This window comes from Capricornis sumatraensis, chromosome 9 (assembly GCF_032405125.1).
Source record: "Capricornis sumatraensis isolate serow.1 chromosome 9, serow.2, whole genome shotgun sequence".
Taxonomy (NCBI): domain Eukaryota; kingdom Metazoa; phylum Chordata; class Mammalia; order Artiodactyla; family Bovidae; genus Capricornis; species Capricornis sumatraensis.
In genome coordinates, this window is record NC_091077.1 from 34,141,722 (window position 1) to 34,285,900 (window position 144,179).

At 38.8% G+C, this 144,179-nt stretch overlaps 1 protein-coding gene across 1 annotated transcript; it reads right to left on the reverse strand.

The window, feature by feature from the left end:
- Positions 1-13,832: 13,832 nt before the first annotated feature.
- HSD17B4 (hydroxysteroid 17-beta dehydrogenase 4) lies at positions 13,833-113,118 on the reverse strand. Its single transcript, XM_068981483.1, has 24 exons — positions 112,972-113,118; positions 104,403-104,456; positions 93,768-93,875; positions 86,686-86,745; positions 84,828-84,849; positions 84,678-84,724; positions 83,104-83,188; positions 81,776-81,963; positions 72,871-72,962; positions 69,958-69,982; positions 68,337-68,465; positions 61,756-61,859; positions 56,824-57,060; positions 54,095-54,146; positions 48,000-48,071; positions 45,642-45,745; positions 43,801-43,866; positions 39,653-39,722; positions 38,895-39,001; positions 36,190-36,276; positions 33,563-33,649; positions 31,962-32,100; positions 22,866-22,993; positions 13,833-14,239 (listed from the first exon to the last, which is right to left on the reverse strand). The coding sequence occupies exons 1-24, from the start codon at positions 113,027-113,029 to the stop codon at positions 14,150-14,152; spliced, it is 2,211 nt and encodes a 736-aa protein (XP_068837584.1). The 5' UTR covers positions 113,030-113,118; the 3' UTR covers positions 13,833-14,149.
- Between the last annotated feature and the right edge of the window lie 31,061 nt (positions 113,119-144,179).

Here is a 144,179-nt window from a genome sequence, read left to right on the forward strand (position 1 = left end):
GTAAAAGTCATCCAAATTAGAAAGGAAGAAGTAAAACTGTTACTATTTGAAGAGGCTATTGTTGTTGCCCAGTTGCTAAGTCATGTCTGACTCTTTGCAACCCCATGGACTGTAGCATCCCTGGCTCCGCTGTAATCCACTGTCTCCTGGCTGCTACTGCAAGTCACGTCAGTCGTGTCCGACTCTGTGCGACTCTGTGCGACCCCATAGATGGCAGCCCACCAGGCTCCTGTCCCTGGGATTTTCCAGGCAAGAATACTGGAGTGGGTTGCCATTTCCTTCTCCAACTATCTCCTGGAGTTAGGCTCAAATTTATGCCCATTGAGTCAGGGATGCTAGCTAACTACCTCATCGTCTTCTGCCCCCTTCTTCTTTTGCTTTCAATGCCAAGGACAGGATATTATATTTAGAAAAACTCTGAAGACTCTATACAAGAACATTAGAACTAATAAATGAATTCAACAAGATAATAGAATATAAGATTAATATACAGAAATCTGTGCATTTCTTCACAGTAACAATGAAATATCAGGAAAAAAATCACTTTTAAAAATCACATTAAAAAAAAATCTATGAATAAAGCTAACCAAGGTGGTGGAAAGACCTATATACTGAGAACTTAAAAACCACTGATAAAGGAAATTGAAGATGATACAAAGAAATGGCAAGATAATCCATGCTCTTGGAGTTGAAAAATTAATATTGTTAAAATGAATATACAACACAAAGCAATCTGCAGATTCACTGCAATCCCTTGCAAATTGTCCATGACATTTTTTTTACAGAGTTATAACATATAATGCAAAAATATACATGGAATCACAAAAGACCAAGAATTGCCAAAGCAACCCTGAGGAAAAAGAACAATGCTTGAGGAATAACCCTCCCAGACTTCAGATAATACTACAAAGCGATAGTAGCCAAAATGGCTGGTATTAGCACAAAAACAGATACACAGATCAATGGAACAGAACAGAGAGCCCAGAAATAAACCTTCAACAAAAGAGGTAAGAATATACAATGGAGAAAAAGACAGTCTCTTCAGCAAGTGGTGTTACAAAAGCTAGATAGATGCATGTAAATCAATGAAGTTAGAAACTCCCTCACACCATACACGAAAATCAACTCAAAATAGCTTAAACGTTTAAATATAAGACACAAAAGGGACCACGGAACTCCTAGAAGAGAACACAGGCAAACATTCTCAGACATAAATCACAATGATATTTTCTTGCCTCAAACTCCCAGGGCAATAGAAATAAAAGCAAAAATAAACAAGTGGAACCTAATCAAATTTATAAGCCTATGCACAGCAAAGGAAACCATAAACAAAACAACAAGACAACCTATGGACTGGGAGAAAATATTTGCAAACAATGCAAACAACAAGGTTTAATTTCCAATATATATAAATAGCTCATATAACTCAATATCAAAAAAACAAAAACAGACAATCCAATCCAAAATCGGAGAGAAGACCTAAATAGACATCTCTCCAGAGAAGAAATATAAACAGTCAATAAGCACATGAAACAATGCTCAATATCACTAAATACTAGAGAAATGAAAATCAAAATGACAATGAGGTATCACTTCATACCAGTCAGCATGGCCAACATCAAAAAGTCTACAAATAATAAATCCTGGAAAGGGTGTGGAGAAAAGAGAACTCTCATCAACTATTGGAAGGTAAACTGGTGCAGCCATTATGGAAAACAGTATGGAGTTTCTTTTAAAAACTAAAAATAGAGTTGCCATATGATTGATAGGAAAAATGAAAACTCTAATTGGAAAAGACACATACACCCCAACATTCATAGCAGCACTATTTACAACAGCCAAGACAAGGCAGCAATCTAAATGTCAATCAATAGATAAATGGATAAAGAAGCTGTGGAGCACACACACACACACACAATAGAATACTACACAGTCATAGAAAAGAATGAAATATTGTCATTTGCAACATCATGGATGGAGTCAGAGATTATCATACTAAGTGAAGTAAGACAAAGAAAGACAAACATTATATAATATCATTTACATGTAGAATCTAAAAAACACTACAAATCAGCTTATTTATAAAGTAGAAATAGACTCACAGACACTGAAAATAAACTTATGGTTACCAAAGGGGGAAGGGGAGAGAGAGAGAAATTAGGAGTATGGGATTAACAGACATACACTACTATATATGGAATAGACAAACAAGGATTTACTATATAGAATAGGGATGGGGTTGGGTCCCCAGGTGGCTCAGTGGTAAGGAACCCACCTGCCAATGCAGGAGATACAGGTTTGATCCCTGGATCAGGAAGATCTCCTGGAGGAGGAAATGGCAATCCACACCAGTATTCTTACCTGCAAAATCCCATGGAAAGAAGAGCCTGGTGGGCTCTGTCCATGGGGTCAGAGTCAGACGCAACTGAGCAACTGAGTAAACACACAGAAACTATAATCAATATCTTGTAAAAACCTATAAAGAAAAAAATCTGAAGTTGTACACCTAACTAACTCAATATTGGAAATCAGTTCAGTTCAGTCGCTCAGTCGTGTCCGACTCTTTGTGACCCCATGGACTGCAGCACGCCAGACCTCCCTGTCCATCGTGAACTCCTGGAATTTACTCAAACTCATGTCCATTGAGTCGGTAATGCCATCCAATCATCTCATCCTCTGTTGTCCCCTTCTCCTCCTGCCCCCAATATTTCCCAGCATCAGGGTCTTCTCAAAGGACTCAGCTTTTTCCATCAGGTGGCCAAAGTATTGGAGTTTAGGCTTCAACATCAGTCCTTCCAATGAATACCCAGGACTGGTCTTTAGGATGGACTAGTTGGGTCTCCTTGCTGTCCAGGGACTCTCAAGAGTCTTCTCCAACACCACAGCTCAAAAGCATCAATTTTTCAGTGCTCAGCTTTCTTTATAGTCCAACTCTCACATCCATGCATGACTACTGGAAAAGCCATAGCCTTGACTAGACGGACATTTGTTGGCAAAGTAATATTTCTGCTTTTTAATATGCTGTCTAGGTTGGTCATAACTTTTCTTCCAAGGAGTAAGCATCTTTTTTCATTGCTGCAGTCACCATCAGCAGTGATTTTGGAGCCCCAGAAAACAAAGTCAGCCACTGTTTCCACTGTTTTCCCATCTATTTGCCATGAAGTGATGGGACCAGATGCCATGATCTTCGTTCTCTGAATGTTGAGCTTTAAGCCAACTTTTTCACTCTCCTCTTTCATTTTTATCAAGAGCCACTTTAATTCTTATTCACTTTCTGCCATAAGGGTGGTGTCATCTGCATATTTGAGGTTATTGATATTTCTCCCAGCAATCTTGGTTCCAGCTTGTGGTTCCTCCAGCTCAGCGTTTCTCATGATGTACTCTGCATATAAAATAAATAAGCAGGATGACAATATACAGCCTCGATGTACTCCTTTTCCTATTTGGAACCAGTCTGTTGTTCCATGTCCAGTTCTAACTGTTGCTTTCTGACTTGCATACAAATTTCTCAAGAGGCACCATCTCTTTCAGAATTTTCCACAGTTTATTATGATTCACACAGTCAAACGCTTTGGCATAGTCAATCAAGCAGAAATAGATGTTTTTCTGGAACTCTCTTGCTCTTTCCATGATCCAGCAGATGTTGGCAATTTGATCTCTGGTTCCTCTGCCTTTTCTAAAACCAGCTTGAACATCTGGAAGTTCATGGTTCATGTATTGCTGAAGCCTGGCTTGCAGAATTTTGAGCATTACTTTACTAGCATGTTAGATGAGTGCAATTGTGTGGTAGTGTGATCATTCTCTGGCATTGCCTTTCTTTGGGATTAGAATGAAAACTGACCTTTTCCAGTTCTGTGGCCACTGCTGAGTTTTCCAAATTTGCTGGCACACTGAGTGCAGCATTTTCACAGCATCATCTTTCAGGATTTGAAATAGCTCAAGTGGAATTCCATCACCTCCACTAGCTTTGTTTGTAGTGATGCTTCCTAAGGCCCACTTGATTTCACATTCCAAGATGTCTGGCTCTAGGTGAGTGATCACACCATCATGATTATCTGGGTTGTGAAGATCTTTTTTGTACAGTTCTTCTGTGTATTCTTGCCACCTCTTCTTAATATCTTCTGTTTCTGTTAGGTCCATACCATTTCTGTCCTTTATTGAGCCTATCTTTGCATGAAATGGTCTCTTGGTATCTTTAATTTTCTTGAAGAGATCTCTAGTCTTCCAATTCTATTGTTTTCCTCTATTTCTTTGCATTGATCACTAAGGAAGGCTTTCTTACCTCTTTGCTATTTTTGGAATTCTGATTCAAATGGGTATATCTTTCCTTTTCTCCTTTGCTTTTCACTTCCCTTCTTTTCACAGCAATTTGTAAGGCCTCCTCAGACAACCATATTGCTTTTTTGCATTTCTTTTTTGAAGGAAGTTAATACAGCCACAATAGGGAAGCAGAGATGTGCCTGCAAACAGGACTCTCTGCTTGGGCAGAACATGCTTGCAAACCAGATGTTCTGCCAAGGAGTCTGGACACAGCCTTGAGTTTAATGGTCCCTTGCAAACGAGGGAACATTCCCTTCCTGTGATAAGGAGGAAGAAAGGGCTCTGGACAGACTCTGCAGAAAACTGGAATTTCACTCCCTTTTGCTGTATGATAACATGTATGCACATGCACTGTACTGAGAAGGCTTAGTCATGCAGTCTGGAATTCTGCCAAGGGGGCTTTTTATAAAAATAAACCGCAGCTTGTTTGCACGGTTCTTTTCCTCTGGCCGGAGTTGTGTCTTTGTCTGTTTCTTGTGTGTGTGTGTTGTCTTTGTGTCATTTCACTCGCAACATCTGGCGCCTAACGTGGGGTTCAAGTGAAACCCAAAGGGTGAGTAACTCCGGGAGGATTTTATATCCATAGCAGGGGAACTTTCGGGAAAATCATGGGGAATTCCTCATCATTACAGACACAATACATGGAGTTAGTCAAAGGACTTCTCCACTCCATAGGCGTTAAGGCCTCGACTCGCCAATTGAGTGAGCTCTTTCGCTTGGTGGAGCAATATTGTTATTGGTTTCAATATCAAACTAAGTTACAGTTAAATTTGAAGGAGTGGAAAATAATTCAAAAAAAGATTGAGAAAGCAACATCAGAAGGGTAATGTGATCCCTTTAAAGTTATGGACTTTATGTAGTGCTATAACACAGGCTTTGACCTTGCTATCTACTGATAGTGAAACTAAATCTAATGTTTCAATGAAGGGAGAGGCAATTTATGAGGATGTGCCAGACGTTGGTGGGGCTTCTGCACCACCTGAAGGTAAGGATACAGGTGAGCCCCCTCCTGTAAATGGTGACATCTGATAGTTCAAAATCAGATTTGGAGGCTTCTTCGGTTTCGTCAGAGGAGGGCAAAGAGATTAAAAAAATGACCCATCTATTCCAGGAGTGGTAGAGATCCCGTAAAGAGGAGAAGAAATTTACACCTTCTGCTCCTCCTTGTGCTTCTCTTTTCCCCACTGCGGTTAATCGGCCCGATGTGGGCAGGGAACATTGTCAGTTCTCCTTTCCTTTGCCTATGCTTCATGACGATGACTTGCCTGCTCCCCCTGGTGGATTTATCGATCCTCCACAATTATTTCCTATTCAGAGACAGCAAAATGCCAATGTGATAAATGTTCAATATACTCCTTTAAAATACAAATTTTTTAAAGATCTTAAAGCTGCAGTAGCGCAATATGGTCCTCAATCCCCCTTTGTTTTGGCTATGTTAAAATCATTGGGAAAAGGCAAATTAATTATTCCGTTAGATTGAGAATCCATTGCCCAAGCTGTCTTGGAGGGTTCTCAATGGTTGCAACTTCGTGAGAATAAAAAGCTAAAAAGCAAGCTCAGATTAATAAAACACAAAATCCCCGTTCCTCTCGAGGACAAGCTAATGGGAGAGGGCCATTATCGAGCTTTAAGAGAACAGGCTCAATACTCTGACCAGAACTTACAACAAGTTCACCAGGTCTTTTTACGAGCATGGCGCCATGTGGTGCCTACTGGCCACGCCCAGCCTTCCTTTGTCAAAACCATGCAGGGTCCCAATGAGACATATACTGATTTTCTAGCAAGATTGAGGGTAGCTATGAAACAAGCTGTAGGAAGGGATGAAATTTCAGAGATATTATTACAAACCTTAGCATTTGAAAATACAAATCCTAAATGTAAGCGTATACTGGGACCATTAAAGGGACAGGGTGCATCTGTGGCTAAACATACTAGAGCCTGCTCGGGAATAGGAGGAACAGAGCATCAGGATAACGTCTTTGCTACAGCTTTGTCCAAAGCTATGAGACCACAAAAGGGAGGTAACTGCTTCCATTGTGGAAAACCTGGTCATATGAGAAGAGAATGTTGGAAATTAAAAGCTGATCAAGGTGCAATTCCTAAAGACAGATCTCTTGCTGGAAAAAATAAGACTCCTCCTAGACCTTGCCGTCGGTGTGGGAAGGGGCTTCATTGGACTAATGAGTGCAAATCTAAAACAGACAAAATGGGCAACCCGATACCGGAAAACTATCCTGCGGGCCCAAGTCCTTGGGGCCCAAAAACAATACCGGGGACTTCTCCTCCCTGCCCTCCTGCCGTCCCACCTACCCCAACCCTGTTCCCCTCCAACAACTGTTACGAGTCAATGCCCCATTAAAAGGACCTCAAATGATGATTTCAGATTTGCAGTCTGCTACTTCAGGGAGTGCTGCTGCTGATTTGCCACTAGCTGAAAATGTTCTTTTGTCACCAGGAGGAAACATTTACAAGTTAAAAACAAATGTATTTGGACCACTGCCTAAGGGCACTTTTGGCTTGATATTAGGCCGTAGCAGTGTGGCTTTGAGAGGTCTAACCATAATTCCTGGGGTAATAGACTCTGACTATGTTGGAAAACTTTTAATTATGGTTTCTACTTCTACCACGCTTTCATTGTTGGCTGGGGAGCATATTGCTCAAATACTTCTCCTACCTTATCATCCTTTTTTGGCTCTTCCTAATAAATGAACAGGAGGCTTTAAACATACTGGGCGACATATATTTTGGAAAATGCTTATCAAAGATTCTCGCCCTGTTCTCTCCCTGATTATACAAAAAAAAAACTTTGAGGGACTAGTAGACACAGGAGCCGACATTTCAGTCATTTCTTCCCAACAATGGCCCCAAGATTTAAAAAAAAAAAAAAAAGCCCTCTAATGCTGACAGGGCTGGGCTCAATTTCAGATGTCTGGAAGAGTACCCATCCCTTGCAATGCCAATTCCATAATGGAAGATCAGTGTTTGTTACCTTTTATATTGTAAACATACCTATCAATATATGGGGAAGAGATCTTCTGTCTCCTTTGGGGGATTCTGTAACCATCCCATCGGAAAACTAGTAGCCCCTGCTCAAATTCCTCAAACACTCCCATTAAAATGGTTAACCAATACTCCAAAATGGGTTGAGCACTGGCCATTACCACAAATGAAGCTCGAGGCGTTAAAACAATTAGTACAAAAACAACTCCAACTTGGTCATATAAAACCCTCTACCTCCCCTTAAAATTCTCCTGTTTTTGTTATTAAAAAAAAAAAATCTAAAAAATAAAAAATGTTAACCGATTTAAGAGAGGTTAATAAATGTATTAAACCTATGAGAGCATTACAATTGGGACTCCCCTCTCCAGCTCTTATTCCTCAAAATTGGTCCTTAATGGTGATAGATCTTAAAGACTGTTTTTTTGTGTTTTTTTTTACCATTCCTCTACAATTGCAAGATAGAGATAAATTTGCTTCTTCAGTTCCTGTTCTTAATCATGCTCAGCCTGTTAAGCGTTATCAATGGACAGTCTTACCACAGGAAATGATAAATAGTCCTACCTTATGCCAAAAATTCGTAGCTCCTTCTTTACGACCCGTCCGTCAAAAATATCCCAATTATATTTTATATCACTATATGGATGATCTCCTATTAGCAGCTCCTAGTATTGCTAAACGTGATGAATTCTTTCTAAAAGTACAGAAGGCTTTAAGACAATACAATTTGCAAATAGCTCCGGAAAAAATTCAAAAAGACTTTCCTATTTTGTATTTAGGGACGGTATTAGAACAACATAAAATAAGGCCCCAAAAGTTGCAAATTCAAAGAGACCACCTCAAAACCTTAAATGATTTTCAAAAGTTATTGAGAGGTATCAATTGGCTACGCCCGGTACTTGGGATTCCTACTTATCAATTACGACATTTGTTTTCTACTTTAGAGGGAGATACAGCTCTGGATAGCCCCCGGACACTAACCCCATTGGCTTTACAGGAACTTCAATTTGTTTAGCAACGACTAAATGAAGGCTTTTTGACTTACTTACATGCGTCTCAACCTATTTCGTTTGTAATATTTCATACCCCTTATTCTCCATCTGGTGTAATCGCTCAAAAAAAAAAGGATTAATAAAATGGGTTTTCTTACCTAACAGCTTTTCCAAAAAACTGACTACATACATGGATAAATTAGCATTCCTTATACAGAAAGGTCGCCATCATATTCTACAGTTGTCAGGATGTGACCCACACCAGATTGTTACTCAATTAACAACTGCTCAAATATCTCAATGTTTACAATTTAACGAAAACTGGCAGCTTTCTCTTGCCTCATTTCCTGGTTCGTTTTCTAATCACTATCCCTCATCTAAATTGATTGATTTTCTTCAAACTAACTCTATGATATCTCAATCCCCAATTTCAGATGTTCCCATTAAGGGACCCACTATTTTTACTGATACAAATAAAAATACTGCTGGATATTGGACCCCAGAAAGTTCTAAGGTTCTCCCCTACTCATTTTCTTCTGTACAGCCCGCTGAGTTGTGGGCTATCTATTTAGTCTTGCAAGATTTTCCCCGACTTCCTATTAACATTGTTTCAGATTCTCCATATGCTGATCTCTCTTGCCTACAGCTTCCCCATGTCTCCCTTCTGCTGACTCTTAAAACAGCTATTGATAAATTGTTTTACCAAGTACAACAATTGCTCTTGCAGCTGTTCAGAGTTAATTTTCTTTACTCACATCCGTGCACATTCTGCCCTTCCTGGACCCTTATCATTCGGAAATGCTACAATTGATGCCTTACTTTATCCTATAGAAGCAGCAAAACAAGAACATCTCTTACAGCATAACAATTCCAAAGGGTTACAAAAATCTCATGCTATCACTCAACGACAAGCTCAAAATATTGTTCATTCTTGTTCCATATGTGCACCCTTTGCTTTGCCGTTTACCCCACCAGGTGTCAACGTGAGAGGACAATAAGCAAATCAGATATGGCAAATGGATGTAATTTACATTTCTTCTTTTGGACAACAAAAATGTGTGCATCATACTATAGATACTTGCACACATTTTCAATGGGCCACTGCATTACATTCTGAAATGGCTGACGCTGTTATTACTCATTTGTTATCTTGTTTTGCAGTTATGGGACTACCAACTGAACTGAAAACTGATAATGCACCTGCCTACCAATCCGCGAAATTAGCTCACTTTTTATCCCAATACCATATAACTCATACTTTTGGTATTCCTTACAATAGTCAAGGGCAAGCTATCATTGAAAGGGCTAATCGTACCTTGCATGAATATCTCAAAAAAATAAAAAAGGGGGAACAGGAGAGATTTATGAAACCAAAAGACATTCTGAATAAAACCTTACTTACCCTAAATTTTTTGAATATTTGGAGCAAGGGAAATCTATCAGCAGCAGAGTTGCATTTTCAAGGGAAAGAAGAGGATAAGAAGATCTTGAATATGCCTATTTGGTATAAAGATAAAGAGAAAGGTTGGATCCCAGCATCATTAATATATCTTGGACGAGGGTATGCTTTCATTTCTGTTAATAATTACAGGTTTTGGACCCCAGCGAGATTGATCAAAATCAACAATGGCTGATCCCCTTGTTCAAAAATTTGAAGAGCTTACTATGCAAAAAAGCTTTACTTTCCTTACAAGGGAAGCAACACCTCCTACGTGGGGTCAAATGAAAAAGTTGACCCAGGAAGCAGAGAAGACGTTAATGAAGGCGGGGCAACCTCTGAATCCTACCAACCTTTTGCTTGCCATGATGGCAATGGTAACATCTCAGGTAATCGGTGTATCAGCAAGTAATTATACATATTGGGCATATGTACCTAATCCCCCATTAGTAAGAGCAGTTTCCTGGGGGGAACCAGAAGTGCAGGTATGCACTAATGAGACTGCCTTCTTTCCCCCACCAGCTTGTGGGGGAATAGAACAACTATCTCATCATAAACAACAATATAATATTAGTAATTTGACCATTGCAGTGGAAGGTATTCCTTTGTGCATAGGAGGACATCCTTTTTGTCTGTCCACCAGGGAACATTCTCACCATTCCTATAATACATGGGGGTAAAGTATAATAATTATCATTTTGCTACTTTTACTGTGCTTGTTTCTACCAGGGGATTTAACACCTCAACAGAACCGATAGACATTCATAACGGAATACATATGTCACTATGTCCTGTTAACTTTTTTGCTCCTTCTTTAGAATCTTTGGAAGGGGAAAGTTGCCGAGGTCATTGACCCTTTAAAGTCATGAATTATTCTGGGTCTATCATTGTAGATTGGAGTCCAGATCATGGGCAATTCTTAGAAAAATGGTCAAATAAATCTCTTAGGTAGCATGATGCAAATAGTACTTTGATGGGCAATGGTAATGAAACAATTAAATGGCAGCAACTTGCACTTGTCCCTCCTCAATCACAATTGCAAGGATATCCGCACATTCGAGGGGATATTTGGAAACTATGGGCAGTTTCTGGTAATCTCACTATATGGTCAGGAAACTATACTTTGGATAGTGGCGACTCCTTGGGTCCATTTCATGTTAATTTACATGTTAATAAATCTTATTCCGCAATGGCATGTGTAAAATATCCTTTTACACTGTTATATGGGAATTGGACTTGGAATGATACTGCGGGGTCTGTGTCATGTGACTACTGCAATTTAACTCAATGTGTAAATCAGTCTTAGTGGGAAGAATTTGAAAGACAAGCTAATAACTCCAATTTTTCGTTAGTAATTGTTAAAACTCGGACAGAAGTATGGTTACCTATAAATCTGACTTGGCCGTAGTCAGATTCTTTTGCTGTTTCTCATCTAGTAACCGCTGTACAGACTTTGCTACATCGATCTCGACGTATGCTTGGTGTGGCCATTGCTTCAATTCTAGCAGTTGCGGCAATAACTGCAACAGCAGCAGTGGTAGGCCTTGCATTACACCAAGGAATTCAAACAGCTGATTTTGTTTGGGACTGACATAAAGACTCTCATTTGTTATGGTAACAACAGCGAGATCTGGATGCACAACTTGCTACCAACGTGCTCAATCTTCAACACACTGTTTCCTGGCTTGGGGATCAATTAACTGTTTTATCTACACGAAGTGTATTGAAATGTGATTGAAATTCTTCTGTTTTGTATAATACCTGTACCATTTAACATGAGTGAGGGATGGGAAAGAGTAAAACGATCTTGGACTGGGCATCAAAATCTCACTACGGAGATTATGGACCTGGAACGACAAATTTTGTCTGCTTTTAGCAGGACTTTACCTGATATTATGGGGTCTGATTTGTTGAAAAGTCTTCAAGAGGGAATGACTAATTTAAATCCATTAGGGCATGTATCCACACTAATTGGGACTACATTTGGGAACACTGTGTTTATATTACTTTTATGTTGTATTGCTTTTCTAGTCTTCCAGCAATGGCGGAAAGGGAAACAACTAAAGCACAAAGCAGAGAAGATCCAGACCATGCTACAATTTATTAAGGCAAATAAAAAAGGGGGAGATGAAGGAAGTTAATACGGCCACAATAGGGAAGCGGAGATGTGCCTGCAAATGGGACTCTCTGCTCGGGCAGAACGTGCTTGCAAACAAGATGTTCTGCCAAGGAGTCTGGACACAGCCTTGAGTTTAATGGTCCCTTGCAAACGAGGGAACATTCCCTTCCTGTGATAAGGAGGAAGAAAGGGCTCTGGACAGACTCTGCAGTAAACAGGAATTTCACTCCCTTTTGCTGTACGATAACATGTATGCACATGCGCCGTACTGAGAAGGCTTAGTCATGCAGTCTGGAATTCTGCCAAGGTGGCTTTTTATAAAAATAAACCACAGCTTGTTTGCGCGGTTCTTTTCCTCCAGCCGGAGTTGTGTCTTTGTCTGTTTCTTGTGTGTGTGTCTTGTCTTTGTGTCATTTCGCTTGCAACATTTTTCTTGGGGATGGTCTTGATCCATGTCTCCTGTACAATGTCATGAACCTCTGTCCATAGTTCATCAGGCACTCTATCAGACCTAGTCCCTTAAATCTATTTCTCACTTCCACTGTATAATCAATTGTAAGGGATTTGATTTAGGTCATACCTGAATGGTCTAGTGGTTTTCCCCACTTTCTTCAATTTAAGTCTGAATTTGGCAATAAGCAGTTCATGATCTGAGCCACACTCAGCTCCCAGTCTTGTTTTTGCTGACTATATAGAGCTTCTCCATTTTTGGCTGCAAAGAATATAATCAATCTGATTTCAGTGTTGGCCATCTGGTGATGTCCATGTGTAGAGTCTTCTCTGGTGTTGTTGGAAAAGGGTGTTTGCTAAGACCAGTGTGTTCTCTTGGCAAAACTCTATTAGCCTTTGCCCTGCTCCATTCTGTACTCCAAGGCCAAATTTGCCTGTTATTCCAGGTGTTTCTTGACTACCTACTTTTGCATTCCAGTCCCCTATAATGAAAGGGACATCTTTTTTGACTGTTAGTTCTAAAAGGTCTTTAGGTATTCACAGAAACGTTCGACTTCAGCTTCTTCAGCATTACTGGTTAGGGCATAGACTTGGTTTACCGAGATATTGAAACAAACAGAGATTATTCTTCGTTTTTGACATTGCATCCAAGTACTGCATTTCAGACTCTTGTTGACTATGATGGCTACTCCATTTCTTCTAAGGGATTCCTGCCCACAGTGGTAGATATAATGGTCATCTGAGTTAAATTCACCCATTCCAGTCCATTTTAGTTCACTCAATCATAGAATATCTACGTTCACTCTTGCCATCTCCTGTTTGACCACTTCCAATTTGCCTTGATTCATGGACCTAACATTTCAGGTTCCTATGCAATATTGCTCTTTACAATATCAGACATTGCTTCTAACACCAGTCACATCCACAACTGGGTGCTGTTTTTGCTTTGGCTCTATCCCTTCATTCTTTCTGGAGTTATTTCTCCACTGATCTCCAGTAGCATATTGGGCACCTACAGACCTGGGGAGTTCATCTTTCAGTGTCCTATCTTTTTGCCTTTTCATACTGTTCATGAAGTTCTCAAGGCAAGAATACTGAAGTGGTTTGCAATTCCCTTCTCCAGTGGACCACATTTTGTCAGGACTCTCCATCATGACGTGTCCATCTTGGGTGGCCCTCATGGCATGGCTTAGTTTCATTTAGTTAGACAAGGCTGTGGGCCATGTGATAAGATTGGCTAGTTTTCTGTGATTGGGGTTTCAGTCTGTCTGCCCGCTGATATCCTCTCTCAGAGCCTACTGTCTTACTGTTTTGTAAGTAATTGATACTATAAATCAACGACTGCTAAATTTTTAAAGAAAATCTGAAAACACACAAAGACCTTTATCTTGCCTTAAAATGGAATTCTATTATAGCAACGTATGTAAATGAGTACAATACGAAAATTCATGTTAAAATTGGGGCATCAATAAATCAAAGAGAAAATAATGAAGTGTAAAAGACATCAAAGTAGCCTCTACGCATTTAATTTTCCTTACAACTTATAAATGCTATCCCAATTCTAAAGAGACTAGACTTGGGTGAAAATTTTTTATTATGAAGACATTGGTCTAAGGACGGAAGGATAATCATGTGCCAGCTTACAATTCCTTGTAAAAATAATAACATGAAAAATTAGTAGAAAATAAAAATCTGAAAGTTATCTGGATTCTGAAAATGTTAAGCAATTCTCCCTGTACCGTAATTTTGATCATTTTTGCTGGATTATTTCTGCATATTTAGGCAAAGAGAGTATTTAATTTTCCTGTTGTAATTAAGAACATAGTACATCCTTCAGAGCTTGGCATAGTCTTTAAGAATCATCTGGAGCTTCTGGCTCAGCAAGATATTCCCTCTGGCCTTCAGTCTGCCACTAAAGAACGCCTGGAAAGGAGAAAGGGAAAACAGAGTACCAACCTTTATTACATCACAGTTTCTATCTTTTTAAAAAAGATCATTGTTAAGACTGAATACAACTGAGTTAATAACTCCAGACAACAAAGGTAACTTTTATCTAGCAATGATAGTTTAATGATTATAGATAGCACCCAATTTTTAGATATCTAAGAAAAAATAACAATGCCTTGTATATTTTAGAAAACCATAGAATGGAAAGATCTGGTGGTTCTGCTTCAACCTATGCTACTGGCTTTAATCTATGTTCTTAAATGTGAATTTGAGACCATATGAATAAAAGGCTTTACTGTATTACTAACAATAAAAACACTCAATTCAGAACTTTTAAAAATAGATTTAAAATATTTACTATATATTCATGAAACAGAAGGCCATATAGTGGCAAAATAAGATAGTCTAACAAAGTGATACATAGATCCTGGGCTGTAGCATCAGAATGCCTGGGTTAAAATCTAGGCTCTGCCACTAAATGGAAGGTGAGCTTGGACAAACGACTTAACCTCTCTGAGCTCTGGCCTCCTTATCTATAAAGAGTATGACAACAGCACCTAAATAGCAGCTTTGTTGTATGAGTTGAATGAAACAGTGTGTAAAGTTCTTTGCTTAGCGCCTGACATGGAAGTAGGTACTAAACTCATTATTACAAGTAAAAGGCCATCATGTTAAAACACTAAGAGCTCCAGTTCTTTTCTGACTTGACAAAAGAAATTTGTGCAATTTCTCCTGTTCTACTCTGTTCAGTTTCTGTTCAATTTCTACTGTTCACTAACAGTAAAATAAAAACGATAAAACACATATAGCTTACTGAGAAAATAAGATATGGAATATGAAGTGAAAAGAAGTCTCTAGATTTTTAGCTAGATTGAAAAAAATAGTAATATCCATGCATATGTAACATTACAAAGCAGCCCCACAAATAAAATGTCACTTGAGAAGCACAGCCATCAACCTGAACTGGGCATACCAGCAAAAGAGATGTTCAGAAAGCTTAAAAACATGCTCAAGACCATAGTGCCAGCAACAAATAGGCCAGGACTTGAATTTGAGTGCTCTCTGCTTAACAGTGTCTCCTGATCATTAAATAGCAGCAACTTAATCTGTGTACCAAATCCTCAACACCTGGAGGAAAAGCAAAAACTACTTAAACTTTTAATCCCAAAATTAATACAGGATAATTTCATTCAATCAGGATCAAGTGCTAAGCTTCCAAACTGGAGACTGGAATTTTAAAACTAAGACTGCTTTCACTGTGAAGCTACAGAAATGATGGTCTGCAACTCCTGCAGAGAGTCACTACTGAGACCTGCTTGCCAGGTGCTACAATCTGAGAGGGACTTACCAACCAATAAGAACACCTATTTCCTTGAAGTAAGTACACCAATATTTGGTGGTTGCTATCGAGTAGCAGAATTTTGTATGTAAATCTCTGTTCCTAGTTGACTCTTAGAACAGGTTCCTAGAAGAAGAATTACTGAATCATGGCATTTAGATTTTCTTGACCATACTGCCATTATCATGGTTTTCAAACTTTGTTCCTCAGTGCACTAGGGCACTGCAGTGAACTCAAACACACTTTGGAGTATTTAAACTTTCTGAAGGAAATATAGTGACATTGGTCAGAAAACAAAAAACTACTCTTGTTTAGATCTATTTAATAAACTGAACCATTAGGTATTTCTTTTAGCCTAGAAATGCCATTAAACTTTTTTACTGAACTGTTAAGTTACCATAAAAGAAGTCAGGGAAACTCTCACAGTGCTTTCCAGAAAGATGGCATCAAATTAATATTCCTTCTAGCTATGTGTAAATTCTTTTATCCCAACCTTAATACTACTATTTTTCCAATCTTCGAAAATCTGAGGCAAAAATGACATGCTTTAATTTGCATGTTTTAGATACTGGGAAAAATTAGTCATTGTTCTCGTGTATGTTAGTCATTTCTCTCTCTCATTAATTATTGGTTCATGTCTTTTGCTCATTTTTTTACACTGAGGTCTTGGTGTTGCTCATAGTTTTTATAGGTTATTGACACCAATATACTATGTACCATCATTTTTTTCCCGAGGTTTATGGAATGTCTTATAGAGGGAGTCTGACAAGCAGAAGTTTTACATTTCTACACAGCCTAAACTACTATTATTGAGCTTATGTTCCTTATTTCTACCCTTGCTTTAATCTATTCAAGTATTAACTGAGAATCTAAAGTACCCTAGACAATAATTTATGCTAGAAAAGAGACATCTCTCCCTGTTCTCAGGGTGCTAACATTACAATAGGGAAGTCAAAAAAACAAAATGTGAACAAGTAATTAAAGACTTATAAATGCTATTAAGGAGGTTATGAAAAACTACAACAGGAGGGAACTACTCTGGATAAAACAAAGCCAGTCCTACAAAAAGACAGGGATTGAAATTCCAGAAAAGGCAAATATATAGACATTGAAGGAATAAAAATTGATGGGAAGGAACTAAGAGAAAGGCAATGTAAACTGATTTAGTATAATTGATACGGCAAGCAGCGTAGGATGAGACTGGGAGATAAGCAAGGGAAGCGTCACAAACAATATAATAACACGTAGTTTAGATTTTATCTAAGTGCAAAAGAAAATCCTGGAGGCTTTTATCAGGTGGAATAACCGATAATCTGATTTTATTCTTAAGAGATTGTTCTGGCTCCCATGTGAACAGATTGGTGGAAAGGCAAGACTAAGTGTAGTAAGACCAGTCAGAAAGCCAGGTGAGAGATGATGGAAACTTGGGTCATGATGATATCCCTAGTGATGAAGAGAAGAAAATGAATACTAAAGATACATTTTGGAGAAATAACAAACAGGATTAAGGATAGAAAGGATACAAAGGTAAAGAAAAAAGCCAAGACAATTCTTGTATTATTGAGCATACTTATTTCAGTAGACAGATAATTGTGCCATTTCCTGAAAACAGACTCGGGGGAGAAAATTAAAACACAAGTTCTAAATGGGGCATAATAAAGTGTCCCATCAGAGATGCAAGAAGAGAGCAGGTTATATCACTATGGAACTCAGAGAAGATGACTGAGTGAGACAATTAAATCTGCAAGATGACAACATATAGATGGCCCTAAATACCACAGGATAGATGGACTCATTTAGGATAGATGGACTCATTTAGGAGTATTATTTAGAGAAGAGTCCTGAAATGAGCTCTCAGAAATACCAAAACCCAATGGCTGGGGGTAAAAGAAGAAGACACCACAGGAGATTAAGAATAGCCAAAGGTGGAAAAAGCAAAATGGGAAAATAAGATGTCATAAAAGGCAATGGATGAAATTATTTCAAAAAGTTGGTGGTTAACTGAGTTAAATGCTACTAAAAGGCTGAGAAAGACCTAGACAGAGAAATATTCACTGGACTTAGGAGTTTTACGGTGTAGTACATCAAAGCTTTATATTGTCAACTTGCTTATTTAATTTATATGCAGAGTACATCATGAGAAAAGCTGAGCTGGAAGAAGCACAAGCTGGAATCAAGATTGCCGGGAGAAATATCAATAACCTCAGATATGCAGATGACACCACCCTTATGGCAGAAAGTGAAGAGGAACTAAAAAGCCTCTTGATAAGAGTGAAAGAGGAGAGTGAAAAAGTTGGCTTAAAGCTCAACATTCAGAAAATGAAGATCATGGCATCCGGTCCCATCACTTCATGGGAAATAGATGGGGAAACAGTGGACAGTGTCAGACTTTATTTTTTGGGGCTCCAAAATCACTGCAGATGGTGATTGCAGCCATGAAATTAGAAGACGCTTACTCCTTGGAAGGAAAGTTATGACCAACCTAGATAGCATATTCAAAAGCAGAGACATTACTTTGCCGACTAAGGTCCGTCTAGTCAAGGCTATGGTTTTTCCAATGGTCAAGAATGGATGTGAGAGTTGGACTGTGAAGAAAGCTGAGCGCTGAAGAATTGATGCTTTTGAACTGTGGTGTTGGAGAAGACTCTTGAGAGTCCCTTGGACTGCAAGGAAATCCAACCAGTCCATTCTAAAGGAGATCAGTCCTGGGATTTCTTTGGAAGGAATGATGCTGAAGCTGAAACTCCACTACTTTGGCCACCTCATGAGAAGAGTTGACTCATTGGAAAAGACTCTGATGCTGGGAGGGATTGGGGGCAGGAGGAGAAGGGGACGACAGAGGATGAGATGGCTGGATGGCATCACCGACTTGATGGATGTCAGTCTGAGTGAATTCCGGGAGATGGTGATGGACAGGGAGGCCTGGTGTGCTGCAATTCATGGGGTCACAAAGAGTCAGACACGACTAAGTGACTGAACTGACTGAACTGATGGTGTCGTGTCTTATGTTTAAGTCTTCAAGTCCTTTTGAGTTTATTTTTAACCTTTTTTTTAAACGTAGCCACTATGTAATTTTTGATTACATATGTGGCTCACATTATTATATGGGGCTTCACCTCTTGGCTCAGATGGTAATGAATCTGCCTGCAACACAGGAGACCCAGGTTCAATCCCTGAGTCGGGAAGATTTCCTGAAGAAGGGAATGGCTACCTACTCCAGTATTCTTGCCTGGAGAATCGCATGGTTTCAATTACGTATGTAGCTCACATTGTATGTCTAACGTGTCTAATATTAAAACCAGGACAGCACTGGTTTAGACAATTCTTTTGTGAAAAGGAAAAAGATTTGATATAGCATGCTGGATGGGGATTGCTTTAAGATCCGTGTTAGCTTGCTTCTGTGCTGTAGGACACTTACATCATGAAATGAAAGAGAATGATGTAGAAAAAAAGCGGAAGGAGAGCAACAATGACTTTAAGTAGATACTTGGATGAGAAATGAAGACGTCTTTGACAGAAAGAGGGAGACTTCCTTCAATGTAATATACAGGAAAAAAAGAAGATCAATGCAGATGCTGATGGGATTCTCTGATAGCTCAGATGCTAAAGAATCCACCTGCGAAGTGGGAGACCCAGGTTTGATCCCTGGGTCGGGAAGATCCCCTGGAGAAGGGATGGCTACCCACTCCAGTATTCTTGCCTGGAGAATTCCATGGACAGAAGAGCCTGGCAGGCTATAGTTCATGGGATCACAAAGAGTCAGATATGATGAGCAACTAATACACACACATGTAGATGCCAATAGAATAGATCTGGTGATAGGAAAGTAAATATTTTCATCTGAGGTCTTTCTTTTTTTCCCCAAAGAAGCATGAAGAAAGGTCAGCAGCTGAAGACAAATATGAAAAACACATCTCAGACAATAGGAATGGAAGCTTAGTGGAAAATCACAGTAAGATTGCTAGACAGTGCTTAAAGACTATTTGAGATTTGTAATCAAAATTTGGGGCTTCCCTGGTGGCTTAGTGATAAAGAACCCGCTGGCCAATGCAGGAGACGCAGGTCCAATTTCTGGGTCATAAAGATTCCCTTGGAGAAGGAAATGGCAACCCACTCCAGTATTCTTACCTGGACAATCCCATGGACAAAGGAATCTGGTGGGTTACAGTCCATGGAGTCGCAAAAGAGTTGGACATGGCTTAGCAAATAAACAACAAAAATCAAAATTTTAAAGGGAATCCAACTTGTCTAGTTGTACAGTTTTCCTCCTAACTCCTTCCTCTATTCTGGTACAGATAGAAAGATGGCAGAGAGTAAAGTTAAAATAGGGTGGAATTTTCTACCCAAGTAAGATGAGAGATATACAGGGAGATGAGGATATTTTCAAGGGAGATATTATGATGTACCACAAAATCTAAGCTGAACAAGAAGAGACAAAAAGACAGAATGGCGTTGACGGACACAAAGTGGTGGTGTCAACAAACTGGAGGCATCTGAAGTTCAAGAGCAGTAGTAAGACTCACAAAACAAAAACAAGCAAGGGATGGTATTGGAAAATGGTGATGTTTTGAAATAGATATTGGAATTTGTACGTTTTATGCTTCCAATAAAGACAAAAGCTGATACAGAATGGACTGAAAGATAATTTGAAATAGTATCAATAAACTAAGAGTCATCTGGTTAGAGAAGTCATTTTTATGAATGCTGAAGGAAGCCACCAAGGTTGACAAGAGTTGGTGCAGAGAGAGACTGTACACTAGGATATAAGCTGTTTGATAGCTGAAGAACAGGGGTGTTGGCACCAAGGTGGGGCAGAACATAACTGAGCCAAGTGAGTTTAGAAAACCTCTAGTATTAATTAGAACTTCTATAAAGACTAGATCTTTCAGAATAATAAACAGCTATGTTTTTGTCAAGTTTTGCCTCTGCTTTAATTATTTCACATTTAATTCCATTCTGTCTGGTATTGACAGAATGGTACACAGAATGACACAAAGCACTATCGTTTACTATGCAACTTCCCATTATCATTCACCCCCAAAGACCTGATATTCCTAATGATTATATAAATGTTACATAAAGGTTTCCCTAAATCCTACATTTAATCCTTTAAAGGCATCTCAAATATATCTTATAAAAGAACACTTAATTATTCACTGACTAGCCATAATGACCTTTATTTTTTTTTGTCATTGAAACATTTATTTATTTATTTTTTTAATTTTATTTTTACTTTATTTTACTTTACAATACTGTATTGGTTTTGCCATACATTGACATGAATCCACCACGGGTGTACATGTGTTCCCAAACATGAACCCCCCTCCCACCTCCCTCCCCATAACATCTCTCTGGGTCATCCCCGTGCACCAGCCCCAAGCATCCTGTATCCTGCATCGGACATAGACTGGCGATTCATTTCTTACATGATAGTATACATGTTTCACAATCCAGAGCTCAACAGCTTCCTATCACATATAAGATCTAAACTCCTCACCAACATCTACAAGGTCCAGTATGATTAACTCATGCCTACTTTTCCCTCTTCCCCTCATGTCTCTCTCCCCACTGCTCATTTTGTTGGCCTCCTCACAGTTATTATATCCAATAAGCAGAGCCACTGGTGCCTCCAGCCTTTGCACTGGTTGTTTCTTTAGCCTTATGGTTCATTTCCTCATCTTCACTTTGTTCAGGTCTCTATCAAGTCTTTTTGGACAACCCTATCTAATATAGTGCCTCCATCCTGTCACATTCTAATCCAAGAGTTGGCAAACTACAGCCCAAAGGCCAAAACCAGTCTGTTGCCTGTTTTCGGTCATAAACAAATTTGATTGGAACTCAGCTACATCCATTGGTTATATATATACATATATATAATCCATGCTACTTTAACTCTATAAATGGCAGAACCAAATAGGTGCAACAGAGATCATCTGACCTGCAAAGCTTAGAATATTTACAATGGGACCCTTTACAGAAAAAGTTTGCCAACCACTACTGTAACCCATAACTCTGACTTATTTTTTTCTGTATTTGAAATTATATTTCTTTTCCATTTCCCTCTAGAACTAAGCTCTGCCCAGAAGGGGCACTGTCTTGTTTAGCCACATCAAGCACCCAAATAAAAGGAGGTACTAAATAAATTCCTGGGGAAGAATTAACTGAGAGCTCACCCAGTACCTGGCATTATAGTAAGATCTTCATGAATATTAGTGGATTTAGTTATCATCCATTTAGTTATTTGGGATTATCATTATTCATTTTACAATGAGAAAATTAAGGTTTAGAGAGTAGATGTAAGAGCTAAGATTGAAACTCAGGTTTATCTGATCCCAAAAGAATGTATTTTTAACCACGATACAACGTTATAATTCTTTTTAAACTAGTCTTTCTATCCAAGGAAACTGAACATTTTATCCTTTATTCAAATTTCCCTGTAACTTGTAAAGTTGTATTGTTTTCTGCAAATAAGCACTGTGCTTTTATTGTTTTGGTACTCACTGGTACTTGGAAGTTTGGGCAGTTATTATAAACAAATTTTTTAAATTATATCTTCTGGTTGGTGTTGCTGCTATGTGAAAGCTATTTTTAAATAATTACTGTGCAATCAACCATTTGTTTGAACTCCTCTGATATAAGAATAATATGATCTTCTTGGGATTTCTAGCTACATAATCATGATTCAAAAATCACAAAATTTCCTCCTCCCTTCTAGTTGCTACATCAGTTACTTTAAATTTGTGTGTCTGTGGATTACCCAGAGGTTTTAGAACAATATTAACTCATAATGGTCAGTGAAGGTACTCTTGTTTTAATCATGATTTTCTATTGAAATGTCTCTAAATGTTTTACCCTCAGGAAGATACTGGCTATTATGTTCCATCTTTCTATTTTCAGTTTACCATGATGATTAAGACAAGTTCTTAATCTTATATATCAGGGAAGAATGTCTAATTTTATGAAATATCATATGGTTTTTCACCTCTGAACTAATGACAATAAATTAAAAGGTCTATATATGAGTTTTATATTGTTTATCTGCTGAAGAAGAATTTCACTCAAAACTTTATTTTTAACAAGTTATTGACTGAAAAACTCCATTAGAAAAATATATGATCTGTCAACTTGAATACTGCTATCAACTCTTTCTTCAGAGTTGTAAAAAATCTGTCTTATAAATTAGAATTTTGGAGTCAGCCAAAAACTGCAACTGTCAAATAGGAAAAAATAATGACTAATAAATAAACATTGTAAGAACTTTACCTTCTGAGGATCAAGCTTGCCCAAGACTACTTTCATGAAATCTTCATCTGAAAGTGTGATGGTTACATCAGCAGAGCCTTTTGCAGGGCCTTGATACACTTTTCCAGAACCAGTTTTCAGGTCAATAGCTGGGAAAAATAGGAAGAAACCAATATCAGCCATTTTATCTTTACAACTTGAGACTAAAATGAACCAGATAAATGCAGACATTTTTAATAGTTTCAGAGTTACTGTGGTATTTATTCTACATTATATATTACATATCACTTAGAAAAAAATTTTAAATCATTTATTTTTTGAGATGTCCTTTTTATAAAGAATATGATTTTCAAAAGAATCAAATCAATAATAGTTTTCCTTCATTGAAGAAGTTTACACAATAGAGAGATTTGAAAAGTGAATCAATGTAGAGCAATATAATGAAGTTAAGAGGTTGGAAGTTATATGATTAAGGTCTTTAGATTCAAATAAAGACTCTATAGTCAATAAAAGAAGAAAATGGAATTTTAAAACAATTGCATATTGGTTGGGGTTGGGGAAGGGAATGCACACTCATCACTTTCCAATAACTTGAATTCATCAAAGGTTCTTCCATATGAATTAAATGATAGTAAAATTAAAAATTTTAAAGTATTTCAATTAGTCATGTATTTATAAAATGCTTATTGCCCTAACTGTTATGAATAAAGGTTAAAATTAAAATCTTTTCCCTTAACTGTTTTGGACAGCAGGATTAAATGTCCCAGAAACAGGCTGGGTAACTGGAAAAAATATTAAAAATTTACCTCCTTCACTGCTCTCTGTATAGCATAGAGCTTTATGTTAAAGTTACATTTTACAAAGTTTTCATTGTCATACATGTGACCAAGACCACTCATCCAGAAAGGCCAATTCCACTCATCCAGCTTTAGCCTCTTGAATGTGCTTTCTCTACTATTGCAAAGAAGCTATGATCACATCACTCTCCCTAAGAGTGTGTAGGGAACTCCCAACTTAGGATCAAGAAAAGATACACACATGTAAGAAAAATTATATAGACTTGTTAGCCAAGTTCTGCTGCAAAGACAGAATTAAATCACTCCCACTGTCCACAGAAGATAATTTTGCCAACTAAACTAAACAAAACAAAACAAAACAAAAAAAAAAAACATGACTACTAACGGTTACCTTGGGGAGGAGAAAGGGTAAGAAGGGGAACTTTTTGCTTTGTTTCACTCACTTCATTGTTTAGTTTCTTCTATGGTTCTCAGACAATATGCAAGATACTAGGAATAAGGCGTGAAGAACAAAGGCTCTGTTCTTACTGGCACATACATATTACAAACATGTTTTTCCGTGTTATTTGTGTAGTTAAAAACAAAAGTAGAATAAGAGAAGGAGGAAGGCAGGCAAGGAAGGAGCAGGGAGAGACTAATAGGAGGGGGTCAGAGGGTAGAAAGGAAAGACTAAAGAAAAGCAAACCTCTGACATTCAACAGATACTGTTTTAATTTTTCACAAGTGAGTCTAAGGCCCACTGTATGCACTAGTCTTGCTCAGGAATAAAACCAGACTCATACAATCTTAATACTTCAGTGTGGAGTAAATCTCTTAGCTAATGAAGGCCCTTCTAATGAAGTGCTATCTACCTGCCCTCTCACTCACTCGGTTTTACTTGCTGCTTCACAGCCAGATTCTCATAAAGCAATAAAACTTTTTTCTGTGGAAAGCTAATAACTAGTGCTGATAAACAAAAAGAGGGCTAAAAAGGGGAAAGTTCTTAGCAAGAAGACTAGCCTCTGTCAGACCACCTCAGCCCAGCAAGGCAGAGACCACACTGGCCCTCGCTCAGGCAGCCCCCCAGCTCCTACATGACCAAGCACAACAGGCCTCAGAGGGGCCTAACCTTGAAAGACACAATGAAGATGCCTCCTACTCCACAGCCAAAACCAAGCCTTGTACCAGAACTGTCCTCATTCTCTGTAGACGCACACTAACTTGGTTGTTAAAAATCCCGACACAGACACACCTCTGCCCAGCGATTCACTGTTTGTGTTGTCTAGATGGCAAGATACAGGAAGGAGCTGGGAAGGTGGGCACAGTCGAGGATCTCTTGGTTGGGATGCATCTTTCAGGCCACTGAGCACAAACCTCTTGGCTTCTAGACTTGCTTAAGGGTAGTCACTCTGTGTAACCCCAGTTCCACAGGTGAACAAAGTAGCTGAGCCTGTTCTCTCTAAACAGGTTTGCATTTGCCATAATATGAACAAGGTTGGGACAACTGAAATGTTTAGAAAAACAGTTTAAAAACAGCTCGCAAAAAAAAAAAAAAAAGGTATTCCCTAAGTCAAGGTATTTAGTCACCTATTTTATGTCATTTAGCACCAAGATGCAAAAAAGACATGCCAACATGGAAGTATCTTCTGAGCCACCAGGGAAGTCCCATAAAAAACATCATAAGCCAAAAATCTTAGGTACTTTCTACTGCTGCCAGCTCTGATTTAGCTCAGTGACGCAGACTGCAAGAAAACAATTAGAACTGAAAAGAGATACACACAGTGTAGAATCAAATCAAAGACAGATAACTAAAGAGAATAATGAACACTTTCAGAGAAAGCTTCAAGATCCAATTTGATTGTTAGTTTTGATAAATTAGGACCGGAAGAAGATAAACAAAATAACAAATAAACAAAAGCCACAGGCATCAATTATAAGTAAGTACTAATAGGATTCAAATATTCCAATTTTGAGGTGGAATATAAGAAAAAACCCTTTGCCTAGGTTAATAAAAGGCAATTACTAAATGTAAGCATGTTTTCTAATACTGTCTACAAGGCAAGTGACACTAAGATAAGGTGAAAATATTAATTGGTTATTGAACTATATTTAATAAAATTATCATATTTGTTAGAATGAATCACTTGTATATTTTATAAATCTCTACAGAGTTCTATTCTGCCAACTGTGAGACACACAATTCCAGCAACTTTTCTCACTCTTGTCTCATACCTTTCCATGACCAGTATCTTCAAAAATTCTGTGCTTTATATTTATAACTCAACTTGTAATATAGTTTCACCTATAGGGAAAAGGTAGAATTCCGTCATAGATAGACAGAAGGAAGGACAGAACGAAGAAAGAAAGGCCAGTGCTGATACCTACATATCGCTGTTAATTGATAAAGATTCTTAGAAAAAAAAATAGACACTGAAATTTGGTGTCTGAAGACCACTTCAGTATTCTTGCCTTGAACCCAATGAACAGTACGAAAAGGAAAAATGATAGGATACTGAAAGAGGAACTCCCCAGGTCAGTAGGTGCCCAATATGCTACTGGAGATCAGTGGAGAAATAACTCCAGAAAGAATGAAGGGATGGAGCCAAAGCAAAAACAACACCCAGTTGTGGATGTGACTGGTGATAGCAGCAAGGTGTGATGCTGTAAAGAGCAATATTGCATAGGAACCTGGAATGTCAGGTCCATGAATCGAGGCAAATTGGAAGTGGTCAAACAGGAGATGGCAAGAATGAACATCGACATTCTAGGAATCAGCAAACCAAAATGGACTGGAATGGGTGAATTTAACTCAGATGACCAGTATATCTACTACCTCAGGCAGGAATCCCTTAGAAGAAATGCAGTAGCCATCATGGTCAATAAAAGAGTCTGAAATGCAGTACTTGGATGCAATCTCAAAAACGACAGAATGATCTCTGTTCATCTCTAAGGCAAACCATTCAATATCACAGTAATCCAAGTTTATGCCCCAACCAGTAACGCTGAAGAAGCTGAAGTTAAATGCTTTTATGAAGACCTACAAGACTTTAGAACGAACACCCAAAAAAGATGTCCTTTTCATTACAGGGGACTAGAATGCAAAAGTAGGAAGTCAAGAAACACCTGGAGTAACAGGCAAATTTGGCATTGGGATACGAAATGAAGCAGGACAAAGACTAATAGAGTTTTGCCAAGAAAATGAATTGGTCATAGCAAACGCCCTCTTCCAACAACACCAGAGAAGATTCTACATATGGACATCACCAGATGGTCAACACCAAAACCAGATTGATTATATTCTTTGCAGCCAAAGATGGAGAAGCTCTACACAGTCAACAAAAACAAGACCAGGAGCTGACTGTGGCTCAAATCATGAACTTTTTATTGCCAAATTCAGACTGAAATTGAAGAAAGTAGGGAAAACCACTAGACCATTCAGGTATGACCTAAATCAAATCCCTTATGATTATACAATGGAAGTGAGAAATAGATTTAAGGGACTAGATCTGATAGATAGAGTGCCTGATGAACTATGGACGGAGGTTCATGACACTACAAGAGACAGGGATCAAGACCATCCCCATGGAAAAGAAATGCAAAAAAGCAAAATGGCTGTCTGAGGAGGCCTTACAAATAGCTGTGAAAAGAAGAGAAGTGAAAAGCAAAGGAGAAAAGGAAAGATATAAGCATCTGAATGCAGAGTTCCAAAGAATAGCAATAAGAGGTAAGAAAGCCTTCCTCAGCAGTCAATTCAAAGAAATTGAGGAAAACAATAGAATGGGAAGGACTAGAGATCTCTTCAAGAAAATGAGAGATACCAAGGGAACATTTCATGCAAAGATGGGCACAATAAAGGACAGAAATGGTATGGACCTAACAGAAGCAGAAGATATTAAGAAGAGGTGGCAAGAATACACAGCAGAACTGTACAAAAAAGATCTTCACGACCAAGATAATCACGATGGTGTGATCACTCACCTAGAGCCAGACATCCTGGAATGTGAAGTCAAGTGGGCCTTAGAAAGCATCACTACGAACAAAGCTAGTGGAGGTGATGGAATTCCACTTGAGCTCTTTCAAATCCTGAAAGATGATGCTGTGAAAGTGCTGCAACTCAATATGTCAGCAAATTTGGAAAATTCAGCAGTGACTTCAGGACTGGAAAAGGTCAGTTTTCATTTCAATTCCAAAGAAAGGCAATGCCAAAGAATGCTCAAACTACCACACAATTGCACTCATCTCACATGCTAGTAAGGTAATGTTCAAAATTCTGCAAGCCAGGCTTCAGCAATACATGAACCATGAACTTCCAGATGTTCAAGCTGGTTTTAGAAAAGGCAGAGGAACCAGAGATCAAATTGCCAACATCTGCTGGATCATGGAAAAAGCAAGAGAGTTCCAGAAAAACATCTATTTCTGCTTTATTGACCATGTCAAAGCCTTTGACTGTGTGGATCACAATCAACTGTGGAAAATTCTGAAAGAGATGGGAATACCAGACCACCTGACCTGCCTCTTGAGAAACCTATATGCAGGCCAGGAAGCAACAGTTAGGGCTGGACATGCAGCAACAGACTGGTTCCAAATAGGAAAAGGAGTATGTCAAGGCTGTATATTGTCACCCTGCTTATTTAACTTCTATGCAGAGTACATCATGAGAAATGCTGGGCTGGAAGAAGCATAAGCTGGAATCAAGATTGACAGGAGAAACATCAATAACCTCAAATATGCAGATGACACCACCCTTATGGCAGAAAGTGAAGAGGAGCTAAAAAGCCTCTTGATGAAAGTGAAAGAGGAGAGTGAAAAAGTTGGCTTAAAGCTCAACATTCAGAAAATGAAGATCATGGCATCTGGTCCCATCACTTCATGGGAAATAGAGGGGAAAACAGTAGAAACAGTGTCAGACTTTATTTTGGGGGGCTCCAAAATCACTGAAGATTGTGATGCAGCCATGAAATTAAAAGACGCTTACTCTTTGGAAGGAAAGTTATGACCAACCTAGATAGCATATTCAAAAGCAGAGACATTACTTTGCCAACAAAGGTCTATCTAGTCAAGGCTATGGTTTTTCCAGTGGTCATGTATGGATGTGAGAGTTGGACTGTGAAGAAAGCTGAGCGCTGAAGAATTGATGCTTTTGAACTGTGGTGTTGGAGAAGACTTTTGAGAGTCCCTTGGACTGCAAGGAGATCCAACCAATCCATTCTGAAGGAGATTAGCTCTGGGATTTCTTTGGAGGGAATGATGCTGAAGCTGAAACTCCACTACTTTGGCCACCTCATGAGAAGAGTTGACTCATTGGAAAAGACTCTGATGCTGGGAGGGATAGGGGGCAGGAGGGGAAGGGGACGACAGAGGATGAGATGGCTGGATGGCATCACTGACTCAATGGACGTGAATCTGAGTGAACTCCGGGAGTTGGTGATGGACAGGGAGGCCTGGTCTGCTGCGAATCATGTGGTCACAAAGAGTCAGACACGACTGAGTGACTGTACTGAACTGAAATACATATTACATGTTTGGCTTCCTTTATCCCCTTCTGAATTAACTTTCTATAAACACAAATGTATTCCAGAAGGACAAACACCAAAAATGTTAACTGTGAGTAGTGACATTATACATCTGTATTTCCCACTTTATACTTATATATACCAAAATTTACATAATGAAAATACAGTCCCTAAAAGGAATAGGAATTGTCATATTAAAAAGAAACCTGTATGAAACCAAAATCACTTAAGCAAAACTTCAAAATTTTTTCTAGGAATATATAATAGAAGATGGTCTCAAAAAGTTTCAGTTGATTTAGAGATACATCTTTAATTTTTTGGTATTAACAAACATTTACAGTGATCTTTGGTTGTAATAAGGAATAAAACAGTCTGATTTACATGGTACTTAAACAGGCACTCTAAAACAGTAATCTTAGAATAAAAGCAAAAATAATCTACAAAATAGTAGTTTCTACTGTGTAAGTAAAATCCTAAACTTAAAGACTTTTTTCTTAAAAAAAAAGTCTGTATAGACACATAATCTGCATGATATGTAGTGTACAAATTATGAATGAAGATAGTTCATACCATCAGCTGTGGGACTTGCAGAAGTACAGCCTACAATCCTTGCTTTCAGGTACCACCATAGTATACTGCTATACTCATAGTAGTATACTATGAGAAGGATTACAACCAGGCTTGAGATGGGCCTAAAAGTTTATATGGTCCTAGAGTATAAATAAGCCAGTCACAGGCCACTTCATGGAGCCCCTCAGCATTCCAGGGGCTCCTTAGCCCATCTTAACTACATGAGATCTCACTGTAATAGTTCACGATTATGAAGGAAGGGGAAAATCCTTGAGCTAAAAACTATTCTGAATGCTCCCTATACCACATTGATAGATAGATGCTTGACTACAAATAAAAGGATCCTATCACTTGGGACTTCAAGACAAAACACATGAAAATCCAAAAATTTTCAGCGAATGTTCACTGGGATACCGTATTTCTCCAGCATCTCTAGAGATTAGAATATATTATAAAATAAACATATAGTTAGAATATAAAGAAAGAATGCTCTACAGATCAAAGTAAGGCTAGAATAGTCTATAAAATAAAGGTAAAGAAACGATGGTGAAAGTTTATTAACAGCATGTTTCATGATTCATAATATGAATGGCTGTCAGCTATGGAATGAATGTTAGTATCCCTCCAAAATTCATATGTTGAAACCCTAATCTCCAAACAATGATGGTATTTAGAAACAGCTTTTTGGAGGCGATTAGGTTTAGATGAGGTCATAAGAGTAGAGCCTCCATAATGGGATTAGTGTCTCTCTCTAAGAAGAGACATGAGAGAGATGATCTTTCTCTCTGCCTTGTGGGGAAACAGTAGGAAGGAAGCCATCTGCAACCCAGGAAGAGGGGTCTCTTCAGAACCCAACCCTGCTGGAACCCTCACATTGGACCTTCCAGCCTCCTCACTATAAGAAAGTAAGTTTCTGCTCTTTAACCTACCCAGTCGATAGTATATTTGTTAAAGCATCCTGAACTGAGATACCCTCATTGTTAGAAGCAATGGCTTCTCAGTCTGTATGATTGACGATGAGAAAGAGAATGGATGTATACTCACTTCACTGTCCTTTCACCTATAGAGAAACACAGTAAAACCTGAAAAAGCTACACATTTTTCTGTCATGACATAGACACTGGATACTTAAAAACGTGCTGACAGATCTGGCTGACTAGCAAAGTGAGTCCACAAAAGTGTTAGTGCTTTTATTATGTGGACGTAAAAAGAGAAAATTTTCTAATCTAGAAAAATATTTTTACTCATCTTTAGTAATTTCACCTTACCTTCCCCAACTTTACTTTAAGAATTAAATTAAAATTGGATCCTGCAGTCTTTTAATAGGCCACAGAACAGAAAAGTTTGTGCCATGATTAAGAATGTAGTTACACAACAGATACAAAAGATATGGCAAAAAATGTTTCTTCTCCCTTTCTCTCTTTAATACCTAACTTTTCTTTCTTCATAAAATGGTAGTAAGGTTCTTTTGGAGCTCCATGTAAGTGAATGGAAGCATGACTGCTTTCTCTCTGCAGCAACTTGGCTTATATTGGATACCTTGCCAGGTTGCTAATGGCACTCTGATAGTACCTTTGATTGCCAGTTTTATATACTGATAAAATAATTATGATTTTATACTGATAATTAAGGGTGGTAATCCAAAATGTTAATTTGGGGGAGGGAGGAAGAAAAATGATTTTAAAGCTGTTAAAATATAATGATAATTACTCAAAATTTTAAAATATTTCATTTAACTTGATGTACTTTATGTTTAAGAGGAATTTGAAGATTAAAGAAGCATACAGCTAAGGCAACTGTTTAAAGTACTAATTTTGGGTGTTACAATGAAATCTTCAAAACAGATTATTTTCATTTTAATTAATTTTTTTCATCTCTAAAAAACATACATGTCTGAGGGCCATGAAACCCATTGAACATGAAAGTTGCTCATTCAGGTCTGACTCTTTGCAACCCCATGGACTATACAGTCCATGGAATTCTCCAGGACAGAATACTGGAGTGGGTAGCCTTTCCCTTTCCCAGGGGATCTTCCCAACCCAGGGATCAAACCCACGTTTCCTGCATTGCAGGCGGATTCTTTACCAGCTGAGCCACAAGAGAAGCCCATGAAACTCGTTATTTCCCATTAAAAAAAAAACAAAACACCTTACTGAAGAAGGTACCTACCTTCAAAGAGACAGGCTTTAGTTATAACAAGGATACTTTATTCCTATTGACTAAGAGTTATCTTAGAATATTATAGGGACAGGACTTACTCCACTTGGCTGCAGTATTTTCACCTTTAGTGATATGCCACTCAAACACAGCACCAACTTTCTTTACCACCTCTTGCCCAATACCCTGTAGGCGGCGACCTATTTCTTCAAACACAAGGGTACTCTGAAGCCCCGCACCCTAGCAAAAACAGAAAAGATAATCATTTCATTTTAAAAGATATGTAAAAAATGACTCAAGGGGAAAAACTATCACAAAATCAATGGGCAGTAAGGTAATTTTTTTAAAAACCTGTACATAAATAAGGCAAACTGGTTTTTGTTACCCTACTCTTCTTTCACACCTTTCTATTTATTTATGTCATCCAGAACCTCAATCCCCTTAATAAAAGAATTTTACTTTTATCAGAATTCAGAAGTAATATTTTACAAGTAGACTAGGAACTAACTTAACAACTTATATCCTAATAGACTTCAGCAGGAAGATACTGGACAAATTAATCAACTTCTGTGATCTCATTTCTTCATTTGTAAAATGAGACTAAATTACATGAAACTTGAATTTCTTTCTAGCTCTAAAATTTCTTACATTTTTGATCTTAGATTCTTTTTAAAGAGATTTTAATTTTCATTCAGTTATGTGATAATATGGCTAATGAAACACAAATATCATGGATTTGAAAACTTCAGCATTACAAAGTTAATATTCTGGAGACAGAATATAAATATTTTTATTAATTTCAGCATGTTAATAGACAGTACTACAAATGTTTTAATAAATAATATATGCTACTGCTTTTATATATGCACTGAATACTTTATACAAATTTTTAAATTGAAAAAAAGGTACAAGATATTTAACTTTTTAGCCTTTCTCCAAAATACTATTTACTTAAGATTTCTTATTAAACAAGTGATTTATTTACTCTAAAACTAGAAAATCAATTATATTCTCTTAAAAGATACTCTAGTATCACCACAAAAAAAGTTTTTTAGAAATTTGTAATTTTCAAAATATTCCTTTTCTTCCAAGCAGTTCTGAATTAATGGTCTCTAGTTCAAGAATTGTTCTTGCCTGGAGAATCCCAGGGATGGGGGAGCCTGGTGGGCTGCCGTCTATGGGGTCGCACAGAGTTGGACACGACTGAAGTGACTTAGCAGCAGCAGCAGCAGCAGTTCAAGAATTAAGAATCTTTCATAGCTCTGAATTTCCTAAAGTAGACTGAACACTCTTAAAGTGATCTCAACTGAAATTCATAAATCAGGCTATAACTTGGATGCTGTGCTATGCTTAGTCGCTCAGTCCTGTCAGGCTGTTTGTGACCCCATGGACTGTAGCCCGCCAGGCTCCTCTGTCCATGGGAATTCTCCAGGCAAGATTACTAGAGTGGGTTGCCATGCCCTCCTCCAATGGATCTTCCCAAGCCAAGGGATCAAACCCAAGTGTCCTGCACTGGAGGTGGATTCTTTCTGTCTGAGCCACCAGGGAAGTCCAAGAATACTGGAGTGGGTAACCTATCCCTTCTCCAGGGGATCTTCCTGACCCTGGAATCAAACCAGGGCCTCCTGCATTGCAGGCGGATTCTTTACCAGCTGAGCTACCAGAGAAGGCCATGACTTGGATATCAGTGGTTATAACCTACCTCAGATGGTGTCTTAGCTGAAATAGCAGATGCTGGCACAAGATCCACATATGCATTTGAAATGACGATGTCTCCAGTTCCTTGGACCTTATAAAGGGTATGGGGGGGAGGGGCGGAAAACAGCTCACTCTGATGAGGCCAATGAAAATGAAATTTTATTGTGAAACACTATGAAGTCTTTTAAAAGAAACTCACATTTTTCTTCATATGAAAGAGAAAATCATCCAAATTAAATAAATAGTTCATAAATTAAATGTCAAAAGGAATAAACCTGAAAGCTTACTGACTTACTAAAATTGTAATTAACCCTAACCATAGGATCTACTGAAGCCTTTCTCAAAAATACTTATGACCAGGTCCCATCTCCAAAGATTCCAATTTAAATGGTCTGAGGTAGAGTCTGAGCATTGGTATTTGGAGGATTTATTTTGCAATATAAGTTATGTCTAGTGGGGAGCCAGGATGAGAATTACTTAATTCTTATGAATAGTAAAAGGCATGGTACAAAATTCACAGGAGGCAGGGTACTCAAAGTGTATTTGTTTGGTTAATACACAACAAAACTGGGTAGAAACAGACCTTCTATTTCAAATAGGAACTATACACAACACAAAGTAAACACCTGAATAGCCTTTTTTCAGAATATTCATTAAAAGAACTCAAATTCTAATTCCTAATATGGCACCTAGAATTATTCCAATAGTATTCTTTTATAAAATTATGGTATTGCTAAAATGTAAAGGATAATGTCCAAAACTTAAGGTAGCACTTATTAAAACTGATTTTTAATAATCAGGAAGATCATTCTCCCCTATTTTCCATTATACTTCAGAAAAATAGATCTTTCAAACAATTTCTTCATTTTATTTCAAATTATATACAGTGGAAAGCATGAAAGGAAACAATTCATGAACAAAATACACTTTAGAAAATTACTCTCTTGTAACTAAGGAAGGGAAAGGATTTCTACAAATAGCTAATAGAAAAAGAAAACCTCTAATCACTGGGGAAAAAAATAGCAAATATACTGTTTAGATAAGAAGATGTGCTTAGAATTTATTAAAAAGACAAGAATGTATTATATTTAGACATTAAACTATTACTCAACTCTTTAAGTTTTTATCTATATGAATTATTTCTATATTGTTCATTATGAGAAAATAGAGCCCATAATTGTTTTCATGGTCCTTAATTCTTTTAGAGTTCATAATTTTATTCAAAAAATAAACTTACATGAAATAGTTAGAAAATAAGAGGGTTCCGAAATATGTGATACAAACATTTATTCCAAGAGGATTTCAGAGGAAAGCCAGGATGTGTGTTTGTATGAATGGGGGAAAGGGGAGTGGTAAGGGAATGCCTCTGAGGACAAGGCAGAGCTTCAACTGATGCTGAAAAGACAAAGGAAATTTGAAAAGTGAAATAAACAGTGTGCATAAATGAATCAGGAAAATGATACTGAGAGCAGCAGGAAGTAATAAGGAGTAAGGCAGCCATACAAAGAACAGTTCTGGAAAGATATTTATATATGAAAGAAATCACGGTACAGTTAAAAAAAAAAAAGTGAGGACCTAGGAACTGCGTGCTGAGCCAGGCAGACTGGGGTGTATATCCCAGCTCTACCACTTCCCATGTGACCATGAGCAAATTATTTAAAAGAGCTGACCCTATATTTTCCCAAATTAAAGTTAGAGTTGTTATGCATAGTAGAGATAATGGGATAGGCTGCTCGTAGGTACTCAGTAACTATAACTTATAACTATAGTATAAGTATAACTATACTGTTGGTGGTGTTACTTAAACTGCTCAACACATGACCTTTATGTAGTACAAATGATCAGGCCAAAAGGTATCAGCCTGGTCAACTGTGTTAACAAAAATTATCTGTAAAAAACTTATAAAAGGAGGACTGTATGTCCTTTTAGTATTTTACTGGAGCACTGCTAACAGCCTCACCCCCAAAAGCACTTAACTCTATAGGGAGATATACTTTAATTTGTCATTACTTACTATTGATTAAGCTCAGATTCTGTGACATAAGATGTTAATTTGTGGGTTTTTGTATGATCAAGATGCATATGATTTCTGTCTAGTAGAAAATATAACCATAAAGGATATGGTTTTATTGTTCTATAGAACAATTAACTTGTTTTATCTCTTAACTCAATAAAATTATTTTAGAATGCCTTCCCCACTGGACTACATAAACCCTGTTTTTACTACTTCTCCTTTGAACCAGATTTATCATCTTGCTAACACTCCCATTAAGGAATTAAAGTTTCATCACGTTTTCATTTTATATCTGTCTATGAATCACGCCTAAAATGTTCTGAAGATTATATTCTTACAACCTGAATGATAAGTTGAGCCAAAAAGATATGGTTGGTTGGATTTTCAGAAATGTTATGTTAACAGGCACCAATTTAGTTGAGAATAAAACAGAAAATAAAAAACAAGGTACAGAGTCATCTTATTTTCAACTGAAAATTACCACTGATTTTTTTTAATTCCTAAGTTTTACTTGATATCCATAGTTATTAACCAAAAGAATGCTAGGATAGAACATAATTACAGGATACGGTGAAGCAGGTAATGAAACAACGTACCTCTAACCACCTCACTCATACCTTGGTTTGGAAATGGATTCTATTTCCTTCCTTCCACATCTCAGTCTGCAGAGTCTGTCCCGGGTATACTGGTTTTGCAAAACGAACCTTTAAAAGAAAATGTGTTTAAGGGTTAAAAATGTTTTAATATAAAGTTTTTCCATTTGGGGAGGGAGGTAGTTTCGGGTGGAGGTTGGAGAGCATAAAAGGAAGAAATAGGTTTGACAATACTAAAATTCACAAAAACAGTAATATGATAAAATTAGTAAAAAAAGGTTATAGTTAGTATAAGTTAATTGTCTTTCTAAGTATAGAATCAATAAATAGTTCACTCTTGACAAATCAAGACACAGAAGAATAACTATATTAAGCAAAGTTATACAGGCAATCATTAGTACGACTAAAAGGAAGCAATTAGAAGTGGTACTAATTAAGTCTGGGGAATAAGATCTGGGGTTGGTATATAGGAAAGAATAATTCTACTTTCTATTTCATAATTTTATACATGATTTTATTTGTTCTGTGTACATATTATTGGACAATAATGAAAACTTTATAATAATCACTATAAAATGATTTTAATAACGAGAATAATCAGTGTTACCAAAGACAAAACATCATAAAATAAATTTCCACTGCTGCATGGAACACAAACTGATAAAGCTTTCTGGAGTTATTTGACACTGTCTTAATGATTTTTTTTTAAGTGTATGTCTTGATTTATGCAAAGATACTGTGCAGAGACAGTTTTCTTTGTAATTTATAATGGATAAAAACTTGAAGCTAACATACTGATATAGGTTTATGTTTATTAACATTGAAATGCAGCCAGTTAACATTTTTAATTCAATTAAGGTAAATAATAAAATATTAAAACAATACATTTGAATCAGTTCTAATGAGGTGGATGAAACTGGAGCCTATTATACAGAGTAAAGTTAGCCAGAAAGAAAAATACCAATACAGTATATTGACGTATATATATGGAATTTAGAAAGATGGTAATGATAACCCTGTATGCGAGACAGCAAAAGAGACACAGATGTATGCTGCTGCTAAGTCACTTCAGTCGTGTCCGACTCTGTGCGACCCCATAGACAGAAGCCCACCAGGCTCCCCTGTACCTGGGATTCTCCAGGCAAGAACACTGGAGTGGGTTGCCATTTCCTTCTCCAATGCATGAAAGTGAAAAGTGAAAGGGAAGTCACTCAGTCGTGTCCGACTCCTAGCGACCCCATGGACTGCAGGCTACCAGGCTCCTCCATCCATGGGATTTTCCAGGCAAGAGTACTGGAGTGGGGTGCCATTGCCTTCTCCTACACAGATGTATAGAACAGTCTTTTGGACTCTGTGGGAGAGGGCGAGGGTGGGATGATTTGGGAGAAGGGCATTGAAACATGTATAATATCATATATGAAATGAACTGCCAGTCCAGGTTTGATGCAGGATACTAGATGCTTGGGGCTGGTGCACTGAGACAACACAGAGGGATGGTACAGGGAGGGAGGAGGGAGGGGGGTTCAGGATGGGGAATGCGTGTATACCTGTGGCGGATTCATGTTGATGTATAGCAAAACCAATATTATAAAGTAATTAACCTCTAATTAAAATAAATAAATTTATATTAAAAAATAAAATATTAAAACAAAATAATAATAATTTTTTAAAGATAAACCACAAATTTTTGTTAAGGCATATACATTGATATATGTATGCTCCTAACTACTTGATAATTTATATAATAATCAATCTGCTAAAAATATAACTCAATAATAATTCAATCTGCTAAATTAATTAATTAATTCAATATAATTCAATCTGCTAAAAATATTCTTCATGTTACATGTGTATTAGAGGTATTTATAGCCATGAAAAGAAAACTTGCTGAATACCAAGTCAATGAAATAATAAAAATAACAATTTCAGTACAGTACCTACTTTATTTATTTATTTTTTCTATCCAAGCCATTTATTTGAAATGCCAACTATATGTAGGATAAAGTCAGTGTTACATGCTTGTCAATAACAGTAGAAAAATAGAACCAATGAAAACCTCTGTATAATCATAATGGAAGTACCTACTTTAAATGAAGTCACTAAGACTCCTTCTTAGTTACATATAATATATATTTATATATATTTATAAATTTAATATAGACTAAGCATATTAAAAAGCTTTGTCATTACTTTGTCAACAAAGGTCCACCTAGTCAAGGCTATGGTTTTTCCAGTGGTCATGTATGGATGTGAGAGTTGGACTGTGAACAAAGCTGAGCGCTGAAGAATTGATGCTTTTCAACTGTGGTGTTTGGAGAAGACTCTTGAAAGTCCCTTGGACTGCAAGGAGATCCAACCAGTCCATCCTAAAGGAGATCAGTCCTGAGTATTCACTGGAAGGACTGATGTTGAAGCTGAAACTTTAATATTTTGGCCCCCTGATGCAAAGAGCTGACTCATTTGAAAAGACCCTGATGCTGGGAGGGATTGAGGGCAGGAGAAGGGGATGACAGAGGATGAGATGGTTGGATGGCACCACCGACACAATGGACATGGGTTTGAGTGGACTCTGGGAGATGGTGATGGACAGGGAGGCCTGGTATGCTGCGGTTCATGGGGTCGCAAAGAGTTGGACATGACTGAGCGACTGAACTGAACTGAACTGAAGACTCCTTCTCTTCTCTAACACTGAAAAGGAACAAATATTTAAATTAATACTTTACATATACCTTAACTGCCTTGAATCTCGACACGTCATTATCTGCAAACTGCTGTAAAACATGCCTGGCAGAAAATCCAAAGGTACATAATCCATGTAATATAGGCTTATTGAAACCTAAAAATAAGAGAGATAATTTAGTTAGATAAAGACACATTTCATGTTTAAACCAACAACGGTTAATTCAGAACTTCAAAAATAATTTTTAAACTGCATTCACCTGATTCATACCATGTATTTTAAGAAACATGAAAAGTATTTTATAAGTAATACTTCCTGGGGGAAAAATTATGAAATAAACAAAGAAAGAAAAAAAAAAAACAAGAAAGGAGTGTCAGAGATCTGGGGACACAGAGAATTATTTTGTTAGATTTGGCTATAACCATGAAATCTTCCATGGTGATTTCAATATCCATGTATGCAGACGATCCTTCCTCAACCTTTCAGTTTTCTGCTCTCCCCTCCAATGACCTTGCCCTTCATGCTCTGTCCTCCAATGACCTCGTCCTTCATAACTCAGATATTCATCCCCATGGTCCTATCACAGACCTTGCCCTAGCAGGAGCTACCTTCCACCATAATCTCAATTTCAAGGGCACCATTTTCTGAATACTACTTCCTACCTTTCCATATCCTTTGCATAAACATATTAGGAAAGGGCTATTTTTTAAATGTCACCAGTTAAACTGCCAGTCAGAAGTAGTAATGTCTTTATTATTTAGATAATTGAGCTAATATTTTCATTGGCATATATTATTAGCAACTCACCTGCTAAGCTAGCAAAGTTAGGATCAATGTGTAAGGGATTCCAATCTCCACTGAGGCGGTACAAAGCAGCCTGTAGAGAGAGAATTATGAAAGTAACTAGCATATCAGTGCTTTCTTATAATACATTAAAATAAAAACAGAAAATATGACTGGTTATTGCATGAGAAATGCATCATAATATACCTAACTCTAGCTTTGATTAAAAAATAACTATTTCTAACAAAAAAAGGTTAAGTGTAAATCAAATGCTTTTTGTAACACCTGCCACTGAAATCAGTTGGGAAGGGATGAGGACTGTGCAAAAATAGCAATGGGAACCAAGAACTACATCTGGGAATAACACTGGTTACCACTGCCTAAGGAGAAATTCACAAAAAGGAATCCATCAATCTACTCTCATTAAAACACAATGAAGACAAGGTGTAAATGTTTATAGTGAAGTGAAGTGAAGTTGCTCAGTTGTGTCCCACTCTTTACGACCCCATGGACTGTAGCCTATCAGGCTCCTCTGTCCATGGGATTTTCCAGGCAATAGTCCTGGAGTGGATTGCCATTTCCTTCTCCAGCGGATCTTCCCAACCCAGGGATCGAACCCAGGTCTCCCGCATTGTAGACAGATGCTTTACCGTCTGAGTATAGCCTCTTCTAAACAAGCAAAATTTATGCCAACTTTCTTGTGGGGTGTTTTAAATTGAAGCCTATAACCCAATACTAGACACATAAACATCAAACACTTCTAATAAACTTTCAATCGACTGGGTGCACTAAATCCTGAGATCAGCTCATCCTGCAAAACAAAAAACAAAAAAAAAAACAGACTAGTAGCCTGCCATTAAGATTACATTTCTGCTTAGTCCAGATCTTCACATCACTTCTGTACTTAGACAAGGCAGGGTTAGCAAAAAGAGATAACAGGGCTTTCCAGGTGGCTCAGCAGAAAAGAACCCACTGGCAATACAGAAGATGAGGGTTCCATCCCTGGATCAGGAGGATTCTCCTGCAGGAGGGCATGGCAACCCATTCCAGTATTCTTGCCTGGATAATCCCATAGATGGAGGAACCTGGAGGGCTACAGTCCACAGAGTAGCAAAGAGTCATAGATGACTGAAGCGACTGAGCAGACACACACAAAGGTAACAGCAGGATCAAAAATTCACTATACTTGTCAGCATTTAAATTGTGCACTGGTCAAACGAAAAAAAAGTACTTTTCAGTACTGAAGGAAAGACAATTCAAAAAAAGCTTAGAGTAAGTATTTTAATGTATCTGTGTATTAACTTTGAGTCTGCCTCAAGAACTTTATCAATTGCTATGTTAAGCTTTCCAAGACTATTAAAATGTTGTGCAAAGGCTAGCCATGTCAGCATACCTGATTTTCCTAGTGTTTTTTATTTTTAATTGTTGATTATTCTTTTTTAATAAATTTTATCTACAGAAAATAACATTTCCTACAATTCACAGGAAAATATCATTTACTTTTTAATATGTTTTATATAATTTTAAAAAACTCTTTCTCTTTCCCATCACTCCATATGATAGTTTTCTAAATTATTCACTTTTTCAGTGAACCAGTGTTTTTTCCCTTTACGTGGCGTTGAAAATAATTAAATCAAATCAACAATTATCAAATAGATGTGATTTACAAGATTCTGTATAAGTTGTAGAGGGTTAAATTAAAAAAAAATAAAACACTAGGCAAATATGCATCATCATGTTACATATAAATAGAAAAAATGACGAACTTCAAACCCCAAATCCAGAGCTGGATTTGAACTTCAGTCTGTCTGATGCCAAAACCAATAATCTATTCAGTGTCTGACAACTTCTCCTTTGGTAATTTAATAAAGAATTACAATTTTAATGGACAGCATAACCAATATTCCAAAGATTAACTTTATTTAACAAAGATGATAGCTAAAATTCTAATTGTTAGAATAAGTAGTATAAGATATGTAACTGGGGAAACTGAAGATATTTGTTTTCTTTCTTTCCAAATACAAAGTCTGACATCTGTTACCTTCCTATTCTTTGGTCTTTCTAGGTTATTGGGGATGAATTTTCTCTTTATTAATTATGACAAACCATGAACCATACTTGTAAAAGCATATGAATTTGCAGATCAAGAAATTCTCCTAAAGAAATGAAAAACAAAATATTCCAGAAGTGACACTGGTAGAGCTAAAACTATGATTGCCAGTTTTCTTACTGACTAAAAAATGACTCATTTAACTTAAGTACCTGGCAAACAGTTTATGCTATAGTGGCATAATCCATTCCATCCCCACTTCTCCTTAAAGGCCTGTTCATCCATAATCACCTCCTGCCACTCTCCAATGCGAATTCTCTAATTCTTACTCCTTGTACATACATCAAGCTCTTATCTGCTATCATTATTAAGTTCTTATCCCCATTCAGGCAAGTTTTACATCTCTGTTAAGAGAATATCTATACACCAATTTAGTTCAGAAGTCTCATTTTCCTACCAAACTCTTTTGAGTATCATTCTCTAATAAGTAACACTTCTCTGAATGTCTACAGCATTTACTCTACAATTCAAAGCCTTGTCTTTAATCATTCATTGCTTAGAATAGATGCCCTAGTTATTAAGACATATACACATTATTTCTAAGTGTACTTTCAGTTCCTTGTCAATAGATCACACTTCTTGAGTTGTGTCTCCTACAGTACAGATCTAATTTAAAACAGCTCATAAATCCCCCGAACTTTATGTAAAATTTTATGCAAAATGTTTTTAAACAAATTGTATATAGTTTTTAATCACATTCTCAAATGACCATGTGATACAAATGGCCAGGAACCTCTGTGAAATGATGGGTGCCCATTATTCATACAAAAAAATATGTGTTAACTTATAAACTGCTCTTTGTCACACAGCAAAATACTAAAGTTGGCTAACAGCTAATGAAAAGTTCTATTCATCTGAAAAACCAGAAAAAGAAAATCTTTCTGCTTACTGTATAAAGAAACTCAAGTCATGGAAACTATTCAGCTTTTCTTATCTACAGCAGATACATTTTATTATTTCAGAAACCCAAGAATAATAATGGAGCATTGCTGGGCTTTGTGAACCATGAAACCACAAAATCTTTTCTGTTCTTCAGTGCCACAATAAAAATTAATTTCACTATGAAGCTTTAATTAAATATATATATGAGTGTTTTCTTAAGAAATTGATAAGAAATAGGGATGGGAAGAATATTTAAAGGCAAAAACTAATCTGAGATAAAAAGTATTATTCTATCACCCAATTATATAGTGTTTAAAAAAAACACAATTACTACATTTCAAACTTAATTCTTTCTAGCTCATGAAATTATATTTCTATTTGTTAGCAAACATAAATCCTACAGAAGTTCTCATATCAACATGTCAAAATTAGTATCCAAAAATGAGTGAATTTTATAAATAATCTGCTGTCATTACCTGCATTACTTCAGAGCTTTATGTATTCTGTTCTATATCTGCGCGATTAGTATTCTGGCCATCTTAAAGAAGAACCTTCATAACTCTCAAAAACAAAGTTGCTGTTTTCATCTTCAAGGTCACCTTTTGTTCATTAAATAAATCTTTGCATGCTTACAGTATCTGTTAACTGACAGGGTATTTTATCTCCTTCATCAGAAAACATACTATTCATGCCAAACAGAACAGATTAAATCACCTAATCCTTCTAAGATGCTTTATTGTATCTGTCCACTAAAGTTGGCATAAAATAATCTGTCTCTACACAGTGCAGCTTAGCTTTCTTTTCCAACAGAAGAGAGGATAACTGAAATCTGCCCTTTATTTTATCCTGTTCTCTAAAGTTTTAATGAAATTCTTCACAAAGCTAGGCAATCTCTTTAAGGCAAGCAATCCACACCAACAAAACATGATGCTTTCTCAACTGACTTGTGAAAACCACTTTTTATTTTCTTTTGATATCTAATGGAGAAAAACAACCGCTAAGTAAAAATTCAAAAAGAATGAATTTCAACTACAGAAATATGCCATTATTTCTATTATGTAGAAATCTTTTGAGTTCTTAGGACTACTTTTTAATTCATAGGATTTACAGGGTATCAAGAGTTACAAGTTAAGTGCCAGGAGCCAGGTGGCTTTACCATTTTTCAAAAACACCATGTTACCTGATTAAGTGAGGTGGTATCTGTAAGTACAGCATCAGGAGGTCTATCAGGTATGGCTACAGCTGCCTGAAATTAATTAAAAAAAAAAAATGACACATTAAACAGTTAACAAAATAATTGTTAGTCTCTTTACCGAAACTGATATTTGACAAACAACCATGTTTCAATGTACAATTGTTTCTCAGTTTCCAGGACACCAAAATTTGCAGATGCTCAAGTCCCTTATACAAAATGGGGCAGTATTTGCATATAACCTATGCACATCCTCCCATACACTTTAAATCATCTCAAGATTACTTGTAATACCTACTATAATGTAAATACTGTGTAAATAGTCTGAGAATTTTCTAGAAATTTTTATTCTGGATATTTTTGATCCACAGTTGGTTTAATCTGCAGATGCAAAACCTGCGGATGTGGAACCTGTGGATATGGAGGGCTGATTGTAATGAAATCTGTAAGCTGGATAAAAAGCAGATTTTTTTAATACATTCAGCACATAATGACCTTTAAAATTCTGTAACTGTGAGCTTCGTCTACATTATGATTTCCCTGAAATGACTCTGTATAATGAAAGGAATTATATAACCAGGTCCATTCTCTAGGCAACAAACATAGGGACTCTTCCCAATGGAAAAGAATACTTCTTTCCAGGGGAGGTCTTTGAGATCAGTCTTTGAGGTTTGACCAACTCAGTGAACGTGAATTTGAGCTCCAAGAGATAGTGTAGGACAGAGAAGCCTGGCATCCTGCAGTTCATGGAACTGCCAAGAGTCAGACATGACTTAACAAATGAACAACAAAAATGATGCCATGAGAACTCTTCTTAGCTGTCTCCTGGCATGGTTCTCTAGCAAACTTCTAGTTGGACTAGTTTACTTACTGCTTCCATGGAGCTACCAGACTCCTCTTGATTATCACTAAAGTAACTTTGTTTTTGAAACCATCCTTACTTTTGGTTCCAATTATTTGGTTCCAAAATGAGTCAGTTTCCTTGGGGAGAGCTTCAGAGCTCTATTTTTAGAGCCTGCCTTGGCCCCCAGGCAAAACATCTGTGCCACTGCAACAGAGATGAGGGCAAGGACAGTGGCCCACTTCTCTCCAAGTGACATCCTCACTTTACAAGAAGGGGACTGAGCAGGAGTAGGAGCTTCTGGTCTTCTCAGCTTGCCTCTAGCAGCAGGGAACCCTCATCCCATGAGCGGGCTGGGGCAAGAGTTATCAGAGCCCTAGTATTCTTAACATGCCATCGTAGAACAACTCTCCACAGTACAAGTGGGGGCTGGGTGGAGGAAGAGAACCCCATAACTCTCGACCACTTTTACCTGTAATAGAGCTTCTGCTTCATAAGTTAGGGAAGGCAGGCGTGGGGAATAAGAAAAATGAGTGGCCTGCTCTACCTAGGAAGATAGTGTGGCCCTATTCTGAGAGCTGAGGGCAGAGCTGAAGGCCAGGTTAAACTGGAGTAAAATCCAAATTACAAAATATTTTTGGGAAAAATATGGTTTGGGGCAGATTTTGAGAACTCAACAATAATTTGAATTGTTTTATTCATAAGAAATATTCTAGACATTTAATGAGTGAAGATTTTCATTTATACCAGGATCTCTTGTACATGTTAGGTTTTTCTAAAGAGCTCTGGGTACAGGCAAAGTTTGCACAAGTAAAGATATTCCAGTAATTATCTCATGTCAGCACTTCAAATCCAAGAACATATTCTGATTCAAGGAAGTATAGATTACTAAAGCCCTACTCTATGAAATTATACATATAGTAAGTTCAAAATACAGATAAGCATCCTTAATGACAACACGTATGTCATTTATGAAGTTGTAGCCTACCTTGGCTTTGTCTGATGTCCGTTTTCCACTGAAGCCTCCAGAACCAACAACAAAGATGGAGAACTGATTATAACATATAAGTTCCTCCCCAGAGTAAGTGTAGACTGAAAAGTAAATGAAAGAAGAAAGAAAAGAAGTTATTATCAAAAGGTATAACCAGTTAACCAATACATGATCAGCAATCCCTGTAAATGTTTCAGAAACGAAATTCAATTACTAAAAGGTTTCGCAACTTAAAGACACCCAAGTTTGGGTTACAGAGCACTCATTTTAACCGTACACACTACCAGTCTCTAGAAGGCAAAGAAAGGAAGATCTTGACAAATCCTTTCTTATCTATGAAACAGCAGTTCCTCTACCTTCTTCTAAAACTCCCCAACTGCCCTTCATACTTCAGTTCTCTCCTTCTCAAACTTTTCAGACAATTCCACTATAAAAAGCAGACTAACACACCTGAAAAGATTTTTTATCACTACTAATTATTAAATAAATGCAAATCAAAACTATGAGGAAGTACCTTACACTGGTCAAAATGGCCATCACTAAAAAGTCTACAAATAACAAATGCTAGACTGAGAGCGGAGAAAGGGGAACCCTCCTACACTGCTGGTGGGAATGTAAACTGGTACAGCCACTAAGGAAAACAGTATAGAGGTTCCTCAAAAAACTAAAAATAGAATTGCCATATTATCCAGCAATCCCACTCCCGGGCATATATCCAGACAAAACTATAATTCAAAAACATACATGCACCCCTAATGTTCACAGCAGCACTATTTACAACAGTCAAGATATGGAAACAACCTAAATGTCCACCAACAGATAAACGGATTTAGAAGATGTGAGATACACACACACACACACACACACACACACACACACACACACACATACAAAATGTGTGTGTACACACAAAATGGAATGCTGCATAGCCATAACAAAGAATGAAATAATGCCTTTTGAGCAACACAGATGCACCTAGAGATTGTAATACCAAGCAAAGTTAAGTCAGAGAGAGATAGACAACTGTCATACGATATCACTTATATGTGGAATGTGAAATATAAAACAAATGAATGTATCTACAAAACAGAAACAGATTCAGAGATAGAGAACAGACTTTGTGGTTGCCTAGGGAGAGAGGAGGTGGTGAAGGGATGGATTGGGAGTTTGGATTAGCAGATGCATCCTATATACAGGATGGATAAACAAGGTCATACTGTATAGCACAGGGAACCATATTCAATATCCTGTGATAAACCATAATGGAAAATACAAAAAAGAATGTATATATGTATAACTGAATCACTTTGCTGTACAAGAGAAATTAACACAACATTGTAAATCCACTAAAATTCAGTAAGATTAAAAAATAAAATGCAGATAACCACACTCTATAAAATTTTCAAACATTCTTCTGAAGCCCTCAATAGAGCCTGAAATATAAAAGAGGAAGTAGCAAGAATGAAGGTATAAGCTTCTGGAAGGCAGGATCATGACTCTTCTGCTCATATCTACTCCCAGCAATTAGAATAGTACCAGGGACAGAAAAAGCACCTAATAAATATGCATTAATTAATGAATCAATGAACAAATGACACTAGTGAGCACGTTAGTGAATAAGTAAGAAATGAAAGATAGCTGTTCCTCTTCACAACATATTCAGTATAACCTCTTAGGTATGTATTAGAACAAAATGATAAAACCTATATTCCAAATACCAGATTAATATTAAACTTTCCACTGCCATTTCCAAAATTTTTGATAATCTTTCTTGTTTTTGTTCTTAAACTTTAAAAGATAAATTTTAAGCAAGGTGTCTTTGGCTTATGTTTAATTACTAGTATTTCAATATTTATTAAACTACTATAATCTTTTTTTCCACCGCAAATAAAATGTGGCTATGGTGTTTGAACCACATTCAATACGTCTGAATGTGCAAGGTTAAAAACCTAACTACCATTTATAAGAATGATTCAGGGGTCAAATAGGTTCCCAGTTCCAAAGAGCTAACATACGAAAGAATATTTACAACACAGCCTAATTATCAATTGAGGGTTGTCTTTGTATTCATTCCTGCTAAAACATACTCCAAAAGCATAATTCCCCACTGTGTTCACTAGACCAGCCACATTTCTCATCTCTGCTTTGGTTATGTTGTCACAAATCCCCTGAAATGTCCCACTCTCCTAACCTCTTATTTTCTAAAAGAGTTTATAAATTTTTAGAATGCTAATTTTGCTTTCTCACAAATTGGAAGATAAATAGAAACTTATTTGTCAACTTCTATGGTAAAGTATACTGCATACAAAGGCTATCAATTTAACAATATTATTATAAGAACTGGAAATTAGTTACCATCCACAAGAATTACTAAACCGGATCCTTTATCCAGGATATCAGCAACAACTGTTTCACATCTAAATTTTCCTAAAATGGAAAGTAAAAATAATAAATGTATAATAAATAAATGAGACTGTTTTAAAAGCCATAAATAATATATTATATGAAGACGAGAGAATTTAAACATAACTTCCACTGGAAGTTCAGCAAAACTAAAAAAATGCATGGTTTACAACAATTTTCAATATGATGCTGAGTCATAAACATTAAAAGCAATCATAATGCCTGAGTGAGCAATTTGAAAATTAGTAATTCTGACAAATTAGGTGGTAAAAAGTAACAATTTTCAATCATTCAATGCACATTTGTTAAGCAAACAGTCAACACCATTTACTCCATCCCTTATTGAACCTCTATTGGCTTCAATGAGACGTTTCCTCCTAACCACTTTGTTCTTTCATGGACTCTTCTTTCCATCATTTAATTGGTGACCTCTTGATGTATTATCCTTGTTTGAGAGTGAAACCATAATCTTTCTTTCCAACCTGTTTCTCTCTTTTGTTCTCTACATGAAAGAATGGTACTATCCACCCAACTGCCATGGCAGAAACTTCAGCATGACGCCTGCCTCATAAATTAGTTTCTAAACATGTGACAAGACTTGAGTAGGCAGACATCGAAAGAAGTCAGAAGATATAAAAAGTTTTTTACTTCATCCTGAAGTCTACGAATAGCCATCTGGGCTTTTTAATAGGGAAGTGACAAACATACTTACATTTCAGAAATAATATTCTGGCTACAGTGAGATGAACAGATCTGAGGGGAGCAAGAATGGAGGCAGAGAGGACACTTGGAAAATGAGAGATAATGGTGATTGAAATGAGGTAGACAGAAATAGGATCCTAAATGCACTGAAGGGAGAAAATCAAAGATCTTGGTACCTGCCTGGCTATGAAAGATGATTTAAAAAAATAAAATAAAGTAATGCTGAGGTTAACTAGGTTCCTGTTGCTTTCATCTCCTAAGTTGTTTCTGATTCTTCCACTTCTATCTCTCCACCACCTTCGCCTAAGCTACCATCATTTTATTTCAACTACCACAACAGACTTCTAACTAGTTACCTGCACATTCACTCTGACCAACTTTAACACATGCTCCATATTATGTCTGAAGCTATTTTTTTCCCAGAGTCAACCTGATTATGCCAAATCCTTCTATTTTAAGTTCTAATGGTATCAAGTATGTTTCATCTGTACTGTTTATCACATATAGTTATAATTATACATTTATTTGTGTGCTCTTTTTTTTTTTTATTATAGGCTGCCCTCCCCAACAACTAGGTTATATGCTCCAAACGGGCACAGTCTAGATTTGTTTCATTTTCCATTTATTCATAACCCTAACAGAAAGCCTAGATGTTAGGAAGCAACTGATAAATAACTGTCAAACTGCAGATGATATCCCGAGATAATCAATTCCACATTTAAACAATACCAAGCCTACTCCTTTCATATCCCTACAGTTTCTCCACTTATATCCCTGTTGATGCCTACAATCCTTTTCAATCAACCACATTCTCCAACCTAGATTATTACAAAGGTCTCTTACAAAACCTCCTTCCCTCTATCTCATTCCCTTAGCAATCCAAGCATTACAAACAGGAGCCAGAGTTGATGCTTTCTAAAATCCACATTTGATCATATCTCTCCTTACAGTCCTTCAGTGGTTATCTATTGTCTTTAAAATAAACGCCAAACTTCCTCACATAACCACACACTGCACACTGCCTCAGATAAAAGGAACTGTGTAAAAACAGGGTGTAATACCAAACTGAAGACTCGAACTGAGACGGTAGAGTAGGAGGACACAGAATTCACCTCCCGCATAAACTCATCAAAAATACACCTTCACTGAAAATTAAGTGGAGACTAACAGAAAGACTCCTATATAACCAAGACTATAAGAAAGACCCACAGGTAATCAGGTAGGAAGTGAAGAAAAGCAATCAGGTAAGGACTGTAGGAGAGGACTCAAAGGAAAAGGGAGATGGTATAGGGAGAGACCTTCCTGAGGGACTGAGAAATTTAAGCCATATATTGGGTGTCCAACAAAGGGAAGACAAGCCCCCATGGCTGGCTGGAAGGCCACTGGGACAAGAGAGTTATGGGAAGCCTGGACTCCAGGAGTGAGTGAACACTTACTTATTCTCAAGGCAGGGCACAGAGGGCATACTGAAACTACCTGGGTGGCTGACTGGTTTTCTACAACTGCTCTGGTTCCCAGCCTGAGCCAAGGGAACACTCCAGCACCACTCACATCACATCACAGCTCCACAGTCTAGGCTGCCATGATCAAGGAAAAGGCTCAGCTATAAGATGCCAAGGACACCCAAACCCTGAACAGGGAGGGGACAGCCACTACTGGTGAACGCACAGAGGGCCCAGATCTCTAATGGTGGCCAGGCCAACAAAGCTTATGCTCCAGCACTCACTGAAATACCCATACCAGCCGCTCCTGCTCCTCTACTGAACCTCTCTGGGGCAAGGGTGTCAGTGCTTGAAGTGGGAAGAGCACACACTTAAAGAGAACTGAACCAGCTCAGACCCAACCCTCAGGGCTTCTGCTCCAGCAATTAGAGATCTGCCCCTGCCACTAACGGGGGAGTGGGGGGACAGCAACTAAGTTAAGGCGAAGCCCCACCTAACATCTGACTCTACTCTTCCATCTCCAGCCCCACCCCCTACAAAGGTGATAACTGTCAGCACATCCTGAGGAAAGACCTAAATTGTGCTCACATCAAATCCAGCTCTCCCATCAAAGCCACTGGGCACCTGCAGACTGTATAGGGGCACACCCACAAAAGAAAAATCATAAGGAATTGTTTCACCTAATTTCAATAGATAAAGAAATATATAAGCAAAATGAAAATAGAGGAGTCTGTTTCAATTGAAAGAGCAAGAGAAAATTCCTGAAAAAAACAACAAACAAAACAGAAATAAATAATTTACTAGACAAAGAATTCAAAGCATTTGTAATAAGAATGCTAACTGAATTAGGAAAGAGAATAGACAAATACAATGAGAGTTTTAACAAGGAACTAGACATTTTTTAAAAGAACCAATCAGAGCTGAAGAATAGACTAACTGAAAACAAAAATGCACTAAAAGGAACTAACAGCATACCACCCTTATGGCAGAAAGCGAAGAACTAAAGAGCCTCTTGATGAAAGTGAAAGAGGAGAGTGAAAAAGTTGGCTTAAAATTCAACATGTAGAAAACTAACATCATGGCATCTGGTCACATCACTTCATGGCAAATAAATGGGGAAACAACGGAAACAGTGACAGACTTTATTTTTCTGGTCTCCAAAATCACTACAAATGGTAAGTACAGCCATGAAATTAAAAGATGCTTACTCCTTGGAAGAAAAGCTATGACAAACCTAGACAGCATACTAAAAAGCAGAGATATCACTTTGCCAACAAAAGGTCCACCTAGTCAAAGCTATGATTCTTCCAGTAGTCATGTATGGATGTGAGAGTTGGACTATAAAGAAAGCTGAGTGCCAAAGAATTGATGCTTTCGAGCTGTGGTGTTGGAGAAGACTCTTGAAAGACCGTTGGACTGCAAGGAGATCCAACCAGTCCATCTTAAAGGAAATTAGTCCTGAATATTCACTGGAAGGACTGATGCTGAAGCTGAAACTCCAATACTTTGGCCACCTGATGTGAAGAACTGACTCAATGGAAGAGACCCTGATGCTGGGAAAGACTGAGAGCAGGAGGAGAAAGGGACAGAGGATGAGATGGCTGGATGGCATCACCAACTTGATGGACATGAGTCTGAGCAAGCTCTGGGCGTTGGTGATGGACAGGGAGGCCTGGCGTGCTGCAGTCCCTGGGGTCGCAAAGAGTCAGACATGACTGCGACTGAGGGGAAATGAACTGAGGTGATACAGAAAAACACGTATGTGATCTAGAAGATAGAATATTGGAACTCACTCAATCAAAACAGTGAAAAGTAAAAAGCAGAGAACATTTTAAGGGATCTTTGGGTAATATCATGCATACCAACATTACATTATAGGGGTCCCAGAACAAGAATAGAATAAAAATTTATTTGATGAAATTTGGCTGAAAACTTCTCAAGCCTGAAGAAGGAAATAGACGTCTAGGTACAGGAAGCACAGAAGACCCTAAAGAAGATAAATCCAAACAGACCCACACTAAGACATACCATAATTAAAATGGAAAAAGCTAAAGAGAGAATTCTAAACGTAGCAAAAAGAAAAAGAGAGGGTCATATACAAAAGAATCCCCATAAGGCTATCAGCTGATTTTTCTGCAGAAACTTTGCAGGCCAGAAAGGAGTGGCATGATATATTTACAGTGCCAAAAGGGAAACCTACAACCTAGGCTACTCTTCTCAGCATGATTATCCTTCAGGATTGAAGGAGATATAAAAAACTTTTTGGATAAGCAAAAATCAAGAGTTCATCAATACTAAACCAACCCTAAAATAAATGTTAAAGGGTCATCTCTAAATAGAAAAGGAAAGGATATAACAAGAATTAAGTATAGAAAAGGAAAAAATCCCACTAGTAAAGGCAAATATATAGGAAAGACAGAGGCTCAAATACTTAAATAAGCTAGTACAAAGTCTAAGAAACAAAAACCTGTAAAATCAAGTATGACTACAACAATAAGTAAAGAGATAAACATGAAGATGTAAACTATGACATCAAAAACACAAAGTGTGGGGGAAGGGAGTAAAAACTGTAGCTCTTTTAGAATGTGTCTGAACTTAAAGGATTGGTTTAAAACAAATATAGCTATAGATCAACGTATATGAATTCCATGGTAACTGCAAATCAAAAACCTACAACAGATACCCGAAAACAAAAGAAAAAGGAACACAAGCAAAAGAAAAGCACAAAACCACAAAGGAAGAAACTTAAAAGGAAAAAACAAAAACAAAAACAGGGAAGACTACAAGAACAACCAGAAACAAGTAACACTAACACTGAAATAGAACTATTCAGCCTTAAGCAATTAGAATCTTATAATTTTTAATAAAATAAAGTTGTTTAGTAGCTAAGTCACGTTCGACTCTGTGTGAACCCGTGGACTATAGTCCACCAGGCTCTTCTGTCCATGGGATTCTACAGGCAAGAATACTGGAGTGGGTTGCCATTTCCTTCTCCAAAATAAAATAAAAAGATTTAGAAAAAAATTAAAGTACAATTCTAGTTATTTGCTAACCTCTACATTACATAATATGAAATGATAGACTTTTTGTGTCTCACCACCTTATACAGTCAGCATATAAATATTCTGACATCAGAGTAGCAACACAAAACAAATACATCAAATTAAGGTGAAAAAATGAGAAGCTCGACTGAACAAGTGGATATAACTGAGAAAAATAAACTGATTAAGATAGACTTTATTTTACTTACTCTAAAAGAAAATATGAAAAAGTTAATTACAAAACATCCTGTATCTTTTAACATTCTTTACTTTACGAAAATCAATACCAACACAAATACCTGAGAAAAGAACAAAGAATCCATGGGACTAATTATACACATCCACGACTGATTATACACAAACACTAAGTTTAAGATATAAAAAGAAAATGGTCCTTTCAGTTGCTGATCAGATTTTAAGTAGTTTTTTGAAGTAATTTATTAAATAAAACTATTCAAATAGGATGATATTTAAGTAACCAAAATAAGTACTAGTTAACATCGATATGGGGATTCCTGGTGGCTCAGCAGGAGAGAATCCACCTGCTAATGCAGGAGATGCAGGTTCAATCCCTGGGTCAGGAAGGTCCCCTGGAGAAAGAAATGGCAACCCACTGCAGTATGCTTGCCTGGGAAATCCCATGGACCCAGAAGCCTGGCGGGCTAAAGTCCTTGTGGTTGCAAAGAATTAGACATGATTTTAGTGACTAAACAAAAAACAACATCAATATACACTAATGGTTGACATGTGCACCAATAACTTACAATAGAATTTATTTAGTCACTTCTCTGCCAGTTTAACACATTGACACAGTTTGGAAGGGTAGTCAGAACATAAAATTATGGTATGATCAAGAACTCACCTGTTCTGGGAATTGGTTTATATAACTCCAAGTACTGTTCCCCGTGAAGAATCTACATTAAGGTAAGCAAAATTTTGTCAGTAGACTTCCTTACTCCATAGGCTCTTCTATGAATACTGCTAATCCTAAGGCATTTTACTGCCCACTTGTTCACATGACTACTTCCCTCAAACTATCTATCTCAGTTTGGCTCTTATTCCTTAACTATATTATTCAGAAATCATCAGTCCTCCAATTTAAAGACTACTGGCTCTCTGGAACAGAGAAGATATACTGTCTTCTTTCTTGACATTCTTAATCCTTGCTGAGTGATAATCGTGGATTATTTGCCATGGAGACACTAAACTCAGTATATTCCCAGGGCTCATCACTGTGTTTGGAACATACTGGTTATCCACTACATATCTACTGAATAAAAATAAACAAACTGGTCAGTACTAGTAATTTCAGGTGATATCTGGCAAATACAAAAGACTCGACCAAAACACAAAGATAAATATTAAAGCCATGGTTACAGCAAAAGCACCATCAATGTCAACATTTCCTTAGTGTTATGTCTTACAAATTACCTACTAAGAGTAAATACTAAAGACCCTGTGTAATTTCACAGCCACATTAACCTCAATTTATCAAAACAAGAATATAAGAATATAATACAGGAAAACAAGTGAACAAAAAAAGAAAAAAAAAAAACCTGACCACATATTCAAATGACCACACTCCACTGCTATGGGACAGTTTAATTCCCAGTCTTCCTCAGAACCCAGAGAGGAAACAGAATGGGGAGGAGGATAGTGATGAGAGGACAAATGAAGGATAGCCTCAATATCAAGTCTGGAAGCTCAAGGCTGGGAAGACTGGGATTCAAATCCCAAGATGGCTATCATTTCCAGTCACAGATTTTGAATACCATTCGTGATGTCCAATTCCTTTCAACTCCAAGGAAGAATTCTGAAATATTGGCTTTAATTGTTCACAAGGACATTATCCAAACAGGAGAACTGTAGGCAACAAATGCCATGGGAGAGTGACTGAAACAGCAAACTGCTTGGCATATATTTCGTGCCTCCCTCCCAACTTCATCAATTAATAAAATAAGTGTAGATTCTCATGGACTCAGAGAAGCAATGAACTAATGATTCTCTAGTTAAATGGGTTCTCCAATCAATCAGACTCAAAGAAATCAGTTTAAGGGTCTACGATTCAACAGTTATCAACTGGGTTTATGACCTGAACCTTACTTCAAGAAATAAAATATATGCTACCTCAAAAACCTTCTCACAATTGTTTGCTCCTTCCTTCTTGAAAGGAGCAAGAAGGAAGATATCTGCTTCTCAAATACCACATTCTCCTGACATTCCTCATACCTCACTCAGTCTCTTTCTTCCCAGTCTCATTCCTCCCATTCCTTCCTTTTCATTCATTCCTTCCATCTCATTCCTTCCCAGTCTCTCTAGTTAACTCCTCCTCATCTTGTCAACCTGAATTCATCACAGGATCCCCAAACTCAGGATTTTCGCTACCTATATTCATACACTAGTGATTTCACCTAGTTTCATGTCTTTAAATCTTACTTAAATGCTAAAAATCCCAGGAGGACCATCCCCCAACCTCTAAACTCATATATTCAACTGCCCACTTTTGATCTCCACTAAAACCAACTCCTGATCATCCACACCTTTAAGTAACTGTACACATCTATTTTATTATACATAGTAATATGTCATATGTAACTACCATACATATTAAATATATTGTATATAATTAATTATAAATCATACATAGATAGGAGAAGGCAATGGCAACCCACTCCAGCACTCTTGCCTGGAAAATCTCATGAACAGAGGAGCCTGGTGGGCTGTAGTCCATGGGGTCACTAAGAGTCGAACACGACTAAAGTGACTTAGCAGCAGCAGCAGCAGCATACACAGATATATATATGCATATACATCATCCCAGTTAATCAGACCAAAACCCTTCATCCTTGACTCCTCTTTCTTTCCATGCACATCAAGCCTTGTGCTAGAATTACTATAATAAACTCCAAACTGGTTTCTCTGCTTCCATACTTGGCCCCCATATAATCTATTCTCTACAGAGGAGCAAAAATGAGCCTGTGAGTGAACATAGCCAGATCATATCACTCCTCTGTTCAAAGCACTACAAATGGCCTCTCATATTAATCAGAGTAGGAGCTGAAATTCTCAAGTGACTACAAGGCCCTCTTCTCCTATCACTGCCCCCTTGCTCATTTACAGCTGTACTGACCTCCTTGCTGTTCCAAAAATAAGCTAAGTATGTGCCTGCCTTGGGCCTTTTTCACCTATTCTCTCTGTTTCATATACTCTTTCCTCTTGCTCCTTCATCACTATGATCAGGTAATAATTATCATACAGAACTTATATATAAGGAAACTGAAGCTTAGAGAAGCTATTTACTCTTGGTCAAATAGCAACTAATGACAGAGAGAGAATTAATAACATTATGCCAAGGTTGCAGGACTGTACATAATTGTTGTTTTCTTCTTTTTGCTTGCCTTTTCAACTGCCTACCCTTCTGTTCTTAAAAAGAAAAATCAAAAGACATGTTAAATCTTTATTCTTGAATCAACCACTACATACTACTGCATTAAGGCATCACACACACACACACAGATTGACAAATGTGACATTTATCAATCATATTACAAGAAACAGAAAAACAAAATAAAGATTTCTTATTATGCATACCTTTGCTAAGTTGATTGAAAGCCCAGGAATCTCTGCTAATCCTCCATTCATTATAGATTTCTGAGCAAGAATAACTCCAAAGGTTGGCAAACAGGAGAAATCAGAACTCCCTTCATAAATAAATTTCATATCTTTTGGCTCCTTGATTGATGCTCCCACTCCAAGGGCATACATAATAGTGTCCAGCTCCGCATAAGAAGAATAAAATGGAGGAAGTTTATGACCAATAGCTCCAGCCTGTGGATCAATTGTAGAAAATCATTTTTTCATTGATATTCTTATCAAATTTTAACTTCTCAAAACTATTAACTGTTACAAGTTTTGTAAATAGAATAGTATATTAGTTAATGTGATGGAATATGTTTCATTACATTTCATTTTTTAATAAAAACAATTAAAAACACGTGGAAAAAGACTTCATTTACAAATAAGTACCTTTTTATAACCCACGTCCAAGGTAAAGAAACCCAAGTAAGACAGTAGGTGTTGCAAGAGGGCATCAGAGGGCAGACACACTGAAACCATACTCACAGAAAACTAGCCAATCTAATCACACTAGGACCACAGCCTTGTCTAACTCAATGAAACTAACCCATGTCCATGGGGCCACCCAAGATGGGCGGGTCATGGTGGAGAGGTCTGACAGAATGTCGTCCACTGGAGAAGGGAATGGCAAGCCACTTCAGTATTCTTGCCTTGAGAACCCCATGAACAGTATGAAAAGGCAAAATGATAGGATACTTAAAGAGCAACTCCCACATCAGTAGGTGCCCAATATGCTACTGGAGATCAGTGGAGAAATAACTCCAGAAAGAATGAAGAGACGGAACCAAAGCAAAAACAATACCTAGTTGTGGATGTAGCTGGTGATAGAAGCAAGGTCCAATGCTGTAAAGAGCAATATTGCATAGGAACCTGGAATGTCAGCTCCATGAATCAAGGCAAACTGGAATTGGTCACACAGGAGATGGCGAGAATGAACATCGACATTCTAGGAATCAGCAAACCAAAATGGACTGGAATGGGTGAATTTAACTCAGATGACCAGTATATCTACTACTGTGGGCAGGAATCCCTCAGAAGAAATGGAGTAGCCATCATGGTCAACAAAAGAGTCCGAAATGCAGTACTTGGATGCAATCTCAAAAACGACAGAATGATCTCTGTTCGTTTCCAAGGCAAACCATTCAATATCACAGTAATCCAAGTCTATGCCTCAAGCAGTAACGCTGAAGAAGCTGAAGTTGAACGGTTATATGAAGACCTACAAGACCTTTTAGAACTAACACCCCAAAATTATATCCTTTTCATTATAGGGGACTGGAATGCCAAAGTAGGAAGTCAAGAAACACCTGGAGTAACAGGCAAATTTGGCCTTGGAATACAGAATGAAGCAGGGCACAGGCTAATAGAGTTTTGCCAAGAAAATGCACTGGTCATAGCAAACACCCTCCTCCAACAACACCAGAGAAGACTCTACACATGGACATCACCAGATGGTCAACGCCAAAACCAGACTGATTATATTCTTTGCAGCCAAAGATGGAGAAGCTCTTTATAGTCAACAAAAACAAGACCAGGAGCTGACTGTGGCTCAGATCATGAACTCCTTAGTGCCAAATTCAGACGGAAATTGAAGAAAGTAGGGAAAACCACTAGACCATTCAGGTATGACCTAAATCAAATCCCTTATGATTACACAATGGAAGTGAGAAATAGATTTAAGGGACTAGATCTGATAGATAGAGTGCCTGATGAATTATGGACTGAGGTTAGTGACAATGTACAGGAGACAGGGATCAAGACCATCCCCATGGAAAAGAAATGCAAAAAGGCAAAATGGCTGTCTGAGGAGGCCTTACAAATAGCTGTGAAAAGAAGAGAAGTGAAAAGCAAAGGAAAAAAGGAAAGATATAAGCATCTGAATGCAGAGTTCCAAAGAATACAAAAGGAGAGATAAGAAAGCCTTCCTCAGTGATCAATGCAAAGAAATAGAGGAAAAGAACAGAATGGGAAAGACTAGAGATCTCTTCAAGAAAATGAGAGATACCAAGGGAACATTTCATGCAAAGATGGGATCGATAAAGGACAGAAATGGTATGGACCTAACAGAAGCAGAAGATATTAAGAAGAGGTGGCAAGAATACACAGAAGAACTGTACAAAAAAGATCTTCATGACACAGATAATCACGATGGTGTGATCACTCACCTAGAGCCAGACATCCTGGAATGTGAAGTCAAGTGCGCCTTAGAAAGCATCACTAGGAACAAAGCTAGTGGAGGTGATGGAATTCCACTTGAGCTATTTCAAATCCTGAAAGATGATGCTGTAAAGTGCTGCACTCAATATGCCAGCAAATTTGGAAAACTCAGCAGTGGCCACAGGACTGGAAAAGGTCAGTTTTCATTCCAATCCCAAAGAAAGGCAATGCCAAAGAATACTCAAACTACTGCACAATTACACTCATTTCACATGCTAGTAAAGTAATGCTCAAAATTATCCAAGCCAGGCTTCAGCAATACATGAACCGTGAACTTCCAGATGTTCAAGCTGGTTTTAAAAAAGGTAGAGGAACAGAGATCAAATTGCCAACATCCGCTGGATCATGGAAAAAGCAAGAGACTTCCAGAAAAACATCTATTTCTGCTTTATTGACTATGCCAAAGCCTTTGACTGTGTGGATCACTATTAACTGTGGAAAATTCTGAGAGAGATGGGAATATCAGACCACCTGACCTGCTTCTTGAGAAATCTGTATGCAGGTCAAGAAGCAACAGTTAGAACTGGACATGGAACAACAGACTGGTTCCAAATAGGAAAAGGAGTACATCAAGGCTGTATATTGTCACCCTGCTTATTTAATTTCTGTGCAGAGTACATCATGAGAAACACTGGGCTGGAAGAAGCACAAGCTGGAACCAAGATTGCCAGGAGAAATAACAACCTCAGATATGCAGATGACACCACCCTTATGGCAGAAAGTGAAGAGGAACTAAAAAGCCTCTTGATGAAAGTGAAAGTGGAGAGTGAAAAAGTTGGCTTAAAGCTCAACATTCAGAAAATGAAGATCATGGCATCTGATCCCATCACTTCATGGGAAATAGATGGGGAAACAGTGGAAACAGTGTCAGACTTTAGTTTTGGGGGGCTCCTAAGTCACTGCAGATGGTGACTGCAGCCATGAAATTAAGAGACGCTTACTCCTTAGAAGAAAAGTTATGAGCAACCTAGACAGCATGTTGAAAAGCAGAGACATTATTTTGCCAACAAAGGTCCATCTAGTCAAGGCTATGGTTTTTCCCGTGGTCATGTATGGATGTGAGAGTTGGACTGTGAAGAAAGCTGAGCGCCGAAGAATTGATGCTTTTGAACTGTGGTGTTGGAGAAGACTCTTGAGAGTCCCTTGGACTGCAAGGAAATCCAACCAGTCCATTCTGAAGGAGATCAACCCTGGGATTTCTTTGGAAGGAAGGATGCTAAAGCTGAAACTCCAGTACTTTGGCCACCTCATGAGAAGAGTTGACTCATTGGAAAAGACTCTGATGCTGGGAGGGACTGAGGGCAGGAGGAGAAAGGGATGACAGAGGATGAGATGGCTGGATGGCATCACCGACTCAATGGATGTGAATCTGAGTGAAGTCCGGATATTGGTGATGGACAGGGAGGCATGCTGCGATTCATGGGGTCGCAAAGAGTTGGACACGACTAAGCAACTGAACTGAACTGCCTGACTGACTTTTTTATTGCCTGCTTCTTGCTAACAGATAGGATATCTCATTCAACCTTCCTGTCTCTGACAATGAAAAACCCTATTAATTCAGTGATTGTTAGCTACTCAAAATTATAAAAAATAATTTTATTTTAAATGGGAATAGTGAACAGCTCTGTAAACTCTATTATATAAAAGTCAGTATAAACAGTAGAGCAAAACACTGCTTAGTGCTTATTATAAATTAGACTCCTTCATAATGGGTGGATTTAAAATTAGATTTTTACCTTAAGTTGTTACCCAGGACTGTTCTTTATCTAACTGGATATTGTATTTTTCTATTTAGTGATGACCTGCCTAGCTAATTTGTGAAGCATATTAGGTTATAAAAGAATGATGCCCAATTTTTGATCACTTTCATTCTAAGCAGGAGTCAACAAACAACAGCCAAGACTTAAGAATGATTTTTTACATCTTTTAAGAGTGGTCTAAGAAAAGAAAAATAAGATTATATGTCAGAAACCGTGCATGGTCCATCTAGCCTAAAATATTTACTATCTGGCCTTTAACCAAAAAGTGGGCCAACAGAGTAAAGTCATATTTATTAACTGATCATATTCTCAGAGTTAAAATTAGATTGTTTATTTTATCACTATGTCTGCCGTGAGTCACAGAATACCACAACTGAATGTGTCAAATTATTTATTTCTTATTTATGCACTACGATTAAAAAAAAAAGGAGGTGCACCAGAGATAGTTAATCAGTAAACTTTCCAAGAGCTATAACCAGACTTCTATTAGACTTTCTGACACAGTGGAGACTTTTTACTTGCAGCCATGTTGCCATATTTCCAAAATACAATCTGTCAATGCTTTCTCTTAAAAGACATGACTCTAAAGAAGCACTAAACTAAATATCCTTTTCTAAAAAGTTAGAAAGTGATGAAAGTATGATTATCAAAATGCTCCAAAATACAAAAGACACACTGAAGAAGAGTAAGTAAAAGTTACATTTAATGTTTTAACCTTAATTCCATTCAAATTTCATACATATTTAGTACATGTTTTATAAAGTTTTATGGTCACTTATATTTCCTATTTAACAATAAATTAATAGCTTGGAAAACCACTTTTTGCATGAAAGAAAAGAGAAAGAAAAAAAGGAAAGAAAAGAAGAAATCTTTAGAGAAGGCACAGTTTTAGGTTTTCTCCTCCACTTACAAATTCAGATGCAGCTGCTGATGTTGCACGACTGGTAGGATTTGCTGAAACTTCTCCACCTGAATTTATTTTATTTAGAGCTTCAACTACAGTGCCAATGGACTCTAAAAAAACAAAAAGGATAATAAATAATAATAATAATAATGCTTTTTATCCATCAATGGATGAATGGGTAACAATGTCGTATATATATATAATGGAATATTACTCAGCCATAAAAAGAACTGAAATAATGTTAAATAAAGACATGGGTGGACCCAGAGATTGTCATACTGAGTGAAGTAAGTCAGAAAGAGAAAGACAAATACCTGTGATATCACTTATATGTAGAATCTAAAAAAAAATGATACAAATGAACTTACTTATTAAACAGAGTTACAGGTGTATAAAACAAACCAGTGGTTACCAAGGGAGAAGAGGAGAGGGGAAGGGATAAACTGGGAAATTGTAATTGATGCATATACATGACTACACATAAAACACATATCTAATAAATACCTACTGTATAGCACAGGGAATTCTACTCAGTACTCCATAATGACTAAATGGGAAACGAATCCAAAAAAGAGTGGATACATGTATAACCGATTCACTTTGCTGTACAACAGAAACTAACACAACACTGTAAATCAACTATACTCCAATAAAAATTAATTTTAAAAAATCACTCCAAGGTCGATGAACCTAGAGCCTGTTATACAGAGTGAAGTCAGTCAGAAAGAGAAAAGTAAATATCATATGTGATGTGCTATGTTGCTTCAATTATGTCTGACTCTTTGCGACCCTATGAACTGTAGCCCACCAGGCTTTTCAATCCATGGGATTCTCCAAGCAAGAGTACTGAAGAGGTTTGCCATGGCCTCCTCCAGGGGATCTTCCCAACTCAGGGATCAAACCCACGTCTCTTACATCTCCTGCACTAACAGACAGGTTCTTTACCGCTAGTGCCACCTGGGAAGCCCAAATATCATATATTAATGCATATATATGGAATCTAGGAAAACAGTACTGATGAACCAATTTGCAGGACAGAATAGAGATGTAGACATAGAAAATGGATTTGTGGACACAGCAGGAGAAGGGCAGGTGACTAAATGAGACAGTAGCATCGACATATATACACCGCTGCTGCTAAGTCGCTTCAGTCGTGTCAGACTCTGTGCGACCCCAGAGATGGCAGCCCATCAGAATCTGCCATCCCCGGGATTCTCCAGGCAAGAACAATGGAGTGGGTTGCCATGTCCTTCTCCAACCCATGAAAGTGAAAAGTGAAAGTGAAGTCGCTCAGTTGTGTCTGACTCTTTGCAACCCCATGGACTGCAGCCTACCAGGCTCCTCCACCCATGGGATTTTCCAGGCAAGAGTACTGGAGTGGGTTGCCATTGCCTTCTCCGATATATACACTGCTGCTGCTGCTGCTGCTAAGTCGCGTCAGTCATGTCCGACTCTGTGCGACCCCATAGACAGAAGCCCAAGTAGCCATGTGTAAAACAGATAGTTAGTGGGAAGCTTCTATATAGCACAAGGAACTCAGCTTGCTTCTCTGTGATGACAGGGAGGGATGGGGTCCAGGGGAGAGGGTAGGTGGAAGAGAGGCTCAAGAGGGAGGGGATATATGTATACTTAGAGCTGATTCATGTTGCTGTATAGCAGAAACCAGTACAACATTATAAAGCAATTGTCCTCCAATTAAAAATAAATTTAAAAATACCACTCCCACTAAGGTATGGGAAAAATATTTGCATATGTGAAACATCTAGCCAATTATTGCACACCACCATTTAAATAGTGGTATACCAAAAAAAAAAAAGTGACATACATAACAAACTTCCAGATTTTTCTTATATAGAACTATATTTCATTTGTACTGAAAAGAATTTTCAGTCATGAAATTCAAGTCCCTCAACTGTAGGATAACTTAAGATGCACAAACTGAATTTTCTCTTTAGGATACTGGAATTTAAATAAGACAGAGTGCTTTGGTAAACCTATTACATAAAGATCACAAAAGCACCACCTTTCAAGAGTCATAAAGAGCTAATGTTCCCCTGGTGAAATCCAAACAAATGTTTTCTACAAAAAAAAAAAAAGCTTTTGTTACAGATGTGACTAAGAAAAACTACTATGCTTTAGACAATCACGCCCGTAATATCCAGCAAACCTACTACAGAAACTTCACTTGTGTTCATGAACTGACTATATGATGTCAGGCTATTATTACAGGAAAAAAATGTGAAAGACTGAGCAAACAAGATAACTGGGTGTTTCCATACTCTCTTCAGGTTATGATTCTAAGGAGGCTCAGAGTTTTGCAAAGTCTCTTGAGCAATTTTACAATTCTGTAAAGTGGGACCCTTGTCCGCAGGCATACAATTCCAAGCCGGTGGAGGGAAAACTAACCTCCCTTCCTTCCCCACCATCACCCCTCCTCCAGGATGCAACCATGTCAAGATTACCCCCCAGGTCTCTATACAGGTAATCTCAGAAAATATTACTGAAAATTCTTCCACAGAAAACCACCCATTATGACCAGTGACTCCAGAGAGAGATCAGAAGCTGCTAGGCCGAGATCTAAAAGGCTAACTAAAGAGACTCAAGGAGCATCCACACGTGCATTAAGATTCCAAACGCTCTGGGACCTTCCCAACAAACCTTAGAAACATGGGCCTCCTCCTAAACTCAGACAAGAATGGTACCTAGACTGCAGAGATGACCAAGGGTTTCTGCCATTCCTGGTGAAGCTAGTGGAGAAGTTTCTTGCCTACTAATGCTTCTCTTACCACCCCATTTAGGTTGCTGCCTAGATAGGAGGCCAGGAAGCGTCACGGCTTCCCTGGTGACACAGTAGTAAAGAACCCGCCTGCCAAGGCAGGAGACGCAGGTATAGTCCCTGAGTCAGGAAGATTCCCCTGGAGAAGGAAATGGCAACACACTTCAGTATTCTTGCCTGGGAAATCCCATGGACAGAGGAGCCTCTCCTGGAGCCGGACACAACTCCATGACTAAACAACAACCTTGGTACAGACTGACAGTACTGAACTCACAAACAGACCACCTGAATTAACTCTTGGCTCAAACACTGAGAAAGTGAGGCCCACTTATTCAACTTTTCTGAAATTTAGTTCCATCATCTGTAAAATGAAAACACTGATATGGGTGCTTGGAAAATCTCGATTTTACAAACAACGTAAGGTTTTTTTCACTGTACTTCAAATACTAGGGGTATCTTTTCATTTATAAGTATATAATTCATTAGTTAGCTTTTTCTTTATATTAGTCTAATACTTTTTAAAATTAATTTATCTATTTTAATTGGAGGCTAATTACTTTACAATACCATAGTGGTTTTTGCCATACATTGACATGAATCAGCCACAGGTGTACATGTGTCCCCCCTCCCGAACTCCCTTCTCACCTCCCTCCCCATCCCATCCCTCTGGGTTGTCCCAGTGCACTGGCTTTGAGTGCCCTGTTTCATGCATCAAACTTAGACTGGTCATCTATTTCACACATGGTAATATACTGTTTCAATGCTATTCTGTCAAATCATCCCACCCTCGCCTTCTCCCACCGAGTCCAAAAGTCTGTTCTTTATATCTTTGTCTCTTTTGTTGTCTCACATATAGAGTTGTCATTACCATCTTCCTAAACTCCATATATATGTGTTAATATACTGTATTGGTGTTTTTCCTTCTGGCTTACTTCACTCTGTATAATAAGATCCAGTTTCATCTACCTCATTAGAACTGATTCAAATGTGTTCTTTTTAATAGCTGAATAATACTCCATTGTGTATATGTACCACAACTTTCTTATCCATTCATCTGCTGATGGACATCTAGGTTGCTTCCATGTCCTGGCTATTATAAACAGTGCTGCAATGAACATTGGGGTACATATGTCTCTTTCAATTCTGGTCTCCTCAGTGTGAATGCCCAGCAGTGGGATTGCTGAGTCATAAGGCAGTTCTATTTCCAGTTTTTTAAGGAATCTCCACACTGTTCTCCATAGTGGCTGTACTAGTTTGCATTCCCACCAATACTGTAAGAGGGTTCCCTTTTCTCCACACCCTCTCCAGAATTTATTGCTTGTAGACTTTTGGATAGCAGCCATTCTGACTGGCGTGAGATGGTACCTCATTGTGGTTTTGATTTGCATTTCTCTGATAATGAGTGATGTTGAGCATTTTTTCATGTGTTTGTTAGCCATCTGTATGTCTTCTTTGGAGAAATGTCTGTTTAGTTCTTTGGCCCATTTTTGATTGGGTTGTTTATTTTTCTGGTATTGAGCTGCAGGAGTTGTTTGTATATTTTTGAGATTAACTATAAAACTCATAGAGGAAAACAGGCAAAACACTCTCTGACATAAGTCACAGCAAGATCCTCTATGACCCACCTCCCAGAGTAATGGAAATAAAAGCAAAAATAAACAAATGGGACCTAATTAAACTTAAAAAACATTTGACAATGAAGAAAACTATAAGCAAGGTGAAAAGACAGCCTTCAGAGTGGGAGAAAATAATAGCAAACAAAGCAACTGACAAAGAATTAGTCTAATATTTTTAAGCCAATAAAGTGGAATTCTGACATCAGAGAAAAGTTTTTAAGATATTTCTTCCTTTTTTCCTTTTCCTCATTTTCATTGATAGGTGATTGCTATTCATAGACTAAATTTACCTCAAATACTAAAAAAAAGAATACAGAAAATGATACTGCTAATGACATAACAATCATACTCTGAGAAAAGTGTAACGAAAATTTCAGCAAGTGTACCAGCAGACAGGGAAGCATCATTAGGATAAAAAGAAAAATAACAGGCTAGTCATTTTTCAGATATATTCTTCTGTTGAATATTAAATATAATGTTGGGGGAAAAATAATTTTCCTGTAAAGAATTCCAATTCATGATCTTTCCTAGATAGGCCCTTTAAACTTCATATACTATATACATACATGAGTTATACTAGCAAAAACAATATAATTTTTATTGGTCATTTCCTGTGGCATACCATAGACGATTCAGTAACTCAAGATAACAAGCATTTACTAAATGCTTTCTATGAGTTCAGCACTACCCTAGCACAAAATACAAAAGAAGGACACACAAGATATAGTCTCTGCCTCCAAAGGAACTCTCCAGTTAAGAAACCACCTACTTATGAAAAAAAAAAACAGTGGAAAGCAGTTGTGATTTGATGCTCAAACGGAACAGCTCAACTAAGAGAGAGATCCATGAAAGCCAGAATATCTGGGAAGATTTTGTTGAACATCTAGGGCTTCAGTTTTTCTGAAGAAGCACTGAGATTAGCAGAGGTGATAAAAGGAGTAAGGAACATCTTAGAAAGGCAGAGAAACACTAACAAGGACAAAGTGCTAAAACAAAGCAAAATCTATTCACTAGATAGAAAAGCCCTAAGCCTAAACAAACTAGACTTAAACTTTTGAGGAAATAAAAAAAAAAATCAAGTCAGATAAGGAGCATGTGATTAGATATGGCAAGACTGAAATCAACCATCAGATGGGGAACAGATGCATTGAGCACAAATGGGTAAACACTTTCTACCATCCCTCAATCACACATGTACTGAAAAACTAGGATCATAAGAAAACTGGAAAAACTAGACTTCCCTAGTGGCACAGCTGATAAGAATCTGCCAGCTAATGTAGGTGACACAGGTTTGATACTTGATCCAGGAAGATTCCACATACAAAGGGGCAACTAAGCTCGCATGCCACTACTACTGAAGCCCTTGTGCTCTAGGGTCCACAAGCCACAACTACTGAGCCTGTGTGCTGCAACTACTGAACCCCACCTGCTCTAGAACCTGTGTTCTGAAACAAAAGAAGCCACTGCAATGAGAAGCCCCGGCACTGCAACAAAGAGTAGCCAGTCCCTGCTCTCTGCAGCTAGAGAAAGCCCATGCAAAAGCAATGAAGATCCACCGCAATTATAAATAAATAAAAGTCCGCTATACACATCTGTGTCTTTTTTGCTGTCTTACATACAGGGTCATCAGGGAGAGGGAGAGGGTGGGATGATTTGGGAGAATGGCATTGAAACATGTATACATACTATCATGTAAGAATCGAATCGCCAGTCTATGTCCGATGCAGGATACAGCATGCTTGGGGCTGGTGCACATGGATGACCCAGAGAGATGTTATGGGGAGGGAGGTGGGAGGGGGGTTCATGTTTGGGAACACATGTACATCTGTGGTGAATTCATGTCAATGTATGGCAAAACCAATACAGTATTGTAAAGTAAAATAAAGTAAAAATTAAAAATTAAAAAATAAATAAATAAATAAAAAGACCACTGGATGCTCATATTTTTTAAATAAATAAAAATAAAAAGAGGCTTGAAAAAAATGTAACAGGACAAAAAAAAAAAGAAAATTGATAAACTGACAGTGGGAGTAACATACACATCTGAAGTTGGAGAGTTCTAGTTACTGGAGCAGAAAATGTACTATGGATGATTCGAGCACCTAAGTTAGCACAGTTAAGAAGATAGTTCCATAAGGGAAGAGAATGCTTTATTGCCTCTGATTCCCCAGGCAGGACTGAACTCAATTCTTTACCTTGGATACTCCGAGGCTTGGTGGCATTATCGAAATCACAGATCTTCGTCCAGTTAGCCTTCACTGCCTCAGGAGTCATTGGCTGAGTCCTCTGTCTCACAAGGGCTCCAAGGCTTCGCTCCCATCGTACTGGTTATAGAAACAAAACTGAGATGCTGAACACATAGACAGAAAGCAGAATTCATGAGTCCAGTGAATTTTTTTTTTTAACTTCAAGAAAGATGGAATTTGGAAAGAAGATTCTAACTTCTAAAGACTTTTACTACAAGCCTTAAATGGCATTTTATTCTTAAAATAACAAACCCACTAAGACAGCATTAAATTTCTTTTTTTAAATATTTAAAGCTGAAGCAAAAAACCTCTTTTTCTTCTGACTATGCCAGATACTACTAAAGGTAGGATGAATTACTGAATCAGAAAAGTTAAATTATATATAATCACACAAAAAGACTGACTTCATCACCACAGATCACTTAGATACTACACTTCAAGGTAACAGAACAGAATAGGGCATTGCTGGATAGCAAACTGAAATGATAACAGGTCAGAGACTCCATATAATCAAATTAATGTATCAGACAACCCCGAATAATTCTCTTTTCCTCCTTTTGCTCTTCCTCTCTATCCAGGGGAAGTCAACTTGATTGCCCAGATTCACAAAAATCATCATTGCTGCGTAAGTTCCAAGATTTTTAACACTGTTTCTTTTTTAAAAGGCCTCAGAAATAAATAATCACTAGTAACCTTATTTAAACATAATGGTCAGATTTTGATGATGACTAAATTGAAGATTTGTCTTGGGGAATGACAGAAGCCTCTAGAGATTTCCTACTGATAAAGTTCCACATATGGCTTTTATTGCAATACCTAACCTTTCTTTCTTTAAGATATCACAAGATACTTAAAAATGTTTGAATAATATAAGTTACTTCATAACTGGATAGAGCATTAATAATACTCTATTGTAACAATGTCAGCCACTAATGGCAGACTATTAAATAATTCAATTAATTTCGATACCAACATCCAACTGAAAACTTGAATTGGGATACTGGGATGTTCACAACTTTTTTTTTTTAATGCCATAAAGTAATTATCCAGTTTGGAGCTCACAGCATTTAAGAACTGGGGGAAGAAAGGATTCAAGCCAAATGAATTTACTACTGGGCTGAAGAAGAGTAGCTCCAAGGAAGGAAAGAGTCAATGAGAGAAGTAGAGAACCTGCCAGCTGAGCCATCTAGGACACAGCTTCTCCCATCTTTTCAAAAAATGCTCTCCCTCCCACTCACTCCTCTGCTGAACAATCATGTGGGGTGTGTCAGAGACATGGAAAGACAAACATCAATACAGAAACTGTGCTGTCTGAAGAAACAGCCAGCTCTGAAGAAGACATACTGAATAAGGACTGCCAACAGGAAAAAAATTGAAAAGATCCCTGAAAATGGTACAGGCATGCAGGACAACTTCCTTCATTTAGAAGACGGGTTTGCTATAACAATGTTTGAGTTTGATTATGCGTGCACTAGATCCTATGGTTAGACACTTGACAGCTCTAACTGGATACACAGGTTTAAAAATATGGAAATAATGTACAGCAAGCCAAAAATCAAAAGACACTTACATTTTCCAATCCATCCTGCTCCAACCTACAAAAAGAGGGGGACAAAGTTATACCATCTAATGTGGAACTACTAATAGAATTTTCAAACTTAAAAAAAAACCAGACAGCTATTTAAGAGTATCAGAATGCCAGATGACAATGGATGAAAAAACATGCTAAATCTACTAAAAAAGCTAAATCTACTGAACCTACAGATTTACTAAAGCCCACTGGCCCACATGACTCTGCACTATTTATGCTATCAAAGTAGAAAACTTAAGCAGCAGCTACAGTAGAAACATGGATAGTAAGCATGACTCTGCAAGGTGTGATACCAGTTCTATTGACTAGCTGTGCGATCCTGGTCAAACTATTTGACTTCCCTCTACCCAAGATTCCACTTATGTAAAATCAGAATAATAATACACTCTCCATGAGGTAACCATGAAGGCTAAACAATATAAATACCAAATGTGCCCAGGGCATCACTTGAAATACATGTCTCTCTACAAAGACTTAATGAATAGAAATAAAGAAATAAAAAGTTAACAAAAACAAAAGCAGCATTTGACTTATAAACTACATAGTCATTTTAATGAAACACCTTTATATATAGATAAGGCAAATGACGAAATACATTAATCACCATGCAGAAAGATGATATTTTTTTCCAAAAGTCATTCAAGGAAATCCTCAGAAGAAAATGTCTGATGGAAGAAAACGTTTTTGTGCTATCTTCAAACACCACAACCACAGTGTTCCAACGCATATAAGAGAAGATATTATCAGCAAACAACACACTTCTCAGTGGCTCTAGGTTCAAGAGTGTGGCTTTTAATCACCCTTTCCTTTATACATATTAATAGGCCAATCAGCCTTGATGCTCTCGGTGGCATGGCACTGATAAGAGGCAAGAAAAACATCATCTTTTAACATATTTGGGGAGTGAAGCCACAAGCTGCAAACTCGTCTCAGGCGCTAAGAAACAATACCTCCAATTAACCCAAAACATCTCTGCCATTCTAGATATGTATCAAAACTTTGCAAACAAAGTGGCAACTTACATTTGAGGTTTAAGTCAGGATATTACACACCTCTCTTACGTATTTTGTACTCAATTTTGCATACCCAGTGTCCCTTGCTAAAAATGTCCACGATGCAGTAAAATAAAGCAATAACACAAAAAACTTCACTCAGCATTATCCTAATTATCTGTGTATGGATGAGTGTGTGTCTAAAATGCATATCTAAAAAAAGAGACTACCCATGTAAAATGCACATCTAATAAAAGACTGGGAGAGAATATACATAAAAATATGAATAGGAATAATTTCTGGATAGTGGTAATGTGGATGATTTTATTTTCTTCTACATATTCCCCTGCATATTTGAAGTTTTCTAAAAAAAAGCATATGTTATTTTTGTTCACAGAATTACTAACAAATATAAACATAAAAGACAAATAGATTTTTAAAACTCCCTTAATAAGATAATAAGACATGCAGGCCAAATTTAGAGCTCCACATGGCTTCATATTATTAAATCTTATCTTCTATAAACCTAGGTCATAAAGTTCTTTCCACCTTTAATTTTCACAATTCACAATCAATTGTGACTGTGATTAAGACAGTGGAGGTATCTACCTCTGCTTAGACCTGTATAGACTGCTTTTCACTTACTAAACAGCTTTTTATTCAAATAAATCAGACTAATATATCATTAATTTCAAACTGAGCCAGGTTATTTTGCTACCAAGAAATAGTTTTGGAGTCATGTATTTCCACATACAATAGGTTTATTATTATATTACCACAGAGAATCGAACAAAGGAGGATGATCTAAAACAACAGCTCACGCTAGAAAAGAAAAAAAGATCAAACTCAAATGAGGACTCAGAAATACAGGGACTTTTATGGCAGGCCTGTGGCTGGTCAGGGAACTAAGATCCTATACGCTGCAGGCACAGACAAAGTGTGTGTGTGTGTGTGTGTGTGTGTCTGTCTGTGTGTGTGTGTGTGTGTGTGTGTGTGTCTGTGTGTCTGTGTGTGTGTCTGTGTGTGTGTCTGTGTGTGTGTGTGTGTCTGTGTGTGTGTCTGTGTCTGTGTCTGTGTGTCTGTGTCTGTGTCTGTGTGTGTGTCTGTGTGTGTGTCTGTGTGTCTGTGTGTGTCTGTATGTCTGTGTGTGTCTGTGTGTGTGTCTGTGTGTGTGTCTGTGTGTGTGTATCTCACTGGATGGTGTGATTATGTGTGATTTTTATTTTTATAACATTTATAAAGCTTTGCAACAGGGAAAAACAGAAAAGTTTCTTTTTAAAGGCAATACAACTAAATAATTTATGTTTACTGATCTATCATACCCAGACTGAATTCTTGCTATACTGATAAAATAGTTTAAATTAAAGGGTGACTGCTATGTATACTAAGAGTTTAAAAATATGATTTCCAGTTCTCATAGCAAAACCCCAAGAAAACTGAACTCAGGGAAATTAATCTGTACATTACTCCAGAGACTCAGCAACTACCAGAGCAAGAAATCAAAATACAACCTGGCTGACTTTAAACCATCAGTTCTACCCTTTCACTTTATTACTCAATATCTCAATATCAAAATTATTCAATATCTCAATATCAAAAAAATAAGATTTTCTGTATGACTAAATGCACCATACCAATCACAATCTTTCATCTGACAATAACATCAGAAAAAAATAACTGGGGAAAAACAAATTTACAAGTTGCTGTTACTTTCTCAAAAAAGGATACCAGTCATATTTGTTCCTTAATTATAACATAGACATAATATTTAAAAAACACCTAAGTGATATCAACTGATATAGACTTTCAGGCAAAACAATTGAAAAATATGAATTTTTGAATCTTTTATATTTTATTATACAAATATTGCTTTGGGAAAAAGTATTAAGGTGCAGAATACCTCAAACAAGCCACCATTTTCTTCACAACTCTCATGGCAAAGCCAAAGGACCAGGGGTGCCACGTAATCCGGCTTTAGGGCTTCCAGAAGATCTGAAATATATAGCAAAAAAATCCTTACAAATAAGAATATATACATATTCCATCAATTACTTTACTTTCTAAAAATTCCTTACTTATAAATTATAGATTCAGAGACTTTTTAAATAAGAAAAAAAATCAAATATACAAAATGAATTAGTATTAACATCCAAGGCTTTTAGAAGAATCTTTTCACCCCAATGGAGACTTTCAGGTGTTTAACACAGAAAGCATCAGACATACCCTTCCAAGATCAGTAACGTTCTGTTTAGTAGACAAGTTAAAGCTGTCTCAGCAAAGACTGGTGAGCAAGGGCATACACAGCATAAGGAACTTAGATACCAGCTATTCACAAAACTATTCTGCTCTCCCAGGAGCTTGAAAACTATAAAAGAGCCCCGACAAGTGTAATGACAGTAAGATAATGATGTAAAATGGACAATGCAGCCATTACTGATGAGTCACAAAGGGTAGGAAGTATCTTCCTGTTGCATAGCTTCTGTGAGCAACTTAACAGGCAGAAAGGTGCTACACAAAGAGCATGAACACCTGTATTTTACTGCCGGCCCTGTCACATAGGCAACTTAGGGAACTGAGAACATCACTTAACTCTCAAGGGCATGTGTCTGCATCTGTAAGATGGTAGTCAAAATGCTTTAACTGCCCATTCTACCAAGTTGTTCCAAGGTTCAAAAGAGATGTAATTTGTTAACACAGCTTATAAACCTTAAAGAATCAAATAAATGTAAATTTTAATTGTGAAATGACAAAATACAGTTTTACATTTTGAAGTGACAAAGATGACATTTACAGTCCCTGTAAATGAAAGAGCAGCTCTAAAAACCTTTTACTTTATGGTATTCCTGACCCCAGAAACTGTGAGATACTATATACTTGTTTTAATCCACAAAATTTGAAGTAATGTATTATAAAGCAGTAAATAACTAATACAACTTGGGAAGTTCATGGGTATTCATCCTAAGATTATATCTCATTTCATGTAACAAACATGTAAACTACATATATGACTTTCCATTGATCAAAAATATTTCAAAGGGGAAAATGAAATTACAGATGTCTCCACACATTACTCAGAACATCTGGTTCTTTAACAAATAATTCCTTTGATAGCCTGTATGTGAATATTTCAGAAGAAGAGAAGAAAAACACTGAAGCAAAATAAATTTTTGGCTTTCTCTAAACTATAAAAAAGTAATAATATCAAAATTTAAAATAAGAAAAAGTTAGAATCTAAAGCGTATTTTTAAAATGACCTACATGTGTGTGGGTTTATCTCTGGGCTTTCTATTTTGTTTCATTGATCTATATTTCTGTCTTTGTGCCAGTACCATACTGTCTTGATGACTGTGGCTCTGTAGTAGAGCCTGAAGTCAGGCAGGTTGATTCCTCCAGTTCCATTCTTCTTTCTCAAGATTGCTTTGGCTATTCAAGGATTTTTGTATTTCCATACAAATTGAGAAATTATTTGTTCTAGCTCTGTGAAAAATACCGCTGGTAGCTTGATACGGATTGCATTGAATCTATAGATTGCGTTGGGTTGTATACTCATTTTCACTATATTGATTCTTCCGATCCATGAAATGGTATATTTCTCCATCTATTAGTGTCCTCTTTGATTTCTTTCACCAGTGTTGTATAGTTTTCTATATATAGGTCTTCAGTTTCTTTAGGTAGCTATATTCTTAAGTATTTTATTCTTTTCATTGCAATGGTGAATGGAATTGTTTCCTTAATTTCTTTTTCTATTTTCTCATTATTAGTGTATAGGAATGCAAGGGATTTTGTGTGTTGATTTTATATCCTGCAACTTTACTATATTCATTGATTAGCTCTAGCAATTTTCTGGTGGAGTCTTTAGGGTTTTCATGTCATCTGCAAACAGTGAGAGTTTTACTTCTTCTTTTCCAATCTGAATTCCTTTTATTTCTTTTTCTACTCTGACTGCCGTGGCCAAAACTTCCCTTATCTTCAACAAAGGAGGCAAGAATATATAATTGATTAAAGACAATCTCTTTAACAAGCGGTGCTGAGAAAACTGGTCAACCACGTGTAAAAGAATGAAACTAGAACACTTTCTAACACCATACACAAAAATAAACTCAAAATGGATTAAAGATCTAAACGTAAGATCAGAAACTATAAAACTCCTAGAGGAGAACATAGGCAAAACACTCTCCAACATAAATCACAGCAGGATCCTCTATGACCCACCTCCCAGAATAATGGAAATAAAGCAAAAATAAACAAATGGGACCTAATTAAAATTAAAAGCTTCTGCACAACAAAGGAAACTACAAGCAAGGTGAAAAGACAACCTTCGGAATGGGAGAAAATAATAGCAAATGAAGCAACTGACAAACAACTAATCTCAAAAATATACAAGCAATTTCTGCAGCTCAATTCCAGAAAAATAAATGACCCAATCAAAATTGGGTCAAAGAACTAAATAGACATTTCTCCAAAGAAGACATACGGATGGCTAACAAACACATGAAAAGATGCTCAACATCACTCATTATCAGAGAAATGCAAATCAAAACCACAATGAGATACCATTTCATGCCAGTCAGAATGGCTGTGATCCAAAAGTCTACAAGCAATAAATGCTGGAGAGGGTGTGGTGAAAAAGGAACCCTCTTACACTGTTGGTGGGAATGCAAACTAGTACAGCCACTATGGAGAACAGTGTGGAGATTCCTTAGAAAACTCGAAATAGAACTGCCTTATGACGCAGCAATCCTTGGCATACACACCAAGGAAACCAGAATTGAAAGAGACTTGTGTACCCCAATGTTCATCGCAGCACTGTTTATAATAGCCAGGACATGGAAGCAACCTAGATGTCCATCAGCAGACTAATGGATAAGAAAGCTGTGGTACATATACACAATGGAGTATTATTCAGCCATTAAAAAGAATACATTTGAATCAGTTCTAATGAGGTGGATGAAACTGGAGCCGATTATTCAGAGTGAAGTAAGCCAGAAAGAAAAACACCAATACAGTATAGTAATGCATATATATGGAATTTAGAAAGATGGTAACGATAACCCTGTATGCAAGACAGCAAAAGAGACACAACATGTATAATATCATATAAGAAACAAATCACCAGTCTAGGTTCGGTGCAGGATACAGGACGCTTGGAGCTGGTGCACTGGGGTGACCCAGAGGGATGGTATGGGAAGGGATATGGGAGGGGGGTTCAGGATGGGGAACACATGTATACCTGTGGTGGATTCATGCTGATGTATGGCAAAACCAATACAATATTGTAAAGTAAAAAAAATAAATAAATAAAAATAAAATCTCAAAAAAATATATAAATAAATAAATGAAAAAATAAACTGACCTACAATAATTCTCTTATTTTACAGAAGAGAAAACAGGTCTAGAAAGATTAAGCTACTTGTCTAAAGTAGATCTTATTCTCCCAATATCTTTCAGTAGAGTTTGGTGGACATAAAGACACTCCATTAAACACTGACTTAACTTCTCTAGAGGTACTGCTAAGTCACTTTAGTCGTGTCCAACTCTGTGCGACCCCATAGATGGCAGCCCACCAGGCTCCCTTGTCCCTGAGATTCTCCAGGCAAGAACACTGGAGTGGGTTGCCATTTCCTTCTCTACTGCATGAAAGTGAAAAGTGAAAGTGAAGTTGCTCAGTCGTGTCCGACTCTTTGCGACCCCATGGACTGCAGCCCACCAGGCTCCTCCATCCATGGGATTTTCCAGGCAAGAGTAATGGAGTGGGTTGCCATTGCCTTCTCCTCTCTAGAGGTTACAGACATGTCCAAACTAATGGAAATTACATTCTCTAAGGAAAGCGAATTTAAAAGCTATAGTTTTCAATATTTTCTTGAAGACTTGCTGCTTTTCCAAGAAAGTCTACAGCTGATGGCAAAAAGTGACTAAGGTAGAAATCTAGCAAAGAAATGATAAGCATAAAAATCTCAACAGTGGTTATCTCTTGGCATGAAGCAGAGGAATAGAAGGTATAAAGTTAGATGCAAGTAATGTTTCAGTTCTTGGGTTGAGCAGCAAGTTCATGACTGTGATTACATTTTGATGTTTTATTTCTTACCAGTAACCTAAGCTGTTGTGCATATGTATGTAGCTGTTGTGTGTGTGTGTGTGTGTGTGTGTATATATATATATGCTTAAAAGGGAGAAAAAAGTGAATTGTATCTCTTCATCACATAATCTAGTTCTGTAACAAGAATTCCTTCAGTAAGATATAAGAATATAGAGAGTTTTTAAATAAGGCTTTTTTAAATGGCCATGTTGACAATGAAAAGGAAAAAAATTAGATCTCAGGTATAAATAACTATTCAACACTAAAGCAAACTGGTTAGGCACAGCTCTTAGAAAAAGCCAGCGAGTTCTAAAATGAATGGTAGCTCAAATGCAGAAGGTAAAATGGTACTGTGAATAAGCATTTGTATTCCATGAAGGGATAGGCTACCCACTCCAGTATTCTTGGGCTTCCCTTATGGCTCAGCTGGTAAAGTATCCGCCTGCAATGCGGGAGACCTGGGTTCGAACCCTGGGTTGGGAAGATGCCCTGGAGAAGGGAAAGGCTACCCACTCCAGTATTCTGGCCTGGAGAATTCCATGGACTGTATAGCCCATGGGGTCTCAAAGAGTCAGACATGACTGAGCCACTTTCACTTTCATTCCATGAAGCAGCTAATTTTAAAATAATTTCACTCATCAATTGTTTTGTACTGTTTCACAAAAGCTACTTTTAAAGTATTATAGATACTTTCTTTTTAAAACATATGTTAAAGCCAGAAGTATCAGAAACTATACACAGTTTTACACCAGTCAAGTATTCTATTTATTATATAACCAAATAAATCAGCATTTATTGAAGATTGAAGGTGGGAAGTGGGAAGATTGAAGGTGGGAAAGATTGAAGGTGGATGGCATCACTGACTCAATGGACATGAGTCTGAGTAAACTCCAGGAGTTGATGATGGACAGGGATATCTGGTGTGCTGCAGTTCATGGAGTCGCAAAGAGTTGGACACGACTGAGTGACTGAACTGAACTGACTGAAATCAGCATTGGCTCTCAATCATACATTTAAATTTTTTAATTTAAAAATTTATGTTTCATGTTTTCAAAAAATGAAGTTGGCAGACTCCCACTACCTGATTTCAAGACTTACTCTATAGTAATCAAAACATCATGGTATTAGTAAAAGGACAGGCCCATAGATCAATACAGCAGAACAGAGAATTCAGAAATAGACTTACACATATGTGATCAGCTGATTTTCGAGAGAAGAGCAAGGGCAATTCAAATCAAGAATGAGGAACAGTCTATAGAATAGGTGAACTGGTAGTTCCTTCAGCAAATAATTGGCACTTTTTTTAAAAGGAGAATGAACTATTACATGTTAATGAAACTGAAGAGAAACAGTAACAAAATGCCTATGAGCTCTGTGTAGATCCTTGGGGAATAAACCAACTCTAGAAAGATCTACCTGCCAATGCTAGAGACACAAGAGATATGGGCTCTATCCCTGGGTCAGAAAGATTCCCTGGAGTAGGAAATGGCAACCCACTCCAGAACTCTTGCCTATAAAATTCCATGGACAGAGGAGCCTGGTGGGCTACAGTCCATGGGGTCGCAAAGGGTCAGACATGACTGAGTGATTGAGCGCGCGCATGCGCACACACACACAGAGACACACACGCACAGTAACAAAATGCCTGTGGTTTTGTTTAGATCCTTGTAGAATGAACTAACTCTAAAAAGATACTTTTTAGGTAACTAGGAAGCTTTAATATAAACTTAGTATTAGACAATGTTAATGAATTATTATTTTAGTGTGATACTGGCATTGTGGTTATAATGTCCGTATCTGATAGAGAGACACATTTCCAAGTATATATTAGGTGAGAAGTAATGCCTGAGATTTGCTTTGAAATATCACAGAGAAAATGGGAGAGGGTAACAAAATAAGTCAATAAAATAAAATCATTTTGAAATATGCCCAGAGCATTCTATTCTCCTTAACAACGGCCTATCCTTAAGGGAAACTATCAGAGCTTCAATTAGACTAGTGAAACCCCTCTAGTCTCCTGTCTCAAATAAAGGAGGTGAGGGGGAAAGGCTAAGAAACTCTTCTAAAAGTCAGTGTAAACGGGCTTTGATCTTCTAAAAAAATGGAGATGTAATTATAAGATTAGAGAACACACCCCCTCCCATTAACTTACAGTCACTTCAACAGGGCTCCAGTATAACAACAGCAGACTACAACTGAGAGAGCTGCAAACATACACACTCTTTAATAAACGGTATCTAAGGAAACCCAAAGACAACAGGGTACACAAAAACAAGGACAAAGAGGAAAATGTAGTTTCTGACACAAACAGCTACAGCAACCAATACACACAATCTAACTCCTGGCCAGACAAACATAAAACCTCACAATAAAGTTCAATATACCACATTTTCTATCTACTCCCTCAACACATCATGTTCCGTTTTCAACAATTTCAAAGCCTGCTAAAAGACAAGAAAAGTACAGGCTGAAGAGACAAAGCAAGCGTGAGAACCAGCCTCAACAGACTTCCCTGGCAGTTCAGTGGTTAAGATTCTGCACTTTCACTACAGAAGGCATGAGTTCAGTCCCTGATTAGGGAACCAAGATCCCACATGCCACACAGTGCAGCCAAAAAACAAAACAGAACCTCAAACCAGAGATATAGCCTCAAATATAGCAGAGATTTTGGAATTATCAAATCCGGAATTTAAAATAACTGTAATTAACATGCTGAGGGCTCTAAGGGGAAAAAGTGGACAATTTATAAGAACAGATGACTACTATAAGCAGACAGAAGGAAATGCTTTGAAAAAAAAAATCAAAAGGAACTGCTAAAAAACAATGTAACATTCTGAAATGAAAAAAAGAATCAGTAAGCCTGAATATATGTTACCAGGAACTTCCCAAACTGAAATGAAATACAAAGAGAAAAAAGAAGGAAAAAAAGAACTGTGGTATTGTGTAACTATAAAAGATAAATAGGCAAATAATGGGATACCAGAAATGGAAGGAAAAAAGAAAAAAATAAATAAAAAGGAAGAAGAAATAGTTGAAGCACTGATGGCTGAGAATTTTCCAAAGTTAATGACAAATACCAACCATAGATCCAGGAAGCTCAGAGGATATCAAGTAGCATATAGCAAAAATCTACATCTATTATTATGCATACTATATTCAAACTGCATAAAAACAAGGAGAAAATGTTGGAGGAATACAGAGGGAAAAAAACATACCTTATGCATAAAGAAACAAGCAAAGAATTATGTCAAACTCTCCTTCAAAAACCATGTTAGCAATAGAAGAGTGGAGTGAAATATTTCAAGGGCTGAAAGAAAAAAATTACAAACCCAGAATTCTGTAGCAGTGAAATTATGCTTCAAAAGTGAAAGAGATTAAGAAAATTTTAAAAACTTGTTATACATGGGGAAAAAATATTTTGCAAAACACTTATCTGATTAAGAACTTGTTTCTAAAATCTGCAGGGAACTCTTACCACTCAACAATAAGAAAACAAAGAGTCCAATTTAAAAATGATCAAAAGATATGAACAGATACATCACCATAAAAGACAAATAAATGGCAAAGAAGCACAGGAAAAAATATACATCATGTGTCATTAAGGAACTGAAAATTAAAACAGTGAAATACCATACATACCTATTAAAAGAACTAAAATGCAAAAGACTAACAATAATAAATGCTGGCCAAGATGTGGAGCAACAAGAACTCTCACAGACAGCCAGTGGCAATGAAGCATGATACAGTCATTTTGGAAGACAGTTGGAAATTTCTTACTAAGCTAGTCTTACCATTCAATCCAGCAATTATCCTCCTAATATTTAACAAAATGAGATGAAAACTTCACCCACACAAAAACCTGCACACAAATGTTCACAGAAGCTTTATTCAAAACTGTCAAAAATTGGAAATAATCAAAATATTCCTTGGTAGGTGAATGAATAAACAAACTGGGGTACCTCCATACCATGTAATATTATTCAGTATAAAAAGAAACTAGCTTCAATCCTCTCAGACATTTGGGAGAAACAGGAGAGGCGTGAAGAGACAGAACACAGGGGATTTTCCAGAAAGTGAAACCATTCTGTATGATCTGTGATGGTGGGTACAGAACATTACACATTTGTGAAAACCTATGTGATTGGACAACCTAAAGAACGAGACCTAAAGTAAACTGTAGGTAATATTGGGTTGGCCAAGAAGTTCACTCTGGTTTCTCCATCAGATGGTATAGAAAAACCAAAACAAACTTTTTGGCCAGCCCAGTCAGAAGGGATCAGTACTGGTTCACCAGTTTTAACAAATGTAGCGCACTGACATAGGATGATAAAAATATGGGTAACTGTGTGGGAGGAGGAATACATGAGCACTCTCTTTACTATCTGATCAATTCTTCTATAAATCATTTTAAAAAACAATGTTAATTTTCACATAAATTTTTAAAAATAATTATTATGAAACAGTAAGAATGCTATTACTTCATTCTGTTAAAAAAATATGTATGTCTACCTAGACAAAGAGAAAGCTTACCTCAGTGTGTTAAAATTATGGGTCATTTTTTTATTTTTCCTGTTTGTGCTTTCCTAAATTTTATATAATGAATGTAAATTACACATCATGCTTTTTTAAATTGTAAGGAAATTTTTTAGTTACTCAAAAAATTAAATACTTTGGCAAAGTTCACTCCACACAGATATATGGAGAACAGCACTGAAAAATTTAAACTTACCTTCAGGCAAAACGGTTTGGGTCATCCGTGATCCAGCAGTAGGGGCAATAGTGTTACAATGAATGTTGTTTTTCTTGCCTTCCACTGCAAGACAGTTTGAAAGGCCCAGAAGACCCAGTTTCGCAGCACAATAATTTGCTTGGCCAAAGTTGCCATATATTCCTGAAGCTGATGAAGTCATGATAATTCTAAAAAGAAAAATCAATCTCTCAACATCATCTTTTCTATGTTTTAATAATGTTGCAAGTCTAAGCACTTTTTTTTCTTTTTCATTACTATTATACCTGTCAAAAGAAACTCTGTATACTGGCATTGGGTTCTTAGAGTCACGATTAATATACCTAAATTAATAACAAAAGTAATCTCTCAAAATTCAACTATAAGATTTTATTGTTTTAAAAGAATCTTTGAAAAAGAAAAAAAAAAGGGATCCCCGGTCAGGAACAAATGAATTCAAGTGTAAGAATATATATTCATTATCTACTGAAAACAACAATAATTATTTACAAACAAAAAATAAACTGCCAATTGACAAGTTAAAATCTTAGTAAGAAATATTAGATCATGAAATCCTAATTCTTTAGTCCTCATCACTTTGCTCCTTTCCCTGTCTGGATAATATTAAATGCCTCATATTAAAACACTATCATCTGAAAATCTGACCTAATCTTACTTATACTACTTAGTAGAACAAGCAAAATAAATCATATCATCTACTTTCAGAAACTGCTAATATCAGGATACACCAGAAGTTTCCAATAAGAAAATACATCACAAGCAATTTACTTCTAGTACATGTATGTGAACTCTAAGTTAATAAGAATAGCCTTAAAAAAAATAAGAATAGCCTTTACATTAGAGAGCATGGAACCACTTACTAGGTCTGTCACAACTGAGTCACACAGATGCAACTGTAAGAGTCCTACCATTCCTGGTCAATAAAGACTAACTCATGTCTGAGAAGTGCCAGTTGGTAGAAAACAACTACTCATCTCTCCCCAGTTGGTCACTGGATACACAAAATGATATTTTGGTTAGAGAATAAATCACAGCTGAATCCTCCATGTTTGTACTGCTAAAACATCAGAAAATGGCAGGAAAATCATTAATAATGAAAAGTAGGAGGTAAAAAGAAATACAAAAGTTGTCCAGCTCAGCTCATCCGTGACTGATGCCAATTTAATGGGGAAGCATGTGCCAAAACTATACTTAAAAAGCCTGTGCATATCTGGAGGTACATTTTTCAATATCAAAACAATTCTTTTCCTCTATACACAAGAACCCATACAACATCTCCAATCTCCCTTGACACCCACATACAACTCTACCTTCCAAAGTTCTGTTTCTTCATGTGATCCCATGCTGCCCGGGTCACCAAGAATGAGCCCCGCAAATGAACTCTCTGGATGATGTCTAAAACGAGAAATTTTTATCATGAATGTTGTCAAAAATTAGATAGATCTATTTCAGAATCAACATTAGCAATGATTTACTTATACAAAGATATTCTTTTTTACACCTAGCATTCAAAATCAACTACTATCACATTGTACTCTGAGTAATCATTTTTGCTTTAGTCTCAATTATGTATCTAGTCAATAATTCATATCTATTTTGCTTATAAATTATGATTAGATTATTGCAACTTTATCACAAATACAATGCCATCTAAATATGATGCCTGTACACAGATCTAAATACAATGTCATCTTTAATATATGCCTATTTTATATAAAAATTAATTAATACAAATACCCAAGAAATCTACATACGTAAATTAGGACTCAACACAAACATCAATTAAAGCATAATCAAAAATCATCTACTTTATCATCAAGAAATGTTTATAAAATATTCATAATATCCCTTAATCCCTATTTTTACCAGGGTTTACTAAATGAGTTAAGAGTTGGGGGGAGGAGTGGAAGAGATGGAGGAAATAGGGGGAGGCAAAGAGGGAAAAAGAGAGAAAGAGATGCCTGCTTTTAGAAATGGCAATCTAATGAACAGAAAACTTGGAGGATGACTCAGTTAGACAACTCTAGATTTAATTTTATCCTGATGAAACCACTGCAGCCCCATCAGAGCTCAAAGCAAAGCACCAAGGTAAGTCTCCTTTGCCAACAAAACTTATCTTTCTCAGCTTCTCTTTTACTCAGTTATTACAAGGGAAAGGAAAACTAAAAGCCCGTCTTTGCTTAATTCTACATCACAGAGATAGCTTGCTTCTTCCAAAAGGACTTCTGGCAATCTTTCCCAGAAACACGCTCTATAAACAAAGACATAATTCACCTCAGTTACTACGTCTGCCACTGTCTCAGATTGTTTTAGTCCTGGTAGCTAATGAAAGTAAGGACAAAAAAGAGAAAATATGGAAAAACATTTTTATAACAGTGACTGTTCACTATCTAAACTCAATTTTTCCAACATGACATTCCTAGTGAAAAATTTTCCTACTTACTAGAAGTTTCAAAATTATATCTAGACTTTTCCCACCCAGTTCTCAGATTTCCATCATTTTTAGTGCCTCACTCTTCCACAGCCTTCTCTTGCTTGAAATAACAATTATACAGCCAGACAAAAACATAAAAAGCTGTTAAAAACAACAATACTGCAAGAAAATGCTGACAATCTCTCAGAGATCAAAAAAAAAGATGAAAAGCACAAAAACCTTTTAGATAACTTTTGCCAACAGAATTTAATTTTTTAAATTTTTTTGAATGTTTAAAAATAGGTTACTCCCAAATGTTCATCATTTTTCATCATAAAGCTGAAATAATCACTTACATTAGTAGAAGGAAGAATAGGAAGAAGCAAGATTTTCCTTAAGTGTGTAAGTGCATCAAGTATTAAACAGCTAAATGGATAAGTATGTTCCATAGAGAATATTAAAACATCTTACCCCAGTCTTCATCACTTATTCTACTAAATGAACGGTCCCTCAGAATCCTAAAAATTGATATTATGTTTGTTGAGATTAGAAAGTAAACACTAAAAAAAAAAAACTTTGCAAATACATTACTTTATTGGAAATGAAAAAAGAAATACTCACCCAGCATTGTTGATCACAATATCTACAATATAAAAATGTCCAAGTCACATATATAAAAGCAAGCATATTAATTTGCATTTGCTTAAAACTCACATTTCTTTCAAAAGTGTTTTTCTCCCCATGGGTAAGTAGATATAATAAGCGACAAGTGTTAGCAAAACAAAATTTTATACCTATAGCAAAAAAAATCTGATTCACAAAAGCATAAGAATCACATTACATTAGTGCTTTCCTTTCAAACCTACATATCTAAACATTTTTTAGATTTTTCCATCTCTACTTTCTGCCAAAATTCTATGAACTTATTTACAGAATTAGCAGTCACATAACTTAAGTTCATAGAACTCAGCAGTAATCATAAGCCATCCCTCAAGCAACTTCAAAATTCACAGGGAAAGTTAAAAGTTAAAAAAAATTTTCCTTGCCAATGAAGTCAAAAGTGAAACCATTAGAATTAGAAACTGACAGCCTATATGGATACACAACTGCATCCTCACTATAAAAAGAAAGGGATTGTTTTTTAAGGTTCAACCACCATCTTGTGGCTATCTTCATTTTATGACTTCAAACCTTTAGGGCTTCTATCCCTGTGTCAGACAATACGTGAACGTGTCTCGCACAAACTCAACCAAACATAGCTAGAAAATATATACATGGTAGACCAAAAAAAAGGGAAGGTGAACACATTCAAACTATAAAAATCAACATTTTTCAGACTAGAAACATGTTGGGTGGTTCCTCCAGTAATTCAATAACCTTTTACAATGTATGGGATTAAATTAGAAAGATTAAACAATACATTGAAATACTTCTTAAAAATGAACTTTTATATAATTCATCTTAATTTGCAAGATACAGAATCACTCCAGGCAAGAGTACTGGAGTGGGTTGCCATTTCCTTCTCCAGGGGATCTTTCCAACCTAGGGATCGATTCCAGGTCTCCCATATTCCAGGCAGATGCTTTACCATCTGAGCTACCAGGGAAGCCCCTATAATTACTTAGAAACTATTAAATAAACATTATAATAATTTAATCATACCTCTGATATACATGGAGAAGGAAATGGCAACCCACTCCAGTACTCTTGCCTGGAAAATACCATGGACGGAGGAGCCTGGTGGGCTGCAATCCATGGGGTCGCTAAGAGTCAGACACGACTAAGCGACTTCACTTTCACTTTTCACTTTCATGCATTGGAGAAGGAAATGGCAACCCACTCCATTGTTCTCGCCTGGAGAATCCCAGGGACAGAGGAGCCCGGTGGGCTGCCGTCTATGGAGTCGCACAGAGTCGGACACGACTGAAGTGACTTAGCAGCTGATATACATGCCTGGAAAATCCCATGGATGGAGGAGTCTGGTAGGCTACAGTCCATGGGGTCACAAAGAGTTGGACACAATTGAGCGACTTCTCTTTTGTTCTTTCTTTCTTTCTTTCTGATATACATATATAATCATACCCCCAATATTGGAGGTATGATTAAATTATTATATCTTTAATAGTTATTAAATAATTATATAATCATGTAAATTACTGTATATTATATATGTATTTTTATATATCGGGGATATGATAAAATTACTATAAAAAGAAACTTAGAGAATGCTTTTAAGTTTTTCTAAAGGCCCTTAAAATACAAAAAACAAACAACCAATTCAACACATACATGCATACAAACTGTCACCTCAAGCCCTTTGTGGAATAAGATTAGGGTATGTTAAAAAATTAAATTTTAAAACAAATCTAAAAATTTGATTACCAAGAAAGAGTTTTTAGCAAACAAAAGTAAAATAAAAATAATTCATTAGAAAGGTAGAGGCTGCTCTGTGAGTACCATAAATGTAAAGAAACATCACCTATTCTTCCGAAAGCATCCAGTGCTGTCTTCACAATCTTCTCTCCTTCTTCCACTGAATCTGAAGGAAAGGGAAATTAGGACAAAACTTCAGTAATAATCTTCACAAATGGCTTCTAAATTCTGTGGATCAGAGTACATGACAGATACAATTCATTCAATAGAATTCATTTCCAGGAAAAATACATTTATATTATAGGCACGTAACAAACTACAATATAGATGATCTACGTTACAAAAGAAATTTAGTCCCTAAGACAATTCTTTAACCTACCAAAAAAAAAAGGAGCTGAGTAAATAACAAGCATTTGACAAATAATATCAAAGACAGCACTGTCTAACAGAACTTTGTCTTATGAAAATGCTGCTGCTGCTGCTAAGTCACTTCAATCATGTCCGACTCTGTGCGACCCCATAGATGGCAGCCCACCAGGCTCCTCCGTCCCTAGAATTCTCCAGGCAAGAACACGAGTGGGGTGCCATTTCCTTCTCCAATGCATGAAAGTGAAAAGTGAAAGTGAAGTCGCTTAGTCATGTCCGACTCTTAGCGACCCCATGGACTGCAGCCTACCAGGCTCCTCTGCCCATGGGGTTTTCCAGGCAAGAGTACTGGAGTGGGTTGCCATTGCTTTCTCTGCATTTTCACTTAGGAGTGTGATTACTGGCTTGATTGCCCTCTCCCCCTTTGACTCTCCTTTTTCTCCCCCAGGTCACCTCTGTCTCCTCACCCCCTTTCTCTTCTCTACCCAACTCTGTGAATCTCTTTGGGTATTCTGGGCTGTGGAGAACACTTAGGGAACTGATTACTGGCTAGATCTGTCTCTCTCCTTTTGACTCCCCCTCCTCTTCTCCTGGTCACCTCTATCTCCTTCCTCCCTCTTCTCTTCTCTATGGAACTCCATGAACCTTTCTGGGTGTTCCAAGCTGTGGAGAGCACACAGGGATTTGATTACTGCCTAGACTGCTCTCTCCCTTTTTGATTCCCCCTCTTCTCCTGGTCACCTCTATCACCCTCCTCCCTCTTCTCTTCTCCATGTAACTCTGAGAACCTCTCTGGGTGTCCCTCGCTGTGGAGAATCTTTTCTCCATTAACTTACATGTTTTATCATCGGAACTGTATGGATGGAGAAGTCTTGAGACTACTGTAAGAATAAGACTGAAAACCAGAGGCAGGAGGCATAAGTCCAAAACCTGAGAACACTAGAAAACTCCTGACTCCAAGGAACATTAATCAATAAGAGCTCATCCAAAAAGCCTCCACATCTGCACTGAAACCAAGCCCCACCCAAGAACCAAGTTCCAGACCAAGACACAACGCTAACTCTCCAGCAAAACAGGAACATAGCCCTGAGCTTTAATATACAGGCTGCCCAAAGTCACACCAAACCCACAGACACTTCAAAACTCACTACTAGACACTTCATTGCACTCCAGAGAGGAGATCCAGCTCCACCCACCAGAACACCAAAAGAAGCTTCCCTAACCAGGAAACCTAGACAACCTACTCGTCCAACCCCACCCACAGGGAGGAACCTTCACAATAAAGAGGAACCACAAACTTCCAGCATACAGAAAGGCCACCCCAAACACAGCAATCTAAACAAGATGAAAAGGCACAGAAACACTCAGCAGGTAAAGGAACATAATAAATGTCCACCAAACCAAACAAAAGAGGAGGAGACAGGGAGTCTACCTGAAAAAGAATTCAGAATAATGATAGTAAAAATGATCCAAAATCTTGAAAACAAAATGGAGTTACAGATAAATAGTCTGGAGACAAGGATCGAGAAGATGCAAAAAATGTTTAACAAGGACCTAGGAGAAATAAAAAAAGAGTCAATCAATCAATAATGTATAATGCAATAACAGATCAAAACCACTCTAGAGGGAACCAACAGTAGAATAACTGAGGCAGAGGATAGGATAAGTGAGGTAGAAATAAATGAAGCAGAGAGGAAAAAAGAAAAAAGCATTAAAAGAAACGAGGACAACCTCAGAGACCTCTAGGACAATGTCAAATGCCCCAACATTTGAATCACAGGAGTCCCAGAAGAAGACAAAAAGAAAAGCCATGAGAAAATACTTGAGGAGATAATAGTTGAAAACTTCCCGAAAATGGGGAATGAAATAGCCATCCAAGTCCAAGAAACTTGGAGAGTCTCAAACAGGATAAACCCAAGGCAAAAAAAAAAACAAGACAATTTGTTAATCAAATTAACAAAGATCAAACACAAAGAACAAATATTAAAAGCAGCAAGGGAAAAACAACAAATAACACACACACAAGGGGATTCCCATAAGAATAACAGCTGATCTTTCCATAGAAACTATTCAGGCAAGAAGGGAATGGCAGGACATACTTAAAGTGATGAAAGAGAAAAACCTACAACCCAGATTATTGTACCCAGCAAGGATATCATTTAAATATGAAGGAGAAATCAAAAGCATTACAGACAAGCGAAAGCTCAGAGAATTCAGCAACACCAAACCAACTCTCCAACAAATGCTAAAGGATCTTCTCTAGACAGGAAACACAGAAAAAGTGTATAAACTCAAACCCAAAACAACAAAGTAAATGGCAACGGGATCATACTTATCAATAATTACCTTAAATGTAAATGGGTTGAATGCCCCAACCATTCACTGGCTGAATGGATACCAAAACAAGACTCCTATATATGCTGCCTACAAGAGACCCACCTCAAAACAAGGGACACATACAGACTGAAAGGGAAGGGCTGAAAAAAGATATTTCACAAATGGAGACCAAAAGAAAGCAGGAGTAGCAATACTCATATCAGATAAAATAGACTTTGAAATAAAAGCTGTGAAAAGAGACAAAGAAGGACACTACATAATGATCAAAGGACCAATCCAAGAAGAAGATACAACAATTATAAATATATTTGCACCCAACATAGGAGCACCGCAACATGTAAGGCAAATGCTAACAAGTATGAAAGGGGAAATTAACAGTAACACAATAATAGTGGGAGACTTTAATACCCCACTCACACCTATGGACAGATCAACTAAACAGAAAATTAATAAAGAAATGCAAACTTTAAATGATACAATGGACCAGTTAGACCTAATTGACATCTATAGGACATTTCAACCCAAAACAATGAATTTCACCTTTTTCTCAAGTTCACACAGAACATTCTCCAGGATAGATCACATCCTGGGCCATAAATTGAGCACTGGTAAATTCAAAAAAATTGAAATCATTCCAAGCATCTTTTCTGATTACAATGCATTAAGATTAGCTGTCAACTACAGGAAAAAAAACTATTAAAAATACCAACATATGGAGGCTAAACAACACAATTCTGAATAACCAACAAATCACAGAAGAAATCAAAATATGCAGAGAAATGAATGAAAATGAAAACACAACAACCCAAAGCTATGGGACTCAGTAAAAGCAGTGCTAAAGGGAAGGTTCATAACAATACAAGCTTATCTCAAGAAACAAGAGAAAAATCAAATAACCTAACTCTACACCTAAAGCAACTAGAAAAGGAAAAAATGAAGAACCCCACGGCTAGTAGAAGGAAAGAAATCATAAAACTTAGGGAAGAAATAAATGAAAAAGAAACATAACCATAGCAAAAATCAACAAAGCTAACAGTTGGTTCTTTGAGAAGATAAATAAAATAGACAAACCATTAGCCAGACTCATCAACAAAAAAAGGAAGAAGAATTAAAATCAACAAAATTAGAAATGAAAATGGAGAAATCACCACAGACAACACAGAATTACAAAGGATCATAAGAGACTACTATCAGCAATTATATGCCAATAAAATGGACAATTGGAAGAAATGGACAAATTCTTAGAAAACTATAACTTTCTAAAACTGAACCAGGAAGAAATAGAAAATCTTAACAGATACATCACAAGCATGGAAATCAAAACTGTAATCAGAAATCTTCCAGCAAACAAAAGCCCAGGACCAGACAGCTTCACAGCTGATTTCTAACAAAAATTTAGAGAAGAGCTAATACCTATCCTACTCAAAGTCTTCCAGAAAACTGCAGAGGAAGGTAAACTTCCAAACTCATTCTATGAGGCCACCATCACCCTAATACCAAAACCAGACAAAGATGCCACAAACAAAGAAAACTATAGGCCAATATCACTGATGAATATAGATGCAAAAATCCTTAAAAAATTCTAGCAAATGGAATCCAACAACATATTAAAAAGATCTTACACCATGACCAAGTGGGCTTTATCCTAGGGATGCAAGCATTCTCTAATATCTGCAAATCAATCAATGTGATACACCACATTAAAAAACTGAAAGATAAAAACCATATGATTATCTCAATAGATGCAGAGAAAGCTTTTGACAAAATTCAACATCCATTTATGATAAAGCAGGATTAGAAGGAACATGCCTCAACATAATAAGAGCCATATATGATAAACCCAGAGCAAACATTATCCTCAATGGTGAAAAATTGAAAGCATTTCCCCTAAAGTCAGGAACAAGACAAGGGTGCCCACTCTCACCACTACTATTCAACATAGTTTTGGAAGTTTTAGCCACAGCAATCCAAGAAGAAAAAGAAATAAAAGGAAACCAGATTGGAAAAGAAGTAAAACTATCACTGTTTGCAGATGACATGATCCTCTACATAGAAAACTTTAAAGATTTTGCCAGAAAATTACTAGAGCTAATCAATGAATATAGTAAAGTTTCAGGATATAAAATTAATTAACAGAAATCCCTTGCATTCCTATACACTAACACTGAGAAAATAGAAATTAAGGAAACAATTTCATTCACCATTGCAACGAAAAGAATAAAATACTTAGGAATATATCTACCTAAAGAAACAAAAGACCTATATATAGAAAACTATACAACACTGGTGAAAGAAATCAAAGAGGAAACTAATAGATGGAGAAATACACCATGTTCATGGATCTGAAGAATCAATATAGTGAAAATGAGTATACTACCCAAAGCAATCTATAGATTCAATGCAATCCCTATCAAACTACCAATGGTATTTTTCAGAGAACTAGAACAAATAATTTCACAATTTGTATGGAAATACAAAAATCCTTGAATAGCCAAAGCAATCTTGAGAAAGAAGAATGGAACTGGAGGAATCAACCTGCCTGACTTCAGACTATACTACAAAGCTACAGTCATCAAGCCAGTATGGTACTGGCACAAAGATAGAAATATAGATCAATGGAACAAAATAGAAAGCCCAGAGATAAATCCACACACCTATGGACACTTTATCTTTGTCAAAGGAGGCAAGAATATACAATGGAGAAAAGACAATCTCTTTAACAAGTGGTGCTGGGAAAACTAGTCAACCACTTGTAAAAGAAGGAAACTAGAACACTTTCTAACACCATACACAAAAATAAACTCAAAATGGATTAAAGATTTAAATGTAAGACCAGAAACTATAAAACTCCTAGATGAAAACATAGGCGAAAACACTCTCTGAACATCACTCATTATCAGAGAAATGCAAATCAAAACCACAATGAGGTACCATCTCACACCAGTCAAAATGCCTACTGTCAAAAAGTCTACAGACAATAAATGCTTGAGAGAGTGTGGAGAAAAGGGAACCCTCTTACACTGTTGGTGGGAATGCAAACTAGTACAGCCACTATGGAGAACAGTGTGGAAATTCTTTACAAAACTGGAAATAGAACTGCCATATGACCCAGCAATCCCACTGATGGGCATTCACACCGAGGAGACCAGAACTGAAAGAGACATGCGTACCCCAATGTTCATCGCAGCACTGTTTACAATAGCGAGGACATGGAAGCAACCTAGATGTCCATCAGCAGACGAATGGATAAGAAATGTATATACAATGTATACTGTACATATACACAATGGAGTATTACTCAACTATTAAAAAGAATGCATTTGAATCAGTTCTAGTGAGGTGGATGGAACTGGAGCCTATTATACAGAGTGAAGTAAGTCAGAAAGAAAAACACCAATACAGTATACTAACACATATATATGGAATTTAGAAAGATGGTAACAATGACCCTATATGCGAGACAGCAAAAGAGACACAGATGTATAATAAAGTCTTTTGGACTCTGTGGGAAAAGGTGAGGGTGGGAGGATTTGAGAGAATAGCATTGAAACATGTATATTATCATATGTGAAACAGATCACCAGTTCAGGTTCGATGCATGAGACAGAGTACACAGGGCTGGTGCACTGGGATGACCCTGAGGGACGGGAAGGGGAGTGAGGTAGGAGAGGGGTTCAGGATGGGGAACACATGTACACCCATGGTTGATTCATGTCAATGTATGGCAAAAACCACTATAATATTTTAAAGAAATTAGCCTTCAATTAAAATAAATTAATTTAAAAGAAAACAAAACAAATACTATTAGAATCAATGTATCAAACATAAAAGCTGTATTTGCTGTTTTTCATGATTTTTTCTTTATTCTTAATGCCTACTTTTGACTCAAGTTTTTATAAAGATAAGAAAGTTACATATAGCAATGATTTCCTATGCAGAATGGAATATGAAAGCTGGGTACAGAATTGGGGCATTTCACTTCTTACACTATATTACTTTTATAAATATAAAAGAAATTTCTTTAAGAATTTAATGTAATTCTATAGAAATATAAGAGATGTTTTAGCTTTTAAGAACAAGAGTAAGGACTTCCAGTGGCTAAGACTCTGAGCTCCCAATGCAGAAAGCCCAGGTTCAATCCCTAGTCAGGAAATGAGATCCCACAAGCTGCAACTAAGACCCACTGCAGTCACAAGAGCATATTCATATCCACATTTACAATAATGTAATGGTTATAACACATGCTCACTACTAAAAACACTAAGTAAACAACTGAATAAAATTTAGACTTATGAAATAATCTACATCAAAAAAAATTTCACATATAAAATCTGTTGCTAAACATCTTTGGCAGAACTTAGATAAAGTCTAATTTCATAATTACACTGGAATGCTGAGATATTTGCTCAGTGATTTATTAACATGAGAAATAGCATCAGTTGAGGAAAAATAAAAGAAACAGTATAATTCTCTTAAATAACGTACCATAGTTAGCCACTGCTTTTCCACCTTTCCTTCTTATTTCTTCAACAACCTTATCAGCAGCTAAGGAGCCTTTGCCAACTCCTGTGAAGTCCCCTCCTAGGTCATTCACTGCAATGCAAAAATAAACAAATAAGAATTCAGTTCTAGACATTAAATAATATGAGGTGGAATGAAATTATATTATTAGCATATGTTTTCGGTCATCTTCCTAATTCCCTCCTACTGTATTTCCATCCTACTGAAGACACCATGATATATGTACTTTCAAAACATGTCTCTTTGTTTTTAAATATAGATATGAGGCAGTGAAATATTTAAACACAGGTTCACGCCATGAAATTTTTAACTGTTCAATGCTTCTCTTTTGGAAAGCAAAAGACTGATTCAACCCATTTTTAGGAAAAGGAAGAAAAGATCACTTTTAAGAGTAAACACAGAGGAAAACAGTATGGACATCCTTTAAAAAAGAAAACTAAAAACAGAACTGCCATATGATCCAGCAATCCCACTTCCGGGTATTTATTCAAAAGAATTGAAATCAGAAACTGAAGAGATAACAGAACTCCAGTGTTCAGTGCAGCATTATTCACGATAGCCAAGATGTGCAAGCAATCTAAATATCAATTGACAGGCAAAATGGATAAAGAAGAAGTGGCACATACATACAATGCACTATTATTTGGCCTCTAAAAAAAAGAAGGAAATTTTTCAATATGTAACAACATGGATAAACCCTGAAGATAACAAGGTAACCCAGTCACAGAAGGCCAATACTGCATGATTGTATCTAAAATGGTCAAACTCATAGAATCAGAGAGTAAAATAGTGGTTGCAGAGATTAGCAGGAGGAGAAAATAGGGAGTTGCTAATCCGTGGGCATAAAATTTCGATAATGCAAAAGGAAAATGTTCTAAAGATCTTCTCTGCTGTACATAATGCCTGTAGTTAATAATACTCTATTGTGCACTTATAAATTTCTTAAAAGGGTAGATCTCATATTAAGAGTTCTTATCACGACTGAAAAAAAGAAAAGAAAGGTTAAATACATAATGTGACATATATTCTCCATGTCAAGAAAGCCATTTACAGCAATGGTGATAAAGAACAAGCATATTAAATTCACACTGGTGAATTTTTATAAAACATAATGTGTCACGGTCTACCAAAAAAGAAATAAAACTATTGATTGAAAAAGGTCAAAAACTACATGCACAACTAACATGTGTTCAGTCACTAATTTCTACCATATATGTAATTTATATGTTTCCCTAGTAGCTCAGAAGGTAAAGAATCTGCCTACAATGCAGGAGAATAGTTTTGATCCCTGAGTTGGAAAGATCCCCTGGAGAAGGAAATGGCTACCCACTCCAGTATTCTTGCCTGGAAAATTTCTTGGACAGAGGAACTTAGCCAGCTACAGTCCATGGAGTCACGAAGAGCTGGACACAATTGAGTGACTTTCATTACATTTTTACATCTTCCTGTATATATAGACACAAACATTAACTGAACATTTACTATTTGCAAGGAAATCTACAGATGTATAAGAATGGTACCTATGCTCAAAGAGTTTATAATGTACTGAAAGTTAAGTATATGCTAACTATACTAATGCATTAATTGTATCGTAAGTATATAAAGGCAACATAGCTAAATAATATGATAACAAAAGTAATTTACACAATCATTCAAGGTTGAATTTACAAAATAACATGCAAAAACAAATGAAAAGATAATAAATAATGTGTCAGTCACTCAGTCATGTCCGACTCTTTGCGACTCCATGGACTGTAGCCCACCAGGCTTCTCTGTCCATGGAATTCTCCAGCCAAGAATACTGGAGTGGGTTGCCATTCCCTTCTCCAGGGCATCTTCCTGACCCAGGGATAGAACCTGGGTCTCCTGCACTGCAGGCAGATTCCCTACCATCTGACCCACAATAGGAGAATGCCAGACATCTTAAGACAAATACTGGGGATAAAGAATTAACTTGCATTGCAAAGTGATCATTTTTGTAGGGTTATTGCATAAACCATAAAGAATATAATAATTTTAAAATTACTAATTAATAATGGCATAAAGATATAGGCTAAAATTTAAACTCTCTTAATATGATCAAATTGATGATTATCATACCTGGAAAAAAGTGCACAAGATCTTTTCTTCTTTTGAAGTATAACTCTCTTAGGGGGGAATTGGGTGAGGGTTACAACTGGGGTAGTGCAGTAAAAGGAGATAAAGGGATGACTCAGAGAAAAACTATTCAAATGTGTTTTTGTGCTTAAAGGAAGTTAGTTTTTCAAAATGTGGACTGAGGTATATTTTTTCTAACTATATAGTCTTATCAGTCTTATTGCAAATAGAAAAAGCTACAAAGACTAAAAATAACGGGGGAAAGGCTTACATTATCCCTCAGAGAATTTTTTTTAAATGTTAAGATTCTCAAGACTAAATTCCTATTAACTATTCATTATTTGAGTACAGTTACTTAAATAACAGGAAATAAACAACGAAAAAAATCAAGATTTTGAAATATATAACTAAAAGTCTTCTAAGACCCTTTTTACCCAACCAAGGAAAAGTTCAAAAGCAAATTGACGAAGACAATATTGAAATAAAGAAAGAAATGTTCAATTGTGAAATGAAACACTATCCCCAAGTGCAAACTATTCCAAGTGCAATCAAAGGTAAACATTGAAGCCTGAATAAATAATTACTGAGATCAATGATCAATGCAGTGAAACAGTATCAAAGTAAATTTATTCAAGACAAGTATGCACTTCAGAGAGAACCAATTTAACACTGACCCTACTCAGTTACCCTACCAAAGCTAATTCACAGGGATTACAGCCTTAACTAGAAAGGCACTGATTACACACTGAAGGGCTTAGCGAGCAGCAACATTAAAAGATTGTTTGTAAACAAAGAGAAATGTACTTATACTATGTGACCCTGTCATCACTTACATATATATATATATATATATATATATGACTAATATTCCAGTGAAAAAGTTGGCTTAAAGTTCAACAATCAGAAAACTAAGATCATGGCATCTGGTCCCCTCACTTCATGGGAAATAGGTGGGGAAACAGTGGAAACAGTGTCAGACTTTATTTTTTGGGGCTCCAAAATCACTGCAGATGGTGACTGCAGCCATGAAATTAAACGACGCTTACTCCTTGGAAGAAAAGTTATGACCAACCTAGATACCATATTAAAAAGCAGAGACATTACCTTGCCAACAAAGGTCCATCTAGTCAAGCCTATGGTTTTTCCAGTGGTCATGTATGGATGTGAGAGTTGGACTGTGAAGAAAGCTGAGCACCGAAGAATTGATGCGTTTGAACTGTGGTGTTGGAGAAGACTCTTGAGAGTCCCTTGAACTGCATGGAGATCCAACCAGTCCATCCTAAAGGAGATCAGTCCTGGGTGTTCATTGGAAGGACTGATGCTAAAGCTGAAACTCCAATACTTTGGCCACCTCATGCAAAGAGTTGACTCATTGGAAAAGACTCTGATGCTGGAAGGGATTGGGATAGGAGGAGAAGGGGATGACAGAGGATGAGATGTCTGGATAGCATCACTGACTTGATGGACATGAGTTTGAGTAAACTCCAGGAGTCAGTGACGGACAGGGAGGCCTGGCGTGCTGCGATTCATGGGGTCGCAAAGAGTCAGACACGACTGAGCTACTGAACTGAATATTCCAATTATAACAATATTTTAAAATATCCCTACCGCTTATTGTTAAAGACACATCTGGAGGAAAAGGGGACGACAGAAGATGAGATGGTGGATGACATCACTGACTCAATAGACATGAGTTTGAGTAAACTCTGGGAGTTGGTGATGGACAGGGAGGCCTGGCGTGCTGCAATCCATGGGGTCGCAAAGAGTTGGACACGACTGAGCGACTGAACTGAACTGACTGAATATTTCAATTATAACAAAAATTTAAAATATCCCTACCACCTACTGTTAAAGACACAACTTTGTACATTGCTGCATTTGAGCTCCATACAGTTTTCTAGGAATTTGGCAGGAACAGTTGCTTCTATTTTTACAGAAGGAAAAAGAGTTTAGGAAAAGTTAGGTAACTTGTTCCAGGCTCCAAGGCTGTATGAAATACCAAAATTCATACAAGAACCTGGACCCACCACAATACCACTCTGCTCCTCTAAAGCTGTGAATAAGTTTCTTTTATCCTAATTATTTCCACTTTAAAAAATAAGTCATGTTTGCTTGGAGAGAATACAGAAGAAACAATAAATCAGCCACCTCACTCAAACAGCTTCAAAATACACAGTATTTTTACTACCTATTGGTAAGATTATGATAGTTAGAGTCTTTTCAGCTAAAACCATCAGAATATCCCCCAAAGTGATATATTTGTAAATCCTCCATATAAAATCCAGCTTATAGCTCTGAAGAGTTTTTTTTTTAAAGATGTAAAATCTTTTGCCTATTTCTGTCATTTTAAATAAATCAATGACTTGGATAGTCTATTAAAGACTATGTAAGTTTTTTTTAATCAAAAATCCACTCTGAGTTTTTATTAAACACCTACTTACTATACACTAACCACTAGAGTAGGGACATAAGGATCCAGAGAATTATAAACACACTTGGAGCCTATAAAAGTACCCTATAAATAGGAAAATGGATACCTAAACACAAAGTACTGAGTTATCAGCTAACAAAGCCTGAAAACAGAACCAGGTTTATGAGAATGGCTGTTTCCCCATATCCTCCCAACACTAGACATTATCATTCTTTTCTGTATAACAATTAAATGATTATAAATTGTAGCCCACTATTTTAGCACTAGTAAAGTCACACTATTTTCATAGGCTTGTCATTCATATTTCTGTTTACTGTTTTGTTTGCTTAAATAGCATTTCATTTGAGGTGCCTATTTTTCGTGCAGATGTGTACAAGTTGCATGCATGCATGCTCGTCACTTCAGTCACGTCCGACTCTATGGAACCCAATGGACTGTAGCCCACCAGGCTCCTCTGTCCATGGGAGTCTCCAGGCAAGAATACTGGAGTGGGTTGTCATGCCCTCCTGCAGGGGATCTTCCCAACCCAGGCATCAAACCCTGGTCTCCTCTGTCTTCTGCATAGCAGGTAAATTCTGAGCCACCGGGGAAGCCCCATGTACATGTCACTTATTTATAAAAGATTTTAATTTTTTATAATATATGTTACAAATTATAAATTCTTTTATTGAAATGTTGAAAGAGAAACAGCAGAGCATTAATATTATTTGATAGCATTACGTACATTGTTTTTTAACATATTGTTACATAAACCAGATTGAGAAATCTGGATTTGTCTTTAGCAATCCTATCTGTGTACAGGGCTTGGCTCTCAGAAGTTGGTTTTCCCGTTCTCTCATGCTGTACTTCAGCCCTGACTACTGGCCTCAAAGACTAGAGCAAGAAACATGTTTTGGGTCTCCTGATATCAGGACTGCTAAACCAGCTAAGGCAACATATATCACTTTTGGTGTGTTGGGGAAAAAAAAAATGCAAATCAAACTTATCATCATCTTCCGCAAACTGTCCCACCCTCTCAGCAGCACTTTGCTGGCTAAGTCATTTCCCAGGTATTCTCTCTTTTCTCCCATTTCTGAACAGTACAGTCCACAAAGCTATCAAGGCTTGACATCCATTTCATTATGATTCTTCAAATAGTCACTCTAGTCACACTCTGTAGCCAGCACTGGGCTTGGTGCTTGGAGCTTGGAAGGTAGATAGTTTGTGTGCTGAGGAGTTTCCAGTTCTTCTGAGGAACCAATTATTGCCATGTCTTTCCTGTTCTATCATTTCATGCCCAGACTACTGTAAGTGCCTCCCCAGTGGCCTTTTCCCTCCAATCTTAATCATTCCAGGCTGCTAGCAGCCAGTTGCTGGGTAATGGCCCTACAACAGCCTTAAACTAAGTCATTCCCCCACTGAAAATCTGCAGTAGAATCCTATCATTCACTGCCTAACTTTCAAGATCCCTTAAAGTCTGACCACGCTTTACTGTTTCACTTTACTATAAGTAGTTCCTCCTCTCTGGGAAATTGCTTATAAAGCAATTTCTAAGTTCCCACTGAATTATCAGGAGTAATAATGTTACAGTGCTTTGTATCTGAAGAGTGCTCCATAACCGTGCTTACACATATTCCTGTTCATATATTTATTCAATCCAAGGATTTGACACCAGCTAAGTCATATCTATGACCAGTGACGTATCTATAAACTACTTTTATTTCCAAAGTAAAATGGTGCTTCCAAATCTACAAAATCGAAATAATTTTTATATGCATTGATTTTGCACATGACATGCTTTACAATGAGTAATCTGAGAAGTGTATAAAAAGATGACAAAGGCAATATTATACTACAAGTGTACTTATTTTTTGGAGAGGTTATTTATTTTAATGCTTTTAAGAAATTCAAACCCTACAAATTCAAAAAGCCCCTTCTAACCTGTGTCCTATTCCAGAGGTAACTGCTATTAACCATTTTTCAGATGTCCTTCCAGGCATTTCTGTTTTCTATGTTGATGCCTTTCCTCCCATTCTGAAAAGCTTCTGATAGCAAACAACAGCATTAAGAATCATTTCATTGATATAGTGGGCCCAATGGGGATTTCCTCCTGTATTCTGTTTATGTCTTGATTGCTACCAGAAAGTATTTAAAGTGCCTAAATATAAAAGGCACATGCAAGGACTATTAAAAAATGGAAAAATTAAGAAGATGTCACATCAGAGAAAGAGAAGCCTACCCAAAGCATGGGCTAATGGTGGTTACCTAGCTGAGGACAGTGTCAGGTTTACCCTTAAGCTTCTGGACAGTCAAAGAAAAAGTGCAAAACACAGAGTTGCCATTATATTTTCATCGTTTGGCAGAAAAATACCATCACCCTAGTTTATCAGGAGTCTTTTCCAGAATGGCCATCAGCTCAGTTCAGTTCAGTTCAGTTCAGTTGCTCAGTCGTGTCCGACTCTGCAACCCCATGAATCGCAGCACGCCAGGACTCCCTGTCCATCACCAACTCCAGGAGTTCACTCAGACTCAAGTCCATCGAGTCAGTGATGCCATCCAGCCATCTCATTCTCTGTCGTCCCCTTTTCCTCCTGCCCCCAATCCCTCCCAGCATCAGAGTCTTTTCCAATGAGTCAACTCTGCATGAGGTGGCCAAAGCACTGGAGTTTCAGCTTTAGCATCATTCCTTCCAAAGAAATCCCAGGGCTGACCTCCTTCAGAATGGACTGGTTGGATCTCCTTGCAGTCCAAGGGACTCTCAAGAGTCCTCTCCAACACCACAGTTCAAAAGCATCAATTCTTCAGCACTCAGCTTTCTTCACAGTCCAACTCTCATACATGACTACTGGAAAAACCATAGGCTTGCCTAGACAGACCTTTGTTGGCAAAGTAACGTCTCTGCTTTTAAATATGCTATCTAGGTTGGTTATAACTTTTCTTCCAAGGAGTAAGCATCTTTTAATTTCATGGCTGCAGTCACCATCTGCAGTGATTTTGGAGCCCCAAAAAATAAAGTCTGACACTGTTTCCACTGTTTCCCCATCTATTTCCCATGGCCATTAGCATTAAGCATTAGTCGCTCAGTCGTGTCCGACTCTGCGACCCATGGACTGCAGCCCACCAGGCTTCTCTGTCCATGAGATTTCCAGCCAAGGATACTGGAGTGGGTTGCCATTTCCTTCTCCAGGGGATTTTCCCAACCCAGGGATCGAACCCGGGTCTCCTGCACTGCAGGCAGGTCCTTTACTGACTGAGCTACATCAGTTCAGTTCCCATGGCCATAAATGTATCTAAATATTTGAAGGCCTCCAAAATGTGGTAACAGTTTAGAAAGCAGTATCTTAAATGAGGTCCCCTTAATTTAAGGGACTGAATCTGTCTCAACCAGATGGCACCAAGGGTCTCTTTAAAGGAAGAAGAAATTGAAAGTGAGCGACTGAGTCCTCCTGGGACTCCATCTCCTATCTATCTGCACTCACCACCTGGGTGATCTGATCTAGTCTCCTGGCTTTAAATACCACCTGGGAACTGAAAATAGATTTATATAGCTTCAATGTTCCCCACAGCTATAGAGTCCTATGTCCCACTGCCTACTTACTAGCCTCATCTGAAAGTCTACAGGAATGTCCCCTCTCTGGGAATCTGGCCCTCCTCCAGTCTTTTCTATCTCACTCTATTCTCTCTCCTTTTCAACCCACATCAGCAAATAACCAAATCCTGCCATACCTACCTTCCAAATATATTCAGAATTTAACCTTAACTTTGGGCTTGGCCAGGTGATTTCCTTTGGCCAGTGAAATGTGAGTAGAAGTGCCATGCCACTTCTAAACAGAAGCTTTAAGCACCACCATGGGGAACAGCCATGATGAGAGTCACTCCTTCAGCTGAGATCCTGAAATTAGTAAGACACACAGAGCAGAGAGACAACTGACCAGAGGTGAACCATCAGGTAAGTGTGAAACTATCCTTTATTATGATAAATCAATGAGATTTGTTTGTTAACTCAGCATAACCAAGCAAAAGCTCTCTCACGTGAGAAACAAGTTACTCCATGTCTTACGGTTTTACTTCTTACTGGCCTCTGAGCTAGTCATAAGATTAACTGATCAGTAATCTTACCACAAACAAGCTACTCTGTCATAAATCCTAAATGTGCTTACTCCTGTTTCCTTTTTTTTGCTTCCTCGGGTAAGGTACACAGAGGAATTTTGTGCTGAGCAGAACAAAATTAACTCAGGAGAAATGGCAGTGCACATAAAACAATCTGGAAGCAGGGCATCTATGTTTTAAAAAGTTAAAGCACAGGGTAGTGGTGGTTAGAACAACGAAAACCATTGGTAGCCTAGAAAATCCACAGCCAGCTCACAGGCTAACAAGTGGTAGAAAAGTTCTGCACTTTCACATAAACTAAACTATATCTGGTTCTCCAGCCAAGTTTGGTAAATAATTTTCCAAAAACACGAACTTCTACCTTTTTGGACTTTAACAATCACCTGCTGCAATACCATCCCTGGGTCAATGACAAGAGACACAACATCCCTGTTTATCATTTCCTTAGAACTGAAAAAGTCCAACCTGAGTTCAACAAATTCAAAAGTAATAAATATAGGAATTCTGATCCACACACACACACATATTGCTGCAAAAGGTTTTACAAAACAAATTTATAAACTAAGATTATAACTCAGCCACAAACAAAAATGTAGAAATTTACTCAACCAATCTCAGAGTCACACCAACTACTCCCCACCCCACCCCATCCCCAAAAAACGGCTACAACAGTAAAAGAACCAATGAATAAAGTCCTTTCTTTATAAAAGGCAATATTCTAGGTCCTTTAGGAGATACAAAAGATAAAAAGAGACCCTAGCATTTATGGAACTGAGTGCAAAGATGTAAATAAAAAGTTATGAGTAAAAATATTAATAAATTAATAGCAATATCTTTTTAAAGAAAGTAAAGAAAAAACAGGCCCTGACATGACACATTCTTGGGACAATCTGGCAAAAAAAAAAAAAGGTCTGAACGATACACCCCTGACAAAATATCACAATGTCAAAATGTGTTGACATTGTGTTCTTCTTACCACAAGAAGCAGACTGGATTAACACACTGCAGTTATGACCTTAAACAACATCCAAGATCTCTGTGTACCTTCCATTAAGATAAACTACACATACACACTGAGGGAGAAAAGTATATTCAATATCCAGCTTAGGTTTTCTTGGTTTAGAAAACCAGGCTGCTTGTTTAGTCTGTTACACATGTCTCCATAAACAAATTGGGAGAAATTTCTCTCTCTGTATTCCCTAGTAAGATGTAGGAAAACTGTGATTGGGAGGCCAAAGCCCAGGAAAGATATTAATAAATATTGGGGCATACAACTGCCCTACATACCTACCTGGCAGCGAAGACCCATTTAGTTACTCCCCACAAAGACGTGGCTGTAGACAAACCCACTCCTACGTCCACACCAACTGCCAAGCACACCAGGCAAACCACTGAGATTACTAAAAACCCCCCACATTTAGTGCGTTCTCAAATACCCCATCCTCCAGCTGAATCCCCACAGTAAAACTCATGTAAATGCCCCTTCAATTAAAATTTTTTAAACTGTTATAAGAGCTCCCATTTGAAAAATTTTGATGAAAGGAATTAAAACACAAACAAAAAAAAAACATATTTTGGATTTCCTGATTTCAAACTTCCAGTTATGAAAATGCACTATTTCTTTTCTTACCAATATATTTACACTTATAGGGATTCATCTTCTACCAGTCTGCTGCAAGAAAAAATTACAGCCCACAATATACCAAACTCAAGAATTTTATAATGAACGCCTCCTTATCTTTCTCAATTCTACTGAGTTGCCAATTCTAGTTTACTTTAAAAAGTAAGTTACAAAAAAATAAATAAAAAGTAAGTTACAAAATCAGCCTCAATGGGGAAAAGATTTTGCTGGCAGAAGAAAAAAAATTGGTGATAAACTTTGACCTTGACAAATTATTTGATGTAAATACAAAGGTGTCTGTCTCGTGAAGACTGTATTTTAGTTCCTAGGTATTAATGAAAAGAAAAATCTATCAACTTACCAACAACTGATGCACCTCTTTCTGCAAAAGCCAGGGCATAGGCTCGGCCCAATCCTATTGAAGAAAAAGAAAAAAAAATCATAAAGTTGAGCAAATGTTAGAATAATTTTTTTGGTCTACTCAATCCAATCCCTATAAAAGTAACTGATGTGCAATTAATTACAAGAGTAGGCTTCACTGGTACTATCAGCCTCTACTGTACCTATTTCTAATTTTAGGAGTGGGAAAACTTAAAACTATACTTTACACTCATTTTACCTACCATTTCCTACATTCTACCTAGCTTCTAGGATGCTAGATGCGATCTGTGTTCCACCATTAAATGCATGTGCACGAAAACACATGTGAAATGAAATTTGGAAGGAGGAAATTAGGCAGAAGTCACTGTACTGTGACAATTGGCCAGTGCTGCTGGTTAGGAAGCCAATTTCTTGAAGCTTCCTAGGTATTAACTGGATATACTGGCAGCTTCTAGATCAAGCTCCCTAATCTCTGGATGGGAACTTCCATTCTCTAGGTTCCTAGACCAGTGACTATTTGGGTGGTGGCAATTCCAAGGGCAGCCTCAGAGATAGTGGCTCCACTAATGGAGCAGTTTTACAAAAGCCAACTGCTTCTACTGAGTCCTTTCCTGTTTCAAAAATCTAACAGTTTCTACATTCTGCTTTGATCCTTGACTATATAATCACCACATACACACACAAAATACTTAATTCAGATTCAAAGCTATAGGGTATAAATTTATACATCCAAAAATGGATACATACCTATGTAACCTTTATAGGCAGAGAATATCTTTGGAAGACTATAAGAAACTGGGAATTAGTGGTTCACCTCTGAGAACCAGAATTGTGTGATTAGCAACAAGGAGTGGAAAGCTTACTTATGTATTTTTTAAATCATTTAAACATGTACACATTTTTAAAAACTGAACTGATAAACTTACTGGTAGTTTATCTTGCCTTGAGAACCCCATAAACAGTATGAAAAGGCAAAAAGATAGGACACTGAAAGATGAACTCTCCAAGTCGGTAGGTGCCCAATATGCTACTGGAGATCAGTGGAGAAATCACTCCAGAAAGGATGAAGAGATGGAGCCAAAGCAAAAGCAACACCCAATTGTGGATGTGACTGGTGATAGAAGCAAGGTATAATGCTGTAAAGAGCAATATTGCATAGGAACCTGGAATGTCAGGTCCATGAATCAAGGCAAATTGGAAGTGGTCAAACAGGAGATGGCAAAAGTGAACGTCGACATTCTAGGAATCAGCGAACTAAAATGGACTGGAATGGGTGAATTTAACTCAGATGACCATTATATCTACTACTGTGGGCAGGAATCTGTTAGAAGAAATGCAGTATCCATCATGGTCAACAAAAGAGTCCAAAACGCAGTACTTGGATGCAATCTCAATAATGAAGAATGATCTCTGTTTGTTTCCAAGACAAACTATTCAATATCACGGCAATCCAAGTCTATGCCCCAACCAGGAACACTGAAGAAGCTGAAGTTGAACGGTTCTATGAAGACCTACAAGATCTTTTAGAACTAACACCCAAAAAAGACGTCCTTTTCATTATAGGGGACTGGAATGCAAAAGTAGGAAGTCAAGAAACACCTGGAGTAACAGGTAAATTTGGCCTTGGAGTACAGAATGAAGCAGGGCAAAGGCTAATAGAGTTTTGCCAAGAGAACACACTTACTATAGCAAACACCCTCTTCCAACAACACTAGAGAAGACTCTACACGTGGACATCACCAGATGGCCAACACTGAAATCAGATTGATTATATTCTTTGCAGCCAAAGATGAAGAAGCTCTATACAGTCAGCAAAAACAAGACCAGGAACTGACTGCAGTTAAGATCATGAATTCCTCATTGCCAAATTCAGCCTTAAATTAAAGAAAAGTGGGGAAAACCACTAGACCATTCAGGTATGACCTAAATCAAATCCTTTATGATTATACAGTGGAAATGAGAAATAGATTTAAGGGCCTAGATCTGATAGACAGAGTGCCTGATGAACTATGGACAAAGGTTCAGGACACTGTACAGGAAACATGGATCAAGACCATCCCCATGGAAAAGAAATGCAAAAGGGCAAAATGGCTGACTGGGGAGGCCTTACAAATAGCTGTGAAAAGAAGAGAGGCAAAAAGCAAAGGAGAAAAGGAAAGATATAAGCATCTGAATGCAGAGTTCCAAAGAATAGCAACAAGAGGTAAGAAAGCCTTCTTCAGTGATCAATGCTAAGAAATAGAGGAAAACAACAGAATGGGAAAGACTAGAGGTCTTTTCAAGAAAATCAGAGATACCAAGGGAACATTTCATGCAAAGATGGGCTCGAAAAAGGACAGAAATGGTATGGACCTAACGGAAGCGGAAGATATTAAGATGTGGCAAGAATACACAGAAGAACTGTACAAAAAAGATCTTCATGACCCAGATAATCATGATGGTGTGATCACTCATCTAGAGCCAGACATCCTGGAATGTGATGTCAAGTGGGCCTTAGGAAGCATCACTACAAAGCTAGTAGAGTGATGGAATTCCAGGTGAGCTATTCAAATCCTAAAAGATGATGCTGTGAAAGTACTGCACTCAATATGCCAGCAAATTTGGAAAATTCAACAGTGGCCACAGGACTGGAAAAGGTCAGTTCATTCCAATCCCAAAGAAAGGCAATGCCAAAGAATGCTCAAACTATGGCACAACTGCACTCATCTCACAGACTAGTAAAGTAAAGCTCAAAATTTTCCAAGCCAGGCTTCAGCAATATGTGAACCATGAATTTCCAGATGTTCAAGCTGGTTTTAGAAAAGGCAGAGGAACCAGAGATCAAATTGCCAACATCCGCTGGATCATGGAAAAACAAAAGAGTTCCAGAAAAACATCTATTTCTGCTTTATTGACCATGTCAAAGCCTTTGACTGTGTGGATCACAATAAAGGGTGGAAAATTCTGAAAGAGATGGGAATACCAGACCACCTGACCTGCCTCTTGAGAAATTTGTGTGCAAGTCAGGAAGCAACAGTTAGAACTGGACATGGAGCAACAGACTGGTTCCAAATAAGAAAAAGAATACATCAAGGCTGTATATTGTCACCCTGCTTATTTAACTTATTTGCAGAGTACATCATGAGAAACACTGGGCTGGAAGAAGCACAAGCTGGAATCAAGATTGCTGTGAGAAATAATCAATAACCTCAGATATGCAGATGACACCACCCTTATGGCAGAAAGTGAAGAACTAAAGAGCCTCTTGATGAAATTGAAAGAGGAGAGTAAAAAAGCTAGCTTAAACCTCAACATTCAGAAAACGAAGATCATGGCATCCAGTACCATCACGTCAAGGCAAACAGATGGGAAACAGTGTCAGACTTTATTTTTTTGGGCTCCATAATCACTGCAGATGGTGACTACAGCCATGAAATTAAAAGACGCTTACTCCTTGGAAGGAAAGTTATGACCAACCTAGACAGCATATTAAAAAGCAGAGACATTACTTTGTCAACAAAAGCCCGCTTAGTCAAGGCTATGGTTTTTCCAGTAGTCATGTATGGATGTGAGAGTTGGACTATAAAGAAAGCTAAGCGCTAAAGAATTGATGCTTTTAAACTGTGGTTTGGAGAAGATTCTTGAGAGTCCCTTGAACTGCATGGAGATTCAACCAGTCCATCCTAAAGGAGATCAGTCCTGGGTGTTCATTGGAAGGACTGATACTGAAGCTGAAACTCCAGTATTTTGGTCACCTGATGCAAAGAGCTGACTCATTTGAAAAGACCCTGATGCTGGGAAAGATTGAGAGCAGGAGGAGAAGGGGACAACAGAGCATGAGATGGGTGGATGGCATCACTGACTCAGTGAACATGAGTTTGGATAAACTCCGGGAGTTGGTGATGGACAGGGAGGCCTGGCATGCTGCAGTTCATGGGGTTGCAAAGAGTCAGACACGACTGAGCAACTGAACTGAGCTGAGTTTAAATTAATCATAAATAAGTAAATAGATAACAAAAGGAGACAGCTAAATTATCAAGCTCTTCTATAAAGAACCCAAATTATAAATTTTTTCCAAAACTAAAAGATCAGCAAATAATTTACTTTAAAATTTAATCTACTCTAAATGGATGAGCAAGAACCCAGCCAATACAGTAAATCAAGCCGCTTCATATTTTATCAGATCAAGGTTGAAGCACTAGATTTAAACATGAGGTTTTCAACGAAATCAATACTCATGACCAGAATGCAAAAAATAGTAACAAAGTAGAAAATCATCAGATGAAAGGAACGGGACACATCTCTAGTAGCGACTGATCTCAGTTAATCAGAGTATTATCTCAAAACCAAGCTATACAGTTCTCTGAAAAGGTATGTGAATAATCTACTTTTATCATAATGGCCTAAGCAAACTGTACACAAATCTGTACATCAAGTTAAAAGTGAAATTCTCTCTCTTGTTTCTAACACCACCGCTAGTCCATTCACAGATTCACTGTGTCCTCCCATGTCTGCGTGTCTATGCTTATATAAACGTCATTTAGATACTTTATGTGTTAGTCTGTCTCCACAAATAAACTAGAAGGTTCTTAAAGGATGAGATTTATGTCATTCTTTTGCATTTCCCACAATGGCCAGCACAACTGTAGAGTCAAAATGCACAAAAAAATTAAATTCAAGAGCCTCTATTTTTCTCTTAATCCTCTTTCAAAGCCTGTCTTAACTTTCTCCTGCACCTAAATTCACTGTCAACCATCCTCTCTTCCCCATCTCTTCTCACCTTAACTTCTTCCGCACTGTCAAAAATCAGTTGATCTTTTTGCACAGTGCTTGCTCAGTGCTCTTCTCAACGGGTTTGACTGCCCTCTGCTTCAAGTTAACAGTCTCTGAGACTAGCTTCCTGGACTATTTCACTTTCTAGGTTTACCCAAAGGAAGTCAAACAACTTCAACGTCCCTCCTGACTTCAGAATTTCTAACTACTCACACACTTCTTACTATCTCCAGGCCTACAGCTTGCTATTTTATAACCATCTCAAATTCACAATGGCCAGACTCCCTCTCCCACTGCCCAGTTCCACCACTCTCACATTTCCATCCCCAGCAACCGCTACTACCATCTGCTAACAAATACAACTTCCTATTACACCACCCGTCGTGGCAAAATTGTTTACTGGCTAGACAATTCTGACAGAGAAGGCAATGGCATCCCACTCCAGTACTCTTGCCTGGAAAATCCTACGGACAGAGAAGCCTGGTGGGCCACAGTCCATGGGGTCGCTAAGAGTCGGACACAACTGAGCGACTTCACTTGCACTTTTCACTTCCATGCATCGGAGAAGGAAATAGCAACCCATTCCAGTGTTCTTGCCTGGAGAATCCCAGGGACGGGGGAGCCTGGTGGGCTGCCGTCTATGGGGTCACACAGAGTTGGACATGACTGAAGCAACTTAGCAGCAGCAGCAGCAGATAATTCTGAAACTTCTTCCAAGTCACTCAATAAACTCTTCAATATTCCAAGCTAAACAACAACACCTGAATAGTGCCAAGATATTTCTTTTCATTTCAGAATACGAGTGAGTTGGAGTCAGACAAATTCCCAGACACAGGCCTGGCAAGCATTCACAGCCACCCTCCTGGGATGTTCAGCAGTGACACCGTTCTACAGATACATATCCTTAAAGGAGAACGCCAAGGCCTCAAGGGCAACAGTCTGTGTTACGGGACTGCAATCAGATCTCAGTCTTCCTTTTCTAATGACACCCAAATGTAACTCTCAACTTTCCCACATGTATTTGCTCCAGATCAGTATTCAAATTTAACGGCTAATAACTGTAACATAATCCAGGTTCTTTAAAATATGTATCAGTTTATTAACAAGAGGCGCTAAATCCACCATTGTCTAATAACAACTCAGTTCAGTTCGGTCTCTCAGTTGTGTCTAACTCTTTGCGACCCATGGACTCAGCACACCAGGCTTCCCTATCCATCACCAACTCCCAGAGCTTGCTCAGACTCATGTCCACCGAGTCGGTGATTTCTCCACTCTTCTCCAGTAGCATATTGGACACCTACCAACCTGGGGAATTCATCTTTCAGTGTCATATCTTTTTGCCTTTTCATACTGTTCATAGGGTTCTCAAGGCAAGAATAGTGAAGTGGTCTGCCATTTCCTTCTCCAGTGGACCACGTTTCATCAAAATTCTCCACCATGACCCGTTCGTCTTGGGTGGCCCTACATGATATGGCTCACAGTTTCACTGAGTTAGACAAGGCTGTGGTCCATGTGAACAACTCATTAATACTTCACGAAATCAATTTAGTGAGTTGTAATCTGCATTTACTTAATGAAATAGAATAGAAAAGTTCAAAGTGCACTGCATATACTATGTTTCAAATACAGATTGTGTGTGTGTGTGTGTGTGTGTGTTTGTGTGTGTACACTGGGTATTGGCATACAACTGTTATTTCATACTGTGAATCACTCACTGTCAAAAAATGGCTTAAAACATGAGTGTATTACTTATTTTCAACAAAAACTAACTGTAAATAAAATGTTTTCCCCAAAAATATATGATCATTTCAGAATGAAAATAGCTATGGATATAAAGTATTTGGCCACTAATTAATACTAAAAACATTTTCTAAAAGGAAGCATGAGAATCCATTTTATAAATGAAAATATGAAAATATGTATGATTTAACCCTGGTGGCTCAGAGCGTAAAGAGTCTGCCTGCAAGGCAGGAGACCCAGCTTTAATCCCTGAGTGGGGAAGATACCCTGGAGAAGGAAATGGAAACCCACTCCAGTATTCTTGCCTGGGAAATCCCATGGACAGAGTAGCCTGGCAAGGCCTGGTTCACGGGGTCCCAAAGAGTTGGACATGTCTGAGCGACTGACTTCACTTCAACTGTCAGAACTCCATTGTGACTTTTGATATATAATTTAAATTAATTCTGCATTAGGTCCATTCTTGGTATAAGACACTACCAGTGGGTAATCAAAGCCCCATAACGCCAAGTTGGGCTTTATACCAAGCCTTATACCAAGTCTTATACCAAGACAAGTCTTGTACCAAGACACTACCAGTGGGTATAATCAAAGTGTATGGGCCTCTTACACTTCAGTTCACTTCAATTCAGTCACTCAGTTGTGTCAGACTCTTTGAGACCCCACGAACTGCAGCACGACAGGCTTTCCTGTCCCTCACCAATTCCTGGAGTTTACTCAAACTCATGTCCATTGAGTCGGTGATGCCATCCAACCATCTCATCCTCTGTCATCCCCTTCTCCTCCCACTTTCAATCTTTCCCAGTATCAGGGTCTTTTCCAATTAATCAGTTTGCATAAGGTGGCCAAAGTATTAGAGTTTCAGCTTCAGCATCAGTCTCCAAAGAACATTCAGGACTGATTTCCTTTAGGATTCACTGGCTGGATCACCATGCAGTCCAAGGGACTCTCAAGAGTCTTCTCTAACACCACAGTTCAAAAGCATCAATCCTTCAGCACTCAGCTTTTTTTATAGTCCAATTCTCACATCCATACATGACTACTGGAAAAACCATAGCTTTGACTGGACGGACATTTACACTTGGACTGTAAAATCTCACTGCAAAGCATCCATGTAGGTATGAGTAGTTTGTTTTAATTTTTGTCCTTTAAAAATAAGAGTTATTTCACCTAACAAATCTTCACGTTGCTTCTGAAATACAGGGAGGTTGGGCCCACTTCAGAAAGACCTCGGCTCTCCAGTTCCTAATGCCCCACCCTACACTCACTCTACTCCTCTATCGCCTGCCTGAGTCCAGCAGTCGCTAGAGTTTACAACTCCATGCCAAGACTCCAGTGGACTTGACAGTACTGTGCTTGGCTTGATAAGCAAAAGGAGAACTCTTACCAGATGCCTTTTTTAAAAAGAAGGCCCTCTCAAGAGCTTAAAAGTCAGAGGAAAAGACAACTGACTTTTCAAAGGCAAGGGGCTGACATCTCTACTACTGGGGGCAAGGGGTGGGGAGTGATTCCAATCACCAGATGGCTTTTCTGCCATGTTTAAAAGACTTGACAGAGGCCTAGAGAGTCTATTGACGGGAAGAGTTGCCATTTATATGCACAGATGAGCGCTGGAATGAACTTTCACCTAGTTTTGCAACCCGCAGCCCAGCCCGGCCTCTGTCCTCTCCAGATCCAAAGCCTTGAGGGACCAGGGGGCGGGGGGAGGGGGTGGGAGGAGGTGAGCAGAGCTGCACCAGGAGTTTCTGGGTCCCCACTCAAGGCTGGCCAGCCCCATCTCTCCACCCTCAGGAGATTTGGCGACCGGAGAATAGTCACTGTCCGTCCTCCCACTCCCACCCCCCCCCCCGCCCCCACCCCCCGAGTCCAATCGCTCGCTCCCCAAGCCGCCTAGTCACCGCGGCCCGCAGCCCAGATGCTGGGACCGCAGCTACAGCTGCGTGCCTAACCCAGACCAAAGAGGGTAAAAGAAAAAAAAAAAAGTGGGGACGGGGGCGGCGGGGGGGGTTCCCAGAAGGACAGTGAGCTGGACACCCGCCCTCCAGCCTTCACGTACTCACCTCCCCCCGCGCCGGTAACCAGTACCACCCTCCCGCAGAACCTCAACGTCGAGGCCATAAGTCTAGTCTGCAGCGGCACACACACACACTAGCAGAAGTAGTGCAGAGTGGAGTTTAGACTGCGAGGCAGGTAAGACTGAGGGAGTGGCGGGGGCAGGCTGGTAGCGACCTGCCAGCTTCTGAGGAGAGGGACGCCGTAGTTTTCCAAGCGCGCCTGCGCGAGATCCCTTGGAACTCTGGGAAATGTAGTCCAACATTCCTCCAGTCGCGGCCCTGCTCAGGAGACTTGACTAAAAAGGACCAGTTCTGCCGCAGGAAGTAATGGGAGCTCGTAAGATGTCAAACAACTCCAGTACTCTTGCCTGGAAAATCCCATGGACGGAGGAGCCTGGTAGGCTGCAGTCCATGGGGTCGCTAAGAGTCAGATAGGACTGAGCGACCTCACTTTCACTTTTCACTTTCATGCAGTAGAGAAGGAAATGGCAACCCACTCCAGTGTTCTTGCCTGGAGAATCCCAGGGTCGGGGGAGCCTGGTGGGCTGCCGTCTATGGGGTCGCACAGAGTCGGACACGACTGAAGCGACTTAGCAGCAGCAGCAGCAAGATCTGTTTGGTAAAATGGCTGACTCTGCTCTCTTTATCTTCTAATCCATGGTTTTGTCATTCACTCAGTAAGTGTTTCCTAGATGTAGGCGAGATTGCAGCTCCTCTCTGGTAATAGCGTTCAGAAATAGCCGCTTAGAAGTAAAGGCACACTCACCAATAGATAAACGATTTCTGGGAATCTAATCCCTGGACCTCTAGGGAAGCAAGTACAGTCAATTAACACTATTGAAATTTGGGGACAGATAATTTTTTGTTAATTGGAAGGACTGATGCTGAAGCTGAAGCTCCAATACTTTGCCCACCTGATGCAAAGAGCCAAGTCATTGGAAAAGACACTAATGCTGGGAAAGATTGAAGGTTGAAGGCAAAAGGAGAAGAGGGCAGCAGAGGATGAGATGATTAAATAGCATCATGCACTCAATGGACATGAGCTTGAGCAAACTCTTGGAGACAGTCAAGGACAGAGAAGGCTGGCATGCTGGAGTCCATGGGGTCACAAAGAGTCGGACATGGCTCACCAACTGAACAACAATTTTTACTGTGTGGGGTTATTCCATGGATTGTAAAATGTCTAGCAACATCCCTGACTTCTGCCCACTAGTAGCACCCCCTAAGTCACAAAAATCAAAATTGTCTCTAGATTGCCAAATGTCCTCAGTTGGAGTGGGGTGAGGATAACCCCCGAATGAGAGCACTAGTTTATACTAAGATAAAGTAAGCTTCAGAACTAACATTTTAGGAAACATTGTTTTACTAGGAAAATTAAACTTTAATCTTTATTTGCCAAGGTGTAAACAATGCTCTCTAAATAGTTACTAAATATTCTTCAATATTGTCCAATTATAAAGCATGAAATTTCATTTGGGGTATTTTCATGCACCTTAACATAGCTGAATTGAACACATGAATCCTCATGTACTGTCTCATAAGCCAATATCTTAGGGAAAGAGGAATTTGAACCCTTTTAAATAATGGCTATGTCGGGTTTCTGATTAAGATGTCTCCCTTTGTTCGCTCTCAACACTATCTCTGTCCGAAACATAGTGACAATAAATAAAATATAAAAAGAGAATTGTAAAGCTAGGAGCAAACATAAGATAAAAATCTTTGTATTTTCAGAGAGAAACCCAAAGGAGAGAATGTGGCTATACTCACAGATCTTTCCTCACACTGGAATCCAAATGGAGAAGCAGAAAAAGTATAGCTGGAAGGTAACTGTGATAAGAGAAATTGGAGCTTGGCTCAGTGAGAAGTCATCAGGTAGCGTCCTTCTGTTTAATACTTTTTTTGTTTAGATAGCCATTCTGAAACTCTGCCTGGGGCTCAGAGCATATATATTATAGAAAGAAACCTCTCCTGTAAATGTCAGACATTCCTTATGAGATCATTTTACTTCTTCCTAGAATTTATCCTTTGGAAAAGAGCTTCCCAGATGAAGTGTCACGAATGAGTTACAGATGTGCATGACATATTGATACCTTCAACCCTTACAGTTGCCATGGGGAACAGAATAGCTCAAAACCCTTAGCTGATCTCTGGCCCATGACCATTCTTATCTAGAGTTGACCCTTGAACAACATGGGTTTGAACTGTGCTAGTACACTTACGGGTGAATTTTTTATCAATAGTAAATACAACAGCATTACAAGATCTGAGGTGTGGCACCACAGATATGAAGGACCAGCTATAAATTATATTTGGACTTTCAGCTACACAGAGGGTCAGTTCCCCTAAACCCTGTGTTGTTCAAGGGCCAACTGTACGTCAGTCAGCATACTGCAGAAATATTTCATACGTTTGCTCTGACTTGAAAATATTTGGGAGTTAAAGTATCAGTACTTTTCTTTTTTTAATTTGGCTGCACTGGGTCTTAGTTGTAGTGCATAGGATCTTTGGTCTTCATTGCAGCATTCAGGATCTTTAGCTGTGGAATACAAACTCTTAGTTATGGCATACTAATGGTTAGTTGCAGCATGTGGGATCCATTTCCCCAACCAGGGGTTGAACCCAGTCCCCCTGCATTGACAGCACAAAGTCTTAGCCGCTGGACCACCAGGGAAGTCCCCAGTACTTGGTACAAGAGGCTACATTAGCTTGCTAGAGCTGCCATAACAAATACCACAGACTAATGGCTAAAAAAAACAGAATTTACTTTCTCACAGTTGCAGAGGTGGGAAGTTTAAGGTCAAGGTGTCAATTGGTTGAGGATGAGATGGTTGGATGGCATCACCGACTTGATGGACATGAGTTTGAGCAAGCTCTAGGAGTTGGTGATGGACCGGGAAGCCCTGGCGTGCTGCAGTCCATGGGGTTGCAGGGAGTCGGACACGACTGAGTGACTGAACTGTCAATTGGTTTGGTTTCTTCTGAAGCCTTTCCTAGTGGCTGCAGATAACTGTCTTTTCGTGGTGTCTTCATGTGGTCTTTTCTTGCAGCAGATACTTCTGGTGTCCCTTTGTATGTCCAAATTTCTTCTTCTCACACAGTCACCAGTGACATTGGATTAAGGCCCACTCTTAGAGCCTCATTTTAACTTAATCTTCATTTTCAAGGCTCTATTGATAGGAATAGAAAGGATAGTTACACAGGCAGTACCGGATAGTTACACAGTCCCGGTAAGGGACTACAGATAGAGAAGAAAACTTAGGAAATTTGGGGAGACCACTGTAAGCTAAGGATCTCTCAAGAAATCGATTGAAATGTTGTGGAATGAAGCAGGCTTGCTTAACTATAAACTTGTAAATAAAAGCATGAGCTATGCCCCAGGCCATTAGGTGAAAGACAAATTTCAACAGGCTTCTACTGATTTGAATAAGCACTATAATATTTGTGTGTTATTTGCTCAGTCATGTCCAACTCTTTGTTGTTCCATAGCCTGCCAGGCTCATCTATCCAGAAAATTCTCTAGGCAAAAATACTGGAGTGAGTTACCATTCCCTTCTCCAGGGGATCTTCACTCAATTCTCCAGGGGATCTTCCCAATTCAGGGACTGAACCCTGGTTTCCTGCATTACAGGCAGATTCTTTACTGTCCGAGCCACCAGAGAACCCAAAGCACTATGACAATCCTAGTTTAACTTCACGGGGTCAGACACTCTCCTGCCTGATAGGAAGGCAGGGCTTGTGATATAAGCCTGACATCTGCTCAAGAAAAGGATTCTTTCCCCCTCCCTCACTTTACTTTGACGATAAAATTTTAGCCCACTTAATCCTCAAGCAGAGCTTCCTGGCCAGGCTGCTTGTATTGTTGTAGCCACAGGTTCTGGGAAACAAACTCACTCAGAAGGACAATGCAGATAGTGGAGCGCAGTTTATTACACCAGCGGGCCCAAGGCAGAGTCTCCTCTTAGCCAAGGCCCCAGACCAGTTTTTATGAAAACCTTATATACCCTAAGTGTACGTGCTCAAACCCACCTGCCCAAATTTTCTGAAACTAGTCTGAACAAAGGGAAAGAAAGATACAATCCGAGTTAACCCGTGAGTAATTCATATGCCTTAAGCCTAGGTAGCTAACAGTGGACAATTATCAACAGGCTTGTGATCTATTCAGTTACACAGATAATTAGGGTATTCTTTTAGGCGTCTGAGGGTCTAGGTATGAGCCCTGGGGCTCTTCCATCCTGGGGGTCTGGTTTTCCAGTTGGTATGTCGTTTCCATAGATACTGGGCATATAGCTCAAAGTCCACAGTCTGGCCCAAGATGAAGTCCTGCTTTCAAGGTGGAGCCTGTTCTGTCTGTTTCCTCCTTCATTTCCCTTTCTTGATGCTCTTATCTCATAGTATGAGCATCACTCATAGGGATATATTGCACCCTAGCTCTCCGACCGCCAATTTGGGAGAATGACACCAACCTTTCGGTTACAAAGTTCATCAGTTCAGTTCAATCGCTCAGTCATGTCCGACTCTTTGCGACCCCATGAATTGCAGCACGCCAGGCCTCCCTGTCCATCACCAACTCCCAGAGTTCACCCAGACTCGCATCCATCGAGTCAGTGATGCCATTCAGCCATCTCATCCTCTGTCGTCCCCTTCTCCTCCTGCCCCCAATCCCTCCCAGCATCAAAGTCTTTTCCAATGAGTCAACTCTTCGCATGAGGTGGCCAGAATACTGGAGTTTCAGCTGTAGCATCATTCCTTCCAAAGAACACCCAGGGCTGATCTCCTTCAGAATGGACTTGTTGGATCTCCTTGCAGTCCAAGGGACTCTCAAGAGTCTTCTCCAACACCACAGTTCAAAAGCATCAATTCTTCGGCGCTCAGCCTTCTTCACAGTCCAACTCTTACATCCATACATAAAACATTGTAAAATGCATGGTCCACAAAGCAGAACTATCAAGGCAATTCTAACAATGGTAAATACAGTTTTCCACCAATCACCTTCACCCAGGATAGGACAGAAGTCCAGAAAGGAATCTATTCATTTGATATTGCTTTTACCTGGTTTTTCATGTCATCTAAAGCAGCTGATACATTGCCACAACATTCAACTTTAATTATAGCACAGGTCCCTCCTTGAGCAGCTGTGAGCATGTCCAAAGCCATTCTATTTTGAATTACTGCTTTTCTCATTTGGATTTGTTCTTCATTTAAGGCTTGGATGGCTTTAGCACCATCTAGGAGGGCCTGTTTTGTGAAATTAGTCAAGGCCTCTACTTTAATCATAATATCTGTTGTCCCTATAAAAGGTACAAATAAGGCAGCAATATACTCATACCATTGAAACACAGACCTCGTCCACCTAGCATGTAAATAAGGTAGATTTACCAGGGCTTGTTGTAGGTTAGGCTTTATGCTGCCATGGGCAAAAGTGAATCCCGGGGTGCAGCAGCCTACCCAGCCGATTGGTAACCAAGGCCAAAGGTTAGGCCCACAAAGCCATTGGGTTTCATTGCATGCCACCCAGGGAATTTCAGGGTTATATTTCTAATCAGAGCCTGGCCAATGGATGGACTGGTTGGGGTGGTATGTGACCTCGAATGTTCATTTACATTGTTTGGGGGCTAGATACCCCATATATTTTAGTTCTTTTCGGTCTAATGGAGGTCACCAAACCCTGCCCTTTGTTCTTTTTGTTCCCAGCATATAGCAGCAGCTGCTGCTGCTAAGTCGCTTCAGTCGTGTCCGACTCTGTGCGACCCCATAGACAGCAGAAGTAATTAATTGACTGTTTTCTGGGGTCATCCAAAAATATTCATCCCAGACTTGGTAGAATTATTCAACATACCTATAGGCCTGTCCTCCCTTGCCAGTCAGAGGGCTTTTTTCCTTTTTGTTCTTTAACTATGAGGTATAAGCTTCTGTTACTCCTATAAAACTGGTGTTTACATCAAATGTAACCCCATGACCCGAGTCTATTGACTGTAGGTCTGGCTTACACCAAGAGAGCAGGGAGAGATTATGATTGACAACAGAAAGGAAAGTCTCTTTTTGTTGTCCCAGAAAAGAGCAGGTTTAAAATCTCCTTGGTGGAGCGGTGACACCCAAGGAAGTCCATCCATCACAGACAGGGGCATAGCCCCACGTAGCCAGCCGTTGCAGGTGTTGTGGAAGTCCACGTAGGAATGTGCCCATGAGACGGAAACATTGTCCTGAGTTGAAACGAAAGTTAAATTCAAAATCACGTTGATGAGGCCAAGCAGCAGGAGTTGATTATGCGGCTTCATCCTGAAGGGGCTCGTCCAGGATCTTCTTTCCCTTCTTCTTAAGGATGATCTTAGTCTCTCGAGGGTCAGTGGGGTCCCTCTGTGCAGCCCACTCAGCGTTTTCTGGGTCTGCGTGGTATGTTCTCTTCACCCTCGTGTGGTGGATCCAGGGACTGACACCTGCAACTTTAACTGCCGTAGGGGTGGTTAGAACAACAGTATATGGACCCTTCCAATGTGAGGCCAAGGAGTCGTGTTGCCAGTCCATGACACAAATCCCCAGGCACCAATTTGTCAATCTGTTCCCCTAAGGGGAACGGCACCCTTTCTTGTACAAACTTAGTTGCCTGATTTATTACCTTACCCAGTTGTTCCATCTGCTGTGAAATCTCATCTCCCCTTACCTGAGGCAAATTTGTTGACACCTGTTTTATTATGGGAGGGGGCCTCCCATACACAATTTTGTATGGAGAATAGCCATGGGACCATGGGGTCATCCTGAGTGTGAACAGAGCCGTTGGAAACAAGTCCACCCTGGAGCAGTCGGTCTCTATGATCCACTTGGAGAATGTCTCTTTAAGTGTCCAGTTGGGTCCTTGCACCATCCCAGAACTCTGGGGCCTATATGCTGTATATAATTTCCACTGGATGTTTAACGTTTTGCTTACTTGTTGTACTAAATCAGCTACAAAAGCCGGGCCATTGTCCAATCCAGTGCTGGTAGGAAATCCAGTTCTGGGAACTATCTCCCTAAACAGGCACCAGGCTACTTTTGGTGCTTTTTCAGTCCGGGTAGGAAAAGCTTCTACCCATCCGGAGAAAGTACCTACCATGACCAGCAGGTAAGGGTAGTGTCGGTGAGGTTTCATTTCAGTCAAATCCACTTCCAGGTGTTCAGTGGGCAGCGTGCCTTTTAGCTGAATCCCCGAAGGTTTCTGTCTGTGCTGAGAGGCAGCATTGACCTGTGAACAGGCAGTGCAATTCTGAGATTTTGTCCTGTGTAGGGAAGAGAGGTGGGGAACCAAGAAATATTTTCGAATTAGCTCTTCCAGTTTATCATGGCCTCGGTGGATCGCTTAGTGTGTTTGGCTTACCAGAGTGGGTGCCAGCTCCTCTGGTATCAATAATTTGCCACTTGGCAATTCCCACTATCCCTTTTCAGTCTTGATGGCCCCTTTCTCTTTGCCTAGTTGGTTTTGGGCTTCAGTGTATTTTGGAGCATTAGCTCAGGCAGCTCCGCCAATACAAGAGCTTTAACAGGGGCTTGACTTGTTACCCTCAAGCCCTCGGCTGCTTGTTTAGTGGTCTTATCTGCAGTCTGTTTTGCCAAGCCCGGTGGGTATCCTCTTTTTGATGTCCTCGGCAGTGTATGACTGCAACCCTTTCTGGTTCCCAGGCAGCAATTAATAGGGTCAGAATTTCTTCCTTACTTTTAATATCTTTTTCGCTAGCTGTCAAAAGGCCTCTCTCCTTATACAGAGCCCTGTGTACATGTAGTGTGGCAAAAGCATACCTGGATTCTGTGTAAATGTTTGTCTTCTTACCTGTTGACAGCTGGAGGGCCCGGATTAAAGCAAATAGTTCGGCCCATTGAGCGGACCAATATGATGGCAGAGAGCTAGCCTCAAGGATGGTTTCTTCCATGACTACTGCGTATCCCGACAGTCGTTGTCCTTGTTTCACCAGGCTGGTGCCTTTGGTGTACAGGACCAAATCTGGGTCCGGGATTGGCTGGTCTCTCAAGTCAGGTCTACTGGCATATTTCCTTGCAATCATGTGAGGGCCCACCTTCACAAAGAGATTCAGGGCCAGATTCAGCAGGGCCTGACAAGGTTCAATACTAACGTTGGGTTTTCACATAACAGTCCCTCATATTGAGTAATCCGGGATGTCGACAGCCATTTATGGGGGGGTCCCTTGGCAGGAGTGTTGACCTCATGCGGGACTTTCATGATCAAATCTTGGCCCAAAGTCAGCTTGGTTTCCTCCCGAACCAGTAAGGCAACTTCAGCAACTGCCTGTAAGCATACCAGCCACCCAGTAGCAACATTGTCCAGCTGTTTTGGGAGATAAGCCACGGGTCTGTCCCATGTCCCCTTAATCTGGGACAATACTCCCATAGCCACCTTGTCCTTTTCAGTCATGTAGAATAAACAGCTTAGCAAGGCCTGGCAGGCCCAAGGCGAGTGCTGAAGTAATTGTACTAGGTTTGAGTTCTATTACCAGTGGGACTTGTTTTGCAAACTTTGGGGGGTGGGGGAGGAGGGGTTTCTTCTGCCCAGATCTCAGGGAATTGTTGAGTTAACTCTGTCTCAACTGTTTAGCCCATCCAGTTTCCCTTCCGAGAGATTGTGCAACCTCTATTCATACTGAGGGGTTACCGAGAGGAAGAGTAAATAGGTGGTTGAGCCCACTCAAAGAGTGGGTCTTTTTGTGGTGGGGAAAGGTCACTTGTGCCCCCAATTTAGACAGCAAGTCTCTTCCCAACAAAGGTACTGGGCATGAATGTATAAAAATGCATTAGTCACTTGGTGTCCCCCCATCTGACATTTTCGGGGTAGGCTTGAGACACAAAGGGGCCTTTGTCACCATCTGAGACCCAGCAGCCTCTGTATCTATTGGTGTGTAAAGTCCACAGGCCTCACACAGTCTTTCGTAGCACTCAGAGGGTGATTCGTTTTCCCTTTGAATCACTTCAGAGGGCTTTGGCCTACTTATAGGTTTTTGGGCCCCCCTCTTGGGACCTTGTAAAATTGCCGCCTGATATCTCTCCAGGTGGCCCCTCCCTTCCTCTGTGTTACAGTCCTAATTGGGCCTCTCATCGAGGGTGGCTAGTTCTGCCCACCGCTGCAGGTTTGCAGTACCCCCAGGTGCCATTTCTCTTAACCATTTTCTGGCCTCAGGATACTGCATCTTTCCTCGGTGCTGAAAAGGGAGACTGGTAGTTGGATTATGTCATCCCATGTAGGGCAGTGGGTTTGGAAAATAGTCTCCATTAGCCTAATCAGGGCTTGTGGCTCCCCCGAGTGTGGTGGAGTGCATCTCTGCCAGTTTAATATATCCGTAGAGGGAAATGGCTGGTAATAATAAGCTACGGGGGCTGATGGTAGTGCCCACATGCGTCCTGAACCAGAGGCTGTTGTAGCTCTCTGAGGGGCATCTGTAGTGGGGTTCTTTTATGCTGTTCCTTGGCAGAGCACAGCCTCTATCTAATTCCCGTGTTTTCTTCCCCCTTCCCGTCAGTACACACTGGGAGAATGGATACAATCTAGGAGATCTGGCTGAGGTGGAATCCTGCAGGCGTTGACCAGAGGTCTCCATCGCCAGGACTGGAGCCTGCTGAAACGGCGGCTCTACGATCTCCGGGAGAGCTTCCGGAGGATCAGTGGCTGCTGCAGGACTTCACCTGGCCCTGCATTGGGCAGTAAGGCGGCCTCCGGTCCTGGTGGAGCCCTGGGAGGCAGGCACATCATTATCCAGTATTGGGGAGGGGTCAGGTCATCCCCGTCCAAATCCTGCGGAATTTCCTTTATTATCATCAGTCAATTTTTGTACCATTAATATTTTCCCTTTTCCTTCTGGATAAGAACCTTGTCCAAGTAGGAGGGTCTTGAACTAACCCTAGCCATGAGTCAATATATGGATATTGATCCAGGTGTCCTGGCTCTCTTGTGACTACTGTATAGACTGCTTCTGCTATTAAGTTCATGGTGTTCTCTGGTGGCCATCCTACTCCCAGAGGGAGCCATTCGACCTCATAGAGTATGTGGAGGTGGTTAGCGTCATCTTTACCCATAGTCTCCTCCATCCCTTCTTTAAATTTTTAATCATGCACTCCAATACAGTTGCCTTAGACTCACTTCCCCCCCATCTCGCTTAGTTTCTCAGCTCTTCTTTTCCTTTTCCTTTTCTTTCTGCCTACGAAGTTCTCAGTACCCTCTGTACTTCTGATATTTCCACTCAATGACACTTAAATTGCCATTCTGCCTCCTTAATTGGGGTGAGAAGAGCCTTACCTGCCAGATCCCAGAGGGAGAAGGGGGATCGGCATGTCTTCACCTGCCGGTCAGCACAGCTGAACCAGAACAGCACGTGATCCAAGACTGTTTCTCCCTTAACTTTTAAAGTCCATTCTGCTTTGGTGGCCTTGATCAGGTGTGGATGAAAACACAGATGGGTTAAATATCCCACGTCCCAGGCCATATCCAGAAAAGCCAGGTCGTACTCATTTGTGTATCCCCTCCTTCTAGCCTGCCAATTCCAAGGGGACCAAGAATTTCACAGCAGATGGGACACCTGCAGAATACGAGCACAAAAAGACGAAGTTTCTTCTCCTAACAATCCCCTGGTGACTGCTTGATAATAATTTTCCCCAAGACGGCATGGACACCACCTCCTAAATGACATTCACAAATTTCCTTCCTAAGCCCTAACACGCTCGTCAACCTGTGTATGAAGCAATCGCCACCATCTGCCTATTCCAGGCTCCTGTGGGTCCATGCCCCTTATAGTCCCTCCCAGGGGGGGTGATCAGGCCCCCTATTCCACCCTGCCGGGTGGGTTCCTCCTCACCTGAGCACTCAGTTCCCCTGCTGCCATCTACCACCTGCTAACGTGAAAGGTCTGGGCATTGAGAAGCAGAATGCTTCCAGAAGGGCGAGGTGCCTTCCCTCTTCTAGAAGATTCAAGCTGCAAGGCCTTGGAGTAGTCCCAAACAGGACTTGTCTCTTCAAAGTGAGGAGTTTCCTGGCCAATGTACCAAATGTTGTAGCCATGTATTCCGGGAAACAAACTCACTCAGAAGGACAATGCAGATAACGGAGTGCAGTTTATTACACCAGCAGGCCCAAGGCAGAGTCTCCTCTTAGCCAAGGACCCAGACCAGTTTTTGTGAAAACCTTGTATACCCTAAGTATACGTGCTCAAACCTACCTCCCTAAATTTTCTGAAACTAGTCTGAATAAAGGAAAAGAACGATACAATCCAAGTTAACCCATGATTCACATGACTTAAGCCTAGGTAGTTGTGGACAATTATCAATAGGCCTATGGTCATACCCCAATAAGCATAATAGAATTTATTTTTCTATTCGGTTACACAGATAATTAGGGTATTCTTTTAGGTGTCTGAGGGTCTAGGTATGAGCCCTGGGGCTCTTCCATCCTGGGGGTCTGATTTTCCAGTTGGTATGTCATTTCCATAGATAGTAGGCATATCACTCAAAGTCCACAGTCTTGTCCAAGATGAAGTCCTGCTTTCAAGATGGATCCTGTTCTGTCTGTTTCCTCCTTCATTATCTTTTACAAGCATCCTTTATTAATAAATCCATTTATTGCCTATTTGTGTCTTGCTGAATTACTTCTGTGCTGAGACTCAAAAACCTGAGCCTCTGTAAATCCAGATATCAGGTGAGTGATTCTAGTTAAAAGATCGTGGATTCAAGTCCCAAGAAGGGTTTTGGCTGGGTTCGAGTTCCATGTGGATTAGAGTCCAAAACTGTGTTTCAGCCAGGTTGGAGTCCAGGTCACATGGGCTAGAGTCCCATGCAGCATTTTGGTTGGGTTTGAGTCCTGGCACATGGGTTCAAGTCCCAATCTGAGGTTAACAGTTTCACTATCAATCACTAAATATACCCATATTCTTTGGCACTAGGGGATAGGATTTCAACCAAAGAATTTTGAGGGAACACAGTTCACTACTGACGGGGTTTACTGTTGATAAACTCTTACAGTTTTTACTTGAAAAAATACTCATTTCAGCCTCAGTAGCAAGTGATAATTTAATTGGATATAATACTGTTGATCATGCACCATGATCAAGTGGGATTTATTCCAGGGATGCAAGGATTTTTTAATATCCTCAAACAGGGAAGTGCAAATTCTAACTCCTTGTTGGATCTATTTCTTTAACTTTTACTGTTACTTTTCACTGCTTTTGTTATTATAATCACTATCTATAGCTATCCCACTTCAACTTGCTCAATCGTGTTTGACTCCTTCCGACCCCATGGACTATACAGTCCATGGAATTCTCCAGACCAGAATACTGGAGTGGGTAGCCTTTCCCTTCTCCAGGGGATCTTCCCAATCCAGGGATCAAACCCAGGTCTCCTGCATTGCGGGTGGGTTCTTTACCAGCTGAGCCACAAAGGAAGCTATAGATAAGGGCTTGCCACAGGAAATCCTACCCCTCTGGGCTTTGTTCAACTCAGAGAGAAACAATCTGACCCTGCCCACCTGAAAAGAAGAAATTAACATATCCCCTCCCCAAGGATGGCCATTCCAGGAGATATTTGCAAGGCTTATGACCTTTTTACTTTACTTCCTTACCTCCTCTCCCTCTTTCTTCTATATAAGAATCTGGCATCCAGACCCTGATAAGATGATTTTGAGATATTAGTCTGCCGTCTTCTTAGTCTTCTGGCTTTCTGAATAAAGTTGTATTTCTTGCCACAACACCTCATCTCCAATTTATTAACCTGTAGTGTGGCAAACAAAGTGAACTCAGGCTTGGTAACAAATTCAATGTGATAGACCATGTTAACAAACTGGAGAATAAAAAACCATATGATCATCTCAATGGATGCAGAAAAACCTTTTAATAAAATTCAACATCTATTTATGATTTAAAAAAATAATTCAGAATGGGAGAAAAAGTGACTTTACCTCAACATAATAAAGGCCATATATGACAAATCCATAGCTAACACCATATTCAACAGTGAAAAGCTGAAAGCATTTCCACTAAGACCAGGAAAAGACAAGAATGACCATTCTTACTACTTTTATACAACGTAGTTTTGGGAATCTTAGCCACAGCAATCAAAGAAGAAAAAGGAATTTTAAAAATTGGAAGAGGTAAAACTGTCACTGTTTGCAGATGGAATGATTCTATACATAGAACATCCTAAAGACTCTTCCAGAAAATTACTAGAGCTCATCAATGAACTTGATAAAGCTGCTGGATACAAAACTAATATACTGACAACTAACAACTGTCAGGAAGCACTTAACAGGAGGCTTCCTGTGTGCTGTTTTGTATCTGTCAGGAATCCTCTGTTCCTTATTAATTCCTGAATATTCAGGAATTAAGAGGAGAAGCAAGCCTCTCCTGGGGCTGAGGAATCCAGGCATTTCCTTCATTAGTTTTTCAGTACGGTGATAAGTACCCTCTTCCTCTTATGAACCATACAGTAAAAGTGATTGTTTACAACTCTGTCTCTTTAATATGAATCGCCTTAGGTTTTGTAAGTCTGGAATTTTAATCTTTATTTTTGCTGAGAATAACTACCTTCTAAGATAATATATATGCCCACACTATGTTGATTAAAACACCTTTGCTCCATCAGAGCTTTGGTCCCCATGTCTTTCTTTCTTTCTCTCTCTCTCTCTCTCTCTCTCTCTCTCTATTTCTGGCTGATATCCTGGAACGTGAAAGCTGGCTTCGCAACCCAGGAAATATTAGCCTCTCTCCTTCTTTCACTTTCTTATCGTCGACTCTGGATCACCAGGTTCCGGTCCATTAAAGGACCTCAACAAACAACAAAGAATCAGAAACAGAAATTAAGGAAACAGTCTCATTTACCATCACATCAAAAAGAAATAATAAATAGGAATAAACCTAAGGAAACAAAAGACCTATACTCAAAAAAACTGTAAGATGCCGATGAAAGAAACTGAAGATCACACAAACAGATAGAAAGATATACCCTGGTTTTTTATTTGAAAGATTCAATATTGTTAAAATGACCATACTGTTAGGGGAAGCACACTGATTGAAACTGCCCACCCTGGCCAGGTACCATAGTAACCATTTGTATGAGTTGTTTTATGGCAGGAGATCCTGATAAGGAATTTGGAACTAATAAGCCACCACCAACCAGAAGAGTTCGGGAAAAGTCAAAAGGAGATACTGCGTGTCCGTCCACTTCCCAGAATCCCTCTCGCTAGCATCCATCTTTGCTGAGCAATGCATACGCCACCAGGAAAGACTCTGAATTAGAATGCTTGGCCAAAGACCACCCGGAAACTAATCCCATCACCATAAAACCCGACATTGTGAGCCACGCGGCAGAGCAGTTCTCCTGGGTTTTCTTACCCTACTGCTCTCCACCCGGGTGCCCTTTCCCAATAAAATCTCTTGCTTTGTCAGCCCGTGTGTCTCCTCGGACAATTCATTTCCAATGTTAGACAAGAGCCCAGTTTCGGGCCCTGGAAGGGGTCCGCCTTCCTGCAACAATACTACCCAAGGCAATCTACAGATTCAGTGCAGTCCCTATCAAACTATCAATGGCATATTTTCACAGAACTGGAACAAAAAAAATATTTTTTAACTTGTATGAAGACACAAAAGAATAGCTAAAACAATCCTGAGAAAGAATGGAGCTTGAGGAATCATGGTCCTCAACTTTAGATGATACTACAAAGCTACAGCAATCAAAACAATATGATGCTGGCATATAAACAGACATATAGATTAATAGATCAGGATAGAAAGCTCTGAGATGAACTCATGCACTATGGTCAATTAATTTATGATGAATAAGGCAATAATACACAATGGAGAAAAGATAGTCTCTTTGGTAAGTGGTTCTGGGAAAACTGGACAGCTACATGTAAAAAAATGAAATTAGAACATTGTCTAACACCATATGCAAGAATAAACTAAAAATGGATCAAAGAACTAAATGAAAGATTGGATACTATAAACGCCTAGAGGAAAACGTAGGCAGAACAATTTTTGACATAAGTTGCAGTAATGCTTTTTTTAGATTTGTCTCCTATAATAATATTTAGAAACAAAAACAAAAATAAACAAATGAAACCTAATTAAACTTAAAAGTTGTTTTACAACAAAGGAAATCATAAACAAAATGAAAAGACAATCTACTAACTTGGAGAAAATATTTTCAAAGGATGCTACTAACAAAGAATTCATTTGCAAAATATACAAGCAGTTCAATATTTAAAAAAAGAAAAACAGGAAAAAGACTCAATAAATATTTCTCCAAACAGACATACAGATAGCCAACAGGCTCATGAAAAGATGCTTAATATTGTTAATTACATTAAGTCACCTACAGTTGAATGATTTCCATTTCAATTACATGTTTGTAAGTCCAATTTGTTCATAAGACCAACAAAGTTAGCCTAGGTACCCAACTAACACTTTACTGGGTACACCGATATAAACAGATTTATAATACTTTTCACACAAATAGTACATTTAAAAAAATTTTTTTTAATCTGACTGTACAGTAATCTTGGGTTCCCCAGGTAGCTCTTTGGTAAAGAATCCACTTGCCAGGAAGGAGCTGTGGGTTCACTCCCTGGTTCAGGAAGATCCCCTAAAGAAGGAAATGGCAACCCACTCCTGTATTCTTGCCTGGAAAATCCCATGGACAGAGGAGCCTGGCAGGCTACAGTCCATGGGGTCACAAAAGAGTCGGACATGACTTAGTGTCTAAACAACAACAACAATAATCTTACAGACACATGTGGTATATATCCAATGGAATACTACTCAGCCATAAAAAATATGATATCACATATGTGAAATTTAAAATGTGACACAAATGAGGCTATCTATGAAACAAACAGACTCACAGAAATAGAGAACAGACTTGTTGTTGCAAAGAGGGTGGGGGCTGGGGGAGGGATGAATTAGGAGTTTGGGGTTAGTAGATGTAAAATGTTATATAATCAATACAATAGATAAACAACAAGGATACTACATGGAATTGAGACCTACTTTGAGTACTATATAGGCAACAGAAGGACTAGCTGGATTGGGGAAGGGGGTAAGGGCATGAAAGTGAGCAGACAGAACACATTTCGGTGTTTGAATTTTGTGCTTAAAGTATTTTAAGCAGGATTACTCCAGAAAAATGTTTACATGGTGGAAAAATCACTCTGTCTCATTATTGAGAATTGCTCGTAGGTGGACAAGGGGAACAGATAGAAATCTATTGAGAAAAATCATGGAGACCAGAAGTGATGCAGAGGAAATGTTGATGAGTGGGTAATTTGGAGATTTTTAAAAATTAACTTTTATTGGAGTATAGTTGATTTACAATAGTTGTTTTGGTTTCTGCTGTATAGCAAGTGAATCAGTCATACATATATCCACTCTTTTTTTTAGTTTCTTTTCCCAGTCATTATGGAGTATTGAGTAGAGTTCTCTCTGCTATACAGGAGGTTCTTATTAGTTATCTACTTTTGGAAACGGAGTCAATAGGCCTTTGATGAATTGGACTTGGATGTATTGAGAATCCGACAGAAATAACCCCCATATTTCTAGCTGAAGAATCTGGGTTATGGTGGGCCACTCATCAGAATAAGGAATAGCAGGAGAATATGAGCTCTCGGTGGGAACATGACTCCAATTTTGGGCAAACTGCCTACAGAAAGGGAAGTGCAGCTATGACTGGAGCTGCAGAGTGGACACTGATGGCTCTACAACTCTGAGAGTTTGGTCTCAACTCTTGAGCAGAACAGGAAAAGTTGCTCTGTAATTCAAGCCTACATTTCCAAGGAGCAGTCCTGTCACTGAAAGCTTGCTCCTACGCCCGCCCCTTGCTCTTTGTCCACATCTGCCTTTTGACCCTTTATTTTAATACTGCTGCTCGCCAAAATGCAGTAAGGCTAGCTTTCTTGGCACTCAAAGATAAGAAAGCCCTTGTTATAGGAAAGCTCACTCCTAGGCTTTAAGCCAGGACATCACCCTGCCCAGTGCTGCCTCCAAGCAGTGGGGCTGGTTTGCCTGAAGGCGGAGCTCTCTTCTCAGGGGGGTTGGGTATCAGGGGTACCCTATCCTAGCATCAGGCCAACGGCGAGCCTCTTTGCTTATTGCGCACAAGGAAGTCTAGGGCATTTGGAAGGTAGACTCGGACCAGGATGCACCCTTACCGTCAGGGGTGAGCCAGTGTGACAACTCAGTGAACTGTGGTCTCCATGCTTAAGGCTATAGCTACCACAACTGAGTAGCACCAAACCTCCTCAAACGAAATCTCACCAGGAAGCCTAGCGAGCTGAGTAGCACCTCCTTCACCAGGCTCCACCTGGTGCAAGCACCCAGATCTTCATGCTGGGTATTTGTTTCAGTCTTGTGTTGCAGTCTTTTTTGCTTAATCCAGTAACCCCGTTCTTCTGTTTAAAATAACAACAACAACAAGAAGCAGCTACCTCAAAAAGAACAAAAGAAAGAAAGAAAGGCTGTGTGCATTATTCTTACTTTCAGAAATGTAAGTGCAAGACCAACCCCACTATGATCTTCAGGAGATGTGCTCAGCCTCAGGCCCGCAACAAGACTGAGAATGAAGGCTTTCTCAACCACTGCTGGGAAGCCAATACTCCACTTATCGCGCTCCCACTGGCTTAGGCCAGTTGCAGAGTGAGGTGTATAATACAGTACCAAAGAGGGTTGCTTTATTGGTGTGCCCTATTCTAATTCTTGTTCTCAATTCCTCATTCATTGGCTGGGATGGGGGTGAGGGGGAGCGGTTGTGAACTATACAGTCCATGGAATTCTCCAGGCCAGAATACTGGAGTGGGTAGCCTTTCCCTTCTCCAGGGGATCTTCCTAACCCAGGGATCGAACCCAGGTCTCCCACACTGCAGGCAGATTCTTTACCAGCTGAGCCACCAGGGAAGCCCGTGCAAAAGAAGGGACTTAAATTTACCAATTAAAGTTAACAGTCTATTTGGGGGTCAATGGAATCTTTCAGGATTTCTCCCTCCTCCCTTTTCTAGACTAAAGGTCACATCATACAAGAAAGGTTTGGCAGGGGCAGGAGTGGTGCTTAAAGTCCTGCTGGCCTCTGCTGCTCCCTCAAGCTACTGAGAAAGCATGTGGCAGATAGAAGTTCCTTCAACATAACAGAGGAGTCTCAGTGATCCTCAGCCTACCTGCACTTAGTCCCAGCTCCAGTCTATGCAGCCTCTGAATCCTGTTTACATCAGTGCATGTGTTCAGGTATTCCTAGAATCTGCTGTGCATTATCTCTTACTCTTGAAATTATTTTAGCAACTTCTATGTGAGTCTAAAATTATTTCAAAATTTTTAGATATTCAAATGAATGTTTAAAGCAAACAAAAATGAATCTCTTCTGTGCTAGCCAGGAGCCAAGGGAAACAGGAATAGGACCTTACGCTCACTACTGAATAAATCAACAAGGCAATTAACCTTCTGGCATAGTCACTTCTTGATTATTCAGAGTCACTTGCACAGCAGTGTCTTCTCAGAGTCAATATCTGTCTGGTGTGTCTATCCTCTTCACTCCCCGATCTCTTCAGGCCCTGGGCAGGGAAGGGTATTGGGTACCTGAAAACCCCACACCAACCACACCCCCTATTATCTACCCTCTTAATCTTTCTCCCTTTCCCAGTGAGAATTCTACTTAGTCTTCTCTTAAGAGGAATCCAAACTCCTCCTAAATTTGTCTTTTTCCTAAGGGATTGCTCTTCTAAAGGGGCTTCCCTGGTGGCTCAAAGGCTAAAGAATCTGCCTGCAATGCAGAAGACCCAGTTTCTATTCCCCCCCAGAGAAGAGCATGGTAACCCACCCCAGTATTCTTGCCTGGAGAATCCCATGGACAGAGGAACCTGGCAGGCTACAGTCCATGGGGTCGCAAAGATAGGACATGACTGAGCAACTAACACTTTCAGTCTTACAAGGGAGACATTAAGCTTTGTAACTTAGTCCTGATGGTGTGTGGAGAGCTGGAAGATCATGAAGAGATAGGGAAACAGTATTTTTCTCTCTTTTGCTGCTGAATCTCTGAACCTGCTTCCTGTTGTTGGAGAATGCCTCCACTCATTTCCCACCTCTGAGGCTGAATATAAGAGATACCTGCCCATCCTCCCTTGCAAACAGGCATAGCACATATTCTAAGTTCTGCCAATCAGATACTTCCTCCCAAGGCTTTGAATTGCGATGGAGAGAATGACAAACTCTACAGACTCCATTCTGGTGAGAAGTGGTAGAAACAGCACTGGTATTACTTCTAGCGGCAGTGGTCAAGGTTCAATGGCAGTGGTATCAGAGGGGTGAGTGGAGGCATCTAATATCTGCAAGGAAAATGGGATCTTCCCTAGACCACTGGGGACACAGCTCCTGGCTGCAGAGCCCTTGACCTCACTAGCTAGCCCTCCTGGAGATTTGGTCAGCTGTCACGGAGCTGCAGCTGGTTTGAGACTGCAGCTGTGCAGGGTGATTTAACACTGAGAGACTACAGTAGCCAAGTTTAATATGAAAATAGATTCATTTGGGAACCAACACAGGCTTTCCAGGAACTCAGACTGTGTAAGTCAAGATCAAGTCTTGGATGGAGATAGAATTTTTTTCCCCCTGGAATCACAAGTTCTCTAGGGGACCCTAAACTATAAAGTCAGCCTTAATGTGCATGAACTTAAGACCCATTGATTTATCCTGTACACACTATTATATATAAAATAGATACCCAACAAGAACCTGCTATATAGCACAGAGAACTATACTCAGTATTCTGTAATAACCCATAAGGGAAAAGAATCTTAAAAAAAAAAAAAAATATATATATATATATATATATATATAGCTGTATAATTGAATCACTTTGTTGTACACCTGAAACTAATCCAACATTGTAAATCAATTATAGTTTTTTTTTTTTAAATAAAGACCCATTAATAACACCAGGAACAAAGCACCTCAGACCTGGCTTTTTCTCAAGCTCAACTTAGTATGTAGCAATCTAATGGATTGCAAGGAGATTCAACCAATCCATTCTGAAGGAGATCAGCCCTGGGATTTCTTTGGAAGGAATGATGCTAAAGCTGAAACTCCAGTACTTTGTCCACCTCATGCAAAGAGTTGAATCATTGGAAAAGACTCTGATGCTGGGAGGGATTGGGGGCAGAAGGAGATGGGGATGGCAGAGGATGAGATGGCTGGATGGCATCATTGACTCGATAGACATGAGTTTGAGTGAACGCCGGGAGTTGGTGATGGACAGGGAGGCCTGGAGTGCTGCGATTCACGGGGTCACAAAGAGTTGGACATGACTGAGCAACTGAACTGAATGGATTTTTTGCAAAATTTTTTTTTCTTTTACCTTGTTTCCTACTTTTGGGTAGATGATCCAGTGTGGACCTAATGCAGCAAGAAAATAATTTCAAGGGAAAAAAAGAGAGAATACCTACAGGAAAGAAATATTTTTTTCAATGCATCTTTCAGAGTAGGAAAGTTTATGTCCATGTAGCCTTCCTGTACCTGTGAAGCATGGTCTCTGCAGCACAGTGGGAGAAAACTTGGGTTTCTGCTAGAGAAGCACATGAAAGCACAACTAGCCAGGTTGGGAAGATCCCCTGGAGGAGGGCATGGCAACCCACTCCAGTATTCTTGCCTGGAGAAAACCTTGGAGAGGGGAGCCTGGTGGGCTACAGTCCGTGGGGTCGCAAAGAGTCAGACACAATTGAACAACTTTCACTTTTCAACCTCTCTATAGAAGATTTCTCCCAAGAGAGTTTAGGTTCACAGACCCTGGCCAGCCAGGACAGTATGACTGGTAACCTGACAAGCTCAGACAAGAAGCTCTTCTCTTTCTTCCACCCTGCAGATAATCTTAAATAAGTTGGCTGGCAATTGCAATAAAGGTTTGGACTGGAATTGTTGGAATCTGGGAATGTCAGTTTTGCTTGTGATGACTGCTGCAAGTGTTTTCCTAAACATCACGGGGGCGAGGCTGCTGCTACACTAACTTTTTGTAGGCTGTACTTTTTGTTATTTGTTTTGTTTTTTTGTTTGTTTGTTTTTCAGCAACAAAGACATCAATGGTTCAATGATGGGGTATCTTACACGTGTAAAGCAAGGTCCTGGAGCGACACGCCACCATGTGCAGAGGACAGCAGGCAGGACACGGTGGCAGTCTTTGTTCTGTTGTGCTCTTTGGAAAAGTAAGACACAGGAGAGAATTGCAGTTGGGTTAAGCCTACTGTGGAGTTTAGAGGAGTTACATCCATTTCTAGTATAACAGAGCAAGATATGGTGATCACACTTTACAGTGGTCAGTGTATAAAAGTTAAAAGTTTTTAATAAAAGCAGGACCATGATTTCCATTTTAAACTTATCTCTCATACACTCAGAACCCTATGCAGGAGGTAAGATCTGAACATTCATGCATTCAGTCTTATTAAGGGTGCATGAGTCAGGCACTGTTCTTGGCCTAAGAACAGAACGGACAGGTTCCCCGCACTTAGTAGATCTTATGTTCTAGAGAAGAAAGAGGATAAACAACACGTAAGTAATTTCCTATCATTGCAAGTGCTAAAGAGAAACTGCTATCATTTTATCAAACAGGGCTCAATATGTTCGAAGCACTGTTAGTGTTTTACAAATATTAACTCATAACAACCTAAAACGTAGGTACATAATTATCCTCATTTTTTAGATGAGAACCATAAAGCACAAAAAGGCGAAGTAATTTAGCAAGCAAGTGGTGAAGAGAGGATTGGAAGCCCAGAGGTAGAACTCTGTTTCCTGAATGAAACAAGGTAACAGAATTCAAAAGAGGGAGGTACTGATTTAGAGAGAGCGTCTAGGAAAGGCTTACCAGGAGCTGAATTTAGAGCTGAGATTTGGAAACTGAGAAGAAACAGTCAAGCAAGGACTGGAACAGAGCTCTCCAAGCAGCATGAACGGCTCATGCAAAGGCCCTGTGCGAAGAGCACCCTCCTACCTCCCGGCACTAGAGGAGGTCACAGAGGGAGGCAGAGACCTGTTTGTGTGGAGTCTTGGAGGCCACAGTGGGGAGTATGGATTTTATTCTAGTTAGAATGGGGAGCGCTTCAGAAGCAGGGGAGTAAAATGATCCACTGTGCAAAACTACACAGTCCCCACTGTACATTTAAAAGAATGTAAATGTGTGGGGGAAAAAGCCCTTGAGATCATACCACCTGATTAAGTGATTAATTCTGGGCATGGTTTGAGACCATGGCGACGATCAAGGGTCGTCAAGACAATGATCTGGCTTTACCTTTTACCTGAAAAGCTACTTTTGTTATTATGCAAATGAATAACTTTGATAAATAATTTGAGCTCCATAAAATCCCATATGTGTTGTATAGCTTAAAACCTACTCAGTTACAGGCAGTTGCATCGCTCTGGATTAAACACGTATTTGTGGAACTTGTGAACTCTACTTCAGACACAAACTGAATTACAGTGTGTGTATCTCCCTTAGCGAAACCACAGGCTATCATGTGTATTATGTAGCGAGCAGAATGTCTTAGGGAGAAGTTGGTAAGACTGAGAAGAGGCAAGATAAGTAAAGCTGATTGTGAGGCTAAGAAAACCCAAATAGGAAGTAAGAACTCGATAAGTGAACTTATTTACAAAATAGAAATAGACTCACAGACACAGAAGACAAACTTATGGTTACCAAAGGGGATGAGAGGCACATAAATTAGGATTTGAGATTAACAGATACACACTACTCTACGTAGAATAATCAATAAGGATCTACTGTATAGCACAGGGAACAATATACAATATCCTGTAATAACATATAATGGAACAGAATCTGAAACAGGAAAGATAATGAGTAACTGAATCACTTTGCTATGTACCCGAAACTAACACAAGATTATAAGTTAACTACTGTTGTATTGTTGTTCAGTCGCCTAGTTGTGTCCAGCTGTTTGCAACCCCATGGACTGCAGCACGCCAGGCCTCTCGGTCCCTCACCATTTCCCAAAGTTTGCCCAATTTCATGACCTTTGCATAGGTGATGCCATTCAGCCATGTCATCCTCTGATGCCCTCTTCTCCTTCTGCCCTCAGTCTTTCCCAGCATCAGGGACTTTTCCAACAAGTCAGCTATTCTCATCAGATGGCCAAAATACTGGAGCTTCAGCATACTTCATTTTAAAAAATAGAAAAAGAGTAAGAACTTGGCTGGCTTCTTCCAGTAGGAAGCAACGGATAATTCTATGCATTGTCTAAAATATGAAAACCATTTTTAGTATATAGTGAGCTACTGCCAATTTTCATCTTTCTTTGTAGAATGACCTGATGAAATGTTTTTTAGAAGAAACCTGGCTTATCTCCAGCACCTACTCCCATGACAGCTGAGCCAATTGGGACTTACTATACACTGTCGTATCTCACTGTTTCAATCTTCCTCCTCCCTGTTCACAACCTCTCGTTCATCACATGGCTTATGTTTCGATGTGTGACTCTTCAGTTCATCTCCTTTCATTCTGCTTGGAGACTCCAGCACCCCCTGCCTAGCTGCTTAATGCCTTCACTTCCAGTGACGTTTTTTGTCCAGTCAGCTTTGGCGATTGCCTTCCATTGTCATACCCTGAAAATATTCGTTACAAGTTATTAGCCACCGGTTCTGCAATTTACACCCAAACATTCTACCTTTGGGCTCAAGTACTCACATTGCAGAATCCTTTCCTGTCATGTGACCTCTAACACATCACTTGTATCTCTCTCTTGACACGCAGAGCTTCTTTCTGTCGTCTTCTCTGTCTTGCTTTGACTACTTCATGACTCATTATAATCCACAATCTTCTCTTTTCCTTCTAAAAACCTCTCTTTTTTACTCCTAGAAAACTTTGAGATTTTCCAGATTAACATGCTTTTTAGTTTCTATGATCTTTTCTTTCTTGATGCATGAGTTCTTTACAGGTATATTTTTCAATACCAAATATAAGGGAATTTCCTAGTAATCTTTTTGTCGATGATTTTGAGCTGAATGTCTTACTATCAGACAACATACTCTGATTTCATTCCTTTTAAATATATTGGTTATCTGTTGCTACCCAACATATTACTACAAAACCTAAACAGTTAAAATTCACAAATATTTATTGATTACTTCAGTTTCTATGAGTCAGAAATCTGGACATAGTTTAATTGGGTACCTCCAACTCAGAGCCTCTCAAAACGTCCTACGCAAGGCTGTGATCAAGGTCTCGACTGGCGGCAGTCAGCTCAAGGCCCATTTGGGGAGGACCCACTCTGAGCCCACTGCTGTGGCCACTGGCAGACCTCTGGTCATTACTGGTTATTGGTTAGAGATATCAGTTCCTTGCCATGTGGGCCTCTCTCCATAAAGCTACTCCTAGCTCAGCAGCGGGCCTCCCTCAGAGTGAGCAAATAAAGGCATCTAAACTGAAGTCATGGTGTTTCTTTAAAAAAACAAACAAACCAAAAAACACACCAGACTTTATCTTTTAGAGCAGTTTTGGGTTCACAGCAAAATTAAGCGCAAAGTACAGAGTTTCTTATACACCCTCTTCCCCTATACATGCACAACCGCCCACACCATTGACATCTCCCACCAGGGTGGTATAGAGCCCACATTAACACACCCTTATCACCCAAAGTCCATATTTTACATTAGGGTTCAGTCTTGGTGATATACATTTTATTGGTTTTGACAAATATATACTGACAGGTATCCTCCATTACTGAACCGCACAGAACAGTTTCACTGCCTTAAAAATCCTCTGGGCTCTCCCTGTTCATCCCTCCCTCTCCTTAACCCATGGAAACCACAGATCATTTACTGTCTTCATTGTTTTTTTCCTTTTCCAGGATATCATAGACAGCAGGTAACTTTTATTGGTTCCTATCATTAAGAAATATGCATTTAAGTTTCCTCCATGTCTTTTCATTATTTGATAGCTCACTCCCTTTTAGCTCTAAATAATATTCCATTATCTGGAGGTACCATGGTTTATTTACCTTTTCATCTATCGAAGGACATCTTGGTTGCTACCAAGCCTTGGCAAGCCCAGTCTTTTTGTCATCTAATCTTAGAAATAACAACCCATTACTTCTGTGGCATTCAGTTTATTGGAAGCAAATCAGTAAGTCCAGCCCACACGCAAAAGGGAGAGATTACACAAGGGAGTGACTTTGTCTTAGAGGTTGCCTACCGCACCAGAGGAGATAAATGTTTAGAGCTAACTTGAGCACGCCTAAGCAGCCACGCCAGTTAAAGCCATGCCTTTATAGAATTTGTGGCTGAAAAGACTCTGCTTTTGTTTTTCTGTAGCATAATTTACCGAAGTACTAAGAACTACTGAGCAACACAACGAATGCTCTTGGCCCTATTGAGAATGATCCTAAAGCAACATACAGTGCTGTAATATTTTCGGCCAGCTCATTTTTACTGGAAAAATAGAATCTTCCTCTGGCACATTTTCTTGTACAACTGCCCATCCCATTCAAGTTTCTAAAAAACGGACCTCCCAATTACACTGTGCCATTTATTCCACTCCTCCCCGTGCTGCAAAATGAAGTATATTAATAGAAGACAAAATATCCAATGAGTAAGATGACTCCAGTATTATTGCATATATTATATCACATATATCTACTTACAAATCTGTACAGAAATGATGATGAACTGAATATCCGGTTTCACAAAGTAGGCACCTGCTTGCTAAAAGTTTGGATGTAATGTTGAACAATAATGTAGAAAATTTTAAATAAAGAATATTTACCAATACTCATAGCAAAATACATATATTTGTGACATTTTATATATAAATCAATAAAATACCACTGAAATGTATATGTGAAATCAGATTCTACATTTTTTTTTCCGCAGGGAAACTTTATACTATTTACACCTCAGTTGGTATGGAAGGGTGATATATGGTGCTTTTTTCCTTCCTCAGATCCTAAAATCCCCCAACTAATCCAACAGTTGGTGGAAAAAGTATTTGTTAAACCATCTCTCGGTGGGAACAGTGAATCTACATGCTTGAAACTTTTAACAGATGAATCCCTTAACTCTCTGAGAGATGTGCCCACATGCAGCACAGAACCTCTGCTCATTGCCATATTGGATAGTTACATCCAACCTAAGTATGTTCTCATGTTAAATGATGAATGATTTCTGCCTCAGGTAGAAACAAAAATCCCTAGGATAGCTAGAAAACAGTGGCACCACCTCACCACAAGAGGGAGTAAAGAGCCACAAAAGCATCTCATTTAGTATTTTTAGAGCTAGGCTCTAGCGCTTTAGAGAAAACAGAAGTTTGGCTGTTTCTATTTCCCTCACCCTCTTTCCTGGTCTAATAATCCAGAGACTTTCTTCTGGCCAAAGACAGGGCCAGTACCTTCAGATCCCTCTATAGAGACAAGGGAAATAGAAGCGGAAGCAGCTTACTTCTCCTGTGCTATCCTAGGCTGACTTTCCATGGAGCACTCCCCATACGGAGTCACACAGAATTGAAACAGGTTCCTATCTTAATGCTGAAGGCACCCTTCAGTGCCTGCCTCTGCTCTCCAATTTTCTGCCTGAGCCCAAATATCTGGTTTCTGAGTATACATGCCACGTTCTGTGATTCAAGTAATCCTTGAATTAACTTATCACTATATCTAGGTGATACGGTGGTCAATGAATAACTTTCAGAGGCCAACAGTAAGGACTCATTAAGCAGAGAAAGGTCAGACTTAGAGCCTAGGAAAACACATCTTTCCTGGAATGATAAATAGAGATCTTCTGTTATAATCCACAATCGTTTCTGAGTCCTTTGCGCCTGGGGAAGTTCTGAAACACTCAACTCCATAAGTGGTAGCACATTCATACTCAGTTAAGCATATGGGGTGTTTGGGGATTTTTTTTTTTCATAGTTAGCACAGCCTGGGGAAAAAAAAATGATGAATAGAGCTGAGTAAGATAGTTTCCCTTCAGCAGAGTTAGTCAGATGCTGCAGGCAGAATGTGAGGCAAAAAGTACAGGGAGGAGTAAATTCAAAGGGAGGTAACGTATGGCAACAGAAACATTATTCCTTGAGTACTGACTAATGTTTACGGATACACACAGATTCAATAGAGCAGTTTTCCAAACTGCGGTTTAACATTTTTTGAAAATAAATCGTCAAATTACTGTCACAAAAGTTCACTCTTCTACCAGATCTATGATAACACTTCTCCAAAGAGTTCAAAGTGTTGTACTAAATAGAAATTTTTTTTTTTTTTTAAACACTGTCAGAGGCCAAGCTTAATCTAGTTATGATGTGCTGGGAGAAAAGATGGGAAAACCATAACCAAGATGCCTTAAAGAGTGAAGATGACTCTAGATGGCTGGAGAAAGAGCATTGGTGGAATCTTTGGACCCGACAACGTTCAGCTAAGCTAAAGGAGTGAGAATACAGCCGCAGCCGTGTGCCATAGCCATCTCAAATGCTTGTTGGAGCTGACTGCAACTTGGGAGACACATCGCATCTTGAATCTTGTTATCTTCCGACAGATTTCAGATCGAGAACTTCTCATGATGCAGTCCCCCAGACTCCTCTCCTAATACTCTTCTGCTATGAACACTGGTCCCTCTTCTACAATGCTCATTTATTATAGAGAAATCTATGCCTCTATCTCATTACAAACTTGTATTCCGCCATTGTTATCCATGTTTCTTCCTAGCTTTCAGTTCAGTTCAGTTCAGTCCCTCAGTTGTGTCCAACTCTTTGTGACCCCATGAACTGCAGCACACCAGGCCTCCCTGTCCATCACCACCTCCCGGAGTTCAACCAAACTCACATCCATTGAGTCCATGATGCCATCCAGCCATCTCATCCTCTGTCTTCCCCTTCTCCTCCTGCCCCCAATCCCTCGCAGCATCAGAGTCTTTTCCAATGAGTCAACATGAGGTGGCCAAAGTACTGGAGCTTCAGCTTTAGCACCATTCCTTCCAAAGAACACCCAGGGCTGATCTCCTTCAGAATGGACTGGTTGGATCTCCTTGCAGTCCAAGGGACTCTCAAGAGTCTTCTCCAACACCATAGTTCAAAAGCATCAATTCTTCGGCACTCAGCTTTCTTCACAGACCAACTCTCACATCCGCACACGACCACTTGAAAAACCATAGCCTTGACTAGACGGACCTTTGTTGGCAAAGTAGTTTCTGCTTTTCGATATGCTATCTAGCTTGGTCATAACTTTCCTTCCAAGGAGTAAGGGTCTTTTAATTTCATGGCTGCAGTCACCATCTACAGTGATTTTGGAGCCCCCCCAAAATAAAGTCTGACACTGTTTCCACTGTTTCCCCATCTATTTCCCATGAAGTGATGGGACCAGATGCCATGATCTTTGTTTTCTGAAGGTTGAGCTTTAAGCCAACTTTTTCACTCTCCTCTTTCACTTTCATCAAGAGGCTTTTTAGTTCCTCTTCACTTTCTGCCATAAGGGTGGTGTCATCTGCATATCTGAGGTTATTGATATTTCTCCCAGCAATCTTGATTCCAGCTTGTGTTTTCTTCCAGCCCAGCGTTTCTCATGATGTACTCTGCATAGAAGTTAAATAAGCAGGGTGACAATATATAGCCTTGACGTACTCCTTTTCCTATTTGGAACCAGTCTGTTGTTCCATGTCTAGTTCCTAGCTTTAGATTTGCTCAAATCAAAACAGTTTTACAGTTGGGCTCCAAAAGCTCAGAAATTTCTCAGGAGCAGGCCAGCCTGTATTCAGGCTAAGTCTCTCTGTCAGACTCTATCTCAGAAGCTTCAACCAAGGAATGTATGTCCCAGTGGCTTGTCATGACCCGTCTCTGCAGTCAGGGGAAGATGAAGCTTTGACTGCTCTATCTACATTAGGAATAGGAGAGTAGATCCCCAGTTAAAGTGAGAAGCTATTAGAAATAGAGTGAATGAACTCTGAGCAGCCAAGAACACATGCGCACCTCCACCGCATTTCAGCCCTTCCCTCTCCATCATATCTTAGCACAGTCCCCCTTTGGCTTCTAAGGAAACTTGGATGTCTGAATCTAGTGCAAATGGAACCTTTGGTGCTGTGCAGTGCGGTGGTCCTGACTATTCGAGAACACACACCTGGTCATTGCTGTCTGATGAGGATCACTAGCATTCATTTGGTCAATGCTGTTTCAGTCTCTGCTCATGCCTTTTGTTAATTTCTATTGTCACCAAGTGACACCCCCACCCCCGCCATACACACACACACACACACACACACACACACACACGCATCACAGGGAGACAAGGCAAGCCAATAATAACATCTAACAGTAACAGCAGACCTCAGATAACAGCCATCACTGTGATAGGGGACACTTCAAAGATGGTAAGGGTGATGGAAAGTGTTCATTACCACTGTTTTAAATTCATCTTATAAATAAATTCATCATAGAACAAGGCATGTCATCTATACAAAAATTGATGTAAAATAAACCATATGTTTCAAATAAAACATCTCTATTTCCCCCTTTCCGGCATTAAAAAAAAAAGAGTAGGTACATTTTACCTACATCTGATTTCTATATTAACCATGTATAATCAAATCAATTATTGAGTGGTTCACTAGGAAAGAGTGATTGCCCTTCCACAGTGAGACATCTCCAAATTTTCAGAGCAGCAGGCAGATGTAATGAGAATATAACAATTCTTCCCAGGAAAGACGTCTTTTTTCCTTAGAGTGATCCAGCTCTGTCCCCACAGTCTGTAGTTTGCCACTGGAAAATCCCACTATCAGCCTTTCAGGTGGCCATGGGGGTACTAACTGTTAGGCACTAGGCCTGCTGATGCTCTCAGACCTGTACTGAACAAATGTGGGCTCAGGAGCCAGAGGCTGAGGACTTCAGCCTGCTAGACTGGAGAGTTCATAGGCAAGGGGCGGTACATGTGGTGGCTAAGAGGGCAGCCACCATCCCAGCTGCACCAGATACCAGCTGTGTGCCCAACAGTCCCTCCTTTCTGAGACTTCATTTTCTCACCTATAAAATGGAGACAAGAGTTCCTACCCTTAGTACTAAGTAGAGAAATTGAATGTGATGAGGGTTTTGATTTGTGCTCTGGTTTTTGTTTTTCATTGTGTTTTTAAGTGCCCAGGAGGTAAAGCTGGGTCTGAATTCTTAATTCCATCAGGAAGAAGGACTGTCGTGGACAACTTAGAGCAGCCTTAAACTGGGCAAGAGGATCAATCATTAGATAACTTTGTCCTTCACTAAACTGAAGAAAACAACCAGTGCTTAGATTTCCCTTTACTTACCAACTTGGAAGAGCTAGCAAACAACTCTTAGTTAGCCTAAGGAATGTTTAAAAACCCTAGTGTCTTCTTTCTGGAGAGCTTGTACTTCTAGTTTACATTATTTTGACTCTTAGTTCTGGTTCAGAGACATAAGATGATGCATCACACAATCCCAAGAGGAAAAGTTCAGAGCATTATTAATAGTGATAGCTTATATTTATGGAGGAGGTATTAGACATTCTGTTCGATGTGCCTTAATGATTATTTGAGATAGGCACTCTGGATATGCCCATTATACAGATGAGGAAACTGTTGTGTCCGACTCTTTGTGACCCCATTGACTGTAGCCTGCCAGTCTCCTCTGTCCATGGGATTTTCCAGGGAAGAATACTGGAGCAGGTTGCCGTTTCCTTCTCTAGGAGATCTTTCCCACCCAGGGATCATACCTACATCTCCTGCATTGGCAGGAAGATTCTTTACCACTGAGCCACCAGCCCCCAAAATACTGTAAATGATCACAAATGCTTAAAAATAATATATTTTAATTTGAATTAGTATATCCTCATGATAGTTTAGGACAGACTGTAATTCTGAATTCTAGCTGGTCTGCCTCCCTTGACCAGGCCCAGTGCCCACTGGTTTGTTTCTAGGCAAAATTTCCAGCACTAAAGTTTCTTAGGTTCCCTCTCCCTTCTCTAAAAGAGCAAGAATTTCCCACATGGAATATAAAACCAACCTAGCAATCATCTAGCATCAATCAGAACTCTTTCAGTTATAGAAAAGAAATGGCTCAAACTTGCTTAAGCCAAAAAAAAAAAAAGTAAATATATCAGCTCTTGAAACTGAGTAAGTCCAGGAAGAGGCGACTGCAGATGTGACTGGAAGTACTGCCTCAGATGAGAGCATCAGAGCTCACTTCATCTCCATCCGTCTGCTTCTGAGGGAGGCACACTGGTTGCCAGAAGCTCCAGACTCATA

Excerpts from the sequence above, each read along its gene's own strand:
- HSD17B4 (XM_068981483.1), bottom strand. The coding sequence starts at position 113,029 with ATGGCCTCGACGTTGAGGTTCTGCGGGAGGGTGGTACTGGTTACCGGC. Across the intron at positions 86,746-93,767 it reads AAAAGCAGTGGCTAACTATG|ATTCAGTGGAAGAAGGAGAG; the intron begins GTACGTTATTTA and ends CCTTTCCTTCAG. Across the intron at positions 33,650-36,189 it reads GAATCCATTTCCAAACCAAG|GTCCAAGGAACTGGAGACAT; the intron begins GTATGAGTGAGG and ends ACCCTTTATAAG.